Source organism: Schistocerca piceifrons, chromosome 4 (assembly GCF_021461385.2).
Source record: "Schistocerca piceifrons isolate TAMUIC-IGC-003096 chromosome 4, iqSchPice1.1, whole genome shotgun sequence".
Lineage (NCBI taxonomy): Eukaryota > Metazoa > Arthropoda > Insecta > Orthoptera > Acrididae > Schistocerca > Schistocerca piceifrons.
This window is the reverse complement of record NC_060141.1, coordinates 244,265,350-244,409,528: the sequence shown is the minus strand read 5'-3', so window position 1 is coordinate 244,409,528 and position 144,179 is coordinate 244,265,350. Positions and strand designations below refer to the sequence as shown.

The following is a 144,179-nucleotide window of genomic DNA, read 5'->3' as shown; positions in this document are numbered from 1 at the left end:
CTTTCCACCTATCTGCTGTTTCCTCTGCACTTAACAGTTGAATTCCCGTTGCACTCTTAATGTTACCACCGTTGCTTTTAATGTCACCAAAGGCTGTTTTGACTTTCCTGTATGCTGAGTCTGTCCTTCCGACAATCATATCTTTTTCGATGTCTTCACATTTTTCCTGCAGCCATTTCGTCTTAGCTTCCCTGCACTTCCTATTTATTTCATTCCTCAGCGACTTGTATTTCTGTATTCCTGATTTTCCCGGAACATGTTTGTACTTCCTCCTTTCATCAATCAGCTGAAGTATTTCTTCTGTTACCCATGGTTTCTTCGCAGCTACCTTCTTTGTACCTATGTTTTCCTTCTCAACTTCTGTGATGGCCCTTTTTATAGATGTCCATTCCTCTTCAACTGTACTGCCTACTGCGCTATTCCTCATTGCTGTATCTATACCGTTAGAGAACTTCAAACGTATCTCGTCATTCTTTAGTACTTTCGTATCCCACTTCTTTGCGTATTGATTCTTCTTGACTAATGTCTTGAACTTCAGCCTACTCTTCATCACTACTATATTGTGATCTGAGTCTATATCTGCTCCTGGGTACGCCTTACAATCCAGTATCTGATTTCGGAATCTCTGTATGACCATGATGTAATCTAATTGAAATCTTCCCGTATCTCCCGGCCTTTTCCAAGTATACCTCCTCCTCTTGTGATTCTTGAACAGGGTATTCGCTATTACTAGCTGAAACTTGTTACAGAACTCAATTAGTCTTGCTCCTCTTTCATTCCTTGTCCCAAGCCCATATTCTCCTGTAACCTTTTCTTCTACTCCTTCCCCTACAACCGCATTCCAGTCGCCCATGACTATTAGATTTTCGTCCCCCTTTACATACTGCATTACCCTTTCAATACCCTCATACACTTTCTCAATCTGTTCATCTTCAGCTTGCGACGTTGGCATGTATACCTGAACTATCGTTGTCGGTGTTGGTCTGCTGTCGATTCTGATTAGAACAACCCGGTCACTGAACTGTTCACAGTAACACACCCTCTGCCCTACCTTCCTATTCATAACTAATCCTACACCTGTTATACCATTTTCTGCTGCTGTTGATATTACCCGATACTCATCTGACCAGAAATCCTTGTCTTCCTTCCATTTCACTTCACTGACCCCTATTATATCTAGATTGAGCCTTTGCATTTCCCCTTTCAGATTTTCTAGTTTCCCTACCACGTTCAAGCTTCTGACATTCCACGCCCCGACTCGTAGAACGTTATGCTTTCGTTGATTATTCAATCTTTTTCTCATGGTAACCTCCCCCTAGGCAGTCCCCTCCCGGAGATCCGAATGGGGGACTATTCCGGAATCTTTTGCCAATGGAGAGATCATCATGACACTTCTTCGATTACAGGCCACATGTCCGGTGGATACACGTTACGTGTCTTTAATGCAGTGGTTTCCAATGCCTTCTGCATCCTCATGTCGTTGATCATTGCTGATTCTTCCGCCTTTGGGGCAATTTCCCACCCCCAGGACAAGAGAGTGCCCTGAACCTCTATCCGCTCCTCCGCCCTCTTTGACAAGGCCGTTGGCAGAATAAGGCTGACTTCTTATGCCGGAAGCCTTCGGCCGCCAATGCTGATTATTTATCAAAGTTTATGCAGTGGCGGGGATCGAACCCGGGACCGAAGACGTTTTGATTATGAATCAAAGACGCTACCCCTAGACCACGGCATTCTTCTACCCGTGCCTAAACCGAAGGGAGGGTCTCATGTCTCTGCATATCGCCCCCTTACATTAATGAATGCAGACTATAAGATCTACGCATGCTTCTTTGCAGCGCGCATACGCACCGTCTTACCTACGGTCCTTTCACCGCAGCAGACTGCACGTGGTTGTGGGGCCACCTTACAAACAGCCCTAGGAGAATGCCGTGACGTCATCGCGCTGGCGGCAGTTTGTCGCCTTCGTACGGTACTGGTATCCATCGATTTCACGAGTGACTTTGATCGCGTTCGACACCCATTCCTCTTCATAGTGGCGACACGTATGGGGTTCCCATTACTCTCTGTCGATGCCATTCGCCGGTTACTACTTCCCGTGGTCTCCATGGTACAAGTTAGTGTGAGGCTTGTCGGAGCGATTCCTATACGCCGCTCTGTGCGTCAAGGATGCCCTATGTCTCCTTTACTATATTCCATTGCACTTGAGCTCCTCATCACTGGTCTTACCTCTAGACTGCAGGGTCTCACTTCACGTGACAACACCTTTCACTGCAGGGCTTATGTGGACGATCTCCTCTTTCTCACCTCCATCTCCACGGAACTCAATGACGCCATCCAATGGATCCACCAGTATGGATGTCTTTCGGGTAGCATTCTTAATGTCCACAAATCGACTATGATGCACGTTGGGTGCGGCCTCCCGGTTATAGTGCCGACCCCACTCCCAGTCAGTACCACCTTCGTTACTTGGGTATCGAATTTACGAGCTGCACACACCGCACAAAGGCCTCCACTTACCGACGGCTTTTGCAATCGATTCTGAACTATGCCCGCGGTCAAGTGCACCGTGACTTAAACCAACTCCAACGTGTGTCCTATGTCAACATGTATAACGCCCCTAAACTGGTACACGTCGCCCAGATCCTCCCAATGCCGTTACTCATTGGCCGCCGCACCCAATCAGCCTTTCGACATTTAGTGTCAGCAGGGGCCCTTTACAAAGTCCGCTCTAACACTGCCTCCCGCAAAAAGTGGCCTCGGACTCGTCAACGTGCGGGCACGCTCTTCTGCACTCTTTGTCCATACTATGTTGCGTCACTGGCGGGGGCCGATACCGTCCTTAACACGCAGTCTCTTAGACATCCTCCGACCAGCTTCTCTCGATCCACCGATCAATGTGGCACCTATTTCTCCATTACTGTACCATGTCGTCAATTGTTTCATAGAACTCAGCTACAGTTGGGTCGATTTTCCAGTCACCCGTTCTCCCGGTACAAAAGACTATTATCGTTTGTTTATGGTATCCAACCCTTGCGACCCCATGATGCTACAGCACCCTGACATTAACTGGCGAACGGTTTAGGAGTGAGTGCATGCGCCCTTTTTACCGTCGTCTGTGTCTGCACTCTGGTATGTTTTAGTCTACGGCAAATTGCCGACTATAGTCGACTTTACCGCATAGGACTGGCCACCTCCCCACTCTGCCCTATCTGTCAGCTCAAAGACACCGACGAGCACCGTCTTACGTGCCCCCTATAACGAAACGTTTGGCTTCTCATCCAGCGAATCGTGGGCTTTTACTTACGTGCCGCTCCAGCGACGGTAACCCCAGATTTCTTGTTGTCGCCCCAGACATTTCACTACCCTCTCGCTAAGCACCATACACTCATCTGGTTTCGAGAACAGGCTTTAGAATACCTCTTCCAGAGTGGTCCGCATACGGTAGTCGACTTCTGGTACAAAGTTGTGACAGCTCATAGCACCATCACCCGAAAACTATCTTACCGACAAACTTTTGCCGGTTATCTCCGCAGCGTCCTCCTTGACACACCTCAAAGTTGGGGTGTGCCATGCCTACCCATCACATGATGCAACACCCTTATCCACGTTCTCATGCATCGAAAAAAAGAGAAGAAGGCAGAATGTGTTATATTTTGTTGTATTTAATTTTTTTCTAATAATTCTTCCTAAACTAACAGTCATTTGTATACGTTTAAATTGTACCTTGAACAACTGTTGCATTGTGTATATATATGTACTGTGAGTTTGTTCAATAAAGATTAAAAATAAAGTAAGCAAGGAGACCCGGGTTCGAGCCCTGGCCACCGCACAAATTCTTAAAAAAAAAAAAAAAAAAAAAAAAAAAAAGAAAGAAAGAAAGAAAAAGAAAGAAAAGGTCAGCGCGACAGAATGTCAATCCTAAGGGCCTGGGTTCGATTTCCTGCTGGGTCAGAGATTTTCTCCGCTCGGGGTCTGGGTGTTGTGTTGTCCTAATTTTCATCATTTCATTCCCATCGACGTGCAAGTCGCCGAAGTGGCGATAAATCGAAAGACTTGCAAAATCGAAACGAACGGTCTAAGCGACGGGAGGCCCTAGTCACACATTTACATTTTTAGCTTATTTCATGATTCTTAAACCAAGTGTTAGCTACGATTAAATTATGCTCTGTGCAGAATTCTACAAGGCGACTTCCTCCTTCATTCCTTTCCCCCAGTCCATATTCACCTACTACTTTTCCTTCTCTACTTTTTCCCGCTGCCGGATTCCAGTATCCCATGACTATTAAATTTTCAGTTGCCTTAACTATCTGACTAATTTCTTTTTCTCATCATACATTTCCTCAATCTCCTCCTCATCTGCGGAGTCAATTAGCGCATAAACCTGTGCTACCGTGGTGAGTGTCGGCTTCGTGTTCATCTTGGCTACAACAATTCGTTCACTATGCTTTTCCTAGTAGCTTATCCACATTTCTATTTTTTTACTCATTATTGAACCTACTCCTGCATTACCCCTATTTGATTTTGTATTTATAACCCTGTATTCACCTGAACAAAATCTTGTTCCTCCTGCCACCGAACTTGACTAATTCCCACTATATCTAACTTTAACCTATCCATTTCCCTTTTCAAATTTTCTAACCTACCACCTCGAGTAAGGGATCTGACATTCCACGCTTCGATCTGTAGAACGCCAGTTTTGTTTCTCCTGATAACGATGCCCTTCTGAATAGTCCCCGCCCGGAGATCCGAAAGGGGGACTATTTTACCTAAAAGGTTGCTATCATCATTTAACCACTCAGCAGAGCTGTATGCCCTCGGGAAAAATTACGGCTGTAGTTTCCTCTTGCTTTGGGAAAGAACTGCTTTCAAATAATAGAAGGGCCGGTCGCTGTGGCCGAGCGGTTCTAGGCGCTTCAGTCCGGAATCGCGCTGCCACTACGGTCGCAGGTTCGAATCCTGCCTCGGGCATGGATGTGTGTGACGTCCTTAGGTTCGTTAGGTTTAAGTAGTTCTAAGTCTAGGGGACGATGCCCTCTGATGTTAAATCCCATAGTGCTCAGAGCCATTTTTTGAAACAATAGAATTAAGTAATATAAAATTTCGCATAATTAAGTTATACATATGTCATATGATATTCAGTTTATTGTTGGATTACAAAACGAGTATCAGTTCCAAAATTATTTGGTTAAGTTGAACTCCAAAGCAACTTCCAATTTAAATTTGTCTGGTCAGTCTTGGCCAATTTATCGCAACCATGTGGTAAGTAAAATGAGAGTAACGCATGTAATGCTTTCTTACGTCTCCCAAATCCTCTCATCACAGTGGTAAATTTACATTTTTTGATATATACTTTATTTAAGTGCGAAAGTAATTTTCATCATCAACGGACACACTTATAGCATATGAGATGCTATATGAGTAAAGCACAACATATTCTCAATATTCTGACATATAAGGAACATAAAACGTGAATCGTACTGGCCTGAATATAATAATAAATGTAATCACACAACATGTTGCAACTGATGTAATACCGCCTTGTAACAGTGAACATTTCAAGTATTGCAGAATGATCAATTCCACTGAGGACGACGAATTATCGTTGAAACTAAAAATGGTGGTGATATTTATAATTTAAGGGTATTAATCCTCTGGGAGATCTGTTCTTTACTCTTTAAACTAATTTTATAGCAGTTAACGATTCTCATCGAGTCGATTTTACAAACTCCACATTGTTAGTATGCTGACACGAGTCAGTCAAGAGGAGAAGCTTAAGTGTCCTGCGATCGATAAAAGAAAGGAGAAATGCTGCTCAAGGAATTCATGGAGTTTGACCTATGGTTAAACAAATTTGAAAGGGAAATAGAAGTCTGACTAGGCGGTGCTGCGAGTAGGATACATTTGAGAGTGTAAGTTGCTAGGGTTGGAGCGACGTTCTACGGGTAGAGCACAGAAGTGTGGACGGCTGTTTGCCTCTGTTTATTCGGTACACATTCCGCAGAAAGCTGCTCTCGGTGTGGGCGGCGGAGTGAAGGTAAACATCACCGCCAAGAGAAGCAGTAAACGCGGCGTCGTTTCACGTCGTTCACGTGTTGACTGCTTCCAGGCGTGCCTCGCCTCTGTTCCCCACACTGATTCTCAGGTACTCATTTAAACGCCTTGCGTCTTTCCATTTACAAGTTGCGACATGGACGCGAATTGAGCAGTGGCCCGAATATAGAATAAATTTCCTTTGGTTCAAGTCTATAGTCACAATTTTTTTGTCATCAGACTACCGGTTTCGGTCTACAATAACCATCTTCCGATCTGTATTATAAAAACATATCCTAGCATACTGTAACCATAGTGGCATCGTCAAATGCTGCAACTGATTTTGTGGTTACCACTTGATTATGCCACTATGGCTCCGGTATATAAGGACACGTTTTTATAAAACAGATCTGAAGATGGCCATTATAGACTGAAACCGGTAGTCTGGTAAGAAAAAATTTGTGACCATAGACGCGAACTAAAGGAAATTTATTTATTCCATTCGGGTTGTTCCATAATGCTAATCTATTTATTTATTTTATCTGTTTTGATGAGAAACGAAGATAGAACCTTTATCGCTGCAACAGACAATCTTCGTAAGCATGGTCGTCATATTCTTCCCACATCGACGAATGAATTTTTACACTACTTATGTCGCAAAACGACGTTTAAGACGAACAGCGTTGTGCTTTTTACACAAATATCTTAAAAATTGACTTCCTTCTCCTTCTTTCTGCTGTAGTGTACTCTAGAGAACACATCAAGTCCTCATCTACCTTAGTTTCTTCCTTTTATTCCAGAGTTCCTTCCATGTTTTACTGTGTTTTCTTTTCATTTCTTCAGACTGCTTTGTGCGCTGTTTCATTTACTTCGTCATATGGAAACATCATTTTTACGACATTCTTACTAAACTTTTCTCTTACGGTTACGTATTGTTCTCTTGCTCAGTTTCTTTCCAAGTCTGTCATGTCCTCTCGAATCCTGCTTTTTGTTGACTTTTTCCCAAATATACGCAGACGGAAAAAAATTGCGACACAAAGTAGGAGTTTTGCGACATAAACGAAAGTTGGTAAGCGTGTTTCTATACCTGAAAGATTTAACGCCAGTCTGATCGGTTTTGTTTTAAATACACGCTGTAATGGTCATGAGCTTTAGGTATTTTCGATATTGGATGTGGTGAATTGATGTGCCTTTAAGGCGACAAGGACGCTATTGTCAACACCTAAAGGGACTTGAACGAAGTCGTGTGTAGGGCCGGCCGCTGTGGCCGAGCGCTTCTAGGCGCTTCAGTCCGGAACAGCGCTGCTGCTACGGCCGCAGGTTCCAATCCTGCCTCGGGTATGGATGTGTGTCATGTCCTCAGGTTAGTTAGGTTTAAGTAGTTCTAAGTCTAGGGGACTAATGATCGCATATGTTAAGTCCAATAGTGCTTAGAGCCATTTGAACCATTCGTGTGTAGGGTTTGGGAAGCTGAATTTTCCTTCAGCGATATTGCAGAAAGACTTGAGAGGAATGTAACCATTGTACATGATTCCTGACAGCGGTGGTCACGAGAACATACAGTCACAAGAAGCCCGGTCTCCTGATGGCCACGTGGCACTACCAAGAGGGAAGACCATCGTGTTCGACGTAAGACTCTGGCGCATCGTACTGCAACTGCAGCAGAAATACGAGCAGCAGTTGGCACCGCAGTGAAACAGGGAACCACTACAAATCACTTACGGAGGGAACAGCTCTGAGCCAGCGTGCACTCCATTGACCCCAAACCACTGCCATTTGCGACTTCAATGCTGTCAAGCGAGAGCTCATTCAGGGGATGGTAAAGATGTGTTGTGTTTTCTGATGAAAGCTGGTTTTGCCTCGGTGGCAGTGATGGCGCTGTGTTGGTTAGAAGGAGACCAGGTGAGCGCCTGCAACCAACCTGTCTCCGTGCTAGACACGCTGAGCGTACAACTGGAGTTACCGTGAGCAGTGTGATTTCGTATGAGAACAGGAGCACTCTCGCGGTTATCCCACGCACCCTGACGAGAAAACTGAATGTCAGTCTGGTGATTAGACCTGATGTGCTGCCATTCATGAGCAGCTTTCCATGGGGTGTTTTCCAACAGGATAATGCTTGCTCACATACCGCTGTTGTAACTGAATATTCTGCACAGACCATCTACATACTGCATTGGGCTGCTCGATCACCAGATCTCTCTCTCTCTAGTCAATCACATATGGGACATCATCGGACGACAACTACAGCGTCATTCAGGAACAACATTAACCATTCCTTTATTGAGCGATCAAGTGCATTACGTATTGAACTCTACCCAACAAACTGACATTCGACACTTGTAAAATACAATGCACGCACTTTTTTGTGCTTACATTCAACATTCTGGCAGTTACACCAGTTATTAATGTATTTGCATTTCATTTTTGCATCGCTTATCTCGCGGGTACATTAACCTCTGATCTTGCGATGTTGATCATTTAAATACACTCCTGGAAATTGAAATAAGAACACCGTGAATTCATTGTCCCAGGAAGGGGAAACTTTATTGACACATTCCTGGGGTCAGATACATCGCATGATCACACTGACAGAACCACAGGCACATAGACACAGGCAACAGAGCATGCACAATGTCGGCACTAGTACAGTGTATATCCACCTTTCGCAGCAATGCAGGCTGCTATTCTCCCATGGAGACGATCGTAGAGATGCTGGATGTAGTCCTGTGGAACGGCTTGCCATGCCATTTCCACCTGGTGCCTCAGTTGGACCAGCGTTCGTGCTGGACGAGCAGACCGCGTGAGACGACGCTTCATCCAGTCCCAAACATGCTCAATTGGGGACCGATCCGGAGATCTTGCTGGCCAGGATAGTTGACTTACACCTTCTAGAGCACGTTGGGTGGCACGGGATACATGCGGACGTGCATTGTCCTGTTGGAACAGCAAGTTCCCTTGCCGGTCTAGGAATGGTAGAACGATGGGTTCGATGACGGTTTGGATGTACCGTGCACTATTCAGTGTCCCCCTGACGATCACCAGTGGTGTACGGCCAGTGTAGGAGATCGCTCTCCACACCATGATGCCGGGTGTTGGCCCTGTGTGCCTCGGTCGTATGCAGTCCTGATTGTGGCGCTCACCTGCACGGCGCCAAACACGCATACGACCATCATTGGCACCAAGGCAGAAGCGACTCTCATCGCTGAAGACGACACGTCTCCATTCGTCCCTCCATTCACGCCTGTCGCGACACCACTGGAGGCGGGCTGCACGATGTTGGGGCGTGAGCGGAAGACGGCCTAACGGTGTGCGGGACCGTAGCCCAGCTTCATGGAGACGGTTGCGAATGGTCCTCGCCGATACCCCAGGAGCAACAGTGTCCCTAATTTGCAGGGAAGTGGCGGTGCGGTCCCCTACGGCACTGCGTAGGATCCTACGGTCTTGGTGTGCATCCGTGCGTCGCTGCGGTCCGGTCCCAGGTCGACGGGCACGTGCACCTTCCGCCGACCACTGGCGACAACATCGATGTACTGTGGAGACCTCACGCCCCACGTGTTGAGCAATTCGGCGGTACGTCCACCCGGCCTCCCGCATGCCCACTATACGCCCTCGCTCAAAGTCTGTCAACTGCACATACGGTTCACGTCCACGCTGTCGCGGCATGCTACCAGTGTTAAAGACTGCGATGGAGCTCCGTATGCCACGGCAAACTGGCTGACACTGACGGCGGCGGTGCACAAATGCTGCGCAGCTAGCGCCATTCGACGGCCAACACCGCGGTTCCTGGTGTGTCCGCTGTGCCGTGCGTGTGATCATTGCTTGTACAGCCCTCTCGCAGTGTCCGGAGCAAGTATGGTGGGTCTGACACACCGGTGTCAATGTGTTCTTTTTTCCATTTCCAGGAGTGTATGTTACCTGCACAAATGTATTCCTGAATTGTCTTTACTCTATACTACTCATCCTTCAGTGTTGCGATTATTTTTTCATTAGTGTATTTCGCGATCCTTTGGTCAATCTATTGTCGTACATTATGCAAATAAGCGAAAAGTGTGAGAATATCGTTTATGGGAATTCAGGTCCATTTACAAGGCAAACAACTGTTCTTTTTGTACCGAAGAATACTTCAACACATTTTTGCCACCATCAATGGGTACTTGTTCAGGCCTTACTCTATGGACTGTTAGGTGTGGTGTCGCCTTAACATTCTAGAGAATAAGACATGTATAACAATACCTATTGATGATGATAAAAAGGCTCTGAAATATGTTTGGTTATTTAACTGACCCTGAATTCCGATAACGTAATATGTAAACACGGCTACTGGTAGAATTCCAATAGCAAACGACGATGAACTCCTTCATTGTTTCCGATATGTTTTGTATGTTCTCATACATTTTATTTTTATTCGCCAGTTTACGAAATTCTGAAGATTTTAGAGGACCTGGTACTTTCCATATCGCTTTTCTTTACAAATTTTCTACTTTTTAAGTCTATAATTCGGTACTAAGCATTCGCTGGCATATTGACATTCTCATTTCACTATCGTCTTGTAGTGCTTCATTTTAAGTATTTTAGATATCTACATCAATGTTGTGCCCGAGGGCTCGTCTCCACATGTAGCTTTCCACGTAGTACTTTCATCTGCTTCTCTCTTCGTTTTCTTATAAATGTTTTCAGTCCTTATATTATCCACCATTTGGTATCTGCTGCGTTCTCTTCCTCTTTTTCCAGTGACCTTCTTCCTTCAGTAGCATCCATCCGTAAAGTCTCTTCTTATTCAGTGTTCAAGTCAGTTGTGTTTCCTCTTCCTGATTACCTTTTAAAATTTCTCTCTTTTCCCCCACTTTCTCAACACCTCTTTATTTCTCACTTTGTCTGGCCATTTTATTCCTTCCAGCTCCTTCAAATCCACATCTCAAATGTTTGTATTCTTCTTTCTTTCTCTTTCCTTACTGCACATGTGTAACGCCACGCTTCGTATAAAGCACTTCTCGTGTCTCAGTTTTAGATAAGCATCTTTTATCTTAGATGTTCTTAGTTAAATCGTACGCTCGTCCTATCTTGCGCATATTTTCTTCGATAGCAGATATTTATAAAACATTTTCTTAGATTGTTCCCCGAAATATTTTAATGTCTCTGTATTCTGTATTTGACCAATACCTGCTCAAAAAAATTGAAGAATTTTTACATCATCGTAAACTTTGTTTCCCTTGCAGCGATTCCTAACCCTACCTTATTGGGTATCTCTTCTAGGATATTGAACTGTATCGCTACGTTTTTCACGTTTTCAGAAAATATGGTAAAATAAACTGCTAGTGGTACATAATTTATTGAAACTTATTTAACTTTTATTCCCAGCACGAGTGATAACGTTTTGTATTCTTTAACTTTATAATTCCAAACTTTCGTAGTTTCACCCCTGGTGCAGTTCAAAAGGAGTGGTGACTTCTATTTGAATGTCGGGGTGTCTCATCAAAAACTTTTACTTTTGAGACAGTATGGTAATAGTTTCGCGGAATAGTTTTGGTAAATTAATTGCATATTCACGAATTATTTTATGTAGCGTTTCTCTATTAACAAAGTTTAAAGCGTGTAACAAATCTGTAAATATCGCCACTGTGTCTTTGGAATTCGTTATTGTGTGACGAATTGTGTTCAGATTGAGAATCTGTTTGGAGCAAAATCTTCCCTTTTTCAACACATCTTGATGTTCGCCCAATTATCTGTAAGTATAGATTGTATCCTGTTCAGTAGGTAACGTTGTTGAACATATTTTAAAATCAAATGTTAACAACTCGCTTGTTACCCTTCTTATGCTAATGACGTGTTATGGCCATCTAGAATCCTTGCCAGTTCCGAATTTCCGAATTTCTTCAAAGATTATTTATAGATTCTTCATGATTTTTTATTTGAACCATTCCAAACTTTCAGCTCATTTGAAGTCTTCCCCACTAGCTATGTTGTATTTTATATTTTGTTACTACTCTAATTTATTCAACAGAAGATTCTAGATTTTGTGATACAGATTTTAGATTTTGTATAATTATGGGAAGGGTGATTTATTGTTTGACTCTGAAAGCTGAGAAGCTCTTCAATGTGTTTAGCAACTATTTCATTGTTTTCTGTACTGTCGTGGCTTTGCATTTACATCTGTGATTGATGTTTATTTTATTTTTAATTTTTGTTATTTGATTTGCTAACTTGTAGTCCAACTGTAGGTCGATTTTTGCTGGTGACCCGGTTGGAGATTCGAAAGTGGAAAAAGCAATTCTATGAAGCAAAATTCTTGATGCTATATTTTAGGTGATTCTCAAGATATATTATTTACACATTAAGTATTCATAATCAATTTACAATGATTGTAAATACATTTTCGGAGTTACGACGGACAGTTTGCAAATAAATTAGTACTGCAAGATTATGTAAACCTGTGACTTGCCAGACTCGCACTCGCTTTCAACAGAGTATTGTTAACTTGAGATTCCTAAGAGAGCGAGTATAACTATCAGTACTTGCAGGCTCCCGCCGTACTGTGTCAAAATCTGTTCAGATTAATTAAAAGCGACTAAAATTAAACTTGTATTTTTAATTATTTATTTAAGGTGGATACCTATCAACAATGGCTCCCAGAATGAATGCAGCAGAAGTGTGCGTTGAGATGATATTTCGTGGAAGACTAAAACTGTGCGCCCGACCAGGTCTCGTACCTTGGACCTTTGCCTTTCACGGGCAACTGATCGCCTACTGAGTTACCCAAGGCCGACTCATGACCCGTCCACATCTCCTACTTTCCAAGCTTCATAGAAGTTATCCTGCGAACGTTTCGAGGCCAGCACTCCTGGAAGAAGACATGGCTCAGCCAGGCCCTCGGCAGTTGTTCCCAGAATGAATTTTCACTCTGCAGCGGAATGTGCGCTGATGCAAAACTTCCTGGCAGGTTAAAACTAGGTACCGGACCAGGACTCGAACCCGAGACCTTCGCCTTCTGGGAAGTCTGAACGGTAGGATATGAGCTATTGGTGGAAGTAAAGATATGAGGACGGAATATGAGTCGTGCTCGGGTTGCACAGTTAGCTGACCACATTCGAGAAAGACTGAGGTGGTACGTTCGTTTCCTGATCTGCCAGAAAATTTCATATCAGCACACACTCCGTTGCAGAATGAAAATTCATTCTGGAAAAAATCCCCCCAAGCTGTGGCCAAGCCCTGTCCCCCCAATACCTTTTCTTACAGGAGTGCTAGTCCCGCAACTTTCGCTGGAGAACTTCCGTGAAGTAAACCTGAGAGGACGCGCCGTGAGCAGCACTCTGGTAATTCAGTTGCAGTCTGCCTTCGGCAGGGGAGCGGCTCGGATGACCTGTTTACATCCCTGCCGCGAAAGCATGCAGGCGGTGTTGTTGTGGTTTACAGCCGTCTCCGTTGCCACTTGCTTCGATGCACCACGACATTTTCTTTACGAAAGGCGACACTGAAGTTCGGTTTTACGACCGAGTGTGCGCAACCAAAAGTAATGGAAACCGAACAGGTTTTACGAGCTGACTGTCGCATCGATTATCATGAACTGATAGTGATTTACGTCTCCATCGTGAGTAGCGTGGTCTACGTGAAACTAATGGACGATGCGACTTGTGAAAGGATTCTCAATGAGACGAGCGACCTTCAATTCAGACAACTGGATGGACACATTGCACCTGTGAAAGTGAAACATACAAGTCTCGGCAGAGGTTGGTCTGTGTGTTTGAGTTACCATCTGAGGTCCCAGCAGAAGTGGTAATCGCAGCGTTGATAAAAGCCATATGGTGGAAAAGTGAGCACAGTTCTGAACTAGGTGTGCCAGTTGCACACAGATCTTAGTAGACATATCCTATACTATTTGAATATCAGCAGAGCAGTGCCAGGGTAATTTACAATGGCAAGCCTAAGACCTGTTTGGGATGTGGCCAATAGGGCCATGCCAGATAAATCTCTTTGCAATGTCCCATCATGCAGCTGCAGCTGGGGAGGAGAAGATGTCTGATCTGACAGTGCTCACAAGGGGACCCATTAGTCAGTTCCATCTGATCATTACCTGTCAACAGAAGCATCACCACAGGCTTAAGTCTTGCCATGCAAAGGGGGATGGACCCGCAGGAAAGATTGAACACCACAGATTTGGAGGAGAAAATCTGAAGCTTTTGTCCCTGATGGCAACGAACCCCAGTCGTTGTCGAATGCCGACACTAACGTCCCAAAACAACGAGCTCCAAAGGGACGGAAGGAATGTTGACTGGCTCCATCCAATACCTGCAGGATGATATCTCCAGAAGACAAAGATACCAGCAGGAGGATGTGATTGTCAGTTCCCCTAACAACACTGGAGCAGCAGCGAATTCGAAGGAGACATTTCACAGCCCCATGCTTCTGGGTGATGAACAGCAGATGGAGTCAGTATCTGACCATGTCACGGACGTGCTGCAATTCTCAACCACCCTGTTAATTCATTGCAACACAAACCTGATGCCTGGGCAAATGACTTGAGGACCTGACCTTTACTGCTGTAGCTAAAGCGGTAACAGTTGCTTCACATCACTCCAATTAAATGCCAATACATATAGGAGGGAAACCATTCTTGATGCCGCATCCATATTTGGGTCTCCCACCTCCACCCCTCCCAACAGGCGCCAACAATACCGCCACCCCATGCCTGGCCTACTGTATCAGCATCATCAACCTCAATACCATCAGTTCGAAAGTCAATCTGCAGATGTTTGTGACAGTTTCGGATGGCGGATCTCGACCTTGCTCTCCTCCAGTAAGTGTTCCTCGACCAGCTCCTGTCTATTAATGAATATAACGTTCACCAGGCATCCTGTCCGGATACTGGCTTCTGAAGCAACGCATCGGGATCGATGGTGTAACCTACCTCTCGTCAGTATAAGGACTTGATATCACATATCAGAGAGTCAGGACAGTGAGTGTATACACTTCCTCTGGTACAGATGAGAGGAGAGACCATTCACATTTAATGCAGAGGTGGTCGCGCCCTTGTTCGAGGGATACTATTATCATATCACCCTAGGGGCCGACTTCAATTGTGTCCTGTCACCACAGGATCAGACATCACACTGGAAAGGACAGCTACACAGATTGCTGAAGTGGAACCGCTAGACCGCTACGGTCGCAGGTTCGAATCCTGCCTCGGGCATGGATGTGTGTGATGTCCTTAGGTTAGTTAGGTTTAATTAGTTCTAAGTTCTAGGGGACTGATGACCTCAGAAGTTGAGTCCCATAGTGCTCAGAGCCATTTGAACAGCAACATCTTGTGCAAGACCTTCGCCTCTTCAGTAACTGGTCGAGTATACACGGCTATAGACAGGGATGCACACACATTAACGGACGTTTGACGAATTGCATTGATCAGGTCTGTCTCCCAGGGACCTAGGGTGGAGACGCCTAATGCTGAGATGTGGCCTACTGCCTTTACTGATGATGATGATGCCTGCCTCTGTACCATCTCCCTCTCACTACAGAGGGTTTTGCCGAGCAGGAGTTCATGGAAGATGTAGCACTTATCAAGGATCCTGAGTGTCGGCACATAACCAGCACTGTGGCGTGTGGTGCTGAATTGCAGTCGAGAGGCTATGTGTTGGCAACAGCACACTGCGGGGGATATCTGCCCGACCACCGTCGCCAGGACGTCAGGCTGAGTTTCAGCGACTGTGAGCAAAGATTACTACATTTACATGACGTCGTCTTAAGGGCACACTTGTGCGCGTGCGTTGTCAGGACCAGACCGGGGGTGAATCGCCAGCCAACCATGCATCTGCAATCGTTGGAGATGTCGAAGTGCACTGACCTCCATCCTGGATATGCTCGATGCCTGTCGCCTTACGCTCCAAAAGGATATCGCCACTGACTTTTTGTTTCATTACCGACGGTTCTACGTTGCCGGAGTCCATGATGCTACGGAGACGGGTGAAGCCCTCCACTTGCTAACTTCGACCTTCGATAATGACGCGTTGGCGACCCTAACAGACCCCATAACGGCACAGGAAGTCGTCGACTCTCTCCGCAAATGGGCGACCAACAAATCACTGGGCTCATGTGATCTCCCGATAGTGCTTTATCCTATGTCCCTGGATGTTATGATACCCCAATGGAATTCGATCTACCAAGAACTGATCAACCATGCAGTGCAGATGCCACCTGCCTTCCTCAACTACATCTAAGTCAGTACCCCCCAGCCCGCCTTACTGAGAGTGACGGAGGGTACGCCATACCACTACTAGCCATTTCCTTCACTGTTTCACCCACAAACAGAACGAGGGAAGAACAACTTCCTATATGCCTCCGTATGAGCTCTTATTTCTCGTATCTTCGTGGTCTTTACCGGCAGTATAGTTCTACAGTCAACGTCAAGTGCCGGTTCTCTAAATTTTGTCTGTAGTGTTCCTCGAAAAGAACGTCGCCGCCACTTTCCAAAACATCACCGTAACACTTGCGTGTTGTTTAAACCTACCAGTAACAAATCTAGCAGCCTGCCTCTGAACGATCTCGATGTCTTCCTGTAATGCGACGCGACGACAAACACTCGAGCAGTACTCAAGAACATGTCACACTAGCGTCCTATATGCAGTCTCCTTTACATGTGAACCACTCTTTCCTAGAATTCTCTCAGTAAACAGGAATCGAGCATTCGGCTTTCCTACCACAATCCTAACATATTCGTTCCGTTTCACTTCGCTTTGTAACGTTACGCCCAGATATTTAAACGACGAGACTGTGTCAGGCAGTCACTGCTAATGCTGTATCTCAACATTACTGGTTCGTTTTCCCTAGTCATCCGCATTAACTAATATTTTTTACATTTAGCACCAGCTGCCATTCATCACACCAAATACAAATATTGCTTAAATTCTAGAATTCTAGAATTGATGCTGCAGACGGAGAACGATGCGCCACAGCCATACGCGGAACTCGAGCTTCTTCCCTCTCGGTGCTGCCACGTGGTTGTCCAGAACCCTGTCTTCCTGTGACCATACCTTGCTACGACAACCGCTGCCAGCAATCATCTACAGTGGTTACATTCCTGCCAAATCTGTCTGAAATACCACGGAAGGAGCATCCTGTTTCTCAAAGCCCTATTATACGACCTTGTTCAAACTCAGTCAGGTGTTGATAATGGCATCTTTGTCACCTTAACAGGATTCTTGTGTAATATCAACTCACCACGTCCAACGTCAAAGGTAACTAACGTTCAAGACCGTTACAGCCCTATTTAAAGCAAACATATTTTGTATCCTCATGGTGATGTTGGCGCTACTAGCGACTGGCGCGAAATTTCAATACACTGCTTCCCTCATATGAAGAAACATGCCTACCGACTTTTGTTTATCTCGCACATCTCTTTCTTGATGTTGCGATTTATTTTTCTGCCAGTCCATTTACATCAAGAGCGTCTACAGTCTCCACAATATGAAAGCAGCAGTGTGGTGGCCAGTTAATGCAACACGAAGTGCCGTCCAAGCCATAACTATATGTCGACATTACAGGGTGTTTCTCGTTTCACCTTTCAAATCTTCAGCTTCACGCTGCGCATACAAACTGAGAAGAGGGAGCCGTGGTCAATCCCTGTTGTAATTGTAACATTACACTTTATTTTTGTACGACTGCGAGAAACCGGCATTTTTCGCAACTACGAAGGTAGACTGTGATGCTCTACGGACGCGTCTTATTCTTGTCTCTGGAGAGAACATCTTTCTACGGCGTTTCTATATGCTATCATAAAAACAGGAAAATACATGCAGGCGGAATGAAATTAGCGAAGCACGGCATGTGGGCGTCATGGGTAAACCTATTATCAAAAACCATTAATTTCGTAAAACTTCTTAATACATTCAATCACAGACGATATGCGTCGTACAGACGTATTATGGTAATTTTATTAATGTGAATTATTATCTATGATTTTTCAACATATCGAGGAGATAGTATACGCCGCTCTTTTCTTGCTCGTTGTCTCTCTTGTTCACGTAAATGTGATAACAGCTTACGTAGCCTTTCAGGTCTGTAACTCTATATGTAATGAATTAACTGTTAAAATAGATAATAGTTTGAGCATGATTATTACGTAGTTTTGATTGTCCTGTGCTATATATCCACATTATTTCAGCATCATAGCTCGCCGACGGCAAAACAATGAAGCAGCACTTGGTCGACCAGATCATCGCCATTAAGCGACAAATTTAATTTAAATCTTTCTCCTTCCAGTAAAACGCGTATCAAAGCATCAAATACTAATAATTTCTTTCACAGAACTAGGCGGACCTAGCGCAGCCAATATTTTACACGAGGGTCATTCAATAATTAAAGAGACAAATTAGTCTGGAGAAAAAACTGTTAGTAGGACGAGTTTGGCACTTTTATGGCTTTAACCATCACGCGCTCGCGCGGGCGGTGAAGTGACCGCCTCTTTGCAATTTCGCGCCATACTTACTCCACAAAGGTAACGAGGCAGCGGGAGGAACATGTATTCTCTAATTGCACCTTTTTCCGACAGGTGCTGCTCAAAGTTCGTCCAAGTCGCACCTCTCTGCCTCTCAGGACTAGTTCAAGTAGGTCCGAACACGTTCGGCGATCAGTTTACCGCCTTGCAAGCGCTTACGACACATACAAGAACGGTCATTTACCGCCTTGTGAGCGCTTACGAGACTTTGTTCTACTCGTCTACTTCGGAATGTAAGTATTTCTTTATTAATTCCCCTATAATTCCTCAATTTTATAGACTCTTCCAATTCTCTACTGAATGTGCATTACTTTCTATAAATTTTGCCATTCACAAATTCTGTTTTTCTTTCTACTTTAAGCACTTCGTCGTTCTAAGAAATTTCTGTTGGCAAAAGTAACAATTATTGTTATTTTTATAGCGAACGACGAAACCTTACGTCTGATGACGTACATAGAATCTTGGCTGAATTGGAGAGAGAGGAAGCAGAGGGGAAAGGCCAAGAGGAATCCCTAGAAGACGACGTTTCCGATGACCCAGATTATGAACAAGAAGGGATTGAAGATGATATACATCAAAGTGAGTCGGAAATTGATTTGGAAAACGGGGGAGAAAATGACATAGATCAATAGGAGCTACCAACAAATGACATCAGATTTTATATAGGTAAGGACATGGAAACTATTTGGGATAGTAGTGCCAATATTACCAGCACAAAATCAAAGTAAAAAAATATAATCAAAACTCTACCAGGTCCTAGAGGACAAGCCATACAATGTGAAACTCGACTGGAAAGGTTTCAGTGTATAATAACTCCCGAAGTGGTAGAAGGGATCGTAAGGTACACGAATATTTATACTGAAAGGAAAAAATTGGCACGTCAAGCACTGGCAGAAGGAAGCAGCGACTCTGAAGTACGTGAAGGGATTGTAAGCCGACAACAACGGCTGAAATGCTAGCATTGTTTGGTGCTCTGTTTTTATTGCGGTCAAAAGAGGAACCCGTGCAAATTTCTCTGAATATTTAAATAGCAATCGAACAAGTCTGACAATTTTGCGAGCCAATTTCAGCCTAAACAGATTTAGATTTTTGCTACGAGCTATAAGATTTGATGACCTAAACACGAGATTGGAACGTCAAGCAACGGACAAACTTGCTCCTATACGGGAAATTTTGTCTTCTTTCATTGCTAACAGCCAAAAATTATTCAGTTTACGGGAATTTGTCACTGTTGATGAGATGTTGGTTGCGTTTAGAGGACGATGTTCATTCATCCAGTACAGGTCTCAAAAATCAGCCAAATACGGGTTAAAATGTATGCATTGTGTGATGCACGCACTTGTTATACAAATAATTTAGAAGTGTACTGCGGAAAACAAGTGCTAGGCCCTAACGTACTCTCCAACAAACCATACGACTTGGTCGCTAGATTGGTTGAATGCATAGAAGGAACAAATAAAAATCTAACAACTGATAATTATTTTTCAGGTTACCCGTTGGCAGAATACCTCCTTAGCAAAGACCTCACTTTTTTAGGTACAATGAGAAAAAATAAAAAAAGAAATTCCCCCAGAGTTTGTGACAGTAAATGGAAATGCAGTGGCAGGAGACTACATGTCCGGTTGTCAAGATGACAAAACTTTGATTCCTATTATTACAAAAAAAAAAAGGAAAGCTGTAGTAGTGCTCTCCACAATGCATGATACCGACATCATTGATGAAGATACCAAAAAACCTGTACAAACCACAGACTATAATTCTACCAAAGGTGGAGTTGATACTGTAGACCTCATGTGCTCCAGAATTTCAACATCAGGAAGAAGACAAAGGTGACCTGCATGTATATTTTTCCGCTTACTTGACTTGGCAGGAATAAATTCGTTACGCATTTTTCAAATCAACACAGGTAATATGAAAGAAAAAACGAGAAGACAATTCGTACATGCGTTACCTTTGGAACAGATGAGCGAAAACCTGAAAGAAAGAGCTAAATTGAACCATTTACCAAAAATTTGTTAGTATTTTTGGAAAATTACAGAGAGAGTGACGTAGCTTATCCAGCTGTATCAACGCCTACAAGGAGAGGAATATGTTATTTGTGTGGCTCAAAAAAGAATATAAAAACAAAGCGAGAATGCGGTGAATGTGCAAGAAACGTCTGTCTATGACATTCAACCGCGACAGTTACGTGCAATAATTGTTGTCAGCCTCAAAACGAAAATGAAATGGATACAGATTGATCAGCATTTTTCATCTGACAGAAATGTTTGTGACGTTTTCAATCAAAAATTCTTTTTCAAAGCAAAATTAGCTTTTCTTGTGACGAGTTAAGTCAGTGAATAATTCTAGTCTTAAGTATTACATTATATAGTCCCAAAACATTACAATTAAAAATTGTTCTTATATTTCATTTGGGTATTTGGCTTCCTTTTTGTATTCCATTGTATATCTTATTGTTAAATAAATAATTTTGATTACAAATGTTTTCGCAATATTGTGTGAAATATCCTATGTCGATATGTTATGGAAATATGACCTTTAAAAACGGGAAACCTCAAGAGATTGATGAAAACTCTCGAGCGGTCGGCCGACCGCCCGCGCGAGCGCTCGCGTGACCATTTCTAGCGCGAGCGCATGAAAGTTAAGTTAGCATTACTGGGATGAGCACCGATCAGCTGATGTATCAAGATTGTTTTTTCTATAACCTCAAAAATACATTTCAAGATGGCGAGTCCGCTAGAAACGTCCACATTCGTTCAACAACAGTCTGTTATTCGTTTTTTACTTGCTGAAGGCGAGAAACCGGTGAATATATACTGTAGAATGTCTAAAGTTTATGGTAAGGGTTGTATGTATCATGCAAATTTTTACAAGTGGGTAGAGCAGTTCAAAAGTCGTTGCGACTCAGTGACACCGTTCTGGCCGACCACTTGCAGTTTCTACTCTCTCACTTGAAAGTAGAGTTTGTAATGTTGTTCACACCGACCGCCGTGTGATAGTTGATAAGGTTCAAGTTAGTACTGGTACAATTCATAACATTATCTGTAAAAAGCTTAAGTACCGCAAAACATGTGCAAGATGGGTCCCAAAGGAGTTGACGCGGCTACACAAGGAAACAAGGTTGAGAGTGTGCATAGTGCTACAGGAACGTAATGAAAGAGAAGGTGAGTACTTCAACAAAATTTTAAATTGTGGTGAAACTTGGGTACACTATTATGAGACATAATCAAAAGGACAAAGCATGGAGTGGAAGCACAACTCACCCGTCGAAAAAAAATTCAAAACCCAAGCGTCAGTAGGAAAAGACATGTTAACGGTGTTTTGGGATGCTGAAGGTCCAGTTTTTGTGGTCATCTTGAAGAGTAGCGTACAATGAACAGTCAATACTACTCGAATTTGCTTTTAAACAAGGTGAAGCCAGTCATGAGAAAGCGAGACGTCGTGGATCTCAGAGGAGAGGTGTGATTCTCCAGCAAGATAAGGCACGTCCTCATACTGCTGAACGATGCCGTGAAACCATAGATAAAATGTTCTGGGAAGTATTGCCTCATCCCCGTTATGGTCCTGATTTAGCACCTAGTGATTTCCATTTGCTTGGTGCACTGAAGGAGGTATTACGTGGGAAGAAGTTCCAGGACAACGAGGACGTGAAAAAGTTTATCGGATATTGGTTCAAACATCAAGATAAAGAGTTGTTTGCAGCGGAATAAACAAGCTTGTAGCCCGTTGGAACCAGTGCATAAATGTTTAAAGGCATTATGCTGAAAAATAGAAAAAGAATTGTTTTGTAAAAATAATCGCTGTTTTCTCCAGACCAATCTGTCTCTTGTATTATTGACTGACCCTCGTAGTTTTTTCCAGTTAGGAGGACTTCAAATAATTTCTCGTGTTGCTGTCCTTCTTACGCGCAACGAAAAGCCGTTACAATCATTGCAGCATTTAGATAGTGTGGGAGCAACTAAATCAGTGCTGAAGATAATCTTAACTGTTACTTATTCAATTTCGGTGAGTGATTTCACATGGAATTTACTGTTATAATCTCTCTACGACATCATGTGTTGGGACTAGCCACAGATGTGTGTTATCCGTTGATTTTAAAATCATGCTATTATATTAGCTAAGGCAGAAAGTATTATTAATTTCAATAATTCATTACAAGACACAGTGAAATAATTCGGTAGAAAGTTAGCAAACGGAACGTTACGTACGTAGGCTCGAACCCAACCAAAATACATCAGCGGTAATTTCTATTACCGAATTAAGGTAAACCTAAAATGCTATATAGTAATCAAAAGTAATAATCAATAATCATTCAAATAAATTCTCATTAATATTAACATTTTTAGATACGTCATAATACTGGTGCTCAACGTGTGGCCGATGTAATTGTTGTACAGATAAACGGACACTGTTGTATATGACAACATTACATAGTGTATTCATTGCTTAAATGTATGTTTTTTCATGACTATTGAGCGACATCACATGTGAGAAGAAAGAACAGAACCTGAGAGGAACACTGAACCCACCAGGTACGGACGGCAGTGTGCAATTCCGATCGCTGTATAGTAGCATGGGCGTAGGTAGAGGAGGCATTTGGTCCAGGTATTGAAATCAATAGTAATTGCGCTGCACTCAATCGTTTAGTCCTATTGTGCTGTTCGTATAGTAGTGTTCCTTCCTTTTCTTTGTGTAGAGATTTGTGTATTTTGCCTTAGTTACTTTCAATGTTACCGAGCGAGGTGGCGCAGTGGTTAGACACTGGACTCGCATTCGGGAGGACGACGGTTCAATCCCGCGTCCGCCCATCCTGATTTAGGTTTTCCGTGATTTCCCTAAATCGCTCCAGGCAAATGCCGGGATGGTTCCTTTCAAAGGGCACGGCCGAATTCCTTCCCCGTCCTTCCCTAATCCGATGAGACCGATGACCTCGCTGTCTGGTCTCCTTCCCCAAACCAACCAACCAACCAACTTTCAATGTTGTGTGTAACTTAACTGTGGGCAGACCAAAGAAGCAGATAGACCACGAAGTTAACCAACGCTTAACTCTAATTGTAGTTAAGCATGAATCTAACATAGATAATTTATCGTAACTTTTTGAAGCCGGAATTCGGCGTGGCACAGATGTAGTAAATGAAACCGGTTCAAAATGGTGCAAATGGCTCTGAGCACTATGGGACTTAACTTCTGAGGTCATCAGTCCCGTAGAACTTAGAACTACTTAAACCTAACTAACCTAAGGACATCACACACCTACATGCCCGAGGCAGGATTCGAACCTGCGACCGTAGCGGTCGCGCGGTTCCAGACTGTAGCGCCTAGAACCGCTCGGCCACCAGCGGCTGGCAATGAAATAGGTGCTCCGTCATTCGTGGAAAGTGAACAGATGGAAAGCACGGGTGAACAGATACCTAAAACACAGGATTTAGGAACATGAAGTAGATAGGTAGCAGAGTATACCTATATGTTCACCTGTTTCTGATCCATTTGCGGAAATTATGATGGTAAGGCTACTAGTTCTGCAGATGAGTCGAACGACACAGCTAATAAGCAAAAGCGTATCAACACTCTTTTTCGATGTGTTGCGGGGGAATGTTTAGGTGAAAATCATAGCCCAGTAGCTAGCAATAAACATACAAGGAACAGTGATGTGCCATGTGATGGCATGTACAGCAATGCACGAAGCTTTCTGTGCAATTGCAGACCACAATATGCCGGTATGTCAGAATGTAATAGCCATATAGAAAGTCAACAATTCATAGGTAGGGAGACAGCGCCTCCACTTTCAGATAGACTGGTGGAAGAAAAACGTAATTAAGCACAAACACTTCCTGCCATTTACAGATGACAGAAATCGCTTCACCAGGTAGTGTTTATTGAAGGCTTTAGAGATATTTTGCCCAGTGCATGGAGTGAAAAGCAGAGAATCACGTTCATTCTCTCACATATTCAAGGCGAACAAGCTATGTTGGCAACACAAGAAACAGAATCGTGTACTACATAAGACCAATTTGAAAAAGTATTCCTAGCCAAATTTTTGACATCAAGGATTCATAAACGTTTAAAAAAACAGGTCAACAGTCCTGAATGGTACAATCCAAAATAGGGGTCACTACGTAAATATTTCGACAGTTATACTAATAAAATGCGGTATTGGGAAGAGCCCGCTCCAATAGGGATGTGATCCGCTAGTTAAAAGGTAGATTACCACCCAATATTCGTCAGAAAGTAGTTAATGTAACGGAAAAGGGACTTAGATCAGTTCTTGTCTGTGCTGGATTCAAATTACCTAATGCAGGAAGACTTACAGAACGGGGGCGAGCATGGAAACCGTGTTCATCTCCTTCGAAAACAGAAAAACGTAACCATTGGCCACATGGTAATGGTAATGGTAATGGGAACAAGAGGAATGATCATAGTTGTAACGGAAATAGGCAACATAATGGGAATGGCAATCAATCATTCAACAGAAAACGAGGACACGAGGAAAGGAACAACTCGAGTCCGAACCACAGTGAGAAGTGACGAAACATGCGGCAAGGAAGCTATTCAGGGTCGTAGAATAATAACCAGGGACCGCCGAATAAAAACCCAAATGCATCAAGTAACAATAATCGAGAGAGAGCAAATGTATTAAACCCACATGCACAGTAGAGGCAGCAGTGTAACCAAAATATGTGGATTGTAGAAGTTACATGTGACAGCCAACCAGACCCACCTGTTCCGTTAAACTAAATACGGCCGCAAGCTGCTCTGCATTGTTCGTCGAATTGAGTAGCGAGAGAAATGTTATTTACGTTATTGGCAATGACATATCTATACTAAGATATAATGATGATGTTAGCACGTCTGAAGACTTAATCAACGAACGCCGTTCATGTTCAAGGTCACATACAGAACTTGTGCCAGCCACTGTGGTAGGAGAAATATATGGCTTACCTGTAAAGTTAATTATAGATACAGGAGCTGCAGTTAACGCAATGAGTTTAGATGTCTTGCGGAAAATCTCACAGGCCCAGAGACTACCCACTCTGGCGGTAAAAAACTGTGGATTAACAGGCGTTATTGGCACACAGTCACAAATAATTAAGCAGCAAGTACGGGTGGTAATTAGAATAGGTGGGAAAGCTATAAAATGCACTTTACTGGTAATTTGGGGACTCTCAGTTGCCTATATATTCAGCTGGGATTCCCCCATGAGAGAGAAGGAAACACGGACCTCTCGAAAGGAAAAATTAATACTATGAATGACGAGAGGACGATCTTACTTGCAATGGTTAAAACCAAAGAGATGCATGACAAATACTGTCAGCGCATTTGGGTGATATGCAGGGGACCAAATGTGCTGAAAATTTGTGACACACAATACAGCGAAGAAATTTGCTACTTTGAATCTGAGTAAAGTAACTTACCATAAATTGAAAGTTCGATTGCCTAGGAAACTGAAGAGTCAGAATATATTAACACAGGCCAGCAAGTTCAATTATCACAGCTGTTATGTAAATTCAGACCAGTGTTTTCTGACAAACCAGGCACTGTCAAGGGGTAACGATACAAAATAGTGGTAGTCCCACACAATATTTACTATCATGCCAACTACTCTGCACCGTGAGTCAAAAAGGATTCTGTTACGAAAGAAATTCGGAAGATGGCGGAATGTGGGATAATAGAACCACCCCTGTCACCATGCAGCAGGCCTGTAGTAGCGGTAACGAAAGCCAGAGCAAAGACCCGACTGGTTTTAGATGCCAGGGAGATAAACAGAATTATCATAACGTTTCATACCAGGCCAGAGAACTTGGACGAACAGATACAAAGGTTGTGTAGGGTAAAGTACGTTACCTCCACAGATTTCAAACTCCCTATTGGCAAATTACCTTAACAGAGGATTCTAAAAAATGTACAGCCTTTATATTCAGTGGTAGAAGTTAGCAGTTTAAGATACTACCATTTAGCCTGAGAGCACAAACGTTTTTATAATAGCTCTAGATACTGTGTTGCGCCCAGAAATGTTGGACAGAGTAACACTGTATGTAAACGATCTATTGATCATAACATAGATATGGGAGGAACACCTGGAGCTACTAGAATAGTTTCTAAGAAAATTTGTTGCGATTGGCATAACTGTGACCCTCGAAAAATCGAAGTTCAGCAGGTAGCAAACAAAGTTCTTAGACTGTATCATTTCACCATTGGGTGTTACTCCTGATGAGAAAATGAGAGCAATTGATTTTCCTTAATCAAGCAACTAAATGTATTTGTCAAATTCATGTCAATTTGTAGGCGTTTCGTATCCCATAAAATCCTAAACAGCGAACCATATTGGGTTTACTTAAGAAAAATGCACTTTGGCTATGAAGAACAGATTGCCAACAAGAATTTGTAACAATTGAAAGATCATTGTTGGACACAAACTAGTCATACCAACCAAACATGCAAAAAGGATTTTACTTACCATCTGATGCTTCTGCTTATGGGCTGCGATGTTGCTTGTTTCAAATACACCACTGGCCATTAAAATTGCTACACCAAGAAGAAATGTAGATGATACACGGGTATTCATTGGACAAATATATTATTCTAGAACTGACATGTGACTACATTCCATGCAATTTGGGTGCATAGATCCTGAGAAATCAGTACCCAGAACTACCACCTCTGGCCGTAATAACGGCCTTGATACGCCTAGGCATTGAGTCAAACAGAGCTTGGATGGTGTGTACAGGTACAGCTGCCCAAGTAGCTTCAACCCGATACCACAGTTCTTCAAGAGTAGTGACTGACGTATTGTGACAAGCCAGTTGCGCGGCCACCATTGACCAGACGTTTTCAATTGGTGAGAGATCAGGAGAATGTGCTGGCCAGGGCAGCAGTCGAACATTTTCTGTATCCAGAAAGGCCCGCACAGGACCTGCAACATGCGGTCGTGCATTATCCTGCTGAAATGTAGGGTTTCGCAGGGATCGAATGAAGGGTAGAGCCACGGGTCGTGGCATCTGAAATGTAACGTCCACTGTTCAAAGTACCGTCAATGCGAACAAGAGGCGACCGAGACGTGTAACGAATGGCACCCCATACCATCACGCCGGGTGATACGCCAGTATGGCAATGACGAATACACGCTTCCAGTGTGTGTGATGCAGCGTCAAGGGTAACCGCAGCCATGGTCTCCGAGCTGATGGTCCATGCTGCTGCAAACGTCGTCGAACTGTTCGTGCAGATGGTTGTTGTCTTGCAAACGTCCCCATCTGTTGACTCAGGGATCGAGACGTGGCTCCACGATCCGTTACAGCCATGCGGATAAGATGCCTGTCATCTCGACTGCTATTGATACGTGGCCGTTGGGAGCCAGCACGGCGTACCGTATTAACCTCCTGAACCTACCGATTCCATATTCTGATATCAGTCATTGGATCTTCACCAACGCGAGCAGCAATGTCGCGATACGATAAACCGCAATCGCGATAGGCTGGAATCCGATCTTTATCAAAGTCGGAAACGTGATGGTACACATTTCTCCTCCTTACACGAGGCATCACAACAACGTTTCAGCAGGCAACGGCGGTCAACTGCTGTTTGTGTATGAGAAATCGGTTGGAAACTTTCCTCATGTCGGCACGTTGTAGGCGTCGCCACCGGCACCAACCTTGTGTGAATCCTCTGAAAAGCTAGTCATTTTCATATCACAGCATCTTCTTCCTGTTGATTAAATTTCGCGTCTGTAGCACGTCATCTTCGTGGTGTATCAATTTTAATGGCCAGTAGTGTAGAAGAAGTTTATGTGGAAAAGAGACACGGGCAATCTGTTTCACAGGTAGGATACTAACAAGCTACGAGCGCTTGTATTCTGTGATGGAATCAGAAGCCTCAGAGGTGGTGTGGGCAGCAAAGAAGTTACACTTTTACATTTACGGTGAACCTACACGGGGTAGCCGCGGAAGTTGTAGTCCTCCCTCGGGCATGGGTGTGTGTGTTGTCCTTAGTGTAAGTTCCAGTTAGATTAAGTAGTGTCTAACCCTAGGGACCGATGACCTCACCATTTTGGTTCCACAGGAACTTACCACCACCAAATATTCTGCAGTACTGATCCTGAATGAATAATAATAAATAAGTAATCTTCGTGCGTTTCCTCCGCAGCGTGTAACATCTGAATTAAACTGTGTCTAATGCCACGTTTGAATGATTTCGTGAACACGAACACCGCAGATGCACGGAATAGCAGTTCCAGACAACGGCACACTAGCTGCAGCAGCCAAGCTGTCGTCCGTGGATGATGTGGAGCTCGACCTTCGGTTCCGGACGGGCGTCACGCAACATCTCGACGGATCCAGCATCACACCTTCAACATCGTCGGAGAAGACTCCAGTGATGGAGGAGATCGACGTAAAGAAACGCCAGTATAATAACCACTACACACTCAATTAATTCCTGTACATGGTCATTCTAGGGGGCTTTGTGGCGTCGCTATACGTTGTCACAAAATGTACTTCGACGAAATATATATGAGACTGAATGAAATGATGTGGACTTATGGACGATCCTATTATCAAGAATAATAAATTCTGTAAAACTTATTAATATACTGAATCACAGACGAGATGCGTCGTGTAGACATTTTATGGTAATCGTATTAAAGAGAATTATTAGCTATGATTTCTCTGTATATAGAGGAGACAATGTGCGCTCCTCTTCTCTTGTTCGTCTTCTCTCTTGTTCTCGTAAATGTGATAGTAGCTTACGCAGCCATATCAGGTCTGTAACCGTGTATATAATGAATTAACTGATAAAATCGATAGTTGTTTAAAGCTGATTATTTCAGGACTTCATACGTAGTTTTGTGTGCCCTGCGTCAGATATCTGCATTATTTCAGCGTTCATAGCAGGCCGACTGCAAAACAATCCAGAAGCACGTGATAGACCAGATGGCCGCCATTTAGCTGCGAAATTGAATTTAAACCTTTTTCTTTCTAGCCGGCCGGAGTGGCCGTGCGGTTCTGGCGCTGCAGTCTGGAACCGAGCGCCCGCTACGGTCGCAGGTTCGAATCCTGCCTCGGGCAAGGATGTGTGTGATGTCATTAGGGTAGTCAGGTTTAATTAGTTCTAAGTTCTAGGCGACTGATGACCTCAGAAGTTAAGTCGCATAGTGCTCAGAGCCATTTGAACCGTTTTCTTTCCATCAGCGCAACAAATACTAATACTTTCTTTCACAGAACAAGGCGGACCTGGTCCTGCCAATATTTTATGTTTTTTCCAGTTAGATGGACTTTATATAATATTTTGTGCTGCTGGCCTATGTGTGACAAAGAGCCATTACAATTATGTTCCCAGTGAAATAGTATGAGAGCAACTAAATGAACACTGGAGTTAATCAAAAATGTTTTCTATTTAATTTCGGCAAGAGATTTCACATGGAATTTAGTGTTACAGCCGGGCGGAGTGGCCGAGCGGTTCTAGGCGCTACAGTCCGGAACCGCGCAACCGCTACGGTCGCAGGTTCGAACCCTGCCTCGGGCATGGATGTGTGTGATGTCCTTAGGTTAGTTAGGTTTAAGTAGTTCTAAGTTCTAGGGGACTGATGACCTTAGATGTTAAGTCCCATAGTTCTCAGAGCCATTTGAACCATTTTTGGTGTTACAATGTCTGTCTACGACGTAGTGCGTTAGGACTAGCCACGATTGTGTATTATCCCCTGATTTTAAAATCATGCTCTTATGTTAATTAAGGCAGAAAGTATTGTAACTGCAATAATTCGTTACAAGTCTCAGTGAAATAATCTTGTGGCAAGTTAGTAAACGGCATGTTACTTACACAGACTCGAACCGAACTAAAATACATCAGTCGCAATTTCTATTAATGAACTTTAACGATGGCAAACCTAAAAAGCTAAATATTAACCAAAAATAACATTTGCATTCAAATATCAGTTAACACACCGTCATATTTCTTTGTCACTTCTCATTGATGACTTTTTTTCTCTCTCAACGGTGTCAGCGATACTATGCTACACTCTGAGAAGACTCTCATGTTGAACTTTTTGCGTTTGTATTTTTTATTAACAAATGAAACCTCGTGACCAGCACTAAGTCACTCATTTTTTTTTATCTCTGTACGAAACATTAATTTCGAAATGACTCCATATCTATTTGCTACTGTGAACTTTTTCGTTTATTCTCACTCCAATTTCGACCTTAAATTATTTTCAAAACGATGGATGAAAAAAGGTGAATGCCGAGTTTTACTTGATGAGAAACAATGTCATGCTCGCTTTGTCCACTTTCTTGTGTATAAATCCGCGTCCTGACACTGCCACTTTCGTGAGAGAAATACTGTATTTGGTTGAAACTGTCAAGTGTTACCATTTGCAGTACGCAGGAAGGTTAAAGTCACGCTTATTTCTACGTAACAAACATTCAGACTCGTCATACAAGGTGTGTTTTCCACTTTTCACTGTTGAGCGCTTGCCGCGCCTTTGTTCGTCGCGTGGTGTCCAAAGCCCGTACTGCTCATGAGGGACAACAGGCTTGAGTGATTCATACAATAATTCCTGCCAAATATTTCTGTTCTTTGGTCAGAACTTCCAAGTCATTGAAGCGTCATTAATAATGATAAACCATTACCCTATTTTCAGAGACGTTTTAGACACAAGAAATGGAAATTCATCGTTTTCTCCTTTATAGGCGCAATTTTTATTCAAACCCGTTTGCTACTGACGAATTTCTGGATGAGTATCTTTGTCAGCTAGGTTTCACAGCACAGGAGCACAGCCCGTAAACATAGCTGTTTACTAAATTGTGTGCTCATATGTGTAATGACACATTTTCAGTCACTATACGAACCAGAAGAATGCAGCAGTAGCAAATAAATAAAGCTGGTATACTTCACAGCGTACAGTAAATCTCAGAGTAAATATGTCATGACTTTCAGCGACTCTAACGTGTGCCTTTTTTAATTTCGTCTTGTAACGCTGGCATACTTTTTCGTTCCCACTCTTTGGCCCCTAAACTTCATACTTGTGAAAACTATGGAATATGAACTCAGTCCCGCTTTCTCATTGGTGGAGCTGATCAAAGCCGTACGACCAAAACCACTTTGCCGTAGTTTTTCCTGCTGCTCAGCTTCCGCAAACCGTCAGTTACCTGGAACCGAAAAGCCTATGATTGCATGAAACACTTTTAAAATTTTTCCTTCAACATTCACACGATAAAACTCACCTTGCAGAGAGATAAAAAGCAGTCAACTATGGGCTTTATTTTCCGGCTGGCGTGCAATCGAAATATCTGTTCCATTACACATCGTGCACCCTGAGGACTGTTTTCCAGGAAGTCCCCAGCATTCACACCCGTTACAACCACGTTCTTCCTGATTATCTCCGAAGAGGCTATATTTCCGCTGTTCCAAGTCGGTTTTCCCAACCAACACGCTTTTGGATATGCAGCTGAGCTGTTTGAACCTGAAAAACCAATTAAATTCAATATTTCATTCGCAGCCAATGTTACAAGTTAATATCACCGACCACTAATAAGCGACATGTTTTCCGAGTAGTTCAGTTTAGTCAAGTCCGATTAATTAATATCTGCGAGGAGACAACTTTCTTCCTCTTTCCAACTGTATGTGTGGTGTGCATTTGCAAGTTCAAACCTGTGCAGGACAGAGGAGTTCAGTTCCGTTGTACTGCAACATCACAAAAATCTTCCATCACAGCTACGTTAATGATAGTTCAGTGGCATTTAACAGTAAGCATAGAGAAGCTAGAGCTGTTGTAACTGCCGGCCTCTGTGACCGAAAGGTTCTAGGCGCTCCAGTCCTGAACCGAGCTGCTGCTACGGTCGCTGGTTCGAATCCTGCTCCAGGAATGGATGTGTGTGATGTCCTTAGGTTAGTTAGGTTTAAGTGGTTCTAAGTTCTAGGGGACTGATGACCTCAGATTTTAGGTCCCATAGTGCTCAGAGCCATTTTTTTCTATTGTAATTTGATTTCGGAAAATACAAATACACTGCTCTGGTAAACTTAAGAACGAGCCGGATAAAGTAACATTACATATTAAATATTCAGTGGAAATGAATCAAAGTGCAGGACCATGTCTCCAGAGGCCTCCCAGTTGTGCACAGAAATCTGGACGTCACATGGCGTGAGATCAGCGTGATAGTTTCGCCAAATGAGATTGGTCCCACAACAGGAGGAAAATGAAGGAACGGGAGAAGACTGTGTTTGTTAATCAGCGAGTAGTTAAGACGTATAGTGGTGGTGTTCATTACAACACGGCCCAGGGACGACATTTCACACGGGGAAGAATCATCGGGAAAATGGAAGAGGGACGCAGTGTGACGAGTGCAGCCCAGGAGTTTGGTATTGTTCACAGCAATGTTTCACGTTCATGAGTTGCGGTCCGAACCACAGGCACTCCTTAGCCGAAGGTGAGGAGGCGGCCGGCCACAGTCAGCTACAACAGAGATGACCGCTACATTGTGCAACTGGCAAGAAGAGATCCACATTAAAAAGCAGCTGCAATTGCAGCCACATTTAACAGAACAGCCAGATTTAACAGCGACTGTATGTGGGTGGTCTCTTTGGCTAATGACTCGTACGTTGTGTTCCATTGATACCTCGTCGACACCTTTTGCGATGGTGCCGATAGCACAGGAACCAGCGGAAAATGGGATCATGCGCTCTTGTCGAATGAGAGCAGATTCAGTCAGAATAGTGATTCTGGACGCATCCTCATATGGCGAGGGGCGGGAATACGTGATGCAATCAGGAACTTTGTCTAACCTGATCGTTTTGGTTGTCCAGTGGTTATGGTTTGGACGGGTTGAAGATGCATAGTGTCGCACGGACGTACCGAACTCCCAATCTTTCAACACTGTACAGTGATTGGTCAGTTATATTGTGTCACTGTACTCCTTCTCCCTGTACGTCTTTTCAGGGTGCATTCGGCCCTAACTTTATGAAAATGTGCGACAGCGTCGAACAGCACAGGTGAAGAGGGTTCTGGAACAAGATGATATTCGGCGAATGGACTGCCCGCACGTACCCCCGACCTAAATCTTATCGAGCACGTGTGGGATGAGTTGGGGTGACGTACCGCAGCACATCCACACGCATCAGCGACCGCCCAGCATTTTTCAACCGTGCTGGTGGACGAATGGAACACCCTACACAGTATCATTTCTGTTCATCTCACTGACTATTTCTTTCAGTTATCTTCTGTACAGTAGTGTACTATACTCTAACAGTTCTCGGTATGATCCAAGTTTTACCGAGCTAAGTTACGTGGCAATGGCTCATCACACAAGTTAGTTTTGTCTTCAAGCTTTGCACTCCAGTGAAAATTATTCTTCTAGTTCCGTGGAAATAAGGGAAATTTGTTGACACTCAAAGCTCTCCTGACTTCGTTATGTTGACATTAATATAGTGTCAGACCTATTAACAAAATACAACTACTACTAAAAATAATAATAATAGCAGAATGTAGTTTTCCTGCTGAATTTAAGAACAGTCTGTGAAGTAGGTGCACGTGCCTTGTCTGTCTTTACCATGGAAGTCTCCAGATATTTGTCCAAAAGGGAGAATTTTGTGAAATCGTCCTATTAGATATAAGTTCAAATGGTTCAAATGGCTCTGAGCACTATGGGACTTAACATCTGTGGTCATCAGTCCCCTAGAACTTAGAACTACTTAAACTAACTAACCTAAGGACATCACACACATCCATGCCCGAGGCAGGATTCGAACCTGCGACCATAGCAGTCGTGCGGTTCCGGACTGAGCGCCTGAACCGCTGGACCACCGCGGCCGGCTAGATATAAGTGATGTGGAGTATTTGAAAACGTGTCGCACCCGAGAATTACACTACTGACCATTAAAATTGCTACACCACGAAGATGACGTGCTACAGATGCGAAATTTAACCGACAGGAAGAAGTTGCTATGGTATGCAAATGATTAGCTTTCCAGAACATTCACACAAGGTTGGCGCCGGTGGCGACGCCTACGATGTGCTGACATGAGGAAAGTTTCCAACCGATTTCTCATACACAAACAGCAGTTAACCGGCGTTGCCTGGTGAAACGTTGTAAGGAGGAGAAATGCGTACCATCACGTTTCCGACTTTGATAAATGTCGGATTGAAGCCTATCGCGATTGCGGTTTATCGTATCGCGACATTGTGTAGGGAAGCAGCCTACTCACGCCTTATTAAATTCACATCAGTCTTTCCATTGTGTGCCAGCCAATCTGCTGTAACTAGCTCTGACGTCATAAATGTTGCGCAATACTTTAAAATTCAAGTAAATAACCTGAAACGTTTCTAGCATGTCAGGAGCAATACTAAATCAATATGTGTTGAATATCAGTTCAATAACTTTAACCATTTTCGAAACTTGGACGCTTTTCTGTAAAAATCATTGGCGCAACAGAAAAGAGCTAGAAACTTAAAAATTTATATTTAGATTCCTTTTGCATAATAATTTAGTAGAAACAGTATTCTGGATCTCACAAATTAAAATTTTAGTTGAAATTCATGATCTGGTTTTTATCTTAAAAATTAAGGAAGTAAGATAGATTAAGTAGGCGAATAAATAAAGCTAGGATGTTTAAATTTAAGTAGAAGGGAGATCCGCTATAATCATAAAGATGTGAGAAGTTTCAACTGAATAACTATAAAACTATAGCGACAGCGTATCTCCAAAGGGCAAGTTCAGAGCTCGTCTACTGCATGTAGTGTAATTAAATTAATTATCTCGCCCAAAATCTTTGACTTAGCCACGTCAGACTTTTATTATGATTACTTACTTGTGTGCTGATAGCACATTTAAGTTGAGAGCTTCATCGGCCATCAGCAAAGGAAGCAATGATTTATTCGATAACTTAAAGTGGTGCATTACTAGCCCAGTGGCTAGTCGGGAGAGCAGATTTGATCAGGCGTTCCCTTAGACCTCCACACCACGGCCTTATATGTAAGAAAGCTGCGTGAAGAAGGGAAGGCCCCAGTTCTCTCCAGACACTGATTAGCGCACCACCTGTGCCGGGAGTCGCGTCGCATCAGTATCGTTGATATAAACAGCCTCGGATGCAGTAATAAGTTACTCGGGATACACGTAACCATGAAATCGTTTTCGAGTGAAGTGTTAATTTTGGAATGGCTTTAGTGATCTAACTTCAGTTTGTGTATGTCGTATTTTCACGTGCCGCCGCAGAACAGACATTCTACCATTATTTAGCGTGGCGTTTGATGAACATTATCATCAAATTATGGCGAGCATTCATTTAAACATTTAATTTGAACAGTTATAGTTGCATCAGCGCATTAGACTCTGAACTGCTCTGGTAGTTGGATTGTGTGGATTGTTTTTGGTCTGTGACTTTCAGAATATAGTGAACATTTTAGTGAGAATGGTTTTTGATTATGAATCCCAGACAATCTCCTAATTCCTCAGAGCTATAATCTGTAGCTATAAATGTATTTCTCAGATGAAGTGGGCACTAGGAATTCTAATCACAGGCTTCACGTTTTTCTAATCACTTTCTGGTTGCCAATACTGTAGTTAGAGAGCCTGTGTTGAGAATGGCAAACAACAGCATTAAATAAATAATAGAAACATTAACAATTATTCCACCCGCCGCCCCACATATGGTGCATGGGCCGGGAAAGAAACTGAGTAAAAGTGAAAGTGATTTTTAAATGTTCGGATTCGGGAGTGAAATGCGACACGAAACTGAGTAATTGAACAGTAATAGTGTTACGTGTGCATGTGGACGACGCAATTGGATTAACAACGCATCTGGATTCACGGAGCTGGCACTGAGTCTAGTGGTGCCGCCGGCATCGCAAGATGCCGGTTTCGCCTCACCGCAGTCATCCGCCGGAGCAACCGGAGCCGCGCCTGCAGTTGCGGGGCACGCAAATGCACAGCAACTGTCGAAGTGCCGTCTGCAGCTCAACGCGCTGCGTCGCATCAGTAATCCTGGTACGCCGCGCCGGCAACGCCATACGTCGTGCAGAGGAACTAAGTTAAGTGAAAAGCTGTTAAAAATTTTACTAACCTGCACTAAAAGACTGTCGGCGATGGAACCGCCAGAAGAAACTGAGGTTAAACTTAAATCAGAACTTACGTCTGTTGAGGGAACTGTAAATCGAGACAACGGTTCAAGTGTAAATATGCATGAAAGTGAAATATGAAATATTGTCTCCTGACAGTAGTGTGAAAAGGGGCAATGATTCAATAATAGAGACCCCTGTAGTAAAGCAGAAATCAGAAATTGTTAATTTATTGGATGATAGTTTATCTGATGAGTTAAAAACGAAACAGTCATCAGAGGTGGCAGAGGATAAGTTAGATATGACTGATCAATCAGATGTTTCATTTCGTTTTGATGATTCTGGTACTGGAGCTAGTTTATTGTCACCTTAGTGTGATAAAAAACCAGCTAGTGAGCAACCCAAAGATACTGGGGCTATTGATTTAAATGTTATATTACAAGCAATAGCTACCAGTAATGCTAAAATGACAGCTGAATTAAAGTCTGAAATAACTGAGGTCAAAAGCAGTAATGCTGAATTAAAGTATGAGATTGTGGCCAGCCACACTAATTTTAGTAAACAATTGGAGGTAACGGGCAATACCCTCAAGGCTGGTTGCAATAAGTTGAAAGAGGATCTAGACAGTTTGAATTGTAAAATTGATTAGAATCATGAGGATATTAAGAAAAAGGTTGCTCAACAATTTTCTGAAATGTATAAAACAGTAAAATCCGAAGTTGCTGAGGTTCGCAAAGACTTCCAAATGGAAGATGCGAAGCTGGAGCACAAGTTAACAGAAAAGATCGAGGCGGAATCTGAACTGTGCTCAGATAGGTTTAAAGATGTTAATATAAAAGTAAACATATGTCAAGCAGAAGTAGATGTAATCAAAACTGATACTACTCATATTGTACAAAGAGTAGATAATGTTGAAATGAGAGTAGAAAATAGTAGTATTAACATTGAGAGTAAAGTAGCTTCAGTAACTTCTGGTAATGGTAGTATACAACAAGTTGTAGCTGCAAACGCCGCATTTATCGGATGCCGGCAGTTCTTGCGGTTCGATTCAGATAAAACTATCCACCCGCTAGATTTCTGGAACGATTTTGAAGATGTGATTCCACAAACTTGGTCTGAACGAGAGAAAATCTCATTTATTAGAAGCCATTTAGCAGGTGACGCCATGCGTTGGTCAGCTGATGTTATGTTGAAGTGTAAAATATTAGCGGAATTTAAAACAGCTTTCATTAATGAGTATTGGTCTAGCAATAAGCAAAATGAAGTGTTGAGAGAATTTTGGAGTCGAAAGCGCTTCAATGCAGGCAAGGAATCTATTAAAGAGTTTACTAGGTCATGGATTTCACGTTTGTCACATTTGGCGGAAAAGCTGAAACCTGAAATGATACTACTAGATCTTGAAGCCAAACTGCCGTGATATTGGCAAACTAGAATTATATCTGCCACTAGAGACAATCTGGATCGTTTCATTGAGTATTTGGAACGCGTAGAGCGTGTTGCTGCCAATGAGGAGCAAGCACGTAATAACAGAAATGGTAATAACACTAGCAGTAATTTTAAGAACGAGCAGAGTGGCAATGTAAACATCAGAACAGTAGGTATTCGCCATTCTAAGAGAGGGAGGAATTGGAGAAATAATTATCAGAACCAACAATGGCATCCAAATGATAGTAATTTTGTTCCGAACAAAATTATGCAGGTAAACAACAGTGCGGAAAGCAATGTCGTGCCAGTTAACTATAATGGAAATAAAGGAAACAGTAGTAGGCCGAGGCAGGAAAACTAGTACCCGTCTATGAGGACATTGGCGCTCACCAGGCGGCTACTTTTCCTAAGCCAGTAATTACAGTAATTGGTAAGACAGATCAAAATACTCAGACTGAACATGTGGATGAGGGGTCGGTAGCATCTATGGATACAGCAGAAATATGAGATCACTCACAGTATTTAATAGATGCCATGTTAGAGACGCTTTCTAAGTGGGAAGAGAAAGAGAAGGCGCAGCAGTGTAACGGTAGGGAAGAGCTACAAAATACTGAATTGTCAGGTGAAGAAGCAGAAGAAATTCATGCTTATATTTACGATAAGGATGATGTGCTCTTATCTAAAGTGCCTGTGCAGGATGTTGATACTGTACTAATACATTTAGGACAGGAGGTAAGTGAGAATGTAGAGGATAGCCTGTTGTGGGTCGATGAACCCAGTAGCTGTGACCAGTTGTCACTTGAGAAGGAACCCGATGATAATAGTGAAAGTGGTTTAGCTGTAACTAGTGTTATGCCCGGTCTGGAGGCGCAGAATCGCTCAGACTACAGTAATTCGGGTCATGTTCAGCAAACTAAAGGTAATGAAGTCGTGCGGTGTTTCGATTTAAAATTAATAGACCGGCTGGAAAAGGCAGCTGAAAATGTAATTCAGGAAACCCCTACACACTTTGACATAAATGTAATGAAGACAGATGTCGATCACTTTAGTTGGAGACAAATCCAAAAGGAACTATTGGATGAGTTTGAGGAACCACCTGTACAACCTACAAGAAGCCACCCTATAATAATAGTGAATATGTTGGGTATCAATGTACGTTGTCTCTTAGACAGTGGAAGTGAGGTGAGTACGATATCTCAGTCCTTCTTTTATGCATTACCTAGTAAAGACAAGCTTATCGTAATGAGGGTATCAGGACTAAGAATAATTGGTGCTACTGACAAGGTGTCAAAAACGGTAAAACAAGAAGCTTTGCTGACCTTAACATTAATGGTAATTTAATTGATCATCCATGCTTAATTGTAAATAATTTCAGTATTGAGGTTTTAATTGGCATAGATTTATTGTCAAAATATCAGAGTGTTGTTGACTTTGAAAGAAGCTAGTTAAAAATGGTCTTGCCGATAACCGGAGTAATTACGGTACCTTTTATTGATAAACATGTAGTAACTAATGATGAAACTTGGGAGCTGCCTATACGAGTTCTGAAAAATAGGAGATATTGGGACGAAGGTGTTAATCTGAGTAAAAGTAAGCTAAACACAGAACAAGAAGAAGCAATTATTTTGGACAAAATAGAAGCTAAATTGCAGGAAAGCGATAAAATTTCAGCTAATCAGAAGGAAGAATTGAGAGAAGTTTTAAAAAGGCATCATAAGGTATTTTCAAATTGACCTGGCGTGGTCAAAGGTTATGAATGTCAATTAAAGGTGAAACCTGGCCAAGTGTTTTTCAGGAAGCCATACCAAATACATGTAGCTAGGAAGGAGGCGGTTCGAAAGGAGATACAGAGAATGCTAGAATGGGGTGTGATTGAAAAAGCGGTCAGTGAGTACAATAATCCTCTTGTTGTTTTACCAAAAAGAGACGTAAGTGTCAGATTGGTCTTGGACGCTCGTTGGTTGAATGAAATAGTGGTTAGGGAAAGTGATAGACCGCAGAACATGGACGAGTTATTGCAAAAATTCCGGGGAGTAAAATTCTTAACCTCTATGGACATCACGTGTGGATATTGGAATTTGCCACTGGCGGAAAGTTCAAGGAAGTACACAGCTTTCTTGTACGAAGGAGTTTGTTACCAATACCGTGGGGTACCTTTCGGACTTAATATCTCTGTTTGTGCCTTCGTACGTGTGATGTGCCATGTTTTAGGACCAGCCATAATTAATAAATTCACAGTCTACGTAGATGATCTGTTAATAGCAACTCCTACCTGGGAAGAACACATAGTTTTATTAGAGGAAGTGTTAGAGGCTATTGAGAGAGGTGGCATGAAACTAAAGATTTAAAAGACAGAGTGCGTTAAAGAGGAAATAGGTTTCTTGGGATATATGATAAGTGGAAAAGGTATTCTGCCTGACCCAGGCAAGCTAGCAGTCATTGCAAAATTTGAGGCTCCCAGAAACAAGAAGCAGTTGAGATCAATGTTCGGTCTTTTCGGCTTCTATAGGCGTTTTGTTAGTGATCAGGCTTTTAATGCACCCTGTCTTCGCCTCCTGCTGGAAAAGAATACCCCTTGGGTTTGGGCAGCAGAATGCCAACAGGCGTTCGAGGTGCTTAAACAATATTTAATTAATAGTCCTATTTTACATCATCCTATTTTGAAAAACCAGTCTGCATGTATGTTGATGCTAGTGACTATGGTATAGCTGTGGAGACATTCCAAGTAGAAATAGAGAACGAACAAGAAGTGCACAAGACTATAGCTTTCGCAAGTCGATCTTTACAGGCAGCAGAGAGAATTTATGACATCTCAGAACTGTAAGCATTGGCAACTGTATTTGGGGTACAGAAATTTGAGCAGTATGTATTAGGTCACAAGATAATTGTTTACAGTGTACATAAGGCGTTGACCTTTTTAAAGACCTGTAAGTTGAGGAATGCTCGTTTGGTAAGATGATCTTTGTGTCTCCAGCAGTTTGACCTTGAGGTTAGACATATTCAAGGGAAAGACAATCTGGTAACTGATGGGTTATCTAGAAGTGCGGAGCTATGTGATGACGCTGGAATTATAGCAACTGACCTAAGTGAAGTACGAATGTTTGAGTTGCACGAAGTAAAGTAAGAAAGTGCATTAAAGAGGGTGATTAAGAACTTGAGACACGAGCAGAATGCAGATGACCAGCTGAAATTAGTGAAGAGCTATTTAGGAAATGCGAACTATCCCAAGGTTTCGCAATACTATTGTCTACATAAAGGTACTCTGTTTAGAAGGAAAAATGTAGGAGTTTCAGAGTGAAAGCTGTGCTTTCCCTCACAACATGTAGACTTACTAATCGACTATGTACACCTGAGGTATGGGCACTACGGTGCAAAGAAGTGCATTGCAAAATTAAAAGAGAGAGTTATGTTTGACAACATGTACCGCCGTGTTGCCAAGCGTCTAGTATCTTGTGTAGTGTGCCAGAAAGTCCGTGCTGCTAACACCAGAATACAAGGGGATATGCATTCAGTAGAGCCAACTGAAACCCTAGAATTACTGGCTTGTGATTTGTTTGGCCCTCTTCCTGCTTCGAGAGGTGGGTGCACCCATGTTTTTGTTGTGGATGGATTTAGTAAATATGTTAAGCTATACCCAATTAAAAGAGCAAATGCAAAAACGTTGGTAGAAAAGTTGGAAAAAGATTTCATCATGAACGTTGGCGTTCCGAAGAGTTTGCTGTCAGACAATCGGCCTCAATTTACTTCTGATAGATTTAAAGAATGTCTGGATAAGGCCGGAGTGAAACATCTGAAAATATCTGCGTATTTCCCCCAAGGAAATATGAGTGAACATATTATGATAGATTTGAATAGGCTTTGCAGGACTTATTGTGCTCGGAAACACTCAAGTTGGGCAGAGCAGGTGAAGTATTTTGAGAATGTAATTAACAACTTAAGGCATGATGCAACTGGTTTTGCGCCTTGCGAATTGATGTTTGGACAAGAACCGCACAATGTGATTGCAGATATGGTAGAATTCCCTATTCTAACGCAAATATCCACAGACGAGAAGAAGTTAAAGGCTAGGGCAAATATAAGAAAAAGAGCATTGGAAAGGAAGAAGCAACATGACGCAAAAGCTGTACCCATCAGTTCTGAAATAGGTCAGTTAGTCCTTGTCAAAACCAAGGAAAAATCAAAGAAAATAAATGCAGAAACAAAGAAATTCATGTTCGTATACCAAGGACCTTTCAGGATCATAGGAAAACCACATGCCAATGCATATAGGCTAGAGTGCCCTAAGAGTAAAAAGCTATTAGGTCTCAGGAACGTGATCGACCTAAAGAAGTTCATAGGTAGTGAATGAATTCTGTAGGGAGGAGGTTGTTCTGTAACCTTTACACATGTGGCAGCTGTGCAGTCCCAGTTGTGTGAGATCTTCTTTCCTTTTCAGGTCTCACTCATTCTTCATCTTTCCTATCCACCAAAATTTCGACTCTTACTCTCAAATATTAAAATCTTCCGGTATGACTATCAAGCCAGCATTAAGCTAATGAATTCTGTAGGGAGGAGGTTGTTCTGTAACCTCTACACAGTGTGGCGGCTGTGCAGTCCCAGCTGTGTGAGATCTTCTTTCCATTTCAGGTCTCACTCATTCTTCATCTTTCCTATCTACAAAAATTTCGACTCCTCCTTTGCAATGCTAAAATTTTCTGTCATGGCTATCGAGCCATGAGTTCTGTAACCATTCTATCCACCGATTAGTGAAGAAAATACCTAATGTGACAAACCTAACAGTGACATAAACAATAGAGAAGTATGACGTAATTAAGATACAAATGTATTTGAGTAACAAGTATGTATAAAACCCTGGTAATATTGTAAGTACAAAGTGTTGTTTTATTGGAAATGGTCCCATAATAACATTTAAAAAAGATATACAAGTCAGTTTATAAGCAGGATCTGAAGTGGCAATGAGACCCAGTGTATGCATTAAAGCTAACTAATAAACAGTAAGAGAGAGTGCTTAGTGTTATGAAAAATAGATAAGTTGTAAAAATGAACTCACCTTGTGTAGCAAGGAATGGCAGTGTAATAGAATTGAGTAGTGTTTGTAGTTGAGACGTGAAGGACACGTCCCTGAAGTATTTATAAGGTTGGAGCTGGCCGTTATTTTGGTGTTGGGTGGGCGGTGACACACCTACATGTATTGAGGTTATGAGTTAGAGGCGTGAATGCGACCATAGGCACCCTTATGTTAGATGAGACAGAGCAGCTCATGGTGTCCTATAGGTTTAAGGAATTTAGCATTACGCTCGTGCATAATTACTTAATGCACTTTAGTGGTAGGTCGAGAGAGACTACCTGTGGTTTCAGCGTCCGATCGAGTGGAAATGGATTGCCACGTGAGCAAACTGATCAACTGCAATACACTATAGATATGAAATAAATGTGTTATCCTATGCTTTAAATTTTAATGGAGTGAGTATTACTTAAGTTCAAACACTAGCAAAGTAAGTAAGTACATAATTGCTGATGTGGAACTGACACAGCAGCAGAAGACCAATAAGTGGATTTAGTAGTCAACTAAACGTAGTGTGTTTTGAACACTCAGAACTGTACTATTACCAAAAGTTACTCACATGTACAAAGAAGCTGAGAAGACAACTACTAATCAAATATACTCATACTATCTCTAAGAATAAGGTAATCGAGGATGAGTCAGCTAAGTAAATAAAATACAAATGTATCAAGAATGTACCGAGCATTGGTTCAGTGTTCTGGCCCAGAAATAATAAATTGAGATTAAATATGATTCATGATTGTATGCCTTGAGCATAAATTTTCTCTAGTACGTGACTAACGGCGTTTTGAGCCATTTGTTTACCGATTTTATGGCAGTTAAGTAACCGCAAGAGTAAAATTGAAAAAATTCTGTTAACTTTGTTCCAGCAACATATTGAAAGATAAAATGTATATATCCCCATTTCATTGTGACCCACCCTTAGATTTTAAATGAACAGAGTTTGAGGCACTCCTTTTGTTTGTTCTACAGGACAAACCAGATAACGGCAGCATGGTAATTGTGTGAAAGCGTGGAGTGACTTGGACACCACTCATAGTGACCCCTCCCCTTTCCCCATTTAAGTTAGAGTGGACGTGAAGGACGCACACCATAGCAACTCCCCCGCCCTCTACCCTTGTGAATGGAAGTGTAGAACGCCAGCCAAAGCGACCTTAACCACGTGAGGAAAAATGGAATTGTCGTGATTTGTGAAATTTCCTTTTAGGTTTAGAAAAGACTGCTAAGATATAATTATCTGTTTATACATCTTGAATAACGGTGTTATTTTCTTTGAATTTATGAATGTAAAAAAAATATTTACAGACAATTTAATGAATTTAAGAATTTCATAATTTTACATATTTTTATGTGTTTGTCTGTCTAAGGCAATATGTACGCCAAAGCGTTTCATTGATTTTTGCTTAAATTTTGAGTGATAATGTTGCTTAAGACGCAGTGAACATCCCAGCAATTTAAATAACTGAAGTAGGTAATAAGTTTTATTTTAATATTTCTATATGTTTACATTTCAATTTTAATTTTTCATAGGGAGTTAAGCTGTACTCTTGCTTCCCTTTTTGTAATTAATTTTTTTCATTTACATTCAAAAAAATTAAGTAGAGGGTGATGTAGGGAAGCAGCCTACTCACGCCTTATTAAATTCACATCAGTCTTTCCATTGTGTGCCAGCCAGTCTGCTGTAACTAGCTCTAACGTCATAAATGTTGCGCAATACTTTAAAAATCAAGTAAATAACCTGAAACGTTTCTAGCATGTCAGGAGTAATACTAAATCAATATGTGATGAAGTCAGTTCAATAACCTTAACCATTTTCGAAATCTGGACTTTTTCTGTAAAAATCATTGGCGCAACAGAAAAGAGCTGGAAACTTAAAAATTTATATTTAGATTCCTTTTGCATAATAATTTAGTAGAAACAGTATTCTGGATCCCACAAATTAAAATGTTAGTTGAAATTCATGATTTTCTGGTTTTTACCTTAAAAGTTAAGGAAGCAAGATAGATTAAGTAGGCGAATAAATAAAGCTAGGATGTTTAAATGTAAGTAGAAGGGAGATCCGCTATAATCATAAAGATGTGAGAAGTTTCAACTGAATAACTATAAAACTATAGCGACAGCGTATCTCCAAAGGGCAAGTTCAGAGCTCGTCTACTGCATGTAGTGTAATTAAATTAATTATCTCGCCCAAAATATTTGACTTAGCCATGTCAGACTTTTGTTATGATTACTTACCTGAGTGCTGATTTTACATTTAAATTGAGAGCTTCATCGGCCATCAGCAAAGGAAGCAATGATTTATTCGATAACTTAAAGTGGTGCATTACTAGCCCAGTGGCTAGTCGGGAGAGCAGATTTGATCAGGCGTTCCCTTAGACCCCCGCACCGCGGCTTTATTTGTAAGAAAGCTGGGTGAAGAACGGAAGGCCCCAGCTATCTCCAGACACTGATTAGCGCACCACCTGTGCCGGGAGACACGTCGCATCAGTATCGTTGATATAAACAGCCTCGGATGCAGTAATAAGTTACTCGGGATACGCGTAACCATGAAATCATTTTCGAGTGAAGTGTTAATTTTGCGATGACTTTAATGATCTATCTTCAGTTTGCGTATGTCGTATTTTCACGTGCCGCCGCAGAACAGACATTCTACCATTATTTAGCGTGTCGTTGGATGAACATTATCATCAAATTATGGCGAGCATTCATTTAAACATTTAATTTGAACAGTTATAGTTGCATCAGCGCATTAGACTCTGAACTGCTCTGGTAGTTGGATTGTGTGCATTGTTTTTTGTCTGTGACTTTCAGAATATAGTGAACATTTTAGAGAGAATGGTTTTTGATTATGAATCCCAGACAATCTCCTAATTCCTCAGAGCTATAAACTGTAGCTATAAATGTATTTCTCAGATGAAGTGGGCACTAGGAATTCTAATTACAGGCTTCACGTTTTGTTAATCACTTTTTGGTTGCCATTATTGTAGTTAGAGAGCCAGTGTTGAGACAGCAAACAACAGCATTAAATAAATAATAGGAACATTAACAATTATTCCACCCGCCGCCCCACAACTGCTGCTCGCGTTGGTCGAGATCCATTGACTGTTAACAGAATATGGAATCGGTAGGTTCAGGAGGGTAATACGGAACGCCGTGCTGGATCCCAACGGCTTCGTACCACTAGCAGGCGAGATGACTGGCATCTTATCCACATGGCTGTAACGGATCGTGCAGCCACGTATCGATCCCTGAGTCAACAGATGGGGACGTTTGCAAGACAACAACCATCTGCACAAACAGTTCGACGACGTTTGCAGCAACATGGACTATCAGCTTGGAGACCATGGCTGCGGTTACCCTTGAAGCTGCATCACAGACAGGAGCGCCTGCGATGATGTACTCAACGACGAACCTGGGTGCACGAATGGCAAAACGTCATTTTTTCGGATGAATCCAGGTTCTGTTTACAGCATCATGATGGTCGCATCCGTGTTTGGCGACATCGCGGTGAACGCACATTGGAAACCTGTATTCGTAATCGCCATACTGGCGTATCACCCGCCGTGATGGTGTGGGGTGCCATGGGTTACATGTCTCGGTCACATCTTGTTCGCATTGACGGCACTTTGAACAGTGGACGTCACATTTCAGATGTGTTATGACCCATGGCTCCACCCTTCATTCGATCTCTGCGGAAACCTACATTTCAGCATGATAATGCACGACCACATGTTGCAGGTCCTGTACGGGCCTTTCTGGTTACAGAAAATGTTCGACTGCTGCCCTGGCCAGCACATTCTCCAGATCTCTCACCAATTGAAAATGTCTGGTCGATGGTGGCCGAGCAACTGGCTAGTCACAATACGCCAGTCACTACTGTCGATGAACTGTGGTATCGTGTCGAAGCTGCATCGGCAGTTGTACCTGTACACGCCATCCAAGCTCTGTTTAACTCAATGCTCAGGCGTATCAAGGCCGTTATTACGATTTCTCAGGATCTATGCAGCCAAATTGCGTGAAAATGTAATCACATGTAGTTCTAGTGTAATATATTTCTCCAATGAATATCCGTTTATCATCTGCATTTGTTCTTGGTGTAGCAATTTTAATGGCCAGTAGTGTAAATTTGACAGGAAGTACTGTTTGTCAAACGATTCATACTTTCAGCTCAATATTTTTGGAAGCTATGTTACTTTGATATCTAAAAGATAAACGTATTTCTACCTACACCTCCATAGTCTGCAAAGTCCATGGTAGAGGGTACGTCCCGTTGTGCGAGTTATCAGGGCCTTTTCCATTCCGATACCTGTATGGAGCGGGGGAAGAATGATTGTTTCAATGTCTGTGTGCGTGCTGTAATTATTCTGTCTTGTCGTCACGATCGCTGTGGGAGCAGTATATATGAAGTTGCAGTATATTCCTAGAGTTATCAATCAACGCCGTTTCCAGAAATTTCGTGATTAGACTTTTCGGAATAGTTTCATCTACCTTCAGGAGTATGTCAGTTCGTTTATTTCTGCATTTCTGTGACTGTCTACCGCAAATTAGACGAAACTGTAAGCATTCCTGCTGCCCTTCTCTCTGTATGTTGAGTAGCCTCCGTCAGTCCTATTTGGTAATGGTCCCACACAATTGGGTCGCATGTTTGATTTGTAAGCTACGTAAGCTGCCTCCTTTGTAGACTGACTGCATTTCGCTAGTATTATACTAATAAACCGAGGTCTGCTACGTGCTTTACCCATGACTAAGCCTGTGTAATCATTTCATTTGTGTTTATCGATTCTAGCCGTGATTCATTGTCATTATAGTCATAGGATATTACATTTTTCCGTTTTATGAAGTACACAATTTTACATTTCTGCACATTTAAAGCAAGGTGACAAACTGCGCACCACTGTGAAACCTTATTAGCATCTGAGTGAATGCTTGTGCAGTTTCTTTCAGAATTTACTTCATTATACACTCCTGGAAATTGAAATAAGAACACCGTGAATTCATTGTCCCAGGAAGGGGAAACTTTATTGACACATTCCTGGGGTCAGAAACATCACATGATCACACTGACAGAACCACAGGCACATAGACACAGGCAACAGAGTATGCACAATGTCGGCACTAGTACAGTGTATATCCACCTTTCGCAGCAATGCAGGCTGCTATTCTCCCATGGAGACGATCGTAGAGATGCTGGATGTAGTCCTGTGGAACGGCTTGCCATGCCATTTCCACCTGGCGCCTCAGTTGGACCAGCGTTCGTGCTGGACGTGCAGACCGCGTGAGACGACGCTTCATCCAGTCCCAAACATGATCAATGGGGGACAGATCCGGAGATCTTGCTGGCCAGGGTAGTTGACTTACACCTTCTAGAGCACGTTGGGTGGCACGGGATACATGCGGACGTGCATTGTCCTGTTGGAACAGCAAGTTCCCTTGCCGGTCTAGGAATGGTAGAACGATGGGTTCGATGACGGTTTGGATGTACCGTGCACTATTCAGTGTCCCCTCGACGATCACCAGTGGTGTACGGCCAGTGTAGGAGATCGCTCCCCACACCATGATGCCGGGTGTTGGCCCTGTGTGCCTCGGTCGTATGCAGTCCTGATTGTGGCGGTCACCTGCACGGCGCCAAACACGCATACGACCATCATTGGCACCAAGGCAGAAGCGACTCTCATCGCTGAAGACGACACGTCTCCATTCGTCCCTCCATTCACGCCTGTCGCGGCACCACTGGAGGCGGGCTGCACGATGTTGGGGCGTGAGCGGAAGACGGCCTAACGGTGTGCGGGACCGTAGCCCAGCTTCATGGAGACGGTTGCGAATGGTCCTCGCCGATACCCCAGGAGCAACAGTGTCCCTAATTTGCTGGGAAGTGGCGGTGCGGTCCCCTACGGCACTGCGTAGGATCCTACGGTCTTGGCGTGCATCCGTGCGTCGCTGCGGTCCGGTCCCAGGTCGACGGGCACGTGCACCTTCCGCCGACCACTGGCGACAACATCGATGTACTGCGGAGACCTCACGCCCCACGTGTTGAGCAATTCGGCGGTACGTCCACCCGGCCTCCCGCATGCCCACTATACGCCCTAGCTCAAAGTCCGTCAACTGCACATACGGTTCACGTCCACGCTGTCGCGGCATGCTACCAGTGTTAAAGACTGCGATGGAGCTCCGTATGCCACGGCAAACTGGCTGACACTGACGGCGGCGGTGCACAAATGCTGCGCAGCTAGCGCCATTCGACGGGCAACACCGCTGTTCCTGGTGTGTCCCCTGTGCCGTGCGTGTGATCATTGCTTGTACAGCCCTCTCGCAGTGTCCGGAGCAAGTATGGTGGGTCTGACATACCGGTGTCAATGTGTTCTTTTTTCCATTTCCTGGAGTGTAGATAACTGCGTCATCTGCGAAAAGTCTGGTGTTGCTATTAATATTTATTACGAGCAAGGTTATTAATACATAACGTGAATAAAGTGGAACCCGAGACACTTCTCTGCGGTACACCACAAGTTACCTCTACATCTGTCGATGACTCTCCATCCAAGATAACATTCTGCGTCCTCCTTACCAAGAAATCCTTAATCCACTCACATATTTGGCCCGATAACCCATAGGATCGTAATTTTGATAATACCTTAGGTGTGGTACTGAGTCAAATGCTTTTCGGAAATAAAGAAATACTGCATCTACCTGACTGCCTTGATACATGGCTTTCAGTAAGTCTCGTGAGAAAAATACCAATTGGGTTACATATGACCGATGTTTACGAAATCTGTGCAAGTTGACGTGGAGAAGGTTATTCTGTTCGACATAACTCATTTTTGAGCTCAGAATATGTTCTAAGATTCCAAAACAACTTGATGTCAAGCATATTGGACGCAAGTGCTGTGGATCACTTCTCCTACCCTTGCTATACTGTATACGGGTATGACCTGTGCTTTATTGTTCTAGTATAGAGAAGCTAACTCTGCTGTAAATTGGACATGTCACTTATCTTCTCAGTGGTACGAGGATTAAATTGGAGCAATTCTCCTGGGTTTTCCTGTGTAAAGGAACATGTGAAAACGGAATGTGAGATTAACTCATATCCCCACAAGGAAAAAATCGCATTTTGTCATATCTGGTCATCATGGTGGCCAAGAATGCCGGCCAGTATCTCGGGGTCCTGTGCGCCCTATCCATTGCTACGGCAGAGTGTGATCGAACAAACTGACATACTTTGTTGTGCCAGTCCGGTGGAGCTCCATCCTGTTAGGGAAACAAAGTCATCGGAGTCCTCTTCAAATTGTGGAAAAAGTCAGTTCTGTAGCATCTTAAGATAGACCTATGCCGGATAGGGCGCACGGGACTCCGAAACACTGCCCTGTATTCTTGTCCTCCAGCATCGCCAGACATGATTGCATGGGATTTTTTCTTTTGGCGATATGTAAAGGATAGTGTGTTCATTCTCCCTTTACTCTATGACATAAAAGACGTAAATAACAAAATAACAGCAGCCATAATTTCTGTGAAAGAAGATACATTCTGTAAAGTTTATGACGAACTTAGCCGTCGTCTAGATGTTGTTCGTGCCGCTCGTGGTGGACACATAGAGCGTTTGCAATAGCACAGCTAAAACTTCAAGATTTTGTGAGTATTTTGCGATTCATCTCATGTTTGTAGTATGTTTTTATCAATAAATACGGAGTTTTTAATTCAGGTCATTCTTTTCGAAACACTCTGTGTTATTAAAAGAGATAAGGGTTTCACTTTAAGCAGGAAGTGGAATCCAATTTTATCTCCCATTAAACAACAGTGGTCTCTATTACGACCAACCGATTCTTTTAATTAGAGAATGTCAAATCAAACACCTTTCAGCCGTCTAATTTCCAAACAGTTATTTTACTGGGTTACCAGTTTCGGCGGCTTATTACGCCATCTTCAGGCAATCTGACCGACGTGTAAGAAAATTCCAAACTCGGTTCCGGTCAAAATAGAAGCTAGATTCAGAGACTAGTATCTGTAGATTTCTGCTTGATACAGAAATCGCTTCAAACATCGCTGTATCAAGCAGAAATCTACAGATACCAGTCTCTGAATAATGGCCGCTATTTTGACTGGAACCAAGGCTGTAACTGCCTGGAGTAATACCGGTGTCCACAGAAAGTTTCCTCGTGAACCTGCATTTTATTTTAACCGTTAAATGCCCTTTCTGATCAGAAAATTACAATTCTGTTCTGGCTCTCTGTAGTGGATGAGAATGTAGGTTTTGCTGAGTGTTAGGACGGACTTCTGCCCTGCCTTGGTGAGGGAGGAGAGCGAGTTCTCGTTAGTTTTTGTGCCACAATAGCGAGATTAACTCACTAAAAAAGGACCATAGGAGCGCCAAATGGCACATTCTTTCGTGACCTAAGTGACTCGTAGGTCCTACTGCGACAGAGAAACAGATCCTCCAGCCAAATGTTTAGGAGAGACGTTTCAGCGGTTCGTCATAACCTTCGGGAGAGGCTTTTAGAAGCCTCTGATAGTTTTATTTTGGCGGAAGGGCGACAAATAAGATTTATTCCTACACGCTCTTCTCAGAGTCGTCGCATAGAAAAGCGTGGTAGAGGACTGGTCGACGAGGACAGCGAAAAAACGTGGATAACGTGCCGCCTTGCTCACTGGAGAGTAGGCAGATAGCTTTCGACGCTCCCGGAGGACAATCGTGATAGCTTTGGAGACACTGAAAGAGCAATCAGATATTTTTGTAATTGTATAAAAGACTGTCAGATTGCTTTGGGAAGTTACAGAAATTACAAAGAATAATTCAGTTGCTAGGTATGATCAGATAAAATCTGAGAGCAACTGGGAATAAATTCAGTGCTGATGATCTCAGATAGAATTTGGTCGCTGCACGAATCAGAATCTTGTCGGGTGCAGTAGATGAGTGATGGAAGACAGCAGAAGTTGCTGTCGTATGGAGCTTCTCCAGCCTGCACGCTGAAATGGTAACGAACATGTAACTGTAACGGTGGTCAAATGATTCAAATTGTTCTAAGCACTATAGGACTTAACATCTGAGGTCATCAGTCCCCTAGAGTTAGAACTACTTAAATCTAACTAACCTAAGGACATCACATACACCCAAGCCCGAGGCAGGATTCGAACCTGTGACCATAGCAGCAGCGCGGTTCCGGACTTGAGCGCCTAGAACCGATCGGTCACAGTGGCCGGCGAGGGTGGTTAGCGATGAGTTGTGGACCCCAAGGTAATTGAGACCTTCAGCAGTATTTCATCTTTCGTATTTTGGAGAGTAGTTATATTATGAGACAATTTATAATCATTGTTTCAGTTCGGGTGAGCGTCCGGTTTGTTTTAGCAAAAAGAGTTGCTTCAGAAATGGTCCATCCTGTTATTAACTACCGAGTGTTTAATCAGCGGAGCTCTAGCTTGCTTCCCTCCGTTTGTCTTGTACACGCTCTGTAGCTTCCTTGCTGAGGTACCAGTGGTCTCTTACATATCGCACAGATTTCTTTAACGGATCATATATCGTGTTTACATTATTAACATGTCCTCCAATGTAGTATCCGTTTCGTCATTGCACAGAGTACTCGCAACGTTGATCTTTCTCCCAGTTAATTTTCATTCAGTTGCCGAATGCGTACGGGACAGTTAGATGAAGCCAGTTTCTATTCTTTTGTTGTCAAATTCCATGTTAATTGGTCAAGAGAATGTCAATAACTGTTGAAGTTTGCATTGCTTCTTTAAAATTATGAATTTCGCCGTTCCACTTAGCTGCACTCGGCATTACAAATCCGAAAGGTACCTACTGCGTACAAAGATCTAGTAGTCGTCATTCTAAGGATCTACCGTGTTAGCGTTACCATGCTTAGGGTTAGATAGAGATCTCTGTTTTAAAATGACAGCTTAGATTATTCACTTTTCTGTGGCTAGAATCGCTTCGGCCATTGCACGTATGGGCAATGAATGATTCAAAATCATAACAAAAATAGGTGAGGGTGCTGATGAGGGAAACACTGATATACCCATACAGACCAGGAACGATCAGCTATTAACTATTCATAAATTTTGTCAGTTACAATCACCAGACATCTGAAACGATCTCTACTGCCATTAACCATAATAAATCAACAAGTATCCTTCACCAAGTAACGTATTACAGCAAGATAACGCGAGACCGAACATTGCAGTCCACACCAGAGGCATCTTGAGGAATTTATGAATACTTGAGTGGTCTGCCCAGTCGCCTAATTTGTGACACACAGAGCCTGTGTGATGGAAAGTCATATATTTTCACACCATCTTCCAACCAACATTCTTCATAAACTGACAGAACATGTGCTTCAGGCACGTCAAGAAATTTTTCAAGATGACACAGGAGGCTGTTTCCTTTCAGGCCGCATGGGCTTCAAGAGGCTATTCGTTTCCATGGGCGTTGCACATCATACTGATGTTGATGATGGAGATCTTTTCCGAATGGAATGAGAGATTAGCCATTTAATTCCCATTATAAGAGGAGCATCTACACAAAGTTTGAAACAATATCAAGTTTGAAAAATACTGGAATGATGCTTTACAGTGTAATACTATACATTTCCGTCTGTGAATATAATGAACACGAAAGCCACAATACATCTCGGCATACTCGGCAGTGCTAGTTCTGCGGTTCAATACAATCTCAGTCACCAGAAATGAGAGAGAATTTTGTAATTATTACTAACTCTGAATTCTAGATTCCGTCCGCCGCCGTAACTGAGTGGTCAGTGCGGTTGAATGCCATGTGGAGCATCCGTGTTCGATTCCTGGTACTGCTACGGACTTTTCCTTGGTAGGAGGATTAGAACGAGATGCACTCAGTCTCGTGCGGTCAAGTGAGTGGACAGTCCAGTAGCGGTTCCGTGATCAAGAAACCCCACAACAACCGGAAGAGCGCCGTGCTGATCACAAGCCCCTCCACAGCGTATCCCATGACGCCATTAGCGGAGGATGATGCGATGACCGTTGAGGACCGATTATCCCGCCTATGGCCAGACTGCGGAACGCCACTTTTTTACCTGCCCTACTTTCCAGGAGGGAGAAAGTGATCCCCTTTCCTCTCCCGCGACCTTGTACACCCTAAATAACAAGGGGCCGTAAGGTTCTTCTTGAATGCTTTCAAAATAGTGACGCCTAGCATTAACGTTTAGCATCCTTCAGTTTATAACACTCTTTGGCACACGCCAGGTTACATCTTCCAGGCGCTATGCAGAATGCCAGTTTATATTTCATCTTCTTTGTACATGCAACTAGGGGAAGAATCTTTTGGAGCTGAATAAATGTTTCTCAACTTGGAGTGGTATAAAGTGATTCAACACAAAATTTAGTGTGAGGTGTAACCTCACATTTCTTTTCCCCTCCGCTTATTGATTTTCAGCCCATGTGAAATCGTGCGATACGAAAGCTGCTCAGTCAGCCTGAGAGGCTAAATTACACAATACCAATTCGTCTTTCATTAATTACAAAATTCAGAACAACATTTGACAGGACGTTTGGACGTATTACAACGGATCTATATTTTCTGTACGGGAACCTAGATTAAAGCTTAGTATTACATGGAACACGGAAAAAATATATGAATTATAAGAGATTTTCTGACCATTAACATTCACCGCAAGCGAAATCCATTTGAAAAGTTTTTATACCCTCTTAATATTTCCTTCCGACTGCCGTGTTACATTATTGAAGACATCGAAGCAGAACACAAAGCTCTAAATAAATCAACTGCATTCCCCGGCAGCAACTTTTACTACAGATAGACTTTATAACCTGTGTCGGAACGTATCCATCGTCAAGTCTGATGCAAAAGCAAAAAAAGTCTTTATAGATAAGGAACACTGGTGTTTTCCCTGAAAAAACAACTCCTTCGCTTCTGCTATGGCGAGATACAACATTTCAGACGGTGACACGATAGTATGTATTAATGTTTGTGATCTCATTACGTAGTGTTCTTGTATGGCCCTACTGTTACCTGTCACTCTTGTCTAGATGTAAATGTTTTCACTTTTGTACCTAATGATAGAGATATTCCAAAACTCCAGATAAGTTGCAAATGTAATAAGGTTTACAGGAAAAACACACTTTTTCACACTTGTTTCACACATGACTCATTATCTCAACCTACATGTCGATTCCTCAGCCCACTGTTTAGCAGTAATGACAGTTGTTACTGAACATAGTGGTACTAACATGAAAAGCAAGAAATTGCAGTAATCAAAGAGGTTAGCTTTAGTAATAAACATACAAATTAACACATTCACACATAGAACAATAAAGTAAACAACTGACTAATCCTTTCATAGTGGGGCACAACGTAACAAAAATGGATTCGTTAACAGACGTGTTCGGCTGTTATCAAGGAACGGAGAGTGATTTCAGTATGTCTGTTTATCACTCGCCGATAAAGATGTTCGTCGTGTCTTCTTATGACACCCAGCATTTCAAAAAATAAAACAAAAGTAAAACAACCTAGATAGTAGGCTAATGACCCTAAACTAAGGTAACAAAAGAGATACATAGTGAAACAGGAAGCGAAAAAACAGGTTTTTTCACGTAATCATGTTCTACCATATGCCGCAGTAAAATCTTTATGTGAGGATGCAAGCTCCTTCGGGTGCTTTTCCTGAAAAGCAACTCATATGTTGGAGCCACGGATCAGATTTAGTAGAGTGGCAACTGACTATATAGAAGAAAAACGAAACATGCAGACCACTAGATATATTCTGAAAAACTTCTGAAAAGCATATAACATGGTCAAGATGTTTACAGGAATCGAAAACAATAGAGTTATGGAAACATATTCTGGAGACCGTCAGATATCTTCTGAAAAACTCTTGAAAAACGCATTCGTGGTCATGACGTTTACAGGAATTGTAAACAACAGGGTTCTACCCTCACTGTTGTTATTCTGAGCCAGCTCTCGCCATAGGTTTATAAACTGACGAATAAGTTACAAGTAATTTTGGTACAATTCGCTTAACGTAAAGTTCAATTAAATTTCAGGATTGTAAGTATCAGGACCCTGGTGCACTTTCCACTTAAGTGTTGTATTGAAGCTGGAACAAGTATTAATCTAATCTAATCTAATCTAAGCACGTGATACAACTGATGACATTGAAGACCGTAAGTGTTGGCGGACGTTGCCTACATCTTAGGGATTAACGTCACCAATAACCTTGTATACATGACGTAATCGAGATGGTAATAGGCAGGAAGTGTGCAAGGTGACAAGGGACCATAAATACTAGATGATATTGGTAAGAAATTTAAAAATCCAAGATTTAAAAAGCAGGATATTTTTAAAAATATGCAAGATGTTGCTGTTGAGAAATTTTTTTGAATGATAGATTTAATCAAAATTATTAAAAATGTAGAATGATGGTAGCGGAGAAATTTTCAAGTGGAACAGCCAATGAGTCTATTTGTTGGCCACACACTGAATTTAAAAAAACATTTTGTTACAGCAAGAAACCAGTAGGTAAAAGATGTAACATTGTTGGAAGTAATATACAGGGTGAGTCACTGACTATTGCCACCTAAAATAACTCCGAAAGTATGATAGGAGCTGAAACGTTTGTGGGACAACGGGGGCCGTAATATGATGTTGGCTTTTTGTTGCTAGGCGGAGTCGCTTCAGAGATATGAAGGTCAACTTTGTTTTCTTAGATGGGATGCTATAGTTTGGTAGTTATTTTCTGATAATGGCTATCGAGACGAATCCAATGATGTGTAACGGTAAGGTCTTTGAAGGTCAACGGTCACCAAGGTGGCATGAACGTCCATTCACAGAAGGTGTTCGAAGTGATGACCATTGGCATCAATGCAGTGCTCCAATCTCATTTTCATGAATTGGGTGGTATTCCTCATCGAAGTACATGCTCTGACAATGTCTAATACAAATCTCCACAAGAAAAAATCCAGAGGTGTCAAGCCTTTCGAACGAACCAGCCGATACAAATCTTCTCCGCTTCCAATCCAACGATTTGGGAATTATCTCTGCAACTCATTTCTAGCCATCAGCGAAAAATGTGCCGGACACCGATTTTATTTTATTTATTTCATTTACATGTCAAATTCCATAGGACCAAATTGAGAAGAAAGTCTCCAAGGTTATGGAACGTGTCAGTACATAAAATTACTACATAAAAATTATAACAGATAAAAATAAAATGTTTATGAATCCGAAAAAGGTCAATCCATTAGCTTAAGTAAACACAATGAAAATACAACAAGATTCCTCGACAGAATAGGAGTGACTGATGAGGAAACTCTTCAGTTTCGATTTGTAAGCGCGTGGATTACTGCTAAGACTTTTGAATTCGAGTGGTAGCTTATTGAGAAGGGATGCGGCAGTATAATGCATACCTTTCTGCACAAGAGTTAAGGAAGTCCGATCCAAATGCAGGTTTGATTTCTGCCGAGTATTAAGTGAGTGAAAGCCGCTTGTTCTTTGGAATAAGCAAATATTGTTACCAGGAAATGACAGTAAAGAATATATACATATTGAGAGGCCAATATCAAAATACCCAGACTTAGCGAATAGGGGTCGACAAAAGGTTTGTCAACTTACACCACTTACTGCCCGAACCGCCCATTTGTGAGCCAAAAATATCCTTTCAGAATGGGAAGAGTTACCCCAAAATATAAAACCATACTACATAAGGGAACGAAAATAAGCAAAGTAGACTATTTTTCGTGTCGAACGATCACTCACTTCAGATACTGTTCGAATAGTAAAAATGGCAGCATTAAGTCTTTGAACAAGATCTTGAATGGGGGCTTTCCCTGACAGTTTAGTATCTATCTGAAAACCTAGAATTTTGAACTGTTCAGTTTCACTAATCATATGCCCATTCTGTGAAATTAAAACATCTGGTTTTGTTGGATTGGGTGTTAGAAACTACAAAATCAGAGTCTAATTGTGATTTAGCATTAGTTAATTTTCTACGATCCATGAACTTAGGTCATGAACTGCATTATTTGAAACTGATCCACTGTTGCTCACAACATCAAGGAACAGGAGTGGCCCCAACACCGATCCCTGCGGCATCCCCCCACTCGATCGTACCCCACCCAGATCCCACATCACAGCCATTCTCAACATTGTGAATAATGTCCTTTTCCTGTCTGTTGCTAAAGTACGAGGTGAACCAGTTGTGAACTACTCCCTGTGTTCTGTAATGGTCCAACGTCTGGAACAATATTTTGTGTTCAACACAATTAAACACCTTACTTAAATCAAAAAATGTACGTAGCGTTCGAAACCTTTTGTGTAACCCATCCAGTACCTCACAGAGAAAACGGAAAATAGCATTTTGAGTTGATAAGCGACTTCTAAAGCTGAAATGTACATTTGACAGCAAATAGTGTGATATAAACTGATCAATTATCCTTACATACACAACCTTTTCAATGACTTTAGCAAACACTGATGGCATAGAAATAGGTCTAAAATTGTCTGCATTACCCGTTTCTCCCTTTTTCTAAAGCGGCTTTACTACTGAGTACTTTAATCGTTCAAGAAACTGTCCAATCCTAAAGGAAAAATTACAAATATGGCTAAATACAGGGCTAACACGTGCAGCACAGTACTTTAATATTCTGCTAGGCACTTCATCGTTGATACCACATCCTGTTCCTTGCACCTAAAGGCATTTCTTCCAATAACAGACTTAGTGTTACTTGCAGGAATGTGGTGTACTTACTACCATTAAGATTTCCTTTGAAGAAATAAGGGCTTGTAACTCTGTCCTCCAGAATCCCACACCAGACATTCACCGACCACGGTTTCTGGTGTGCAATTTGCCGCAGCCAGCATGAATTTTACAGTTGCCCTAAATGCATATTATGGAAATTAACATTTCCATGGTTCGTGATTGTAGCCTCGTCAATAAATAAAATCAAATAATAAATGTGGCATCACTCTGAATCTGAAGTTGAGCCCATCGGTAGAATTCAATGCGACGCATGCAACCCGTATCAGTAAATTCTTGGTAGAGACTGATATGGTAAGGATGATATTTATGGCGATGCAGAACGCGAACAACACTACTCTGGCTCAAGCCAGATTCCCTTGTGATTTGACGCAAACTGACACAAGAATCTCGAACCACAGTGGCAAGAGTACCAATTTCCGTTTCCTCGTTAGTAACTTTGCTTTGCGGGATATGTTTCCGACGCGTTAAATATCCAATTGTTCTCAATTTATCATACCCATATTTAAATGTAAGAGGTGTAGGGTGAGTAAGTTGAGGACATCTTTCAGCGTATAAGTCTCTAGCTCTCACTGAATTTCATTGGCATTCTCCGTACATGAGAGGCATATCGACTTGTTCTTCGAAGGAATACATCATTCACATTCGCTTGATTCGACGATACTAGTTTTATCGTTCCTATTAGTGTTGTATTGCGAAACCGTTGAATGGTGTTTACAGGTCAATGGCACGTTAGATGGATACGCCGTATTGGGCGAATATTTACTATTTGCACGATATACGAGAGAGAATTGTCAGAGCTTGTGCTTCGATAAGTGCCGAAGTGATAAGGAATACCACTCAGTCCATGATAAGAAGAGTGCAGCACTGCATTGATACCAATGGTCATCACTTCGAACACCTTCTGTAAATGGACCTTCATGCCACTTTGTAGCCTTCGTTGACCTTCAAAGACCTTATTGTAACACATCATTGGATTCGTCTCGATAGCCGCTATTAGAAAATAAGTACCAAACTATATCATCTCATTAAAATAAATGAATAAAATTTACCGTCATATCTCTGACGCGACCCCACCTAGCAACAAAAAACCAACCTCATATTATGACCCCCGTTTTCCCATGCAACATTGGCCCACAAACTTTTCAGCTACTATCATACTTTCGGGGTTATTCTAGGTGCCAATAATTAGTGACTCACCCTGTGTATAACACGCACATTTATGAAATCTCCAAGCATATCATATTTCACTGACTCCACAATCCAGCACAACTTGAACCTTGCTCAAAGATGCAGAAATGCTTTGTTAGCAAATTCAGACTTTCCAACAGCTAATCGCCTTCTGAGACAAACGATACTGAGCTGAGAGTGAAATGCGTCGGATGTCAGCAAAATAAGACTTTTTGGCACAAGTAAAATGCTCCCTCAGCAAGTTCATTCTAGCCAGTGCTTGCCAAGGAATCGGAATGTGGGTCATATTGCATCAAATCGAGTCAAATGCATTGGCGAGAATCGTGAGCCTCGTGGGCAAATACAAAATGTAACATTTCGCATAAGTGGGCGAGCTAATCGGCCGCCTAGAATTGGTAGGGCGTAAGGTGGATTTGGCTGTGGTTTTGCGTTAGCGTCTTTGATTCATAGTTAAAACGTCTTTGGTCCTGGGTTCGAATCCCGCCGCTACTGAAATTTTAATTAATAATCAGCACTGGTGGCCGAAGACTTCCGGCATAGGAAGTCACCCTCATTCTGCCAACGCCCTTCTCAAGAAGGGCGGAGAAGCGGACAAAGGTTCAGGGAACTCTCTTCTCCTAGGGGTGGGAAGCTGCCCCTGTAAGCGGAGGAATCAAGGGTCAGCTACTGGCTTAGATTTTGAGTTCGAAATCAAATAGATTTTTCCTACATCCAACATCTAGTATGTGAAAAAGTTAACACACATCATGGTTCCTGAGGAAGACTAGCGCAATGACGACGCACTTCTATCATCATGGCCGGCCATTGTGGCCGAGTGGTTCTAGGTGCTTCAGTCTGGATCTGCGCGACCGCTACAGTCGCAGGTTCGAATCCTGCCTCAAGCATGGATGTGTGTGATGTCCTTAGGTTAGTTAGGTTTGAGTAGTTCTAAGTTCTAGGGGACTGATGACCTCAGATGTTAAGTTCCATAGTGCTCAGAGCCATTTGAACCATTTTTGTATCACCATGACAGTCCTCTGGCAGGTGAACGACGCAGCTTTCATCTGAAGGAGTGTCGGCGGACGGTGAATTCACCTCAAATTGTTAGTGGCTGTTTTCATTCCGAGCATGGGTGGTCCATCCCCCAACTAAATCACACATAGCGTCCCTGTTAGGGCCTCCACTATAGCTTGATAATTTTTTTATCATTTAGGTATAATTTGCAGAGTGAAGCCCAGGTTTGCAAGAGAAAGCCAAAGGAATTATTTAAAGAGCCGACACGGCTGACTACGGGGTCTCAAAAAACTAGCACGAACTTCTCATCGACTGGAGTATTTACTTTACACTCCACCAAAACCACACATCCAAACCATTTTCTATACTATGCAGTGTGTCAGAATTTCTGTACTGTGGGATTTAATGCGTAGGGTAGTTAATCTAAACAGGTTTACAATAATTAGTGAATATCAGTGATTTCACAATGACTTCCTGAAACTGAAAGGTATTTTTAAATGTGAACTGCTAACGTTTGCTATTTACCAAATACACATTACAGCTCCCTAACGCCATTCCTTAGCGGCCATAAACATAGCGAAGAAACACTAACATTTAGGGGAAAATGCGTTTAACTTCATAGCAGGTGCTGTCTTGGAACGCTCTGTGCAGTGATAACATTACGTTTACTGCACAAACTTTCTTCAGCGGCTCAAAGGTTATTTCACAACAAGCTGTGAAGTCACCGCTAAGCTCTCGGCTGTGTATGCAAAAAGTGGTGACGGATGAGACAAAGACTCACTTACTTCCCGGAAAGGTAAATGGCAATAAAGTTTGTTGAAGATCGGGGGAAGTGGTTTATTTAGTGCCAGAAATAAAATGGTAACGGCTTTTATGTCACACGTGATTGTGACGCCCTCTCTCAAAATAGTTTATCAAGCTAGAACGGGCACTTGAAAGCAGCTACATTTTCATTTGTAGCCTTATTTTATTTCTCATTGAAACTACGTAGAAAGACGTATTGTATCCCGGATACGAGGAACGTCTATCAGCAGTGATTTATAGGCATTAATTGCTCTCGCTCGGACTTGCATTTTTCATAATTATTGTTGCTGAAGCGACAGCATCGAAACAGACTACGAGTAACTTTAAAGGTTAAATGCCTCTCTCTTGAAAACTGTTTGCCACTTGCTGTTCTGTATCGGCAATATTTCGTTCCTATCAATTATAACAATGTTGAGAACCAAGTGTATCCGTGATAGGATCAGTACGCATCTTGTGTCAACATTGAGCATGATTGTTTCCATTGTATGTGAACATTCTCATAAATAAGATTCTGCTAATGTTTACCGGTGTTCAATGCGTTTACTAACCATGTGAAAATTTCTATCAAAAATTAAATTGATTTTCTTATTACGATCCTCGTCACTCATCTGTTCTCACTAATTACAGCATTATTTCTTTCGACCACTTTTTCGCTCACTCTTGTTGGTCGTTGTTCATAGTGGAACTTCCACAACTATCGACGATTCATTCCCCCGTTCTCGGAAATACCCTAGATTTGATAGTGGTCGTGAGTTGGCACGCTTTTCGATAATTCAGCAATCTGAACACAATCTGAATCTTCCGAGATGCGCCGTTTTTATTCATCCTGCACTCGCGTGACAAGTAAAGTATCCAAAAATGGTGATTTATTCTCAGTCAAATAAAAAATCGTTATTTGGCACACAACCAAAACCTTACTAGTATAGAATTATCTGAAAGGGACATCAACATAGCTTGCTTCCTAGCGACTTATTGGATATTACTCCTCATGAAATTTTGGAGTATGTCCAAGATCTGGGAAAGATTATATTATGCACAAGAAATGTTACAGTATTTACGGGTATCAGTAGAAATTTATTTACTTGGTAACTTACCAATAATGATTAACCTCCCAAACGGTTTAAGCAGCTTTATGCATTTCTCGACATCGTCTCCACCATTGCTGTTAATTACCATATCTAGTCCGTCAGGATACGCCTCCAATATTTCCTCCACGTAATCTTCTTCATGGTGAAAAACCCTGGTCAGTCCGAGAGACAGGAGTTTTGAACGTTTCGAGTCTGAAGCAGTTCCCAAAATTGTGACTCCGCGAACAGTTTGGGCTAACTGCACAACAGACGTGCCAACGCCACCTGCAATTAAAAAGATTTCCAGTACTGTTATTTCTGTCATCGTTTGAGGTTTCATATACTAATAACAGTAAACCTTCAGCTGACTATAGACATGGAGATTGCTTTGTCTAAAGATAATGATACTGATGGTAACTAACTTTCTGAAAGTAGTAGGTGAGTTTCGCTGCTTGGGCCGAAGAATAAACGATGATGGCCAAAGTAGAGATGATACAAAATGCAGCATGAAGCATTTCTAAGGAAGGAAAATCTGATATAAAATTGGGTGTTAGTAAAACTTTTCTGAAAGTGATGATGTAGGCTGAGGCAATGAATAAAAATTTGTATCAGTGTCGGGATTTGAACAAATTTTAATTCATTGTTTCAGTTTACATCGTTATCATAGATAAAGGTCAAAATCGATATGTCTCAGGACATGATTAAAGTATCATCTATGCCTGAGATGCAGGCTGCATTAACTCCCTTTCACGCATTGCTAAGGTGCTATTCCAGTACTGGAGAGCTTCTACAACACTGATGTAGTTTAGATGGGGAACAGCGATGGGCTGAGGCGTGAGCAGGAATTTGTATCGGGGAGGGAGACAAACTAAGGTAATCTGTGCAGTTATGGTAGCCATAGTGACAGTGTGGCTCGGTGGTTAGCGCATCTGCCTGGTAAGAGGAATATGAGTTAGAATCCTGCCTACGATATTATTGTAGATAGACGTGGGACTCAGTATATTTCAGGAATATCAACTGTACATGGTTTTCTGAAGGTATTTGTCTAGAGAGTAGCTCTGTGTGGAAGTAAAACATATACTGTAAAGAGTTCAGACAAGAAAAGGATAGTAACTCTTGAAATGTGCTTTCATAGAAGGATGCTAAGGATTAGACGGATAGATAAATAATAGATTGGGAGATCTTGAATCGAACTGTCAGAAAAATACGTTTCATGCCACAACTTGAGTAAAAGAAAGGATCAGTTTACAGCACACATCCTGAGGCAACATGGGATCGTCAATGGAGGGAAGCACGACAGGTAAGCATTTTAGAGGGAGGCCAAAGCTCAAGTACAATATGCATGTTCAAATAGATGTCGGTTGCAATAGTTATTGGAAAACGAAGAGGCTTGCGCAAGAGGACTAGCGCACAGAGCTGCATCAAACCAGTCTTCGGACTGAATACCACAACAACAACAACAACAATAACAACAATATTGATGCTGACATTAGAACTGTCCATTGCTTCCCTGATGCATAACGCTGGTTTTCAGTAGATCGTTGGAAATTGCCGTGCTGTTGACAATTAGAATGGTCTGTAAAGCAACACTCAATATTATGACAAAAAGCCCATTGGCGTTTAAGTTTCGGCTCTATGACCGTGAGAAGTCTGATGTAGGTCGCGATCACATACAGACGGATCAATGAGTAATGCATTATCACATACGGACGCATCAATGAGAAATGCATCGAGGTCTCCCTCTCTCTCTGTCTCTCTCTTTCTCTCTCTCTCTCTCTCTCTCTCTCTCTCTCTGTGTGTGTGTGTGTGAGTGTGTGTGTGTATGTGTGTGTGGTGTGTGTGTGTTTGTGTATGTGTGTGTGTGCGTGTGTGTGTGTGCGTGTGTGTGTTTGTGTAAGTGCGAGTTGTCATGTGAGTTACACCCGAATGCAGGTCTTCACACAGTTACTCTTCGTGTTCTTCTGTCTCCAGCTGCTCTCTTCTCTGCCACGAACCTTCCACCTTCTTCAATGTCATTAAACATCTTGTATCTTCTACTTCATTTCATTCTTCTTTCTAGCTCTTACACTGCTTTCACCGCCAAATAATCTGTCGCAACACGTGACCAAGCCAGTTCGTCTTCCTTTTCCGTGTATCTTCCAATAGTCTTCTCCTTTCCCCCATTCTTTCTAGCTACTATTTATTAGTTACTCTCTGTATCCAAGTAACCCTTTCCAGCTTGCTCCACATTCACATCTCAAATGCCTCCAATCCCATTTCCTGCTCTCTTTCACCACCATACTGTGCCACACTCCAAACAAAGCACTTGGGTAGCTATTTCCTGGGCTCTTTATTTACACTGGTGCCCAAACTTCAAGCAACAAAGCGAAATCTGGCAAGGTTGCGTTTATTTTGCCACAAAACAGTATAATCAGGTGATAGCGAAGTAGAAACAATACAACGAAACAAAAGCCAAACAGCGGCAACATGCACAACGGTAGACAAAAATGTTCATCGTTTTTTCCAACTTAACGGATTTACATACAGATTCCGACAAGTGATTAATGAGGCCAGTATGAAGTGTGATCACCTCTGGCAGCAATACAGGCCTGAGAAATGACGAGGCATGCTGTGAGTGATGTCATTAATCTCATGCTGAGGCAATAATGTCCATTCTTCGTGCTGAGCTGTCCGAAAGTCTTCGAGAGTGGTTGGTGGATGCTGACGTGATGTAACCCGTGTCCCTATATTACATTATTTATTTATGGTTCATTTAAATTTTTATAATTTTTTTTTTTTGCTTTAAAATTTTCGCATATTGGCACTATATTTTCTGTAGATGTAAAGTAAAGTGTGCTGGAGTTTGAAGTTATTTGCACTGAATGTGAGTAACGTATGAAAAAGACTGCGTAAACTGCTTATTACGTTAAATAACTTTCTGATGACGTTTTGTGTTTTAAAATATTTGTGTGTAGAAACTGTTCACGTTGACGTAAATCTGAAAATTTGAGAAATGGTCACGTTTAGGAACAATGTAAGAAATAGGTGTTATGTAAAAGCCAGTGTTCTTTTGTTTGAAACGAAAGTTACTCTGCGGGGTGGAAAGGTGGCAAGGGTAAAATGGCGCGATATCTAGAGCAAGCGCGGGAAGTAAATCACACAGTCTGTAGGCAGCAGTGATTGAGGCAACAACTTTGTGGAGCAGGAGAAGCTTTGCCTGCAGATTTGCACAAAAATGTCTCCGATGAAGACTGCAAACGGCTTACGGCATTCCTGCGAGTTGTTCGGCCACTGCATGTAAAACTGAACGACGCCAAGAAGAGAAATTGAGCCCATAGAGCTAATTACTTGCAGGCCGTAATGTGGGTAGTGTAGCCGTCACACCTAAGCCTACAACCACCAGATAAGAAGGTACTGTGCCGAGTATCTGACTTCTCGGAAAGCGTAATCAAAGAATCCATAGAAATAAAAATTCACGACAATCTGGTCAACAGAGATGACGGATACGAACTCAGCGCAGCATGGAACCCTGCGATAGCGGCAATCCGTCGGGAGCGGGCCCGTCAATGTCCTCCGCCGCGGACGCAGACAGAGGGCTTACACCGAGAACCGAACGCGGCCGCTGGGGGCGACCACCATCCCCACCACCGCGCGCACGCCGCTGGTCCACCGCAGCCACACGGGGTGTAGTGGAAGGGGGTGACCGCGCATATAAATATCTCGCTCTCCGCGAATATCGACACCTCGCCAGAAAATGGGTAGTACGACACTTCCCGATACGTGGCGAGATATCAACGCTACCACCCGGCTGGATACCCGAGAAATCTTCATCAAGGTAACTCTATTGATTAGCTTTTCCTATTAACAGGACTATCCTTTCATAGTGTACTTTATTTGGAAACTAAACCTAATTTTAGTAGAGGGTTATACGTGGCCACGTAGAGAGAGGGGTTCTATTATTTAGGTAAAAGCATACTAAATTACAATAGTAGGGGTAGGGTTATACCTGTTGCATCCCAGATGTGCTCTGTGAGATTCAAATCGAGAGAGCGAGCAGGACACGCCGTGCGTGCAATATCTTCCTTTTCTAGGAATACACCAACTGCTTCTATTGTATGAGGTTGAACATCTTTGTCCAGCAATACGAAGTCTGGACCTACAGCACCTCCCAACAACCGCACGTGAGGTCCGAAAATCTCGTCACGATACCTGACAGCAGTTAAACCTCGCCGATTTAACCGTACAGTTTCATGAAAAAGTGTTAGAGGGTTCAATGTGATTCCTGACCACACCATTAGGGATCATCCTCGATATCAGTTCCTTACGCACAATGGTTGGGTCCCGATATCGTGTTCCACGTTCCCTCCAGATGTGAATCCGTCGAGAATCACTGTCCAGACCAAATCGAGGCCCATGTGCGGAAAGAACAGTGGTCCACTGTTCGACCGTCCAGGTGGCATATTTACTGTTCCATTCTAGACGTTCCCTTCTGTGATGACGCGCCAGAGCTGCACATAGAGCACATCTCTGACAATAAGGACCATTCAGCCGAAACTTTCTGTACGTCGTTTGTCTCGATACAATACGTCTAGTGGATGCGGTGAGGTCAGATGCCAGCTGCCGTGCAGTGAGTGCTAAGGCGGTACCGTCGTGCCCTTACACCCGAACAACGTATCTCCCTTTCTAATGGTACACGTGGTCGGCCCCGCCCTTGTCTTCGAGATACAGTTTTGATCTTATAAACTGTCACCTCATCCGAAAAACAACAGAATCGCCACATCCGAAAAACAACAGAACCATTCACATTAAGCCATCCGGTCACGTCAGATTGCGACTGTCCTGTTTCCATTCTTCCCATGGGCCTCCATCGTAGAGAGCCTCGTAGGAGACTTCTCTGGGCTTTACTGCACTGTCTGTCATTGTGCACACATCGATTGTAGATGCTGGACTACCCGGAAAACACTATCCCATTTGATAGGTGCCCTGACGTCATTGTTGGCGCGGTTTTCCGTTGACCAGAATGCGATTTTCCGTGCAGGACATCCAGAACACGATGGTACAGACACCTGTTAACATTTTGTATGATAGTATCGTTAACGAGACACAGGACGGGGAAATAGTGGTTTTGTTGGTTTAATTTTGTTTTCCATATAACAAGTTCCTTCCCTTAGGTACTATTGTTCGAGCTACGACTTCCTGGGACACCATAAATATTGCTAGGCACTTGAATGCTGTTACTTCGCTAATCTGAATATGTCCAATCTTAATATTAGATATTTTACGCAACTTCCCAATCATCTGGCACATTGCTTTCCTCTTATTCATCTTCATACCGTATTCTTCACAGGTCTGATGACTTTTATAATTTTCTTTGCGCTATTTTAACTCCCTGCTTCCTTTCTTCCAACATGAACTCCACTTTTTCCGACTGAGAATTTCTCGATAAATTCCTCTGCATATATGAATAAGAGCAAAAGGGATAGACAGCAGTCATGGCCCTCTTTCCTATCAATCGTATTTTTCTCATCCATTTCATTCCCAACCCTTAGTTTTACGTTGTGATACAAAAAAAAATTGTACCTATATTCCTGTTTTCTTAAAAATGCTAATCAGCTTGCTCCATTTTATTCTGCCAAAAGTCTTTTCTAAGTCAACTAATACAGAATAAAGTTTTTGCCCCTCACAATGTATTTGTCTCTCATCCTTGCTAATAGTCAGGTTGCATCTTTTGCTACTTTACCCTTTCTGTATCCGAACGTCCTCTGATAGTTGTATGTACTTTACAGTATTTTGCACCCTCCTTTTTCTCTGTTGGTGGCAAATTCTCGTGATAAAATCCTCTGACTATACTCCTACATTGTACATCTCTTTACAAATGTTCACTATCTCTCTTCTTCCTCTATCTCCCAAGCTTTTCACCACTTCTTTTGCAATTTCGTAACTTCCTAGTGTCTCCTTTTTCGTCTATTTCATTACGTATCATACTTCTTCATCTAAAATACCTTTGTCTTTTTCTTCATGTGACATATCCGGCTCTTCGATCTTTGTATTACTTGGCCTTTGACCCAGGTCAAGGCCTATATATTCGCACCATGTATTAAAAACTTCCTTTGCTTCTTTGGTTTTTGTGACATCGTTTCTTTCGATTTCTATATTTGTCTTCTTTTTCCTCTCTACGTCTCAAACAAATAAATTAAATTGTATTATGTGACATTCACTGAAAAGATTACAGGTATGTCGGTTAAACAGATTTTGTGACTACACAATGTTGGAAATACCGTCCTGTTAACTGCATAACTCAGAGTAAAGGTTGCTTCAATGATTTTTGCAGTAATTAAGGAGGGAGTCTTTGGCACACGCAACTCAAACTAAGGGCGGGAAGCGGGATAGAATAAGGTCTTTGTCCTTCACGACTTAATGTAGTACCTGGAAGTGGTGACAAAATAAAATTCATTTGGTGATTCAGCATGTGCTATAGGTAGTTATTTCGATGCTTTATTTAATTCTTAATATCTCAAGCTCTTATTTATCTGTCCTCTCTGTTCTGAGGGCATATTTCGTCACGTAAACAATTCTGTACATGTCGAAATAGCACACTACAGACTGAGAGGACAGATAACCTCACAGCTTGATGTATTTAGAAAAACATTTAATATCAGAAAAATTGGGAGGGCCATCTAGAGCCGCTTTTGAGCGAACAATTTGGTCGTTTTTGCTCACAACTTATGAATAGTGCTAGAATAGCTAAAGCAGGGGTGACCATGAATTCATGTGCCCTTGCTGACATGCTATAGCGCTCAGCCTGCACAGTTCCCCTAAGACCATGCCACACTCTCAGAGTGGGAGGAGAGGAAAGAGGGGGAAACCGTGAAAGCCCTATGCGAATGCAGTCACAGAGTATATGAGTTCGTTTATACACTCCTGGAAATGGAAAAAAGAACACATTGACACCCGTGTGTCAGACCCACCATACTTGCTCCGGACACTGCGAGAGGGCTGTACAAGCAATGATCACACGCACGGCACAGCGGACACACCAGGAACCGCGGTGTCGGCCGTCGAATGGCGCTAGCTGCGCTTCATTTGTGCACCGCCGCCGTCAGTGTCAGCCAGTTTGCCGTGGCATACGGAGCTCCATTGCAGTCTTTAACACTGGTAGCATGCCGCGACAGCGTGGACGTGAACCGTGTGTGCAGTTGACGGACTTTGAGCGAGGGCGTATAGTGGGCATGCGGGAGGCCGGGTGGACGTACCGCCGAATTGCTCAACACGTGGGGCGTGAGGTCTCCACAGTACATCGATGTTGTCGCCAGTGGTCGGCGGAAGGTGCACGTGCCCGTCGACCTGGGACCGGACCGCAGCGACGCACGGATGCACGCCAAGACCGTAGGATCCTACGCAGTGCCGTAGGGGACCGCACCGCCACTTCCCAGCAAATTAGGGACACTGTTGCTCCTGGGGTATCGGCGAGGACCATTCGCAACCGTCTCCATGAAGCTGGGCTACGGTCCCGCACACCGTTAGGCCGTCTTACGCTCATGCCCCAACATCGTGCAGCCCGCCTCCAGTGGTGTCGCGACAGGCGTGAATGGAGGGACGAATGGAGACGTGTCGTCTTCAGCGATGAGAGTCGCTTCTGCCTTGGTGCCAATGATGGTAGTATGCGTGTTTGGCGCCGTGCAGGTGAGCCTCCACAATCAGGACTGCATACGACCGAGGCACACAGGGCCAACACCCGGCATCATGGTGTGGGAAGCGATCTCCTACACTGGCCGTACACCACTGGTGATCGTCGAGGGGACACTGAATAGTGCACGGTACATCCAAACCGTCATCGAACCCATCGTTCTACCATTCCTAGACCGGCAAGGGAACTTGCTGTTCCAACAGGACAATGCACGTCCGCATGTATCCCGTGCCACCCAACGTGCTCTAGAAGGTGTAAGTCAACTACCCTGGCCAGCAAGATCTCCGGATCTGTCCCCCATTGAGCATGTTTGGGACTGGATGAAGCGTCGTCTCACGCGGTCTGCACGTCCAGCACGAACGCTGGTCCAACTGAGGCGCCAGGTGGAAATGGCATGGCAAGCCGTTCCACAGGACTACATCCAGCATCTCTACGATCGTCTCCATGGGAGAATAGCAGCCTGCATTGCTGCGAAAGGTGGATATACACTGTACTAGTGCCGACATTGTGCATGCTCTGTTGCCTGTATCTATGTGCCTGTGGTTCTGTCAGTGTGATCATGTGATGTATCTGACCCCAGGAATGTGTCAATAAAGTTTCCCTTTCCAGGGACAATGAATTCACGGTGATCTTATTTCAATTTCCAGGAGTGTATTTCACATTTCTGAACACCCAAAGGAAACCAATTTTCAGCACTATTTAGTTATTTTGAGCACTGAAGACATAATATAATCTTTATCTGGTACAAGCAGTCAGCATACAGATATATGCAGACAATTTCACATAGTTTCACACTCAGGTTGTCACGTAACTGCGGCTTACTTAGTTTCTTAACTAAAACAAGGTCTTTCATACAAATAATTTGATCGAAAGATTGTAGCACTTCTGTAACGTCATTATGGAGACATGGAAACTCTACCTGAGGAAAACAATGTAGTCGTCCTACATCTGTCTTTAAAAGGGGAATTACATTGCAGTTCAGACAGTTACATCTGCACATACGCAGGAGCTCTTTCTACTCAAATGGCGGATGGTTTCGAAAACGGCTGTATTACTAGAGTTTCTTCATAATATTTAGGAAACTGTACAACTATACATGTAATTCCTTGAAAGTCACAATGAATTCTTCAAACCCCACAATTACTTTAACGCCATTAATCACAGTGAATTGGACTGTGTTTATCATAAATTGTTCCATCTACAATGCGATTTACTTTTTAAATGCAGTCCCATCAAATGAGAAATAAGTTGTTTGTCACTTTTCAGTGTCTCACAGCGGACACTGTGCAGTCAAGTCCACTTACAATGTGAGATCTTAAATTCATTCCGGATCTTCTAATTTTCGTTCCTGCACTTCTTTTTCCTTCATAAATTCAGTAGTACCCGGTTTTAAATTGAAATTTTCTTTCAGGTATACCCCTTGAGACTTAACCTACGTACTTTGCAGTAATATATGAAGTCTCCGTACCCTTCGTTCTGTTTCATCGAAAACTGTTGCAAATGTAAGTGAAATAGTGCGTGTGACTTGGGAAATTTTGCTATCTGTACCACCATTTTCGTCAAGTCCACCATGCCTACAAATTTAGCCCAACATGCTACTTCACGTACAGAACAATGAATCAAGTCTATTGATCGTTTAATTGTGACTTCTGAAATTTTCCCGGCGTATATCTTCTTCTAATAATTTCCGGGATTCGGCATAAATACCGCGACTGCACCTGGGCTCTTCAGTAGTTGTGTACTCACCTGATGATGGCCGGACGTCTCTGGGCCGAAATATCGTGGCAGAATGTCGACGGGATCCGGCTGCATACCCGGAAATTATTAGAAGATCGTTTAATTTTCTGCACTTTCATTGTCAACTAAACAATTAAATTCTTTCTGCATGGTATTGTAATGTCATTTCATAGTAAGTTTGAAGTAGCCGTCAATTATGCGACTGCGTAATAGATACTGAAAATTTTCATGCCCCTCCTCTGTTATTTCCATTGTTCTTTAAAAGTTTGTGACAAAAGATCGCTAGACTGCCTCTTTTTTGTACAAACAGACACTGGATCTGTGAACTTCTTCATATCACAAACAAACAGCAGAGGGTAAACAGCGCTGTCACCACGATTCTGCCGAACTGAAAAGAGTTGTGTCGACCGAAAAATACTAAAGTGCGGTGCTAAATGAAATGTCACGTTGTACTGGCTGTTTGCAAGAAGGGCTGAGCAAAGCAGAGACAGGCCAGGCCTGTACATCTGACACGAGTGCTGTCTGGCTCGCCGTGGCCGACTTTGAACTAAAGGACAAATATGGTTCATCGCTGCTCTTCTCCCACCAACCCAATCTGTGTCGTTCAGTTATATAAGCTGTAGGTATTGTAACCTCCATTGTTACATACTTCTAGCCATGAAAATCTGTTCTACTTGGTTTTCAAGGTATACGTGGTATTCAGAAATTCCAGTTACAGGCTTGTATAGGGTAGCGAGTACATAATATTTTGAATAGGAATATTTTGAAGGAAGTTGCCGCGAGATTCCCCTAAATTGAACGTTTCTGATGCCGTATCAGGACGGAAACTTTATGAGCCCTTCGTTTTCTGTGAAGGAACGGTAATAGGTGTTTCTTATCTTAAAGGGCTAGAACTGTGGCTCTTTACTCAATCGGAGTAAAATGGACCACAGAACTTTATCTGGCAGCACGCTGGTACGCCTCCTCTCTGGCATAAGTCAGTACGCGATTGGTAAGCCCTGCATCACTAAAGGGAGCAAGAAATGGTACACTGATACAAAACCATCTTAAGATTTAGTACTCCACATTTTATTCAAAGGAAGTCATAATTAATAGGTTATGTATTAGTTAATGAGAATTAGTCGATCTCCATTAGTATATTACATACACATAAAGTAAAAAAGTCCTGTTTTAAACACTACTGCAATCACAAATTTTACGAGGGTTTGGTAATCTAGGTTTAAAGTACTGTACGTTGTACCCGACCGCTGGATTGGCCACATGGTGACGGATGACAGAGCTTGTTTTGCCTGACCTCCACGTTCACACTCGATTTGGACTCAATGTGGATTTTAGTGTTTGGGGATTCATAAAGGATCATGGGTATGTGCTTGTTATACCAGCTGATCAAACTGACTTCAGAAACACCGTTGTTGCAACAGTTATTCCAGACCCGGTGATCAAGATTTGGGAAGAATTCGCCTATCGGCACAATGTGTGACGAATGGTCCTCACACTGAACTCATGAAACAAAAACTGTTGCAGTTGCTCTTTCGTTTGATGTATTATTTGTAGTTGCATGTTCAGTGTAATATGTGCTACAAAGCCTTGTTCTGTTTGAAACACCCTGCACATTGTATGGCATCAGTCGAGTGTAGTATGTAGCTGCCTATCTGTCAATACCGAACTTAAGTAAAGGAGACCCGAAGTGCCCATACACAATTGTTCAGACCACATCAGAGTGTTATTAACGAATATAAACTTGACGTTTTTGTGTGGACTACGTCATTCACGACAGCCTATTTTCACCACCAATTTTTCAGACAGTTTTGGAGGAGGCGCCGACTACTGAGGACATCTGCGCAGGTCAAATGGGTAGGCTACAAACGTAAAATCGAGATTCATTATCATCCCACATCTGGGGACTCTCTCAGACCAAATTTACCGCGACTTTATGGAAATTAGAGCAAAGACAAGGCTTAGCTTCCACACTAATAATACCTTAAAACCCTGCAGCAACACTCAAACTTTTTTATCATTTTGTATGCTACAGCAGGCAATGTCTTTATAATTTTTTGAGCGTATTAATACTTTTACTCCTAGTCTAACATATTGTACTAGTGTTATCTTTTATAGAAATGATGAAGACTCCTCTGTCTCATTATGCAGAACAAACGTATAAGCATGGCTGATACAAGGACGGTGTCGTGACGAGACCGATTGTGCATACTACATCTGCATCTCCGAACACCACCATGAAGCGAATGGCAGATGGTACTTACCATTGTACCAGTTATTAGTGCTTTCCAGCGATGCAACTAATCCAACAGTAAAACAGTCGTTGAGGCGTGGAATACCTATATTTCGTTGTGGCCGAGCGGTTCTAGGCGCTTCAGTCCGGGACCGCGCTGCCGCTACGGTCGCAGGTTCAAATCCTGCCTCGGGCATGGATGTGTGTGATGTCTTTAGGTTAGTTAGGTTTCAGTGGTTCTAAGTCTAGGGGACTGACGACCTCAGATGTTAAGTCCCATAGTGCTTAGAGCCATTTGAACCATATATATTTCTACTGCGATTAACGTCCCCCTTTGTGGTGTCCGGCATGCAGTTATCTATTATGTTGCTTCGTGTTATATGTATCAGAAACTGACGTAAGGTAAAGTGTGCTAACTCACTATTAGCAACTTCTTACTGTATTCGCTGTGGATCGAAGTTTGCCACAGCTTCTTCCCATTATATTTGCGTATGGAGCGCGGGAAGAAATATTGCTAAAACGCCCATGTGCGCGCTGTGATTAGCTTAATCTTGTCCTTGCAGTTCCTACGGGAGCGACACATTGGGGGCTTTAGTGTATACCTATATTCATCATTTATTGCTGGTTCTAGAAAGTTCGTAAGTTATCTTTCACGATACAGTTTGCGTCTCTCTTCAAACGACTGATCAGTTTCTTCACAGTCACCGTGACACTCTCCCAGGGGCCAAACAACAATGTAAATATTTATGGTGCTCTTCTCCCTATAGGTTCAATATCCCTTGTTAGTCCTGTTACACAGTAATTTTTTTTTCCTTTGATTTTTACACCCCGCCCCGTATACGCTTGTATCTGTACTGCACTGAGAATATCTGCACAACAGCGCAAATGTCAGCGGTATGTGCTGTGTGTTTTGTCTATAAACAATCTGGCACCATTAATTTGCTGTTAAGAACATTAATACCCACTTCATTGTTCGACTCAACCTTGCATTCAGTACTACTTCGTTCCTTTTCAAATGGTTCAAATGGCTCTAAGCACTATGGGACTTAACATCTGAGGTCATCAGTCCCCAAGACTTAGAACTATTTAAACCTAACTAACCTAAAGACATCACACACATCCATGCCCGATACAGGATTCGAACCTGCGACCATAGCAGTCGCACGGTTCCGGACTGAAGCGCCTAGAACCGTTCGGCCACATCGGCCGGCGGTTCCTTTTCAAGCTCGCTTTTTCGGCGGTATTCAATGTTCTTTAACAGTGACACACAACGGTATGCGCAGGTCCACTGACGAATAGTGGGCAGATATGCACTTCGTGTACGGCCCCACGGAATTCTATGGGAAATCAGCGCAACGACGCTATGCTGAGGTGAAGATGCAACGACGGAAACGATCACAAAAATTCTGTATGCAAGGGGATTTGTATTATTCCGTGCTTTGTGTTTTGCGTTTTGGTGATTGCATCCCATAGGCTTTTTTCATTACTGTGAAGGTATTCCACAGAAATGAAAGGAAGTAATGTAACAAACAGAATAGGTCATAATTGTGATCTGTTTGCTTGCGGCCATAGTCCTGCAATATTTTAGAAATGCAACATTTTCTTACTGGTCTGTTATTAAACTTATTTATGTACCTTAATCGCTATTTCTGCCTACTATGCTATTCTCACGTCACAGCTTTAACTAACTGTGTAGCTAGATTCGGAGCCTAGTTGCTTGCAAGAGCCAGGACTGGGAAAGGCGGGATTGAATATCGCCCGCAACATTGACAAGTTTCAGAACAACATAAATTAACTTCCAGAACATTTAATGAAACACAGATCAAGAGATGAAAGTTGAACAGCGCAGTTAAAGATATACAAGTACTGAAACGTGAAAGTAATTTAACTAAACTGTTTAAGCCAGTACTTTAGAAAAGGAAACATGTAATTTCTTTTTAAAACATGAAACTAGTTTGCCAAGACTAACAACATTTAATATTATCGAGACCTGAGATTCAATAAGTTTATCTGACAGCTCAGAAAAACACTAACATTAAGATGTGGGAATTAATAACATTATTACTAAATTTGTAAATCAGAATACCAAAGGTCTCTAGAGCGCAACTTTACTAACCAATTGAATTTCAGCAAATCCGGTTTAAAACAGAATGTAAAGACAATTGATCAACAGTTCGCGCCCCCACTGACCCGAATTCAGGACAGCTAACAAATCAAACAGCAAAAAATTCCGGCTGTCGTCTTCTAGAACACGCACAGGAGACCCATGTGACTATGTAATAACACAATGTATAATTAACAGTTAGACAAGTTGAGATCAGGGAGAAAGCTAGAGGAGACTATGTCTGATAGCACTGAAACGTCCAAGGTAATTATATTCTGAGACTCACATGACAACTGTAAAATTTGCATACCAGTTATAGATCCATTACAAGACAATAATAAATTGACAGCAATGAACTCAAAGTAATTTCTAATAAGAAAACTTCTGAAACTGAGGTAATAAATTAAGCAGTTTGGAAAGGGCACCGCCACTTGGTCCAGATAGACCGGAAGAAGTTCACACTCTAGCTGTTAACCAAATTCCACTATTACGCCGTTGGCTTGGAATCGAAACAAATCCACGAATCGGTAAACAGGAGAGAAATCATCTCAAGTGGCTGAATACTATCGACAGTCGCACTGGTTAGCTGCGCGGAATAAGGCGTCTTGAACGATTCGCGCGACTCCCTCCGTCGGAGGTTCGAGTCGTCCCTCGGGCACGGGTGTATGTGTTGTCCTTAGCGTAAGTTAGTTTAATTTAAGAGTAACTAGTGTGTAAGCCTATGGTCCCATAAGAACTTAACCGCAAATTTCAAACTTTCGACAAGTTGACTAGAGAACTTCCTCCAAGCTGTGGCATTAAGCTTTTATTGGCGAGCGGTAGTAATTAATGGTTCACGAAATTGCCACAAGACTTTAATTTCAAGACATATGTCAACCCCAGCTGGGAATCAGCACAATACTTCAGTAATAATAATATATACATATATATATATATATATATATATATATATATATATATATATATATATATATATAAAACATAAGTAAACGGGATAGGAATAAAGATTAAGTCATTTCACGACAAACACTTATTAATCCTCAAGATAAATACGGCACCAGTGAGACCCAACTGCAAGCAAAAGCAGCGCACATAATGTAGGTCGTTACATCCAAATCTGGAGACATAACATGGGCGGCAACCTCGATATCCTAAAACAGGAAGCTGAGCCAAAGCACGTAACTCGCTAAGCGCTAATTTAAGTCACAGAGTAATCACTAAAATATAGCTAGGAGAAGAACATCAAGAACACCAAACACTGAGACACGACCACCGCTCGGTTAAAGTTAAGCCCGAAAATATGAGTTCCCTTACTTGCTCATTGCGAAGATCTTGTGAGATGTCAGGTGAAGGAAAAGTCCCAGTCTTGTCTGAAGCTCGGGTGGTGCAGCCAACAGCTTCCTCCCAATTGCTCCCCTTTGTGTGTGCCTGTGTCAAACAACTGAGTTACCTTGCCCAGGTCCTCCACGGGAACAGGCGCAGCGTGTTCAGGAGATAAATCGGCTACGATCCATAGGATCCGCAACACGGGGGCCCTCGGCCAGCACACAAGCTGACCTTAACACTGGCGCTTCCCGTGAGATTCATCGCGAGCTCTGTCCTCGCCACCGCTTAAGTCGGCCTCCCAGTACTGGGGCTAACGAGATTTACGGGCGATACAACGAACTTGTGACGTCATACTACTTGGCTTGTCCGCCACACTTCGTGAAACTTGGCTCCGTGCAGTGCCAATGGGAAATAATTTAACTGAAAAGGTTTCTACTACAGATATTAATTATGTCTTGTGCTGATGAGAGGCTGCATGCATTTAAACACAAGCTCAAGTATCATTAAAAACGTCTGAAATACACTCATCTTCATAAATTAAGGATAATGCTGATACATGGTGAAACAACGCTCTGGTGGGCGGTTTGTGGGTTTAAATCACTTCCGGGTATGACCATGCAGTGCATTTGACCTGCGGTATTCGCACTGTGGCGCTGGCACCAGTCCACATACGCAGAGGTGTGTTGGTGCATGTCAGTGTACGGTGCATCGAGTAAGTGTGCAGACGTTTTCACACGTGCTAACAGTGACTGTGTGTTGAAAATGGCTCAAAGAACACATATTGATGACGTTACAAGGGGTAGAATACTAGGGCGACTGGAGGCTGGTCAAACACAGCAGGTCGTAGCACAGGCCCTCCGTGTGCCACTAAGTGTGATCTCAAGATTGTGGCAACGATTCCAGCAGACAGGAAACGTGTCCAGGCGCTACAGCACGGTACGTCCACAGAGTAAAACACCACAGGAAGACCGATTTCTCACCATCAGTGCCCGCAGACGGCCTCGGTAGCCTTGCTCTGGACCTTACCGCAGCCACTGGAACAGTTGTCTCCAGACACACAGTCTACAGACGACTGAAGAGACATGGTTTATTCGCCCGGAGACCTGCAAGGTCCATTCCACTGACCCCTGGTCACAGGAGAGCCCATAAAGCCTGGCGTCAAGAACACAGTACATGGTCTTTGGAACAGTGGTCCCAGATTATGTTCACGGACGAGTCCAGGTATAGTCTGAACAGTGATTCTCGCCGGGTTTTCATCTGACGTGAACCAGGAACCAGATACCAATCCCTTAATGACCTTGAAAGGGACGTGTATGGAGTTCGTGGTTTGATGGTGTGGGGTGGGATTGTGATTGGTGAACGTACATCCCTGCGTGTCTTTGACAGAGGAACTGTAACAGGTCAGGTGTATCCGGACGTCATTTTGCACCAGTATGTCCGCCTTTTCAGGGGTCAGTGGGTCCCACTTTCCTCCTGATGGACGATAACACAAGGCCCCACAGAGCTGCATCGTGGAGGAGTACCTTGAAACAGAAGATATCAGGCGAATGGAGTGGCCTGCCTGTTCTCCAGACCTAAACCCTATCGAAGACGTCTGGGATGCTCTCGCTCGACGTATCGCTGCACGTCTTCAAATCCCTAGGACACCTCAGGAGCTCCGACAGGCACTGGTGCAAGAATGGGAGGCTATACCCCAGCAGCTGTTCGAATACCTGATCCAGTGTACGCCAACCCGTTGTGCGGCCTGTGTAGGTGTGCATGGTGATCATATCCCGTACTGATGTCGGGGTACATGCGCAGGAAACAGTGGCATTTTGTAGCATATGCGTTTCGAGGCGGTTTTCTCAACTTATCACCAATACCGTGGGCTTAAAGATTTGTGTCGTGTGTGTTCCCTATGTGCCTGTGCTATTAGAACCAGTTTTGTGTAGTGTCACACTGTGTGGCACCACATTCTGCAATTATCCTTAATTTATGAGCATGTGTGTAGTTAGTCGCTCCCCACCGGAGACTGCTGCAGGCACTCGTACGACCTGCGGTGTGACGTGTTGTGACGTACGCGCCGTAGCCCGTCTTTCTCATGGGCCTCGCCCAATACCAAGTCGCCTCCTTCTCACTCCGCTAGCCACGCAGCCCGCTCTCCAAAAGTAGACCTGTATAGGGGGCGACGCGACATATCGATTGGCGCAACATTTCACTACATAACATTCCTAAATACCAGTTCAAACGTAAGGGCACATTCTGTTCTCCATTTCTCAAGAGAAAAAAGTTATTGTTATTTTTTTTTAATATTCTTCCTACCTCAGTGTCAAATGCATAAATACAGTAGTGTCATATCTCAGTAATGAATTTTAAATGTTTAGCTCCTGACAGGAGCACGTAGAAGAAACACGGCCCAAGTTTAGAACATTAGTTGACCACGCAATTGACAGACCTGTACCTACTAGAAAAGTTCATAATAGGATAGGCCTTCCTTGGTGTAGAGTCACTGTAAAGGAACTTCTAAAGAAACAGACTACTGCAAAATATGTGCAAAACAAAATGTAGGGCTATAGATAATGAGATCCCAAATTAAACGCCATTGGCTGTCAAGAGGGCAATGTGTGAAGTCTTCGACGACCGTAGCAAAATATTATGGAAAGAAGAGTCACAAAACTTGAAGACATTTTGATCACACGCGAAGGCTGTTAGTAGTAGCTAAGCTAGTGCCCAGTCACTCATCGACTCCGTTTTCAAACGTTTCCTTACAAAGGAAAACTGGGGCGTATTGCCCCAATTTAATTCTTGCACCTCTGCAAATGCTAGTGATATAGATATTGGAGTTGTGATGAGAAACATCTGAATTCGCTGAAATTGAACATGTATATCCAAGGTTCCTCAGTGTCCGTATCAAACTCCCACACGACATCCTGAAATTCATGGATCAAGGCATTCGGTTGGTTGCAGTATATGTTGACTTTCGAAAAGCATTTGACTCTTGCTACGTTTATTGTCAAAAGTACGGTCGTATGGGGTATCAAGTGATATTTGCGACTTGACAGGATTTTGTCGCGTAGAGAACGGAGCATGTTATCTTGGATGGAGAGTCATTAACAAATGTAAGAGCAACTTCAGATATAGTGCAGGGAATTGTTTGTTGGTACCCATGCTGTTCACGTTTCGTATTAATGACCTTGCAGACAGTAGTAATAGTAGCCTCAGTCTTTCTTTAGATGGTGCAGTTGAAGGGTGACAATTATTGAACTATATGAAATAAAATCGTCATAACTTCTGAGCGGTTTGCGTTAGGACGTTCAAAATGCACGGTCGGCCGCGCGGTGTGACGGGAATTGGTATGGTTTGGTTTAGCGACGAAGCCACTTTCATTTGGATGGGTTGGTCAATAAACAAAATTGGCGGATTTGGGGGACTGAGAATCGCTTTCGCAATCGAGAAATCTCTTCGCCCTCAACAGTTTACTGTGTCGTGTCACGAAATAATCGGTGCGGTATTCCTTGAATGCAACGCTGACTACCGAACGGTACGTGAAGGTGTTGGAAGATTATTTCATCCCCATTACCAAAAGTGACTCTTATTTTGACAAGACGTAGTTAATTCAAGACGGAGCTCGACCCCATCGAAGTAGCAGAGTGTCTGATGACCTGGTGGAGCACTCTGGGGACCGCGTTCTTGCTGTGGGATACCCAGAGGCTACTGGCATGGGCCTCGATCGGCTGCCATGTACTCCGGATTTGAACAGACGCAACTCATTTTTTTGGGGCTGTATTTAACACAAAATGTACAACAATAACCCCAAAACCATTGCTGAGCGCCGGCCGATGTGGCCGTGCAGTTCTAGGCGCATCAGTCTGGAACCGCGTGACCCCTACGGTCGCAGGTTCGAATCCTGCCTCAGGCATGGATGTGTGTGATGTTCTTAGGTTAGTTAGGTTTAAGCAGTTCTAAGTTCTAGGGGACTGATGACCACAGATGTTAAGTCCCATAGTGCTCAGAGCCATTTGAACCATTGCTGAGCTGAAAACAGGCATTCAGGAGGCCATCGATAGCATCGATGTTCCGGCACTTCAGCGGTTATGTCGAATTCCGCTATTCGTCTCCGTCACATCATCGACAGGGATATCTGTGGTGACGTTTACATGTTGAGTAAAGTGTGTGAATGTTGTAGTTCGTAACTAATTTACGTTTCTTTATACAGTTCAATAATTGTCACCATCTGTCTGTAACAAAGTATTGTGTGAAAAAATTGAGTTGGATATTGATGAGATATCGAAGTGATGCAAAGGTTGGCAACTTGCTTTAAATGTTCGGGAATAAAAAGCTGTGCATTTCACAAAACCAAAAAATGTAGTATCCTGTTGTGTTGTTGTGGTCTTCAATGCAGAGACTGGTTTGATGCAGCTCCCCATGCCCTCTATCCTGTGCAATTTACTTCATCTCCGAATAACTACTGCAACCTACATCCTTCTGAATCTGTTTAGTTTAGTCACCTCTTGGTCTCTCTCCCAATACGATTTTTACTCTCCGAGCTACCCTCCAATACTAAATTAATCATCCCTTGATGCCTCAGAACGTGTCCTACCAACAGATCTCTTCTTGTAGTCAAGTTGTGGCACAAATTCCTCTTATCCCCAATTCTACTCAATACCTCCTTATTAGTTACATGTTCTACCCATTTCATTTTCGGCATTGTTCTATAGCAACACGTTTCGTAAGCATCTATTCTCTTCTTGTCTAAACTATTTATCGTCCTTGTTTCACTTCCATACATAGCTATATTCCATACAAATACTTTCAGAAAAGACTTCCTGACATTTAAATCTATACTCGATGTTAACAAATTTCTCTTCTTCAGAAACCCTTACCTTGCGATTGCCAGTCTACATTTTATATCCTCTCTACTTCGACCATCATCAGTTATTTTGGTCCCAAATAGCAAAACTCATCTACTACTTTAAGTGTCTCATTTCTTAATCTAATTCCTTCAGCATCACCTGATTCAATTCGACTACATTCCGCCCCCCCTCCCCCCCCATGAACCATGGACCTTGCCGTTGGTGAGGAGGCTTGCGTCCCTCAACGATACAGATAGCCGTACCGTAAGTGCAACGACAGCGGAGGGGTATCTGTTGAGAGGCCAGACAAACGTGTGGTACCTCAAGAAGGCAGCAGCCTTTTCAGTAGTTGCAGGGGCAACAGTCTGGATGATTGACTGATCTGGCCTTGTAACACTAACCAAAATGGCCTTGCTGTTCTGGTACTGCGAACGGATGAAAGCAAGGGGAAACTACAGCCGTAATTTTTCCCGAGGGCATGCAGCTTTACTGTATGATTAAATGATGATGGCGTCCTCTTGGGTAAAATATTCCGGAGGTAAAATAGTCCTCCATTCGGAACTCCGGGCGGGGACTACTCAAGAGGACGTTATTATCAGGAGAAAGAAAACTGGCGTTCTACGGATCGGAGCGTGGAATGTCAGATCCCTTAATCGGGCAGGTAGGTTAGAAAATTTAAAAAGGAAAATGGATAGATTAAAGTTAGATATAGTGGGAATTAGTGAAGTTCGGTGGAAGGAGGAACAAGACTTTTGGTCAGGTGAATACAGGCTTATAAATACAAAATCAAATACGGGTAGTGCAGGTGTAGGTTTAATAATGAATAAAAAAATAGGAGTACGGGTAAGCTACGACAAACAGCATAGTGAACGCATTATTGTGGCCAAGATAGATACGAAGCCCACGCCTACTACAGTAGTACAAGTTTATATGCCAACTAGTTCTACAGATGACGAAGAAATTGATGAAATGTATGATGAAATAAAAGAAATTATTCAGGTAGTGAAGGGAGACGAAAATTTAATAGTCATGGGTGACTGGAATTCGTCAGTGGGAAAAGGGAGAGAAGGAAACATGGTAGGTGAATATGGATTGGGGTTAAGTAATGAAAGAGGAAGCCGCCTGGAAGAATTTTACGCAGAGCATAACTTAATCATAGCTAACACTTGGTTCAAGAATCATGAAAGAAGATTGTATACATGGAAGAACCCTGGAGATACTAAAAGGTATCAGATAGATTATATAATGGTAAGACAGAGATTTAGGAACCAGGTTTTAAATTGTAAGACATTTCCAGGGGCAGATGTGGACTCTGACCACAATCTATTGGTTATGAACTGTAGACTACAACTGAAGAAACTGCAGAAAGGTGGAAATTTAAAGAGATGGGACCTGGATAAATTGAAAGAACCAGAGATTGTAGAGAGTTTCAGGGAGAGCATAAGGGAACAATTGACAGTAATGGGGGAAAGGAATACAGTAGAAGAAGAATGGGTAGCTTTGAGGGATGAAATAGTGAAGGCAGTGGAGGATCAAATAGGCAAAAAGACGAGGGCCAGTAGAAACCCTTGGATAACAGAATAAATATTGAATTTAATTGATGAAAGGAGAAAATATAAAAATGCAGTAAATGAAGCAGGCAAAAAGGAATACAAAAGTCTCAGACATGAGATCGACAGGAAGTGCAAAATGGCTAAGCAGGGATGGCTAGAAGACAAATGTAAGGATGCAGAGGCTTATCTCACTAGGGTAAGATAGATACTGCTTACAGGAAAATTAAAGAGACCTTTGGGGAAAGGAGAACCACTTGCATGAATATCAAGAGCTTTGATGGAAACCCAGTTCTAAGGAAAGAAGGGAAAGCAGAATGGTGGAAGGAGTATATAGAGGATCTATATAAGGGCGACGTAGTTGAGGACAATATTATGGAAATGGAAGAGGATGTAGATGAAGATGAAATGGGAGATATGATACTGCGTAAAGAGTTTGACAGAGCACTGAAAGACCTGAGTCGAAACAAGGCCCCAGGCGTAGACAACATTGCATTAGAACTACTGACAGCCATGGGAGAGCCAGTCGTGACCAAACTCTACCATCTGGTGAGCAAGATGTATGAGACAGGCGAAATGCCCTCAGACTTCAAGAAGAATATAATAATTCCAATCCCAAAGTAAGCAGGTGTTGACAGATGTGAAAATTACCGAACTATCAGTTTAATAAGTCACAGCTGCAAAATACTAACGCGAATTCTTTACAGACGAATGGAAAAACTGATAGAAGCCGACCTCGGGGAAGATCAGTTTGGATTCCGTAGAAATGTTGGAACACGTGAGGCAATACTGACCCTACGACTTATCTTAGAAGCTAGATTAAGGAAAGGCAAACCTACGTTTCTAGCCTTTGTAGATTTAGAGAAGGCTTTTGACAATGTTGATTGGAATACTCTCTTTCAAATTTTGAACGTGGCAGGGGTAAAATACAGGGAGCGAAAGGCTATTTACAATTTGTACAGAAAGCAGGTGGCAGTTATAAGAGTCGAGGGGTATGAAAGGGAAGCAGTGGTTGGGAAGGGAGTGAGACAGGGTTGTAACCTATCCCCGATGTTATTCAATCTATATATTGAGCAAGCAATAATGGAAACAAAATAATAGTTCGGAGCAGGTATTAAAATCCATGGAGAAGAAATAAAAACTTTGAGGTTCGCCGATGACATTGTAATTCTGTCAGAGAGAGCAAAGGACTTGAAAGAGCAGCTGAACGGAATGGACATTGTCTTGAAAGGAGGGTACAAGATGAACATCAACAAAAGCAAAACGAGGATAATGTAATGTAGTCGAATTAAGTCGGGTGATGCTGAGGGGATTAGATTAGAAAATGAGACACTTAAAGTAGTAAAGGAGTTTTGCTATTTGGGGAGCAAAATAACTGACGATGGTCGAAGTAGAGAGGATATAAAATGTAGACTGGCAATGGCAAGGAAAGCGTTTCTGAAGAAGAAAAATTTTTTAACATTGAGTAAAGATATAAATGTCAGGAAGTCGTTTCTGAAAGTATTTGTATGGAGCGTAGCCATGTATGGAAGTGAAACGTGGACGATAAATAGATTAGACAAGAAGAGAATAGAAGCTTTCGAAATGTGGTGCTACAGAAGAATGCTGAAGATTAGATGGGTAGATCACATAACTAATGAGGAAGTATTGAATAGGATTAGGGAGAAGAGAAGTTTGTGGCACAACGTGACTAGGAGAAGGGATCGGTTGGTAGGACATGTTCTGAGACATCGAGGGATCACCAATTTAGTATTGGAGGGCGCCGTGGAGGGTAAAAATCGTAGAGGGCGACCAAGAGATGAATACACTAAGCAGATTCAGAAGGATGTAGGCCGCAGTAGGTACTGGGAGATGAAGAAGCTTGCACAGGATAGAGTAGCATGGGGAGCTGCATCAAACCAGTCTCAGAACTGAAGACCACAACAACAACAACATCAGTACCTGGGGCGCTGTATAAACAACAAATCCCATTATCCTCGTTTTGCTTTTGTTGATGTTCATCTTATATCCTCGTTTCAAGACACTTTCCATTCCGTTCAACTGCTCTTCCAGGTCCTTTGCTGCTTCTGACAGAATTACAATGTCATCGGCGAACCTCAAAGTTTTTATTTCTTCTCCATGGATTTTAATACCTACTCTGAATTTTTCTTTTGTTTCCTTTACTGCTTGCTCAATATATAGACTAAATATCATCGGAAATAAGCTACAACACTGTCTCACACTCTTGTCAACCACTGCTTCCCTTTCATGCCCCTCGACTCGTATGATTGCCATCTGGTGTCTGTACAAATTGTAAATAGCCTTTCGCTCCCTGTATTTTACCCCTGCCACCTTCAGAATTTGAAAGAGAGTATTCCAGTCAACAATGTCAAAAGCTTTCTCTAAGTCTACAAATTCTAAAACGTAAGTTTGCCTTTCTTTAATCTATCTTCTAAGATAATTATTGCCTCACGTGTTCCAACATTTCTACGGAATCCAAACTGATCTTCCCCCAGGTCGGCTTCTACCCGTTTTTCCATTCGTCTGTAAAGAATTCGTGTTAGTATTTTGCAGCCTTTAGCTTTTAAAATGATAGTTCGGTATTTTCGCGCCTGTAAACACTTGCTTTCTTTGGGAATGGAATGATTATATTCTTCTTGAAGTCTGATAGTATTTCGCCTGTCTCATAAATTTTGCTCACCAGATGGTAGAGTTTTGTCAGGTCTGGCTCTCCCAAGGCTATCAGTAGTTCTAATGGAATGTTGTCTACTCCCGAGGCCTTGTTTCGACTTAGGTCTTTCATTGCTCTATCAAAGTCTTCACGCAGTATCAAATCTCCAATTTCAACTTCATCTACGTCCTCTTCAATTTCCATTATATCGCCCTCAACTACAACACCCTTGTATAGACTCTCTATATACTCCTTCTGCCTCTCTGACTTTCGTGGTTCTCTTCTCTCCAAAGGTGTCTTTAATTTTCCTGTAGTCAGTATCGATCTTACACCTAGTGATATATGCCTCAAAATCCTTACATTTGTCCACTACCCATTCCTCCTTAGCCACTATTGCACTTCCTGTCGATCTCATTTTTGCCTCCTTCATTTATTGCATTTTTATATTTCCTCCTTTCATCAATTAAATTCAATATCTCTTCTGTTACCCAAGCATTTCTACTAGCTCTCGTCTTTTGACTTACTTGATCCTCTGCTGGCTTCACTATTTCATCCCTCAAAGCTACCCATTCTTCTTCTACTGTATTTCTTTCCCTCATTCTTGTCAATCGTTCCCTAATGCTCTCTCTGAAACTCTCTACAATCTCTGGTTCTTTGAGTTTATCCAGATCCCATTTCCTTAAATTCCCAGTTTTTTTGCAGCTTATTCAATTTTAATCTACAATTCATAACCAATAGATTGTGGTCAGAGTCCACGTCTGCCTCTGGAAATGTCTTACAATTTAAAACCTGCTTCCTAAATCTCTGTCTTACCATTGTATAATCTGTCAGAATCCTTCCAGAATCTCCAGGCCTCTACCAAGTACACAGCCTTCCTTCATGATTCTTAAAATAAGTGTTAGTTATTATTAAGTTATGCTCTGTGCAAAACTCTACCAGGTGGCTTCCTTTTTCATTTCTTCCTCCCAATTCATATTCACCTACTACGTTTCCTTCTCTTCTTTTTCCTACTATCGAATTCCAGTCATCCATGACTACTAAATTTCGGTCTTTCTTCACTATCTGAATAATTTCTTTTATCTCATCATACATTTCTTCGATCTCTTTCTCATCTGCGGAGCTAGTTGGCACACAATCTTGTAATACTGTGGGAGGCGTGGGCTTCGTGTCTATCTTTGATACAATAATGGGCCCACTATGCTGTTCCTAGAAGCTTACCCGCGCTCTTTGTTTTTTATTCATTATTAAACCTACTCCTGCATTACCTCTATTTGATTTTGTATTTATAACCATGTATTCACCTGACCAAAAGTCTTGTTCCTCCTACCACCGAACTCCACTAATTCCCACTATATCTAGTTTTAACCGATCCATTTCCCTTTTTAAATTTTCTAACCTACCTGCCCAATTAAGGGATCCGACATTCCACGCTCCGATCCGTAGAACGCCTGTTTTCTTTCGTCTGATAACCACGTCCTCCTGAGTAGTCCCCGTCCGGAGATCCGTATGGGGGACTATTTTACCTCCAGAATATTTTACTCAAGAGGATGCCATCATCATTTAACCATACAGTAAAGCTGCATGCCCTCGGGAAAAATTACGGCTGTAGTTTCCCCTTACTTTCAGCTGCTCGTAGTACCAGCACAGCAAGGCCGTTTTGGTTAATGTTACAAGGCCAGATCAGTCAATCATCCAGACCGTTGCCCCTGCTACTACTGAAAAGGGTCCTGCCTTCTTGAGGTACCACACGTTTGTCTGGCCTCTCAACAGATACCCCTCCGCTGTCGTTGCACTTACGGTACGGCTACCTGTACCGCTGAGTCACACAAGCCTCTCCACCAGCGACAAGGTCCATGGTTCATGGGAGGATCCTCTGATCGTAATATCAGCCAGTTACAGTTGGAATCGGTTAGCGCATGCTTTTACGGACAGGACATTTAACAATCACATAGGCTCAGTTGTAGGTAAGGCAAGCAGCAGATACAGTCAGTCAATAAAGCCGATTGCTTACAAATCACTTGCGCAACCCATGCTGGAATATTACTCAAATGTGTGGGACCATACCAAATAGAGCCGCCGGAAACCAAGTATATATTATGTAATTTTTGTTGCTGTGATCGGACATAAAATATCATGTGTGTAATTTTAGTGTAGAGAAGGAGGAAAACAGTTGAAAAACAATAATGTAAGTGGTTTTATGGAGTTGTTTTAGCACGCGGTGTTTGAGGTTTTTCTGTGAAAGACGACTTGACGGTGTCTTAGATCAGTTATTCTGTGTGTAAGAGTACGGGGTGTGGAGATCAAATGGTACCGTAAATAATCAAACAATAATAATTTTTGAAACTTCCACAGCCAAATACAGAAGAGCTAAAGAAACTAGTACACCTGCCTAATATCGTGTATGGCTCCAGTGAGCACGCAGAAGTGTGGCAACACGACGTGGCACGGACTCGACTAATGTTTGAAGTAGTGCTGCAGGGAACTGACACCATGAATCCTGCAGGGCTGGCCATAAATCCGAAAGAGTACGATGGGGTGGAAATCTCTTCTGAACAGCACGTTGTAAGGCGTCCCAGATATCCTCAATAACGTTCATGTATGGGGAGTCTGGTGGCCAGCGGAAGTGTTTAAACTCAGAAGAGTGTTCCTAGAGCCACCCCATGGCAATTCTGGACGTGTGGGCTGTCGCATTGTTCTGCTGGAATTGCTCAAGTCCGTCGGAATGCACAATGGACATGAAAGGATGCAGATGATCAGACAAAATTTGTAATGTAAAATACATAGTGTTGAGATATGAGCATAATGCTATTCACTAGAAACAAAGAAAATGAAAATATGCACAGCTGAACAACACAGCCAACGTTATATTACTTTCATGTCCAAACCGATCCCAAACCTTTCTTATTTTTTCAAGATAAAAATACAGAATAAACCGCATTTCGGCACTGTAAACAAAAGCATCAAGTATATAGATCATGTGGTATATTCAACACTAACATTAGGCATATTATGAAGTGTGCCACAGTAATTTCTTTACAGTATAGGTGTTGTGTGGAATTCAACAACATATACATCGACCTGGAAACCACATGGTCCACAAGAAAACGAATCGCCGTCTACTGAAACTTTCTGTGGGAGCAAACGGCATACTGTAGGTCAAAACAAATAAAAATATTCGCCCTCTGAACAGTTGAATGGTAGCTCGAAACCGGTTGTGGTACTAAAATAAAACGTTTAAAATTTAGTTGTGACTGGTTGCGTCATTCTCCAACAGTTACATTGGCTTTTAAGTCAAAATGTGACAAAGTATTTGTTTAGTAACTATTATTATATGTTTCTTTTTCATGATTTTTATAAAGTTACTTCCCTTCTTTACACGTCACTATTATTGTGGAGATGGTGTGCGGTCAGGAAATTTTGCTCTTAACAGAGGTACCAAAGTGGGCGGGTGTATGAAGGGTTTACTACTTCTGTAGTGCTTTAGCGGCTGTGACAGGAGTGTAAGTCACTTTCGGCATATGTTGCACAGGAATGTTGCAACCTGGGAAGCTGGATTTTTCCGCTAAGTATGTATGCTGCAGATCATAGGTCCTATTTTCGGCGTTTCCTTCCGTTGAACAATTCGCGCATTGGACCATGAATGTATGACGAACAATGAACACGTTACATTTTATCTACATCGGTATACTACATACTAGTTTAGTTTGGCGGGTGCATAGCACCCAACAACTAGGCATTTTTGACTCTCCCCCGACGTAGGTTTTTTTTTATCTAAGCTCAGTTCAAAGCTTGCGAAACAAGCAGTTGGCGAGGGTTGTATGAACTGCAGATATATATTTTTTTTCTAAATATCGGTTTCAGTCCTCCCACCTTCTATTATTGTAATCAAATCCAACCTTTTGAAAATACAAGAATTCTAGGTTGCGTTAAATAAGTAGGTACCTTTTGGGATTTTTGCGCTAAAATAGAAAGAATATGCGTTAACTTCGAAATAGGCTGTTTCAGGTGCTATAAAGTTGACGGTTTCGTATTTAAGTAGACACGGAACGCGTAATAACAAGTTTGTCTGCAAAAAGGAACCCAGGTAAAGCATAGAGTTTACCCTAAGGTCCACAGTCTAGTTGTAAAATGTCTAATGTTCCGCGTGCCCACCTCCTATGGACTGCATGAACAGGGTCTGATTCTCCCTGAGGCGGCCGGACCAGAAGAGGCAGAGGTATGCCAGCAGGGAGTTGAAGCCGAGACCCGCGGCGTTGACGAGGCTGACGGTGGACGGCAGCGGGAAGCAGTTCCTCGGCCGTACGTGCACCAGCCGCCGGAACAGGCCGCCCTGCATCCGCAGGCACAGCACCGGCTGTCCGACCTGAGCAAAAACACAAGAATACCACGCACGTTCCAGCGTGCTGCGAGAAAAATTGACCACCAATGCTTCTGTCTACACTTGGCCTACCTCAAAATTGGTGACTGCACATCCCACACGCCTCACGACCCCAGTACATTCGCTACCCATTATGACTGGGAAATCTGTGCTTCTGATGATTCCCAGGCGCAAGTAGTTGTCTGTGAAATTCATGCCGCAGTAGAAGACCTCCACTTCGATAAGGTCCGCCTTCAGCCTCACTGGTAATGGTGCCTTCTCAAACTGCGAGAAAAAACAGACATAAATACTCTCACAAGAGAGGTTTTGCTCTCTTGCTAAGTTCATGGAAGAAGTGACGAGTATTTTTTGAACTGGAATAAGCCTCATACCGAAACAAAGGACACACTGTCGAATACTACTGGATAACCATCATTACCAAAATGAAGTCTATGCATTCTTGTTTAGTAAGCAGATTATGGACAATATACAGGGTGAAGCACCTAAAATCACCACTAGTATCGAGGAAAGGGAAAGCACTATTGAAGTGCTGTTTTCACAGAATGGATTGGCAGACAGGGGCTCACACTGCTAACCAACCAACACATTCGTTGGTTGGTTCATGTGGGGCAGCGGAGCAATGGGAAGGAAGTCGGCCGTTCGATTTCAAAGGAACCATCCCAACATTTGTCTGAAGTGATTTGGGGAAATCACAGGAGAGAATTAATATTTGTGATTAGTGACACTAATGTACAAATAAACAATATTTTTAATACTCTTTTCTGGTTTTAGAACAAGTTCCAGAGCAAAATCAATGTGCAGTTATAGTGATTAAGCAGTTCTAACGTTTTAGTTTTCTCTTATAGTTAACACATGCAACAAGAGCTCTTAGTTCATATAACGCTGGTAAAAGAAATTAGACGGGTGGAAAGGTAGAAACAGAAGTATGGAAGAAAAGACCGGCCTGAAGATTGCACATTAGCATGATATCGCAAGTACTTACTAATCCTTCGTCAAAGTTTACTGAGCAAGTAATTGTTAATGTATAAGGTATATCGGAAAAGTCTCCTTCCATAGTGCTGAGACGATACAATGGAGAACTGGCAAAAGAAACAACTGAAAAAAAATTAAAATATGAAGAGCCAAAACAAACATTTATATTGAGTAGACGCCACATTTCATCAACATAAATGGCAAATGGCACAATAAGTAACAATGAAGATGAAATTGTATAAACACCCCACCATTTCGTTGAAGGTTCTGTCTTTCAAGAGATGAATCGCAAACTCAGATAATCATAGTGAAAATAAAATAATTCCGGAATCAGTTCCAGAGAGTTGTATTAAGTTATTCGAAGTGCTGAAAAGAAAGCCATCGACAGACGACAGTATCCCAGGAAGAATGACTGAAGACAGAACAAAAGTTATACGAAATGAAATAGCAAAGTTACTTACAGAACGTTGGCGTGAGAAGGCAGATCTCGAAAACTGATAGAACTTTGGAATTATGCTCCATCACAAGATAGGTAATAAGGCATAAATTACCTACGAAACGTATCTGTCCAGTATCCGCACGGTACAAGACAGACACTTAAAGTGTTGACAAGTCCATAGGAAAAAAAAATGTTAATCAGGAAAACAAGTAGGCTAGATTTAAGAAAGAGTATAGCATAACTGTCCACTTGCAAGTTCTAAATGACATTATAGAACGAGGAAATTTCGATTCTATATGAACCATACCATTAGTAACTGCTCTCAAGAAAGAAGTCATTGATTCCACCAGTACTGAAAGGTACCGATGTCGTTCCATGAGAACAGCGTGAAATTAAGGACTAAAGGAGCTAGGCATGAGGATTTCATAATTCAAACAGTTCAAGGCGACCCTATAGGAAGTTTTCTAGTTATTAAAATGAGAAAAATGCGTTGTCTGTTTCTAGCGCAGATAAACTTCAACAGTGTGTCCAAAGATTATATACACCACATCTGGAAGTATTCATGAAGTACATTCTAAAACAGTGTACACTGAGGTGACAAAAGCCAGGGGTAGCAATATGCACATAAGTAGATGGCGGTAGTATCGTGTACATAAGGTATAAAAGAGCAGTGCATTGTTGGAGCTGTCATATCTACTCAGGCGATTCATACGAAAATGGTTCCGACGTGATTATGGCCGCACGATGGCAATTAACAGACTTTGAACTCGGAAATGGAACGCAGTGGTCAACGGCCTTCACATAACTACCGTAGGCAGCGACGTTTGCATAGAGTTGTCAGTGCTGACAGACAAGCAACACTGTGTGAAATAACCGCCGAAATCAAGGCGGGATCCTAACGTATCCGTTAGGACAGTACGGATAAATGTGGCGTTAACTGGCAATGGCAGCAGACGGCCGACTCGGGTGCCTTTGCTAGCAGCACGATGTCGCCTGCGTAGCCCTTCCTGGGATCGTGACCATGTAGGTTGAACCCGAGACGACTGGAAAACCGTGACGTGTTTAGTTGAGTCCTGATGTCTGTTGGTGAGAGCTGGTGATGGGGTTCGATTGTGGCGCAGATTCCACGAAGCCATGGACCCAAATTATCAACAAGACACTGTGCGCCACGTAGCTCCATAATGGTGTGGGAGGTGTTAACGTGGAGTGAACTGGGTCGTTTGGTCCAACTGAACCGACCATTGCCTATGCTCGGCTACTTAGAGACCATTTGCACCCATTCATGGAGTTCATTTTTGTGGATGACAATCCGCCATACCACCAGCCCATAATTCTTCATCTACATCTACATCTACTAATATACTCCGATAGCCACCAAGCGGTATGTGGCGGAGGGCACTATTCGCACCAAAGTCATATCCTCCTCCCCCCTCTGTTCCACTCGCGGATCGCGCGAGGGAAAAACGACTGTCTGAACTCCCAGTACGAGCTCTAATTTCTCTAATCTCTGAATGGTGATCACTGCGCGATATGAAAGTTGGTGGTAATAATATATGCTCTACATTCTCGGCGAAGATTGCATTCTGGAATTTAGTGAACAGACCCTTCCGTTTAGCGCGTCGTCTTTCTGCAAGCGTGTCCCACTTCATACTTTATATGAGATTTGTAACGCTCTCGCGATGGCTAAATGTACCAGTCACGAATCTTGCCGCTCTTCTTTGGAGCTTCTCAATAACTTGAATCAGACCCAACTGGTAAGGATCCCATACAGACGAACAATACTATAAGACTGGACGAACTAAAGTATTGTAAGCAATTTCCTTTGTTGAAGGACTGCATCGCTTCAGGATTCTACCAACAAACCGCAATCTAGAGTTCGCCTTCCCCTTTACTTGTGTAATCTGATCGTTCCGTTTGAGATCATTTCGAATAGTCGCGCCCAGATACTTGACGGATGTACCCGCTTCCAAAGACTGGGCATTTTATTTTGTACTCGTACATTAATGGGAATTTACGCTATGTTATACGCGAAAGGTTACACTTACTAATATCGAGAGATAACTGCCAGTCATTACACCACGCATTTATTTTCTGCAAATCCTCATTGATTTGTTCACAGCTCTCGTGTGATACTACTTTTCTGTAGACTACAGCAACATCGGCAAACAGTCTAACGACGCTGTCAATACCATCAACCATATCGTGTATGTATGAGTAAATACAAAAATCAGCGGACCTATTACGCTGCCCTGGAGCACACCTGATGTTACGCTTGTTTTTGTTGAAGTCTCCCCATTCAGGACGACGTACTGCTCTCTGTGTGTTATAAAACCTTCTATCAAACCGCATATGTCATCGGATAGACCGTAAGGGCGAACTTTTTGGAGCAAGCGACTGTGCGGGACTGAGTTGAACGCCTTTCCTAAGTCGAGGAATGTGGCATCAACGTGGGAGCCAGTATCTAGAGCCTGTTGTAAGTCGTGCACAAAGAGGGCCAGCTGTGTCTCGCATGACCGCTGTTTCCTAAAACCGTGCTGACTTCTGCAGATGAGCTCCTCAGGGTCTAGAAAGTTCATTACGTCCGAACCGAGAGGTCACTTCGTGCACAAAATACTGCACCTGCAATAATTTCGCAATTGTGGACAGCTGTAAGGATAGCATGGCCCAAAATTTCTGGATGGTACTTCCAGCGACGTGTTGGGTCCTTGCCACATCGAGTTGCTGCAGTACGCCGAGCAAAAGGAAGTCTGACACGATACTAGGAGGTAACCCATGACTTTTTTCACCTCAGCGTAAAACGAATATATTTGAAAAAAGTGGAGCAAATTAAATAGCAAATTACGGAACAAGTTGACGATTCGCTATATTTAACGCGATTGCTTGAAGAAATACAGCAACCAGTAAAAATAATGTGCCCTTCTTGCTATATTCCTTCAAGTAATTTAATCCACCCTCACGGAGCTGAACCACCATTAACACAGATCAATTAGTATTTGATGCTGTTGTAGACAATGGCTGGTTCTACAGGGAAGTAAATTAACAGAAGAGTGAAAATGGGCTGAAGTGCTTTCGGTGAATCAGAATGCCCCGCTGCGTTGAAAAGGTGAGTTAACAAACACTGCGTATAACAGTTTTGGCTTGTGGAAGTGAAGCATTGACTTTTTACTGCGAAAGGCTTTCAAACACTGGGGATTGCTAAGTGATTAACGGAGACAGCTAAGTTAGATTTCGTTAGAACAGTCAGGTAAGAAACAAATGCAGCAAGGGAAAGATTGGAGAGGAGAAAGTACTTACGACCTCAGTAATAAAAAAATAAAAAAAATAGGAGGGGGACAGTACATACAGGAAGGCGAATGAGTGACTGACAGGCCATAGGGTCTCTTTGGTGGCTCAGTATTAGAAAATGTGCAAGAACGGCGAGGTTGCGGCAGGTTAAGACGCGATGAGTGAAAATGGAAAATCATCAAAATCAGTGTGAGGCATCTTTGAGTTAGATTACTTTTTAGTGAATTTGAACTCACAAATCACGCTGAATTTATTTCGTACGGATCGGAAATGAATTCTGCAGGTGATGCAAGTACTTACCTTGACTTTGTCGAAGTCGCCATGTCCACTCAAGGTAACAGACAGTACCGAACGAGTAGCACTCGTAGCCTGTATCTGTGAATAAAAAAACTAGCATCGGAAAACAAATTTACAAACACAAAACCCCCTCCCCAGACAACACACACACACACACACACACACACACACACACACACACACACACACACCACGCATACATGACCGATGATGATCTTTAACTCCAAAAGCAACAGGGTGAGCCACTAAAGCTGTTTTCATGCTGGAGCTCATTTAACCTGCCATTGCGTTAATTGTCTGAACTGTTTCAGTAGACGATATTGTAGTCTACTACTTTAAAAACGACCTTTGCTAGGTTTAGAGGGGCAGGTGTAGAGTTGTTGCTCAAAGTATTGTACATTTATAATAAATTATGTTTTTATTTTTTTGGTATATGTGGCGCAGATGTTTTCTTTTATTCAGATTTTTAAATTTACAGCGTTGAGTGCGTATTTCGTTTAAGTGGATCAGGTGGAATACCCTGTCGGTATAAAACACTTTTGTCTGAGTATTTTATTGATAAAGAAAACTCACTGAAATCTGATGAACGTCTGTACAGATTTAGCGCACTCATTTTCAACAGTTTTGAAATGAGAAACTAAACTTTAATCCAATGGCAACGTTATCATCAATAACATGAAGTACGGAATACGAATCCTTCTTATTATTTACCTTGAAAAACGTAAAAGAATATTTATATGGCTAGTTGCTAGCCATTTACAGATTTTTTTCTGGAAAAATTATTAATTACTCCTGTTCAAGAATTCCTCTCTGTTGTAGAAGTAACTGTTAAGGAGAAATGTCTTTCATCTAAATTTGGAAAAGTTTCTCCTATGAGTAAGATAATTTATTTTAATTGCTAGATTTTCAAAGTTGTATAGCTGGATATTTTACTCCGTTCTGTGCCAAAGTTAAAATGCAGATCAATGTTCTTCTACTGCTGTACGTTTCAGTATCTCTGTTACCATCAAACTCAAATGTTTTGTTGATAACAGATTTCATAAGTGATAAATGTACTGTAGTTAGTATTCCCAACTGTCTACAGAAATTGTTGTGTGAACCACAGTTATAATTCTACTTACTTTTCTTTTGTTTAATGGATACTTCTTGTCTAAATGTACAAATAGTTACTCCAGAATAATATCCCACAATATATCGTGAACGAAAACATGAAAAATGACAGACTTCTAATTTCCCAAATTTCGCAATTATTCTTCTATCAGAAATAGCTGAACCTAAGCATATTAGCATTCTACTACAGTAAATGGTTTTCCACTTTAAATTTAAACCAGGGTGCACATCTAAGGTCTTACTAGTTTCTATCATGTTTACTTTTCCTTTTAAGTATACTAGGTTAATAGGAAGTGGGACATTTCCGACTGTTCAAAAATTAGATGAGCTTAGAGTTAGCCTATTTGTGCAAACCAGTCAGTAACCTACACAAATATGTGCACATCTAAGAACTTACTACTTTCTATCTTGTTTACTTTTCCTTTTAAGTATACTAAGTTAATAGGAAGTGGGACATTCCTGACTGTTCAAAAATTAGATGAGCTTAGAGTAGGCCTATTTGTGCAAACCAGTCAGTAACCTACACAAATGCTTCATTTACTATTTTCTCTGTTGATGCTTCTTTGCTCGGCTTGGCAACAGTGTTTGATTCATCAGCAAATAGGGGTAATTCTGTCCACTCATTCAGATCATTAACATAAAGCAAGAATAGTAGTGTGCGAATGATGAAACTCTTTAGATCTCCCATTGTAATTTCTCCACATTCAGGTGAGGTAGCAACCCTATTTTGTGTTACTCAAACAGCCTACGGTAACTTTCTGCATTTTATTTTTAAGGAAGGCCTAGGCCAGATATTTGCTAGGTCACATATTCCAGAAAAATTTAAATTCTCTAGAGAATATTTTGATTAGAGCACTCAAATGCCTGTGATAAGTCACAGCAGAACTCAACTGGAGGTATTTGATGGTTTAAAGATTTTATTCTTTGCTCAATAAATGTGTAAATAGCTGATTTAGTAAATGGCACTTTTGAAATTCTTGTGTAGCGGGACCACCGGAAAGGTCACGTTCGACACTGTTCCTGGGTGCATTACATGTTCCCACGTCTCGTCATGCGGGAGCATCCAACACTGTCGAACGTGATTATTGTTGTTATCAAGGTGTTTTGGTGTGGAGAGGCATATTTTGCATGTATGTGTTGACCTCCTTGTGTTTGAACACGGTAGGCTTACCGGGCAACGTTATTATGTCACTGTACTCCTCCACCTTGTGCGTCTTTTGAGGGGTGCATTCGGCTCCGACTTTATTTTTAAGGGGGAAATTGTGCAACCGGATTGAATAGCGCAGGTGGAGGAGCTTTTGGAACAAGAGGATAATCAGTGATTGGGCTGGCCTGCCAGTTATCCCGATTGAGATCCGACTGGACACGTGTGGATTACGTTGGGGAGACTTATTTCAGCACATCCACGTGCATCAACGACCATCCAGCAACTGCCAACCGCACTGGTGGAGGAATTGAACACCCTAAAACAAGAACTTCGTACCACCTTTCTGACCAGGAAGGGAGCTCGCTGTGGAGCAAATACAGGGTGTCCGAAAAGACTTTCCCTGATTACATAAATTGATAACTCAGGCTAGAAGTAAGATGCAAATATGAAACTAATGTCGAATTTCTTACAACTATCAAAGTTTTTTTTTAGGTTCGCAGTACGTAAGTAGTGGATAAGGTGCAGTGTCCAAGAAGCCATGTTAACCAATCAAGAGATGGCACAGTGTGTCCTGTGGTACCGTGAGACACGATCACCAACCACAGTGCAGAGACACTTCCAGACAACATTTGGAAGGAATCCATCTGATGTCAAGAGCATTAAAGCCTGGTATGAGAAGTTCAAGAACACAGGATCGGTTGCTGACCTTCCGAGGTATGTTCGACCAAGAACCTCAGCAGACAGGGTGGAAGCTGTAAGGCAGTCTTTTCTGCGAACCCCGAAGAAATCGGTGCGCAGGGCCTCACGTGAATTAACGATGCCAAAAAGCTCTCTCCATGACACTTTAGACAAGCGTTTATTGTTTCGTGCATACAAAGTGCAAATCGTTCAGGCCTTGTTGCCCAATGACAGTACACGTCGATATGACTTTGCGGTCGAAATGCTATTACGTATTGAGGACGATGATGGTTATCTCAGACGAATTACCTTTTCCGACGAAGCGACCTTCTTTGTCAGTGGAGTAGTGTATCGCCATAATGTGCGCATTTGGGGTTCACAACCCCCTAGCGAGGTCATGGAGTGCACCAGAGGCACTCCAAGGGTGAATGTTTGGTGCGCGCTATTGCGCGATCGAATTATCGGGCCATTCTTCTTCGCTGAGGCTACCATCACATCTTCAGTGTATCTGGACATGTTGCAACTGCATTCTGTTCCTCAGGTGCTTCAGTATCACCCCGATGTCTTGTTTCAGCAAGACGGTGCACCGCCTCATTGGGGTTTGGACGTCCGTGCCTATCTCGATACGACCTTTCCTGGGCGATGGATTGGTCGTGATGGGCCAACGGTTTGGCCTCCACGCTCTCCTGACATAACCCCATTAGACTTCTTTCTATGTGGTTATGTCAAGGACGAGGTCTACCGAACACGTGTACCAGATCTTGAAACCCTGCGGCAACGGATAACCACAGTCGTTGAATCGATCCCTCCAGTGATGTTGGCTAATGTGTGGACGGAAATTGAATATCGCCTAGATGTGCTACGTGCTACCAAGGGTGCTCATGTGGAAGTTTAATGGTGTGAAAAAAACTTTGATAGTTTGTAAACAATTAGACACCAGTTTCATATTTGTATCTTACTTCTAACCTGAGTTATCAATTTATGTAATCAGGGAAAGACTTTTCGGGCACCCTGTATTTCCGTCTGCATTGATAAAAGGTCCAGCGGACCATCATGAATCACAGTGACGTAAGTGTAATTTCTCACATTGAATAAAAGTGTCATTGCTGTTCGTCTCATTCCGTATTTTGTTAAGTTACCTTCTGTGCTATAATGTAGCAGTTCTTTCTATGTATGGTCCAAGTGAACCGTGGCGAGCTGGCACCAATGTTATTTTGTTCCTATATCGTTGAGATCCGTTGTGGTTGAGCTAAACTATCTTTGCTTTTCGCGTGTCGTATGTTCCGGGTTGGCGGGCGAAGGGATTGGGTTGTTAGCCTTCGACGGGTAACCTTCGAGATCACGTGACATTTCGCTGGGAGACGAGTGTCAACGGCTGCCGAACGAGCCTGATGACCGTTGTATGTTGAGGTGTGAAATCGGTCGGGCTTTTTGGCGACATAGACAGCTTGGAGATACAGGTGCTGTGACTTTGCTGGGAACAAAATATGAAGTGAAGCGGTGAAGCTGTGGAACCCGCTCCTTCGTATTGTGTACGTGATACGAAGTAAGTGGTCGTAATTGTGTTTTGTTGACCGACGCACTCAGAGGTACTTATAATTTATTATTATGGTGAGACTTCACAGTCGACATTTAAGATGGTGTGGAAGAGTCCAGTTAGACTAGTTAAACGGTGGTCGTTATTTGAAAGTTTTCTGAGAAGTTTTACTAGTGCTCTGTGTTTCTTGTAATCAAATGATTTTATGTTGGCGTTTACAAAGTCTGCACTCTATTAATACAATTGTTCATGTGTAAAATTCTTAAGGTCAAAGTTGCGGATTTGTCAGTAGTGTAACGCCTTCCTTTATACGCTTACCCATACATCGAGTCAAAGGTTCTGCTGAGTGTTTCTATTTTTCAGAGTTATTGGAATGTCTTTATGATTCGCGCAAAAACCTTTGATTGCGCCAGCGCCTTGGCAAGGAGTGAAATGTCATCCGAGGTCTAGGCCTGGCAGTGTTTAAGAACCTGGCCACTACCGGGAGTTGTTCACATACCGCCTTCCAAAGTTTAGCATTTATCTTCCTCCAGCCAAGGCGGTTTAAGCTAGTAGATATACAAATATATATTGTATGTAACTTGTTCTTATACGAACCTGTTTCCTTAAATATTAGGGACTGGCAACTGGCTCAACTTTAAATTCCATAGCATCTCCTGAGTTCCTTGCACAGCTCTTTCTAGTACTATTTTATTAACACGTCTGAGCACGTTAACATTCATTTTTAAAGATCAGTGTTTCTGTTTTAGTTTTTTATATAAGTGGTTGTATCATGTTATGTAATTGGATCATAACTTGTCACTAATGTTGAAGTGTCATTAAGTCACCCTTTATTGGTAACTGTTTTCATTATATGTATTTCGAGGGAAATTCTATATGGGACTTTGAATTTCTGAAATTTGTCAGTAATTCTGTTTCCTTAATAAGGGAAAATAAAGCGAGGGGTGTTAGTGCCCGGCAACATTAAGTTTGTAATTGAGCTTCTAACAAGTGCTTCTTTAACGGAATGAAATAGTAAGTTTATAAGGGTATTTTAGTGAAGCATGTTAAGTGTGGCCATCCTAATGTAGTAACTGGTTTTAAGGAGTTTGATGAAGTGGCTATGTGAAGCAACTGATAATTGCTATGATGAAGGTTTCTATAAATGCCTGCCACATTAAGTTTGATATAACTTTCTCTTAAGGGACTGTATATTTGAGTACTGAGTACGTTGGATTTCTAACCGTATTTGCAAGGCTTTATCTAGTGGCTCGTCCACAATTTGTAATTGTCAAATTCTTTAAAAGGCGTAAATTCAATAAAATGTCTTAATTATTAATTGTGACTACCCACCATAATTCCATCCCGGTTCCCCTTTTATGGTATCTAAGATATGGTGGGTAAGTGTGGCACGAAAAGGGAACCACTTATCACCAAGGTTCATCCAGCTATGTTACTTGGCAGTGACACATCATAAGGAAGTTATTCTCGTCCTTACGTTTTGCACACCAGTGTTTTACTTTGTATTTAAGCATTTCTTTTTCCATTAATACTTACACTGAAGAGCCAAAGAAATTCGTACTCCTGACCAATAGCCGGTCGAAGTGGCCGAGCGGTTCTAGGCGCTTTAGTCTAGAGCCGCGCGACCGCTACGGTCGCAAGTTCGAATCCTGCCTCGGGCATGGATGTGTGTGATGTCCTTAGGTTAGTTAGGTTTAAGTAGTTCTAAGTTCTAGGGGACTGATGACCTTAGATGTTAAGTTCCATAGTGCTCAGAGCCAGTTTTGAACCAATATCGTGTAGAGACCCCGCCAGCACGGAGAAGTGCCGCAACGTGACGTGGCATGGACTCGACAAAAGTCTGAAGTAATACTGGAGGAAACTGATACCATGAATCCTGCAGGGCTGTCCATAAATCCGTAGGAGCACGAGGGGGTGGAGGCCTTTTCTGAACAGCACGTTGCTTCCAGATTGGCTCAATAATAATCATGTCTAGGGAGCTTGGTGGCCAGCGTAAGTGTTTAAGCTCAGTTGAGTGTTCCTGGAGCCACTCTGTAGCAATTCTGGACCTGTGGGCTGTCGCATTGTCCTGCTGGAATTGCCCAAGTCCGTCGGAATGCACAATGGACATGAATGGATGCAGGTCATCAGACAGGATCCTTACGTACGTGTCACCTGTCAGAGTCGTATCTAGACGTACCATCGGTCCGACATCACTCCAACTGAACATGCCCCCCACCATTGCAGATCCCCACCAGCTTGAACAGTCCCATACTAACATGCAGGGTCCATGGATTAATGAGGTTGTCTCCATACCCGTACATGTCCATCCGCTCGATGCAATTTGAAACGAGACTCGTCCGACCAGGCAACATGTTTCCAGTTGTAAGGTGTCAGGCAAATCCAACACCTTCCATAAAAACCCTGACATGATAAGCAAATCCAGTAGTATGTCACATAGCTCCGAATAAATCGTGACATTAAATTGACCAAAGTAATACGAGTAACGAGTGAGCAAATGGAATACCACAGACTAACACAAGAATGCCTAAATGCATGTCATACCTTCCCACCGTGAAACAGACGCAGCTGCCAGGGGAGAAACGAGAACAGAAGCCGAGAGCAGAACCATGTTAAACTAGAAGGGCCTACGATAAGGGACGGACGGACACCCACGTCGCCAGCTAACCGCTACTTCCACACCACCCGCAAGTTTTGGTGTGAGACTTTTTCGCGTCTCTGTTACGTTAGGACCACCCCCCAGCCCATGTTAAAAGCTAGAGCCCTCCAGAAGAACAGTATAGATCTTACGATAACGCTAAAAGCACCACACCAGCTGCAAGTTTTAGCGTGCGACTTTTTCACGTCTCTGTTACGTTGCAAACTTTAAAAAACATTGCCCCACCACGAAAAGTATAACGTTTCTCTCTGGATAGACAGAAGTTTTCTAGGCGGAGCTTAAGGTTAGCATTGAGACCCTGATTGGTCAGATGAAAACACAGCCAGATAGTTTTCTTTTAAAACCAACTTCGGTAAATTGTAGTAAGGAGAAGTTAGGGGAGTTGCTTCCGAGAAGGCGAGCTGGACAGAGCTGTGCCGTCCGCCGCCCCCTGAAGAACACTGACAAGGTAATGAACGCACATGATGCCGCATTTTTGAGTGCATAAGGCTTCCCTCAGAACTGCAGAAGTCTCATCTGTTACATCCCCTTTTTGCGTAATACTAGTGTCGAACGTCAATTAAAGCTCATAGTGTTCACATTTGCCACTTGAAGTAAAAATCTGAAACAAGATGATTTTTCAGTTATATAGTTATTGAGAAGCCACATCAGCCACTGTAATTTACGACAAGTTAGATAAGTAATTAAAGATAATTGAGGGTCACTGTAGACCATTTTGATAGTTTTTTCTTTTGTGGAACTTAATTTAAACCTAGATTATAGATGTGATATGGCATAGGTCATCCTTTGATCCATTGTAGAACTTGGAAACCCATTCAGGGAATATTCATTCACATTTTTGTTGAACGCAGTCGGTTTTTACCATCCTGTATTAAAACATTTCCTTTTATCAATAGTGCAATTTGTAAGCGATGTTTTGTGAGTAGGATAAAATTTCCAATGGTAAACTTAACTGCTTTTTCGACGTTATTTTACCAGCTAACTAAAAATAGGAAAACCTTGAACCCCTTCCACTAAATTTAGTTAGTATTAAGATTCTTTTACAGGGAGTGCAGTGGAGCTGACGCTGAGATCATTAAGTATTTGGTTATATCATCGCTAGTGTCACTGAACTCTTCTGAATTCTACATGTCATGTGTGGTCTGACGTCTCCTTACCAGCAACAGGTCCCAGGTTCAAACTAGTCAATTTCCTAAAAAAACACGCTCAGAGCGTCATTGCGTGAAAGTGGTAGGGAGACACGATATACACTCCTGGAAATTGAAATAAGAACACCGTGAATTCATTGTCCCAGGAAGGGGAAACTTTATTGACACATTCCTGGGGTCAGATACATCACATGATCACACTGACAGAACCACAGGCACATAGACACAGGCAACAGAGCATGCACAATGTCGGCACTAATACAGTGTATATCCACCTTTCGCAGCAATGCAGGCTGCTATTCTCCCATGGAGACGATCGTAGAGATGCTGGATGTAGTCCTGTGGAACGGCTTGCCATGCCATTTCCACCTGGCGCCTCAGTTGGACCAGCGTTCGTGCTGGACGTGCAGACCGCGTGAGACGGCGCTTCATCCAGTCCCAAACATGCTCAATGGGGGGACAGATCCGGAGATCTTGCTGGCCAGGGTAGTAGACTTACACCTTCTAGAGCACGTTGGGTGGCACGGGATACATGCGGACGTGCATTGTCCTGTTGGAACAGCAAGTTCCCTTGCCGGTCTAGGAATGGTAGAACGATGGGTTCGATGACGGTTTGGATGTACCGTGCACTATTCAGTGTCCCCTCGACGATCACCAGTGGTGTACGGCCAGTGTAGGAGATCGCTCCCCACACCATGATGCCGGGTGTTGGCCCTGTGTGCCTCGGTCGTATGCAGTCCTGATTGTGGCGCTCACCTGCACGGCGCCAAACACGCATACGACCATCATTGGCACCAAGGCAGAAGCGACTCTCATCGCTGAAGACGACACGTCTCCATTCGTCCCTCCATTCACGCCTGTCGCGACACCACTGGAGGCGGGCTGCACGATGTTGGGGCGTGAGCGGAAGACGGCCTAACGGTGTGCGGGACCGTAGCCCAGCTTCATGGAGACGGTTGCGAATGGTCCTCGCCGATACCCCAGGAGCAACAGTGTCCCTAATTTGCTGGGAAGTGGCGGTGCGGTCCCCTACGGCACTGCGTAGGATCCTACGGTCTTGGCGTGCATCCGTGCGTCGCTGCGGTCCGGTCCCAGGTCGACGGGCACGTGCACCTTCCGCCGACCACTGGCGACAACATCGATGTACTGTGGAGACCTCACGCCCCACGTGTTGAGCAATTCGGCGGTACGTCCACCCGGCCTCCCGCATGCCCACTATACACCCTCGCTCAAAGTCCGTCAACTGCACATACGGTTCACGTCCACGCTGTCGCGGCATGCTACCAGTGTTAAAGACTGCGATGGAGCTCCGTATGCCACGGCAAACTGGCTGACACTGACGGCGGAGGTGCACAAATGCTGCGCAGCTAGCGCCATTCGACAGCCAACACCGCGGTTCCTGGTGTGTCCGCTGTGCCGTGCGTGTGATCATTGCTTGTACAGCCCTCTCGCAGTGTCCGGAGCAAGTATGGTGGGTCTGACACACCGGTGTCAATGTGTTCTTTTTTCCATTTCCAGGAGTGTAGAACAAACAGACACCATGCAGAATGTTTAGAAAATGGCGATCCTGCCAGGATCGTAAAATACTATGATTGAAGGTCGACCACATGCCTAACTAGGCCAGAAAAATATCCTGTTGAAACATTTTCGTAGTAAATTTTTTTTTCCTAAGGTTTTAAATAGTCGAAAACAGTAGCTGCAGCGATAGATAGTAAGAAAGTGTCAGATTCAATAGTATTATTAAGTTAAGAATTTTAAAATTTGTTAGAATTAAGTTTTCTCCTCAATGCAAGCGCACAGGTGGCGGATACATCGTTGACAAGTTGGTGCTGACCCAACAAGTAAGTGAATGGTTTGTCAAGTCGTGTGAACAAAAAGTTTATGAAACGCGTGAGATCGTATGAGCGCATGTTGACGCGAAGTAGGGCGCGTGAATTGCTTTTAAAACAGAAAATAAGGGATTCGGAAAGATTAGCAGTGGCAGATCGAGACCTTGACTGAATTGAGGTAGAGACCCAGCATGAAAATGGACAGAGAATGGAGGACAGTACAACAGACGATGCAGTATCGCGAGAAATAGGACATATAACGCACCATAACGAGGATAATGTACGTCAAGGCATAGAAAACGTAAGTCAGCATTCGACAGAGGAGCAGGAAAGTAGAGAGACATTCGATGAGGATTACAACTTGCGTTTTGAATACGTAGAACCCATAGTACAAGTAATCAGAGCTCCCTCACCACAGAGTACAAGGAATGCGAGCAGAAACGTGTCACAGCACAGTTCAATGCAATCGGTTGCAAGCCAACACTTGGGCGAAAACACAGAGTGTAGGACGTCGGAAGAAAACGCAATAGGACCCACCAATCTGGCAGAATTATTACAATTAATGACGGAAACCATGACAAGACAAAATAAAGAAACTGCGAACCAAATTGAAATTCAGAATGCAGAAATGACGAAAAAAAATGCAGAAACCACGAGACAAATGCGTGCGATTAAAGAACAAAACAAAAAAATTCAGTTACACCTAAGTCATATTGAAGACGAGGCAAAAGAATCTCGAGAAGTGATAGGAAACTTAATAACAGGTTACAATCAACTGAGAACAGACATTGACAAGGTACAAGCGGACGTACAAACATTGCGTAGTGACATTCAGGATGAGATCAAAACATTACGTAACAACACCCAGGGAGAAGTCAAGAAACTAGAGAAACAGGTAGACGTCATTACTAGACAAGCAGCAGGTACAGTGCGTGAAATTGTTGAAAACAGTGTGTTACACAAACGTATCACAAAAGCAGCGCTGAAAAGATATGATAACCGCATAGTCAAAATAGAAGCGCAAACGAAGCGACAATTTTAGAAATTGCGAACAGAGTTGTTGCAAACCATTGAAGAGCGTAGTGAACAGGATCGAACAAGCACAGAGTCTGAAACCACATCCGTATCTGTAACAGCACCTGAAAAACAAGCAATTAACGAACATATTACGCATTTGCGATTCCAATCACAGGCGGAAAGTAACATACGTGACAATGGAAAGCCAGGTCGCGAAGAGTACAGTGTAATGCATTCAGCTACACGTTCACAACCGATGGAAGAAAATTATTGCGTACCACTCCAACGATACTACGCAAGGGTAGGCGAAAGTTACAGTGGACAATATCCAATGTATCTACCACAACCGTGGCGAAGAATCGCGAATTTCATATGGAACTATGACGAAGTACGACAACGATCATTTCCTCACAGTCAGAAAATTTCAACACTTTCGAGAAGGAAACTCATTACATCCACGAACTTTCATTGATCAATTCCGAGTAGGATTACCAGAACACTGGACGCTAGCACACAAATTAGACTTTATATGTCCACACATGTCATGAACAGTGGCAGAAACCATGCAGAATGTTGCAGCGACATGCCGATCGTACGAAGATTTCAGACAGAAGTTTGTCTCACGATATTGGTCCAGCGAAGCACAGAACCGAGTGAAGTACGAATTATTACAGAAACCATATTTTGAAAATTCAGGAGAGAAGAGTGCCGTGAAATTTTTCGAATTAATGGCAAAGAAAAATCAATGCTTAGATGTGCCATACAGTGACGGAGAGTTGATTAAATTATGCGCGATGAAGCTACCATTGAAATACCAGCAATCATTAGTAGGTCGTGGAGGCAATGACGTCGAAGCATTTAAAGGTATTCTAAGGGAACTAGAGTTCATATTTTCGGAAGATGACGCAAGAAAAAGACGAAGCGCACGTGAAAACGAAAGCAAAAAGCAGTGGAATCCACAAGACGCAGTACAAAGAAACTATAATTACGAACCATGTGATCACTTCGCACCAAGAAATGACAATAGAATTTCAACAAAGAACCGGTTATGGATTTAGAAGAGAATATGGCAATAACTATAATTCGCCCAGGAACGGAAACAACTATTACAGAGGAAATGACGACAACCGGAACGGGTACTGGAGAACCAATAGACTGACAAATTATCATCAAAGAAACCACTATCAACAAGCTGAACAAGAAAAGAGAATACAGATAGAAGAGATGGAGGTAAGACCACCAAACCCCGATAAACGTTCGAAATGACAGCTAAGCGCCCATGCCAAAGAGAATGACGCACCGACCCAGGACAATTGCAGCACCTTGAACAGAGAAGTAAAAATCTTATCACGAGAAGAGAAGAAGGAAGAAAGAAATCCACAGGGACCAGATGAAAACGAAGACAAGAAAATAACAATATGTTGTTGGGACGAAATTAACTGGGAGAATACTGACGAGGAAGATGAATTACCAGAAGCATGCACAACGAATGTAGGAGGAAAGGACGAAGTAATGAGTATTGCAGAGCTATTTGAGATGGAAACCAGGGAAAGCGAATTCAATGAGGATAATGCGCAGTCGTCAGAAGTTGAAAATAAGTTACGAGTGGGCACACAACCCAACGTATATAATGAAGGAAGTTATGAAGCGATAATTAGAGCATTTAGATGCGATTATATGGAAGTAGCGACGAAGAAGGAAAAGATAGGCGAGGATGAGAAAAAAGTAGAGGATGTTGAAGAAAGCATAAATGAAGGAAGAAATAGAGAAGAGGAAATAAAAGAGAGATAAGTAGCAGTCGAAGCTTATCCTACAGAAAGTTTGAATTCACAAGGGAAATTCCTAAAAAGACTCATGTATGATTCAGTGGAGGATTCGTTGATGCAAGAAGAAGAAGAACAGAACCAACCCTTTCAAATTCAACCAATTGTGAAGGCCATGGTAAAGCATATCCCAGTCAATATTGTAATTGATAGCGGAAGTGAACTGATTGCGATCTCAGAAAATTTATTCATGCAGTGTAATGCCAATGAGGAATTACCAGTTCTGAAAACACGTAAGAATAAAGTAAGAGGTCCTATTAGAAACAATGCTGCGGAAGTTACGAGTCAAATAAGGTTAACTCTTTCGTGTCAAGGTCAAAAGATCGAAGCCAACTTCGTGATTATACCTAAACTAACTGTAGATTTGATAATAGGTTCAGATTTTTTAAATGAGAGACGAGCGATGATAGATATGGGGAAAGGTAGCGTAACATTCGGGAGTTTCACATTTCTCTTTGAGCAAAAGCTAAAATTAGAAGAAATACCAGCTGTAAACAAACAATTAAGAATGATGCGAGATAAAGAGGACGAAGATTTAGAATTGTATGCACAAAAGGGGGAATCGCCTCAACTCATGTTAGAAGTTCATAAAGAAATCGATGAAAAATTGCAAGAAGTTCGTGGTATTTCAGAACACAGTAAAAGAGAATTAGAGGGTAATTTACGAGATAAAGCAGAGGTATTTTTACCTAAGACTGGCAGTATTAAACACTTTCAGTACAAGTTTGAAGATTAATTTTATTATTGGTAAATAATCAGCACAATATTTCAAGATTATGTTGCAGATAAGATCGTCAGGAGAAAGAAGAATGAAGAGAGAGGAAGGTGGGAAAAAGAAAGTAGTTTCAATAAAAACAAAAACAAAAATAACACCAATAGTACCATAGATTAAGGTGAAGGGATAAAGCGTAGATAGTCTAACAGCATGAAATACTATAATGCTATACACCATAACACTACATAAAAAAATAAAAAAAACAAATTTGAGGATTTCTTGTAGAAGTTAAGACTCAAAATATCTTAGAATTGTAACATGGAAAGGGTGCCGAAATTTGTAAAGCTTTTTAAGAAGGCGTAAAGCAATATAGGTACTAGACATATGTTAGAAGATTATAAGTAAAACTTTTTGTAAGAACCATTGTAAAAACTCCAGCAAAGACCAGATGTAACGACCCACAAGTTGCAACGCAAGAAGTATCAAGAAAGAAAAGGACGTAATTAGCAAGAAATGATTCCTACAAGGCAAAAGCGTCGAGAGAAGGGAAAGGAGAGCGAGACCAACAGAAGGCCCGTGTAACTGAAGTGGGCAATAAATTTAACCACTAGGCAGAACCCTGCTGCTAGGACGGAACACGGAGCCACACAGTGACAGAACCCTGCAGAGACGCGACGGGACGCTGAACACCGAACGCCGGAATGGTCTCCGAGTGCCCCCACTCAGCGGAGCGAGCAAAAAACGTCCCGACGAGAAGAATGCTTGGTTAATCCACCACTGGCAAAAAAATAAGTGTAAAAGTCACACTACCGCTATTAAACAGCACGCTGATGCACGAAACTGAAGAAAACGTCCACAGAGTAAAAATGACACACCCAAACAATTTATCAAACCGTTACTAAGAGGAGAACTCAAAGCGACTAGTTATCAATATATATTTCCATATCCTGCCCAGAGAAGAACCAAGAATCAAGTAGGAAGCAGAGCAAAAGCAGGAATAACAGAAGTTGAAGATTCGCAAGATTGAGACCAAGAAAGAAGATGGGTGAAGAATAGACGACATACCTTCCCAAATCCCTATCCTATTGCAAACTAGCCGTCTGCGAAGTATTACAACGAAAAACGACCGCTTTCAGCGACACATAACGATGACTTTCACGCATACAAAGCCGGTAAACCACGAGATTCTGCACTCACAGCTCCATTCCATTATGGGACTTCTACAACAGCAACACACACTTGCAAAGCCAACAAGGAACGACAGACGAAGCTGTACATCAAATACTTGCCCACATCCATCTCGCTCAAGTCCATCACCTTCGTGCAAAAACATTCGCCAACCTCATGCTTAAACATTCATAGGATTGTGTAAATGTGTGAAATCAAATTACGTGATGTAGCAATTGTGCAAAAGAAACATGTGAAAAACTAAATAAGTTAAGCACACCAGATGGTTAATAAACTACAAAATAACAGTCATTGACTATGGACTTAAATAAAAAATAGACATCGATAAAAATAAGTCCTTAGTTCTGAAATGGACAGTATATAAGGAACAAAAGTAAGGAATAATAAACACTAAAACGATATGCCACTTATTTTCTCCTCATAAAAATAAAAGAATAAATATATTTTACTTATTTTCTTCCTATAAAAACAAAGAATAATAAATTATCTTGTTGGATGTTTTCCCTTTTTTTTAAACATTTGTACCATTTGTAATGATAATATCTCAATACTAGTGAATGTATATTTCTTTGTCAAAGCAATTCTTGGATATAATTCTTATTTGTTAGTGTAACAATGTTGAAATGAGTGTCTAGAAACAAAGACATTTTACTTGTACATGATATTTAGAAAATGTGTTAGGAATAGATTTTACTTAAGTACTACATTTATAAAAAAATATATTTCTAAGAAAATCGATGTGAAAGACTCCTCACTTTCGATAACAAACTTCTTAAAAAACAAACTCGACACTTAAATAAAGAAAGAAAATAATTAAAAATTAATAATAGCATAAAAATATTCTTCTCTACTCATTTTTAATTATAATGTGGAAGAATATAAAAATACAAATTAGTAATACAAACGAGCATAGAACAGAATAACGTGGCTGAACAGTAGGCAACAAAATTTAGACAACAGTATAATTTTTGACTGACTTACACAACGATTCAATCATTGCCTAACTTCAGTACAAAAATTAAGTTCGATGGGTGGTGATATGTAAGGTGTCAGGCAAATCCAACACCTTCCATGAAAACCCTGACATGATAAGCAAATCCAGTAGTATGTCACATAGCTCCGAATAAATCGTGACATTAAATTAACCAAAGTAATATGAGTAACGAGTGAGCAAATGGAATACCACAGACTAACACAAGACTGCCTAAATGCATGTCATACCTTTCCACCGTGAGACAGACGCAGCTCCCAGGGGAGAAACGAGAACAGAAGCCGAGAGCAGAATCATGTTAAGCGAGAAGGCCCTATGGTAAGGGACGGACGGACACCCACGTCACCAGCTAACCGCTACGCCCACACCACCTGCAAGTTTTAGCGTGAGACTTTTGCGCGTCTCTGTTACGTTAGGACCACCCCCCAGCCCATGTTAAAAGATAGAGCCCTCCAGAAGAACAGTATAGATCTTACGATAACGCTAAAAGCACCACACCAGCTGCAAGTTTTAGCGTGAGACTTTTTCACGTCTCTGTTACGTTGCAAACTTTAAAAAACGTTGCCCCACCACGAAAAGTATAACGTTTCTCATTGGATCGACAGAAGTTTTCTAGGCGGAGCTTAAGGTTAACATTGAGACCCTGATTGGTCAGATGAAAACACAGTCAGATAGTTTTTTTTTTTAAACCAACTTCGGTAAATTGTAGTAAGGAGAAGTTAGGGGAGTTGCTTCCGAGAGGGCGAGCTGGATGGAGCTGCGCCGGCCGCCACCCCCTGACGAACACCGACAAGGTAATGAACGCACATGATGCCGCATTTTTGAGCGCATAGGGCTTCCCTCAGAACTGCAGAAGTCTCATCTGTTACATCCCCTTTTTGCGTAGTACTAGTGTCGATCGTCAATTAAAGCTCATGGTGTTCACATTTGCCACTTGAAGTAAAAATCTGAAACAAGATGATTTTTCTGTTATATAGTTATTGAGAAGCCACATCAGCCACTGTAATTTACGACAAGTTAGATAAATAATTAAAGATAATTGAGGGTCACTGTAGACCATTTTGATAGTTTTCTCTTTTGTGAAACTTAATTTAAACCTAGATTATAGATGTGATATGGCATAGGTCATCCTTTGATCCATTGTAGAACCTGGAAACCCATTCAGGGAATATTCGTTCACATTTTTGTTGAACACAGTCGGTTTTTACCATCCCATATTAAAACATTTCCTTTTATCAATAGTGCAATTTATAAACGATTTTTTGAGAGTAGAATAAAATTTCCAATGGTAAACTTAACTGCTTTTTCGACGTTATTTTACCAGCTAACTAAAAATAGGAAAACCTTGAACCCCTTCCACTAAATTTAGTTAGTATTAAGATTCTTTTACAGGGAGTGCAGTGGAGCTGACGCTGAGATCATTAAGTATTTGGTTATATCATCGCTAGTGTCACTGAACTCTTCTGAATTCTACATGTCATGTGTGGTCTGACGTCTCCTTACCAGCAACAGGTCCCAGGTTCAAACTAGTCAATTCCCTAAAAAACACGCTCAGAGCGTCGTTGCGCGAAAGTGGTAGGGAGACACGATATAGAACAAACAGCCACCACGCAGAATGTTTAGACAGTCATCAACAGTCCTACGTCGGTGCTGGCGGGCCCAGGTGGGGTGTAAGGCTTTGTGTCGTGCAGTCATCAAGGGTACACGAGTGGGCCTTCGGCTCCGAAAGATGTTTCATTGAATGGTTCGCACTCTGACACTAGCTGATGGCCCAGCACTGAAATCTGCAGCAATTTGTGTAAGGGTTGCAGTTCAGTCGTCGTTGGTCCCGTTCCTGTAGGATCTTTTTCCGGCCGCAGCGATATTGAAGATTTGAAGATTAACCGGATTCCTGATATTGATCCTACCGGAAAATCACCACTTCATAGCTACCACGGAGATGCTGCGTCCCTTCGTTCGTACGCCGACTATAACACCACGTTCAAACACACTTAAATCCTAATAACCTGCCATTGTGGCAGTAGTAACCGATCTAACAACTGCGCCAGACACTTGTTGTCTTATGAAGGTGTTGTCGACCGCAGCGCCGAATTCTGCCTGTTTACATATCTCTGTACTTGAATACTCATGCCTGTACCAGTTTCTTTGGCGCTTCAGGGTATGTACGAAGTGTAACGTGGCTATACAAACTTCAAGGGGTCTAGCGGATGTCTTGAGGAACAAACAGCGGCTATCGGCCCATGTGCGAAATTCTCATTTGGCGACGCTACGCAGCGTCGGAGTTTGTGTGCAAAGGCTGCAGTTAGGACACCTCTGGAGCAGAAAACGTGAGTTGGCGGGTTGACCGTGTTTTGCTAATCGTGAAAGCGTTAGACGTTATCTGACGTCCGGAATGCTGTCTGGTCCACCGCGTTGAGCTCCGCTACGGGTTCGTCAATATACAAACCCACCGTTGCTGTGCAATGAGCGGTAGACACCGGCCCCTGTACTTCGATGCATCGTAGCACCGTTTGATGAAGTTTCCGGAACTAGGGGTCTATGCTCAGCTTGTTCCTCGACACAATCTCTACAGCTCCTGCAAATCTATTACTATCGGTTTCCAGCACACTGTATATACAGTAAGGTGCAAAAAAGTCGTGGCTTAGCGAAATGCACATCCACTAATGGCGGTAGTATCGCATACACGAGGTATGAAGCCGCCATTTGGATTGAGTGATTCATGTGAAAATGTTTCCGACCTCATTATGGCCGCAAGACGGAAATTAACAGACTTTGAACGCGGAGTGGTAGTTGGAGCTAGACGCATGGGAAATTCCAATTGGGAAACCTTTAGGGAATTGAATGTTCCGGGATCCCCAATGTTAAGAGTGTACCAAGGATAGCAAATGTCAGGCAATACCTGTCGCCACGGACAACACTGTGGCCAACAGCCTTCACTTAACGACCCAGAAAGAGGCGATTGCTTGGAGTTGTCAGTTCTAACAGACAAGCAACACTGCGTGAAATAATCGCAGAAATAAGTGTGGGTGCTATGACGTACGTGTCCGTTAAGACAGTACAGTGAAATTTGGTGTTAATGGCCTATGGCGGCAGATGACTGATGCGAATGCCTTCGCTAACAGCGCGACATAGCCTGCATCTCTTCTCCTGGGCTCGTGACCATATCGGTTGGAGCCTAGACGACTGGAAAAGCTGGCGTGGTCAGATGAGTGCCGACTTCAGTTGGTAGTAGGGTTCAAGTGTGGCGCAGACTCCACGAAGCCAAGGACTCAGTTTGTCAATAAGACAATGTGCAAGCTGGTGGTGGCTCCATATTGGTGTTTTTTACAGGGATCATTGACTGAAAGTCGTTATGTCTGGCTAGTTGGAGATCATTTTCAGCCATTCATGGACTTCGTGTTCCCAATCTACGATCAAATTTTTATGGATAATAGTGGGCCACAATTATTCATGATCGCTTTGAAGAAGATTCTGTACAATTCGAGTAAATGATATGGCCACACAGACCGCCCAACATGAATTCAATCGAACATTTATTAGACATAATCGAGAGGTCAATTCGTGCACAAAGTACTGCACTGGCAACACTTTAGCAATGATAGACCGCTATAGAGGGAGCGTAGCTCAATATTTCTGCAGGGGACTTCCAACAACTTGTTGAATCGATGACACGTCGAGTTACTGCACAACACCAGACAAAAGAATGTACTACAGGATACTAGGATGGGCCCCACAGCTTTTGTCACCTGAGTATACTGCCATTAATTAAACAGCGCGTCGTAGGCACGTTGCCCTTGCTGGTGCCGTATTCCCTGACTTCTGGAAGGAATTCGATACAGTTTTGCAATGTTGTTTAGTGAACAAAATATGAGATTATCGACCGTCTGACATACTTTGTGATAAGGTTCAGGACTTTGTTGCATATATAAATCAACACATGGCTGTTAACGGAACAAGAACAAATCATGTAACGGTACTGAATGTTGTCATTCCGCTTAGGCTGTTCCAAAAATCTATATATAACGACTGCAGTTTCGACTTATTGTCATAGTCAGGTGATTTAGGGCAATGGTACACACTCAACAGCATGAAGGTACGGCTACATGGCACCGAACATTAAAAAATCAAAAACATACCATTACCCCATGCCACGCGACAATAGCAAATTGTTGAAACTACAATTCTGATATGAGATATCCATTACTGTTCGATTACACCGTAGGCAACAAATTGCTGGAAACGATAAAACATGTAGGAGCAAGAATCCGGAGTGCCCTGAATGGAGATGGGTGTAAGTTCCTGTGGGACCAAACTGTTGAGGTCATCGGTCCCTAAGCTTACACACTACTGAAACTAACTTACTAACTTACGTTATGGACAAGACACACACCCAAGGGAGGACTCGAACCTCCTAAAGGGGAGCGGCGCGAACCGTGGCAAGGAGCCTGGGGCCGCACGCCTACCCAGGGCGGCGTCCTTAACTGGATCAAAAGTGGTTCAAATGGCTCTGAGCACTATGGGACTTAACATCTGAGGTCATCAGTCCCCTAGAACTTACAACTACCTAAACCTAACTAACCTAAGGACATCACACACATCCATGCCCGAGGCAGGATTCGAACCTGCTACCGTAGCGGTCTCGCAGTTCCACACTGAAGCACCAAGGACTGCTCGGCCACAGCGGCCGGCCTTGAAGGGGATCGGCCACATAAAACAAATAGTAGAAAAAGCAGACTCCAGCGTGAGATTCATAGGAGAATCTTAAGGAAAGTTTATCATCCACGAAAGTAGTGACTTACATTACACTCTTTTGACCTATTCTTGAGTATTGTCCGTAAGTTTAGATTCCTATCAAGTAGGATTAACACAAGAGACAGAGAAGATCCAATGAAGAACCGGGTGCTTCGTCACTGGATCGTTGACCTCGGTGCGAGTGCGTTACGAAGATGCTCAATAGCTTCTAGTGACAGGTGCATAAGGAAGGCGTTGTGCATCATGGAAAAGCTCACTGTTGAAATTTCGAGTGCGTCCGGCTCAAGAAGAGTCGGACAGCATGTTATTTCCTCCCACAAACTGCGAGATCGGCCGTGTTCGTGCCGATCTCACACGACGCTGCAAACGCGCTGCTCCAGAGGCAGTCCAGTATGATAATTCCAGACTGGCCTCCAGTGGGCACTCGCTCTTTAGTGTCCCTCATTCGCCACAATGCTGAGGGGTGGGGTCACAAAATTATGAAAATAGAGGTAACCACAAGTTGCCACGCCCACAAAAAAAATCAAATGGTATACCTCCGTGCCTCTATATGAGTAGGTGCCGGCAGATATCCGGCAGAAGACACGGACAACGTACGACCAAATGAGTAAGCCTGTCACCGACGCAATCCCCATACTGCTCAGTTATTATAGTTCCTTCAAATTTTCTTTAGGGTTGACAGTTCGGCATGAACACGGGGAGCCATGGAACAGATCTGCACATGCCGCATTGAGCTCGTACGTAATCTTACATTTTATTCAAATTGCTGAGACGGCAAACTGTTCGACGTACAAAGATAGAGCTACCCTCAATTTGTTGTGGAAGAGTAATACTAGCCATGTATAAATGTATGTTTTGATTTTAGTTTCATCGGTGGTAGCAGATTATGAGGGGCAGTCAAATGGAAATCGAACACCGGCCACTGTGGGACTATGGAATAGTTCAATTCAAAAGTTAACACCACACGCGTTAAGACACTAATCCAATTGATAGACGAGACGGTCAGTTCCCGTTTCGCAGAACGCGGTCGACTGCTGACGGATCCTCAACCATATCCATTCTTGCACTTCCTCGTCCATCTCAAACCGACGTCCACGAATGTCTATCATCAGGTCACCCAACATGGTAAAAGATCCGTGCTTCACGGAGGGTGTTGCAGTGTTTCCCAACGAAATCTCTGTAGCGTAGTCTTCATCTGAGTGGCAGTGTGGGCGCAAGTGTTCTTGTGCAAAAGGATGATTCCATCCGACAGCACTGCGACAGCTGAGGTCAAACGCCAAAGCCAACAGGGGAAACATCGCGCACATCTCCACCGCCACATATCTACATCTACATCTACATGACTACTCCGCAATTCACATTTAAGGGCTTGGCAGAGGGTTTATCGATCCACAATCATACTATCTCTCTACCATTCCACTCCCGAACAGCGCGCGGGAAAAACGAACACCTAAACCTTTCTGTTCGAGCTCTGACTTCTCTTATTTTATTTTGATGATCATTCCTACCTATGTAGGTTGGGCTCAACAAAATATTTTCGCATTCGGAAGAGAAAGTTGGTGACTGAAATTTCGTAAATAGATCTCACCGGGACGAAAAACGTCTTTGCTTTAATGACTTCCATATCTGCCACACTCTCTCCCCTATTATGTGCTGCCCTTTTTTGCACTCTTTCGATGTCCTCCGTCAATCCCACCTGGTAAGGATCCCACACCCCGCAGCAATATTGTAACAGAGGACGAACGAGTGTAGTGTAAGCTGTCTCTTTAGTGGACGTGTTGCATCTTCTAAGTGTACTGGCAATGAAACGCAACCTTTGGCTCGCCTTCCCCACAATATTATCTATGTGGTCTTTCCAACTGAAGTTGTTCGTAATTTCAACGCCCAGGTACTTAGTTGAATTGACAGCCTTGAGAATTGTACTATTTATCGAGTAATCGAATTCCAACGGATTTCTTTTGGAACTCATGTGGATCACGTCGCACTTTTCGTTATTTAGCGTCAACTGCCACCTGCCACACCATACAGCAATCTTTTCTAAATCGCTTTGCAACTGATACTGGTCTTCGGATGACCTTACTAGACGGTAAATTACAGCATCATCTGCGAACAACCTAAGAGAACTGCTCAGATTGTCACCCAGGTCATTTACATAGATCTAGACCAGCAGAGGTCCCAGGACGCTTCCCTGGGGAACACCTGATGTCAGTTCAGTTTTACTCGATGATTTGCCGTCTATTACTACGAACTGCGACCTTCCTGACAGGAAATCACGAATCCAGTCGCACAACTGAGACGATACCCCATAGGCCCGCAGCTTGATTAGAAGTCGCTTGTGAGCAACGGTGTCAAAAGCTTTCCGGAAATCTAGAAATACGGAATCAACTTGAGATCACTGTCGATAGCGGCCATTACTTCGTGCGAATAAAGAGCTAGCTGCGTTGCACAAGAACGATGTTTTCTGAAACCATGCTGATTACGTATCAATAGATCGTTCCCTTCGAGGTGATTCATAATGTTTGAACACCGTAAATTCTCCAAAACCCTACTGCAAACCGACGTCAATGATATAGGTCTGTAGTTCGATGGATTACTCCTACTACCCATCTTAAACACTGGTGCTACCTGCGCAATTTTCCAATCTGTAGGTACAGATCTATCGGTGAACTAGCGGTTGTATATGATTGCTAAGTAGGGAGCTATTGTATCAGCGTAATCTGAAAGGAACCTAATCGATATACAATATGGACCTGAAGACTTGCCCGCATCAAGCGATTTGAGTTGCTTCGCAACCCCTAAGGTATCTACTTCTAAGAAATATATTCACACAAGTTCTGGTAAGCTCATGGTGACCTCCTTCTTCGACTGCAGGAGCCCTCTGCTCGTCGAGTTCCTCGACAGTAGAACCACAATCAATATCCAGCGCTATGAACACACTTTTCAGAACCTGCGCTTCGCCATAAAGTCAAACACCCAGGAATCCTGTCAAACGGAATCGTCCTACTACACGATAACGCCAGCCCCCACATTGCCAAACGGACGAAGGCTTCGCTTCAGCGGTTTGGTTGGGAAACACTGCAACATCCTCTGTATAACCTGGACTTTTCACTGTGTGGTTTTCAAATCTCTGGAAACCTGAAGAGAGACGTGCGTGGACGTCGGTTTCAGACGGACAAGGAACTACTTGAGTGGGCGGGGTTGTGGATGAGTTAGCGGCCGCTTGCGTTCTATGAAACAGGAATTGAACGCCTCGCCTCTCACTCGGATAAACGTCTTAACGCGTGCGGTGATTACTTTTGAATAAACCATTCCATGGTCCAGTTGCGGCCGATGTTCGGTTTGCATCTGTTGTCCCTTCTAATAAGACGATATATGGGCTGATTAAGAAACTTGCCTTTTCTGACGATGCTACCGAATTTTCTAAATTTGCAAATCTTTTTTGTTACTGATATTACCTGAACACATTATGCAAAGGAAATCTGAATAGTAAATTATATATTCATCTTTTCCAAAACGGCAATCTGTCTGAGATCTCTAACGCGAGATAATTTGACGTACAATGGTCCTCTCTAGCGTCATGTAGTAATCGACCACCCGTACGGTTTCGTTACGACGGATGTACCGGCAGGTTTGTTTTGAACCTGTTTTTTAAATTTTCTGTTCCACCTACTTATTCTTATCATAACAAAAAAGGATTATGCCTGCTTATCACGGTGGGAGTACGCATCTTAAATAGGCTACTGTTGTGAGAAAGTACAATAGCAATACAAAAAAAACAAGGTATCTGTATTGTACAACTTATATTGTAAGGAGTACAGTTGATTTTGTGTGATACAGACTGAATTCATGAGATAAGCTTCTTCTGGAATTAGCTGCTGATAAGTCCATTTTATTAAAATTTCATATCCTACAATTATATAATTCGTCGTTTTGCAGTACGCTTTTATTCATAACACCAAGTCTCGTCATCAACGACGACTTTTTCCATAAAGGAATTGTCCTCGTCTAGCGTTTCAAAAGCAGCACTGTTCAATGCATCGTTGTTTTTGTTGAGCAGTAATGGCGTGCAGGGTAAACTTTGAACACTACTTTCTTTTCTTCAAAACATTCTGGACAATTTGTTGCAGACTTGATTAAGAAATGCTCCTTTTTGATTTGTTGATTTGTGACACAACAACGTTGACACCCTACTGTCGCATTTACACTACTTAACACTGCCTGCTCAAAATGATCGGTCAGTTACACATTTTACAGTTGTTATTTCAAACGGTCACCGTAATTATTCAAACTGCCACCGTAATTACTGCGCTGTCGTCGCTGATACGCTAGGAATAAAATCGGTCAGAACTTTTTGGACGGCCGGTGTAGAATTATTTTAATCCAGCAAGACCGTTTTTATCGTGTAATACTAATTTTAGTGTTCTACATCTAATTTGTGGTTTTGTTGTAAAAGAGATTGCTAATTATCCAGGCCTGAAGTAATTCTTTGTTACATGTTTTATCTCTGTTATGAGGTAATTAATTCTGTTGATATTCTCTGTTCCTACAACTACACACATATTTCTTCTTTTCTGACTGAACTGCCAGTTCCCACAGCAATTCGAACAAAAATTTTTAAAAATACAGGCTTCATAGGATTACAGGCTGAAAAAAGAAATGGAATTGATCAATATTAAAGGATTAATACAGTGAGAAGCTGAACAGTACTAGAAAGTCAACGTAATTAGAAGAAGGGCAATTTTAAAAGCTGATGATACTCGGAAGTTGGACAAATTTAGGAAGTGGACAAAATTTTCATTGGACTCGATTAAATTCGAAAAAAAAATTAAATCCAAAAGTCTAAAAAGAATATTAACACAGATATTATTGAAATTACGTTGTAGTTATTTACAGGTTTTGAAGAGGCAAATGTGACAAAACTATTCTGCTCTTGTTTAATCGTGTGATCAATTTGAGGGTTGTCATATACATATACAGACAAAATGACGTAAGTCGTTGGTTTAGTTAGTTAGCAATCATCTAGTTGTCGATGAGGTGTGGGGTACAGACGTCTGAAGCCGGTTTCTTGAATTCGTCGGCGAGGTGTTTACACGATGTACACATCCATTGTGTTGTGTGCTATTGTCATGGAAGGGTGTTTTTTCTCCGGATTACAGCAATAACTCGTCCAAACCGTGGGCAGATTTCGCCCACGCATCCACGCATCTGTGTCAGTCATCACTTTGGAGCTTAGATGATAGTAGCGTTGTACATTTCCTGTCTGTGCGAAGTACTGTTTTCCTCCCTGTCTGGACGTTACATCTCGAAGAGGTGCGACTGCGTATATGAAGATGAGCGTGAAGAAGATAACGTAAGTATTAACTACTGTCACCTCTCTACAGCCTTGCACTCCTCCAGACATTTGTAGTAGTAGACTATGTGTGTTCGTTGGGATTTACCGTAATTTATTCTGATATGTGTATTGAAATCTTTAAGTGACATCTGAGTTCTGTGGCCTTGTCTGTCAGCTTAGAATTTACTTTTAAGAGTTCCACCTTTATATTTTTAAGTACAGATACACCACATCCGTCCTTCGAAATTCACCATGCGAAACGTAGTGGAAAGTCTTGCAATATCGCTCCCCCCACCTCCCTCTCTCTCACCAAACCTGCCCTACTTTTTCTACACCATTCTCGGCTGGTAGACGGGAAAAACGACTTTAGGTACCCATCTGTATGGGCTGTATTATCTCTGATTTTACTGTCGTCATCATCACGTGAGCTATGAGCTGAAGGAAGCAATATATTCCTTGAACTAGTTTTGAACATCGGTTCTTGAAATTTTCCAAGTACTGCTTTCTTCAAAACGCAATCTCTCTCTTTTAATGTCGCCCTATGCAATTAGTTGAGCTTCTCTGTTTCACTCTCACAATGACTAGATAAACTTTGAATACGAGGTTATTCATAAACGCCTTCAGGGTTTCAGAAAACAGCTGGACAAAAACTACAAGATATACAGAAGAATGACGCCCGCGAATTACTGTTGATATTTCATACACAAAATTAACAGCTAGGATTAATCTGTGGCTAAGGGCCTTGTGTAAATTGTTGCATCCAACACTCTATCGTACACAGTCCTAAAAGGACACCTTCGGTGAAATATAACACACCACTACAAAAGACACTTTTTAATTCTTTTGTTCAGTTAGGTGTTAACAATGACAGTGGAAACGTTGCACTGCCTTGATTCCGTCTGAAGGTTGTTGTTTTACGAAATTTGTGTTTTGTTGGCTTATTGCTTAGCATGTTTACAATTTTACATCTACTAGTAGTTGAACCACGAAAAGTTACGGAATCTCAGTGAACAGGTGAATACGTGTGTGCAGGCCTAAATGCTGTGAAGAAAGTTTTCTAATCATATCCAAACGAACAGTGACCGTCAACACAGATTAAGGCTGACCTTCGGAAGCAAACGCTGCGGGCACACTGGAAATTTCTACTCTGGAGATATGTCATGTTAGAAGAGTGTTCAATGCATAGAACTGGAACATCCACTGAGACATTATAGTTATGCTGGGGCTTTGTGGTATGAGCAATAAACACATGTTAAAGGGGAGGCGTTGCGTAAACAGCGTAAAAAATGCCTACGAAGTACCTTTCTTGTGTTTGTGTTGCACTGGTGATTAATATAATACAAAAATAATTTGCTTGGACATTGTGCACGTCACCGTTCAGTGTCGGTAGTATTTTACAGGTAATGGTAGAACAGATTAGAGATAAAGTTTGTGACGTCTTACCACAGACGGTGCGGTAAACTGCAGGGGTGAAGAATCCATCGCCAGTAACGCAGACGCTGTAATAGAAAAATATAAACACAAAATTGTGTACATGGCTGCACGTTCAGAGACCGTGAATAGTTAAAATTGAAAGAAAACAGCCCTCGGTCATTGTTTTTAAGGAATTAACCGAGTTTCAACACTGCTAGAAGTGTCTTCCTCAGAATTTAAATCAAAGAATGGTCTATGACATGGTTACAAAATTATGACTAAAAATGTATGATACAGTGTACAAGTACGGAATCATCGTGAAAGACTGGCAGTACTTATATGTCATTTACACAATATTATTTTATATAGGACATACAAGTACTGCCAGTCTTTCACAATGTTTCCCTACTTATACTTTGTATCACACGTTTTTAGTCATAATTCTGTGACCATGTTATAGACCATTCTTTGATTTAAATTCTGAGGAAGACACTCCTAGCAGTGTTGAAATCCGGTTAATTCATTAAAAATAGTGACCGAGGTCTGTTTCTTACAATTGAAAATATAAACATTTATCTCAAAATGGGAGTTAGTATCTGACGCACAGTGTTCAGTTCGTGTTTACACGCAGCAAACAGATATTCACAGGACAGTTTTATTTAGAAACAAATAATAACTCTACAAGAAAGAAAAAATTTCCAGTACTTGTGTCAACTAATTTCCCAAAAGTTTTCTTTCTTGTGTCTGAGTTCACAGCTGCTGTTGTTTTCCAGCGTAGAGCGCTTCACATTTAGTTGAAAATAAACACTTTATTTCATTATTTAGGAAATAGTTAAATTCACCCCCTTAGGTATTATCAAACTAAATCCAACAAAAATTGCTATGCTTCAAGCATGCTATGATTCGCACACCAGTGTGAAGAAGAAGAACGTTATGAAGGTGTAAAAATGATCGAACTATCAGTTTAATCATTCAGGGTTGCAAAATATTGACACCAATTCCTTACAGAATACTGAAAAAACTGGTAGAAGCCGACCTCGGGAAAGGTCAGTTTGGATTTCAAACCAAGTAGGTACACGCGAGGCAGCATACTGACCCTACGACTTACCTTAGAAGATAGATTAAGGAAAGGCAAACCTCCGTTTACAGCGTTTGTAGACTTAGAGAAAGCTTTTGACAATGTTGACTGTGATACTCTCTGAAATTTTGAAGGTAGCGGGGGTAAAGTACAGGGGGCGAAAGGCTATTTACAACTTGCACAGAAACCAGGCGGCAGTTATAATAGTCGAGGAGCATGAAAGGAGCAGGTGGTGAGAAGGAAGTGAGATAGTGTTGTAGCGTATCCCCGATGTTATTCAATCTGTACACTGAGCAAGCAGTAAAGGAAACAAAAGAGAACTTTGGAGTGGAAATTAATGTTCAGGGAGAAAATACGATACGATACAAATTTTGATTGTAGTCATTCCATTCTACAGCTCCAGGTACGGCAGAAATTTTCACTGTCGTCATTCCATTTTGCAGCTGATGGTCGTAAATATTCGCAACTGCGAATACGTGTAATGTAAAAATTTTGATGTTTGCTGATAACGTTGTAATGCTATCAGAAACAGCAAACGACTTGAAAGAGCACTTGAACAGAATGGATATTGTCTTGAAAGGAGGATATAAGATGAACATCAATAAATGGAAGACAAGGATAATGGAGTGTAGTCGAATTAAATCAGGTGATACTGAGGGAATTAGCACAGGAAACGAGACACTGAAAGTAGTAAATGAGTTCTGTTATTTGGGCAGCAAAATAACTGATGATGGCCGAAGTACAGATTGTTCGGATATAAAACGTAGACTGGCAATGGAAAGAAAAGCATTTCTGATGATGGAAGTTTGTTAACGTCGAATATAGACTTCAGTTTTGGGAAACCCTTTCTGAAGGTGTTTGTCTGTAGTGTAGCCATCTATGGAAGTGAAACATGGACTATAAACTGTTTAGGCACAATAAAATTAGAAGCTTATCAAACGTTGCGCCACAGATAAAAGCTGAAGAGTAGATGGGTAGATCATGTAACCAATGAGAACATACTGAATAGAACTGGGAAGACAATAAATTTGTGGCACAACTTGACTAAAAGAATGGGTCGGTTGGTAGGACATATTCTGAGACATCAAGGAAGCACGAGTTTAGTACTGGAGAGAAATGTGAGATGTAAACGTAGATGGATACCAAGAGAGGATTACAATAAGCAGGTTCAGAAGGATGTAGGTTGCAGTGGCTATTCGGAGATGAAGATGTTTGCACGGGACAGAGTATCATGAAGAGCTGTATCAAACTAGTCTTCAGAGCGAAGACCACAACAACAACATTCTGTAAGCATAACACATATAATTGTGATGTAGCTTGACAATGCCCCTCTTGGCGAAATTAGTTATTTGATAAATAATGAAATACAGCGTGTATTTCAAAATAAAACAACTGTCCACGCAAAAAATGACTTCTTTTACCCAAGGACCCAAAATGTTAGTTTTTGGGCGGATTTATTTTTCAGTTCCACGTGACGCAAAATTACCCTGGGCAAGTAATTGCTACAATGCACTTTACGCAACAATCAGGGGCAAGACTACCATAACGCTCGGGTGACACTCTTTTGAGTTTCGTTTTACATCTGAATATGGTTCACGCGTCCGAAAGTCAAACTTAGGAGCGCACAGATCGTCCGGGCAGTAAGAGTGTTTTTTTTTTTTCTAATTATCTGTTTAAACGTTCACCCAATTTATAAGCAAAATATTTCCCGGTCACTTTGAAGCAAGCAGCCATTAAGCTGATGAGCAAATCCGAGGCGATCGTTCACGTTCCACCTTCTACGGAGACGAGTTACATCAAGAACTTCTGCTGTTCTTGATTCGGAAAATGAATTAGAAAGATTGTTCAGTTTTCTGCAATGCAATGATTTCACAGCGAGTACAATATGCCTGTTTGAGCCTCTGTTTTTATGAGAGGACTGCTTATTATGAATTATCTTTATTAGACACTTAGCAACCATAAGATCTACGCTAGTTCCCTGTTCCCCCATACCAGAAGATAGGCTCCACCGTGCTGTTGTGAAGTCCAATCTCAAAAAAATTGTAATACTGTTATACATTAGACTGCAGACTGAAAATCCGTCTCTAATGACCCCGTCACCGACGGGATGTTATTTGCACTTGTGACTTAATCCGGCAGAATCAACCTACGTATTGTTACTATATGCGAAAACAGGTTTCTTGGTGAATTTCATTCATGAAATCTTTTCTGCTAATCAGACGAGTCATGGCATCGTGTTGTCGCAACGTTTCGATGACTTTCCCAGTTATCATCTTCAGGGGTAACTCACCAAAACCTCTCGACAATATGAAGTTACGACTCGGCAGATTAAACGAGTAGATTTAATCTATGTATTACTGCAATGTACATGTATTTACAATCAATAACAGTTGTACAACAGTATGGGATTTGCTTTAGAAATATTTTTTTCTTTTTCGTTAGATTTATAGTGTTCCAGGTTGTTTGGTCTTATAATATGTTTATTAAAGTATAGCTTGTATATATACTTCTAACACAACATTGCATTTAAGAGTGAAAAATAATGGAGACAAAAATGTGTTTCGTGTGCAGCCTTTTACATTTACGACACTGGACCAATTCCTGATTTGATTTTGATGGATTGTATCGTTCCAAGTTGTAAGTACAAAGACAGTTTTGGTCGTCTTCATCAGACAGCTGAAGGTTATAACAGAGAGGAAGAGAAATTGGATGGGACATTCTTTGAAACAGGAGCCCTGGCTAACAGACACTTCGGAAGGACTAGTTCGTGAGAGTAGATTGAAAGTAACGAGGATATATAAGATGATAGACGACATAAAGGGAAGCGAAAATTACATGTACCTGAAGAGGGTGGCAAAAGAGAAGAGAAGATAGTTACCATGTGAAAACCTGCCTTCGGGCAGAACACTAATGATGACATCAAAATTAGGCCTATTCACATTTTTCCTTGTTCTTGCTTTTAGCTGCTTTTTGCCCTTACCTTGCTCTCATAGAATTAATTCTTTCTAACTTAGACTCGTTAGGTTCAATTAGTCGTTTTTAGCAATTTCTACCTTTTATTTTTCTGTAAATTCATTTCTTTAGATTCCTTTACCAACTGCTGTTGTCCTATAGTTTTCTTGACTCGGGTAATGAAAAACAGTGCGTAAACGTTCCCCAACAGAACTGCATAAACCTGACCCGTCGCCATGTTTGAATTAGTTTCGAAACTACAGTAGCGGCTTTTAGACTTTCAGATTATACAAATGTATCCCTTTAAGCAGGATAATCTCCTTAAATGAACATAATATTTTTCTTTTCCGAAAAAGAAATGAATTCTCCCTAGGAGCTTCAATAATTGAGTAACAAAATTTGCTCACCTTGCACAGATCCACAAATACGTTGTTCACGCTAAGACGTTCACACAGCTGGCGACATGACGTTTGTTAGAACCCTCAGAAGATGGCGGTACTAATCTTCCATTGTCGGTAAAGCTCAAGGAAGAATGGTTCCCGAGAAAAACAGGATGCAGAAAAATAACTTGATAATAGGGTGAGAGCAGGACAGGCCGTGTCAGAATGAGCAAAATTTTTCAGATTACAATAGGTCTGAAATAACGCTATGGAGCTAGGACAACAGAACGGCCACCAAACAACGAGGAATCCTCAAAAGTCAACACCTGTGAAGAACTGGTGGCAAGAATATTTGACGTCAACGACAATCATTTGCAAAACTCTAGGAATTTTCCAGCTCATGCGCCAAAAATTTCTTCGATGAATTCAACTTTGTAACGTCGTTGAAGGCTGAAACGAGCATTTGGAGTAAAAATATTGTATCTGGGAAAACAGTTTTTAAAATATGATTTCTGTCTCCTTTTTCCTCGGTGCCTTAGCTTACAAGTATTGATTTACTTGATAAATTAGAAGTTTATTCATGCTCTCCGTACATTATCAGAAATTAAAACACTTGGGTTTTTGATATCAATACCACAAACATTGATCGCAACTGTAGTGCTGCTAGTGTAGTGAAGCTAATTGTCTTCACAAACTAGTGGTATTATGGTGCTTTTAGTGTAGTTAATTGAATAATCAGGCTTTACCCAGTGAACATTACAGAAAAATCGCGTGGCGAATTCAACCGACTGTAGGAATAGAAAGGTTCCCCACACTTGACAGTCCAACGTAAGCAATACAATTCAGTTAGATTTACCAATAACTGTGGAAATAATCAGGATTTATCCAGTAAAGATCACAGAAAAACCAGCCATGGATAGTAACATAAAGTTTGCCTATCTTGATTGCTCATCCTAAGCAGTTGCCTTGACATAATTTGACCAGTAACCATTTCACCACAACAGGTATTAGCTGAGCCGAGGTAGGTTAACTGCACAGTGTCTTGACTGGCTGCCGTTTAATAGTCAAAGCTCCACAGCGACACATTTCCGTCTGCGACTTGCGACTTCAGGTAACCCCAAATCCAATAATCGCGCGGACTGAGGTCTGGGGACCTGGGAGGCCAAGCATGACGAAAGTGGCGGCTGAGCGCACGATCATCACCAAACGACGCGCGCAAGAGATATTTCACGCACCATCTCTCGGACATTCTGTGAACTTTGTATTTTTTTTTTATCTAGTAAAATCCCATGTCATTTCAAGCATGTGTGTCAATTTGTACCTCTCTATCTACATTATTTCGTGGTTTACTAAGTTTTCAAATTTATACTGACTTTTTGATCACCCTGTATATAACACAGCCTAGATACAAGTGCATACATTATTCTGAACACTGATCAAGAGTTAGAAATGGTGATCGATGCTGTAGCTGCAAAAAGATATAACTTTAACACTCACTGTTTCACATTTTGTATTATCCATAAAATATATTCGGAAAATTCTTCTTCTGTAGCGTCAACGATAAACAAAATTCGACTTCGATCGCAGTCACTCTGCTCAAAATAAGATAAGCTGAAGTGTAAAGTTACTTAGAATTCAAATATACATCGGACAATCCTCGACCTCTCCGTTTCGTAAGCGAGACAATGACGAAAGGTATCTCCAAATATGAAACGTCAATTCATGTATCAGCTCTCGGGCCGTTGTTTACTCCACGCTACCACTGGTGATGCAAGATGATAGCTCTCTACACGTAAGCTACTGATAGTGCGACAAGGAATAACGCAACAGTACCTCGGTTAGCTGCACCAGCCGGACATACACAGCACCTCTGCAGCACTGTGCAAGAGCTGGGCGCCAGCTAACGTGACGTGCGGGAGTGGGAGGGAACGGATCCGTGGTCGCCCAGGCGGAACGACGCGGATTGGTGGTCGGTGCGTCACGTGACGCAGGGCTGCAGACGTTCTGTTGCATCAGAGGCTGCTGAAGGAGAAGACGTCGCAGAGCAGTCGCTCGAATGTAGCACACAATCATGAGCCGAACGTCAGGCTCTTGCAAAATTCTGGAACACGTTTAATTCTCGTATATTATGAAGCATCCAGAGTAATAAACTTTCCTTTATAGGAATCAACGTGGATTCCGCAAACAAAAATCTTCGTGAATGAGATCATACCCACATCTGCAGCTACACCTACATAATTACTCAGCAGTTCATACATAAATGTTCGGCAGATGAATAAAAGAACCACTTTCAGACAGTTTCTTTACAGTTCCCTCTCTTGAATAGCAACCTGTAACTTTCCGTGAGACCTCTATCACGATGGTAATTTCTCATGAAACATTCCCTTAGAAAAATTAATGAAGTACTATGCTCGCATACCCCTTACGTTATTTGATTTTCAAACAGCTGAGCAGAACCGAACGTACTCAGACATTTCTCTCTTTACTTATTCTGATCAAACACTAAACTGACTCACAATATTTTTAGCGCAACGCAATCTGACTTTCAATAATCTCTACAAAAGAATGGCCCTCACTAACAATAACCTATACCTTTCATGAATCACTTACCTAACAAAAATCTTCGTTCCTCAACCTACTGCAATACAGCGAGCGGCAGTACTGCCAGCTCAATAAAAGATTCTAACTACTGAACGCACTAACTACTGATCGGCATAGTTAGCAAATGAAAGATTTTGATAGAGAACAAATAATGTATTCACCTTAATAATATTCAAAAGTCATCATATATATATATATATATATATATATATATATATATATATATATATATATATACAGTTCATGATATCTAGTATTACAAATTTACTCTTTCTGATGGACACACGTCCAGATCGTCCGCTCTCAAAATTCTGCCATCTCTCTCCCCATCATTGCTGGCGGCTCACCTCCAACTGCCCAACGCTACGCGCTGTTCACATCCAACAGCCAAACACTACAATAGCAAATATTCCAACAGTGCAAACCAGCCACAGACTGCACACAGCCACCACCACCTAGCACAGTCAGTGATTTTCATACAGAGCGCTGCGTGGCGTTGCCAACATAAAAACCTAAACAGCCTACTTACACTCATACTGCATTTGGGGGTCAACAAACTGTATTGTCATTCGGATGAGAAAGTTGGTGATTGTAATTTCATGCAAGGTCTCGCCGCAGCTGAAACTGTTTGGCACCTCTACTCGCTTATCATACCCATGACATCCTCTCCCTTATTAGCTATAATACAAAACGAACTGCTGTTCTCTGAAATTTTTGGACGTCCTCCGACAATCTTATCTAGTAAGTATCTCACACCACACAACAGTACTCCATAAGAGGACCGAAATGCGTTGTGCAGTAGTCTTTTCAGTAGATCTGTTACATCTTGTATATGTGATGTCGCAACAAAACATAATCTTTGATTCATCTTCCACATAAGATTTATTTTTGTACTCCTAGATGTTTAGTTGAATCGAGAACCGTAAAGTTTGTGTGGCTTATCGTGTAGTCAAAATTTAACATATTCCTTTTGGTGTTCACGTGGATGATTTCACGCTTTTCACAGCTTGCAGAAATCTTCTCCGAATCATACCGTAATTCGTTTTGAGCTTCTGCTGGCTTTACTGGACTGTAAACGACAGCATCATGTGCAAACAATGTAAGATGGCTGCTCCAATTGCCTCCGAAATCGTTTGCACAGACTAATAATTGCAGATGGCGTGTAACACCTCCTTGGGGAACGCCAGATATTAACCTCTTCCGTTTTACTTCATGCCTTTCCTTCAGTTAGGAGGAACTGCGATCTTTCTGAAATGAAATCTACATCTACATTTATACTCCACAATCGACCCAACGGTGTGTGGCGGAGGGCACTTTACGTGCCACTGTCATTACCTCCCTTTCCCATTCCAGTCGTGTATGGTTCGCGGGAAGAACGACTGCCAGAAAGCCTCCGTGCGCGCTCGAATCTCTCTAATTTTACATTCGTGACCTCCTCGGGGGGTATAAGTAGGGGGAAGCAATGTATTTGATACCTCATCCAAAAACGCACCCTCTCGAAACCTGGACAGCAAGCTATACCGCGATGCAGAGGGCCTCTCTTGCAGAGTCTGCCACTAGAGTTTCCTAAACATCTCCGTAACGTTATCACGCTTACCAAATAACCCTGTGACGAAGCACGCCGCTCTTCTCTGGATCTTCTCTATCTCCTCTGTCAACCCGACCTCGTACGGATCCTACACTGATGAGCAATACTCAAGTATAGGTCGAACGAGTGTTTTGTATGCCACCTCCTTTGTTGCTGGACTACATTTTCTAAGGACTCTCCCAATGAATCTCAACCTGGCACCCGCCTTACCAACAATTAATTTTATATGATCATTCCACTTCAAATCGTTCCGTACGCATACTCCTAGATATTTTACAGAAGTAACTGCTACCAGTGTCTGTTCCGCTAACATATAATCATACAATAAAGTATCCTTCTTTCTATGTATTCAAAATAAATTACATTTGTCTATATTAAGGGGCAGTTGCCACTCCCTGCACCATGTGCCTATCCGCTGCAGATCTTCCTGCATTTCGCTGCAATTTTCTGATGCTGCAACTTCTCTATATACTACAGCATCATCTGCGAAAAGCCGCATGGAACTTCCGACACTATCTACTAGGTCATTTATATATATTGTGAAAAGCAATGGTCCCATAACACTCCCCTGTGGCACACCAGAGGTTACTTTAACGTCTGTAGACGTCTCTTCATTGAGAACAAGATGCTGTGTTCTGTTTGCTAAAAACTCTTCAATCCAGCTACACAGCTGGTCTGATATTCCGTAAGCTCTTACTTTGTTTATCAGGCGACAGCGCGGAAATCTGTCGAACGCCTTCCGGAAGTCAAGGAAAAAGGCAGCTATCTGGGAGCCCGTATCTAATATTTTCTGGGTCTCATGAACAAAGCAAGCGAGTTGGGTCTCCGACGATCGCTGTTTCCGGAATCCATGTTGATTCCTACAGAGTAGATTCTGGGTTTCCAGAAATGACATGATACGCGAGCAAAAAACATGTTCTAAAATTCTACAACAGATCGATGTCAGAGATATAGGCCTATAGTTTAGCGCATCTGCTCGACGACCCTTCTTGAAAACTGGAACTACCTGTGCTCTTTTCCAATCATTTGGAACCTTCCATTCCGCTAGAGAGTTGCTGTACACGGCTGTTAGAAGGGGGGCGAGTTCTTTCGCGTACTCTGTGAAGAAACGAATTGGTACCCCGTCAGGTCCAGTGAACTTTCCTGTGTTGAGTGATTTCAGTTGCTTTTCTATTCCTTGGATACTTATTTCGATGTCAGCCATTTTTTCGTTCGTGCGAGGATTTAGAGAAGGAACTGCAGTGCAGTCTTCCTCTGTGAAACAGCTTTGGAAAAAGGTGTTTAGTATTTCAGCTTTACGTGTCTCATCCACTGTTTCAATGCCATTATCATCCCAGAGTGTCTGGATATGTTGTTTCGATCCACTTACTGATTTAACGTAAGACCAGAACTTCCTAGGATTTTCTGTCAAGTCGGTACATAGAATTTTACTTTCGAATTCACTGAACGCTTCATGCACAGCCCTCCTTACGTTAACTTTGACAACGTTTAGCTTCCTTTTGTCTGAGAGGTTTTGGCTGCGTTTAAATTTGCAGTGAAGCTCTCTTCGTTTTCGCAGTAGTTTCTTAACCTTGTTGTCGAACAACGGTGGGTTTTTCCCGTCCCCCACAGTTTTACGCGGCACGTACCTGCCTAAAAAGCATTTTACGATTGCCTTGAACTTTTTCCATAAACACTCAACATTGTCAGTGTCGGAACAGAAATTTTCGTTTTGATCTGTTAGGTAGTCTGAAATCTGCCTTCTATTACTCTTGCTAAACAGATAAACCTTCCTTTTTTTATATTACTATTTACTTCCATATTCATGGATGCTGCAACGGCCTTATGATCACGGATTCCCTGTTCTGCGCTTACGGAGTCGAAAAGTTCGGATCTGTTTGTTATCAGTAGGTACAAGATGTTATCTCCACGAGTCGGTTCTCTGTTCAATTGCTCGAGGTAATTTTCGGATAGGGCACTCAGTATAATGTTACTCGATGCTCTGTCCCTACCACCTGTCCTAAACATCTGAGTGTCCCAGTCTACATCTGGTAAATTGAAATCTCCACCTAAGACTATAACATGCTGAGGAAATTTATGTGAAATGTATTCCAAATTTTCTCTCAGTTGTTCTGGCACTAATGCTGCTGAGTCGGAAGGTCGGTAAAAGGAGCCAATTATTAACCAAGCTCGGTTGTTGAGTATAACCTCCACCCATAATAATTCACAGGAAGTATCCACTTCTATTTCGCTACACGATAAACTACTACTAACATCGACAAACACACCACCATCGGTTGCGTGCAATCTATCCTTTCTAAACACCATCTGTGCCTTTGTAAAAATTTCGGCACAATTTATCTCTGGCTTCAGCCAGCTTTCCATACCTATAACGATTTCAGCTTCGGTGCTTTCTATCAGTGCTTGAAGTTCCGATACTTTACCAATGCAGCTTCGACAGTTTACAATTACAATACCGATTGCTACTTGATCCCCGCATGTCCTAACTTTGCCCCGCACCCTTTGAGACTGTTGCCCTTTCTGTACTTGCCCGTGGCCATCTAACCTAAAAAAACCGCCCAGTCCATGCCACACAACCCCTGCTACGCGTTTAGCCGCCTGCTGTGTGTAGTGGACTCCTGACCTATCCAGCGGAACCCGAAACCCCACCACCCTATGATTGGCAATCTTCACCAAATCAGATAGCCGCCGGAAGCCAGAGAGGATTTCCTCCGATCCATAGCGACACTCATCATTGGTGCCGACATGAGCGACCACCTGCAGATGGGTGCACCCTGTACCCTTCATGGCATGCCGAAGGACCATTTCCACATCTGGAATGACTCCCCCCGGTATGCACACGGAGTGCACATTGGTTTTCTTCCCCATCCTTGCAGCCATATCCCTAAGGGGCCCCATTACGCGCCTGATGTTGGAGCTCCCAACTACCAGTAAGCCCACCCTCTGCGACTGCCCAGATTTTGCAGACTGAGGGGCCTGGAACAGGACAAGCAGCCATGTCCGACCAAAGATCAGTATCATCCGGAGACAGAGCCTGAAACCTGTTCATCAGACAAATTGGAGAGGCCTTCCATTCAGCCCTCCGGAATGTCTTTCGCCCCCTGCCACACCTTGAGACGACCTCCCACTCTACCATGCGTGAAGGGTCAGCCTCAGTGCGGGTAGTATCCCGGGCAGCCACAGCCGTAGTCCGATCGGGGGATGTGTGGGACAAGCTGGCCGTCCCAGACAAACCCCCGTCCGAACCCCCACATTGATGCCCATTGGCAACAGCCTCAAGCTGTGTGACCGAAGCCAGCACAGCCTGAAGCTGGGAGTGAAGGGATGCCAACTCTGCCCGCATCCGAATGCTGCAGTCGCAGTCCCTGACCATGCTAAATACTGTTGTGCAAAGAACGTCTGAACTATTCTACAGAGAGCACAAACAAAATTTAAACGGTTAGTAAAATACAAGACTGCCTAGTAAATACAGTAATGCTGCTACTTGCACACTGCTGACACAATGCTCGGCGTTAGAAGGCTAACTGTATTGTCGGTAGCGTACAAAGACTATTTGAAAGAAATAAACAAATGACAGACGACTATGCGACTTTACACGTCACAGATATTAAAATGCAAATCTGCCCCTGCTAAATACGAAACTACATAATTATTTGACAGATTTAACCAAACAAGTGCGCTAAGACACTCAAACAAATTTTCAACTTTACTACTATACTTATATGAACGCTAAATAAGCCACTTCCTGCTACTTGCGCACTGCTGACACACTGCTTGGCGGCAGAAGGCGAATGCAGTCGCACCACTCAGGCAATGATTCGTTGTCACGCAATTTGATTAGAATCCTCTTAAGAGGAACGAAGTCAGAAGCCTTCCTGTACCCTAGAAATTTAGACCCCCAACAGACAGTACTCACTACTCAGTGCGAATGGAGCCAGTTGCGTTTCCAGAAGAAGGATATTTTCCGAATCTGTGATAGTTACGTATCAACAGATGGTTTTCTTCGAGGTAACACCTGATAACGGAACACAATATAAGCTCCAAAGTCCTACTACAAATCGGCGTCAGTGATGCTGGTCTGAAATTCAGTGGATTAATACCGTTTCCAGGATTTTGTATTGGTTTGAGCTGTACATCTTTCTAGTGTTTAGCAATGGATCTTTCGTCAATCAAGTGGTTTCTAAAAATTGACTTATTTTATGGGCATAATTAGAAAGGAATCTAATTGTCATGCAGTCTTTCCTTTAATAATTGGTTTAAGTTTCTTTTATATGGTTCCTAGCAGGCATAACTCAATACTACCTGTTTCTGGGGTGAGACCGCCAGATGTAAAAGAAACTCGTGAAAATTATGAAACTAGTCTATTTTGCAATTTTTGCAATAATTTCTGAACAGAGAAGCAAGTTAAAAGAATTATATCTGATATAATTCTAGAATATGCTGCAGATACCTATTCTAAACACTGAAAACTTTGAGAAACTGTTTTACATAACATATAGATCTATCCATTGTGTCCTTTCTTGTAAACTCTACTCCTCTTTCATCAAAGAATAGTGCTATGTATGACCATAATACCAAGATCAAAGTCAACACTTCCAAATGCATCGAAGGATGTACATTAGTTGAGAAAAGAATGAGTTTATAGTTCCAGTGGACAATAAAATTCTTCTAGGTCTGCGGCCGCATTATCAATGCGTAAAATGTCGACAGCTCCGTCGCTATGGCAACAAGCCTTCCTGAGGATGTCGGAAGTTCTACACATTGACAGTGTGGCCACAGACCGAGAATAATAATATTGATTGTGACAGTGGCCGCGAAACCCTACGTGTACATGTTACAGCGGAGTTGAAGAATGAATGTGCGTGGGTTTGCGGTACACTGAGTGGCCCAAACTACCATTTTCGTTTCTAAACACAAGCACATCGAGGAAATGTAGTTTGCCGTCTACCTCCTCCTCCATAGTAAACCGAATTCTTGAGTTTATACTGTTCAGATGTTCGTGGAACCGGCTTAATTCCTCCCGACCATGTCTCCACAACACAAACGTGTCGTCCACGTATCGGAACCATACATTTGGTTTCTTGCTGGCAGTACCTAAGCCCTGTTCTTCGAATTTCTCCATAAAGAAGTTTGCAATTACGGGACTTAGGGGGCTTCCCATAGCCACGCCATCCGTTTGCTCATAAAACTGTTCATTCCACTTGAAGTATGTGGTCGTCAAACAACACTTAAACAGCTCTAAAATATCGGCAGGAAAAATTCGATCCAGCTGTTCCAATACATCATTAAGTGGAACCATGGTAAACAGCGATACCACATCGAAGCTGACCAATATGTCCTCCGGCTGGACCACTATGCCATTCAATCTGCTGATGAAATGTGCACGCACTGGACCGTTATTTGCACCGGGATTCGAACCACCACCCACAACAGAAGCGGGGTGTTATCAAGACGTTAGCGGACAGAGCTAGAAATATTTGTGAACCTGAGTTGCTCGACGCTGAGATGGAACATCTCCACAATGCACTAACGAAGAACGGATATTCGTCCGCCGAAATAAAACGTGCGTTGAGGCAGCCACGCAGAAATCATACTGACGTACAGGCTACTGCAAAATCTAAGGTTTTCCTGCCGTTTGTTAAAAATGTAACGGAAAGAATAGGGAGGATCTTGACGAAGCGGAATATTACCGTAATTTACAAGCCCACCAGGAAGATACAGGAATACCTTAGGCCTGCCAAGGACGCTCGCAAACCATTGGAAAAATCTGGAGTGTATAGGATCCCATGCAGCTGTGGTGGTGTTTATGTGGGTACCACCAAAAGAACTGTTTTTAAACGTTTGGAAGAGCACGAGGGAAATTGTAGAAGAGGAGAAACGGAACGATCAGCTGTTGCGGAGCATGCTTTCTAGCCAGGGAACCACAATATTCGTTTCGAGGAGACGCAATTACTAGCGGCCACGAGCGGATACTACGAAAGGCTCTACAGGGAGGCAATCGAAATCGCTAAACACCCAAATAATTTCAACCGAAAGGAGGAGGGCGTCAAATTAAACGGTATATGGATGCCGGTGTTAAAGAAGATGTGTACCACTCGTCCACTACTGGGTGATGGCAACGGCGATCGACGGCGACGGACAGCGGCTAATTGCACTGACGTTTTCAAAACACGTGACGTCACGCCGCGGCGCGGGGGCGCGCGGACACGGAATTTAGCGGCAGTCAGTAGCGAGCCAGTGTGTGTGTTGGACCTTCCATCAAGCTACGGACCCCCTTGAAGATGTCTCCCGCAGTCGGAGACGAAACGTTGGGAATCACCTCAGAATTCATCAACTGACCACAGCATAACAGCCCGGATAATTATAATGGGCATGATATTTCCGGCCGTGAAAGTTTACATTTTTGTAAAACACAGTATATACGTCCGCAGCTCGTGGTCTCGCGGTAGCGTTCTCGCTTCCCGAGCAAGGGGTCTCGGGTTCGATTCCCGGCGGGGTCAGGGATTTTCTCTGCCTCGTGATGACTGAGTGTTGTGTGTTGTCCTTAGGTTAGTTAGGTGTAAGTAGTTCTAAGTTCTAGGGGATTGATGACCATAGCTGTTAAGTCCCATAGTGCTCAGAGCCATTTGAACAGTATATACAGTTCCACACAGTAAATGGAATGACACCATTAATCAATATAGACTTGTATCAGAAATAGGTAGCTAAAGTAGAATATTAAAAATTTCTAGGTGTATACATTGATGAGGGGTTGAACTGAAAAAAAAACACTGAAGATCTGGTGAAACGTTTGAGTTCAGCTACTTATGCTATTAGGGTCATTGCAAATTTTGGAGATATACATCTCAGTAAATTAGATTAACAAGCTTATTTCCATTCTCTGCTTTCGTGTGGCGCCATATTCTGGGGTAACTCATCGCCGAGTAAAAGAGTGTTCATTGCACAAAAGCGTGTAATCAGAATAATTGCTGGAGCTCATCCAAGATCATCCTTCAGACACCCTATTTAAAGAGCTAGGGATCTTCACTGTAGCCTCACAGTGTATATATTCACTTATGAAAATTGTTAGTAACAATACGAACGAATTCAAAAGTAATAGCAGTGTACATGGCTACAACACTAGGAGAAAGGATGATCTTCACTACTCAAGGTTAATAAATCTAACTTTGGCTCACAAGGGGGTAAATTATTCTGCCACAAAATTGTTTGGTCACTTACCTAATAGCATCAAAAGTCTGATAGATAGCCATATAGCATTTACAAGGAAATTAAAAGAATTTCTGAATGGCAAATCCTTCTACTCATTAGATGAATTTTTGGATATAGTAAGTGGGTAATTTCCGCACCCCCCACCCGAAAAAGAAAAATATATATATACAGTAGAGCGTCCATTATCCAAACGTCGATCAACCGAGCGACCGCTTAACCGAACTGTGTACTCGCTCGCACCTGTTACTCTCCCACCCTACCGTCCATCATCCCCCTCACTCCCAAACCAAGTTTCCCAGCCTCGTGATGACTGGGTGTTGTGTGATGTCCTTAGGTTAGTTAGGTTTAAGTAGTTCTAATTTCTAGGGGACTGATGACCATAGATGTTAAGTCCCATAGTGCTCAGAGCCATTTCAACCAAGTTTCCCACAGTAGCCGCCGCAATGGGCCACCGCTAGCTGAACATTGCTTCTAATGGGGCCTTCACAAGGCGCTGCTGACCGGCCAAGCATCCAGTCGCTGTGTTTCAACAATCAGCACACTTTTGTCGGCTTGGCACTGGCAGTAGAAGTAGCGGTAGTATCAAAGCTGTTCACAGCAACAGCTGCGCCAGCTTAGAGTTGCGGCGTGCCGCTCCGTGCAGTTTGAAGGATTGCGCGCCCCCAAGAAGAGCTGCTCACGGTGCAAACAGTCACCTTCTTTTCTCTGTTACGACCACTTGTGTGCTGCTCCGTGAAGAAGTGAACTTGACGATACAAAATGCTTAAACGTAAACGTGTTGTCCTTTCTATGAGGGACAAGTACGAGATTATTAAAAGGTTAGAAGAAGGTGAAATTGCAACCACTTTATCCAATGAGTACAAGGTGCGTAAGTCGACAATCACGGATATAAAAAAAACAAAAGACGAGCATAGCAAATTTTATAGCTATGCTTGATTCTACTGATGAATCAACAAGCCATAAAACTATGAAGCTCGCCACTAACACAGATCTAGATGATGCTGTTTACAAGTGGTTTACACAAAAGAGATCAGAAGGAGAACCTATCTCAGGTCCCATTCTGTGTGAGAAGGCAATGCAGTTCAACGAAAAACTTGGAGGGCCTTCGAACTTTAAAGCGAGCACGGGCTGGTTAATTTTGTATACTGTGTGTATTGTTCATGCAAAATACGTATGTAATATGTATATATTTTTGTTTAATAAACTGTGCCACATACCATACATTCCTACTGAAGTTGCCTTTGTATGTTACTTTGTAATACTAAAAGAGATGCCTGTTTTTATGAATAAATTTACTGTACAGACCTTCTTTTTGGCAAATAAACATGTACAGCTCGATTATCCGAACAAATCAGTTTTCCGAACACCTGTGTCCCCAAATTGCTTCGGATAATCGACGCTCTACTGTATATATAAAGAATTAAAACTATTAAGTGTCATGTAATATTTTGTATAATGTAATATCGTGTGCCAGCATCTCGTGGTCGTGCGGTAGCGTTCTCGCTTCCCATGACCGGGTTCCCGGGTTCGATTCCCGGCGGGGTCGGGGATTTTCTCTGTCTCGTGATGGCTGGGTGTTGTGTGCTGTCCTTAGGTTAGTTAGGTTTAAGTAGTTCTAAGTTCTAGGGGACTGATGACCATAGATGTTAAGTCCCATAGTGCTCAGAGCCATTTGAACCATTTTTTAATATCTTGTATGGACAATTTTTATTAATCTGACACGTTCCACATCATTACGAAGTGTCGTATCCATTATCTATGGAACAAGTACTAATCTAATCTAATCTCTAATATAAACTGACCAACAAGTGAATGTGTAGCAGCTAGGTATCAATTCTTTAATTGTAAAAAACGGTCAGAACAAACTTATCGCGAGTGGGTAACAGATCTACAGGATATGATGAGGAAATGCAAATTCAGATGTGCTTGTGATGCTTTATATTCGAATGTTATGTTGCGTGATGTGATGATGTACAATGTACCTGATGTCAAACTCAGAGAACAGATCCTGAAACAGTCTGATCCATCATTTCATCAGGTAGTGCAAATACTAGATCAGTATGATTCAGGTGCCCTATTGGCCTATAAATCTGAGCAGTCAGCAATTTGTCGGATTGAGTCCCTCATTTGCGAGCGGCCCATTAGATTGCGGCAGCTTGAGCTTGCCACGCCGAGTAAACAATGCTCTAGGCCGCATAAGCAGCTCGTTACACAGGCAAATAGAATTAAGTCTTGCCCTCGGTGTTATTCACAGCATAAACATCAAAACTGCACTCCCAACAAGCTTAGTGTTATCCTTGTGGCAAGAAAGGACATGTGCGATCTGTATGTTTGCAAAGGAACAAACGTAAGAATTCGGCCCACTCCCAAAAATCTAGCCACAAGGCTCATGTTATTAATGTTGTATTTCAATGTCTGCAACAGGCATTAGCAAGACTGGCATGCGAGCGGTTTCTTCAGTGATGTGCCAGTCCAAAAAACTTTTTGTTCAATTGCTTCATTATAGGAAACAGTTTCAGTTAGACACAGGTGCCTCTGTCACATTGCTAGATAGTCACACTTAAGAACTGTTAGGCTCCCCATGCCTGTCTAAATCTAACACGCAACTGACGGCTTATAATGGAGAAGACATTCTCCTTCTCGGAAAAGGTACTTTGCCTGCCATGTATCGCTCGCATGCGCGAACCGTGACTTTTACGGTACTACAATCACATTATTGTGAGAACATATTTGGTCTTGATTCATTTGATTTGTTTGGCTTTAACATTTAGGACAATGTGTTGTCAGTGTCTGCATTCCATGCAAAAGACAGTGTAGCTAGCTTGCTAAAAGAATTGTTGGAAATCTTTTCTGGAGGTTTAGGCAAGGCTGACAATTTTGTTACACATATTACTCTGAAAGCCAATGCTCAGTCGAAAGTGAGATGGGCCAGAACTGTTCCCATTGCGTTACGGGACGAAGTCGCTGCAGAACTTAAAGAATTGCAAGATAGCAGAGCTATTGCGCCCATACAAGCTACTCAATGGGCAAGGCCACTGGTTTTGCTCCCCAAACCTTCAGTTCGCATTCGCCTCTGTGTTGACTTTTCGTCTGCAGTCAACCCACAAACTGTGATTGATACTTATCCATTCTCATGGACAGGTTAGGTGCTGGTAATCACTTTTCTAAAATTGATTAACGCGACGTGTATCTTAAAATACCGCTCTATGAAGAACCTCAAAAAGTGTGTGTAGTAAATACTCATTTGGATTTGTTTAAATATTTGCCTCTGCCTTTTGACAGTGCTTCCGTACCCGCCATTTTCCAACGGAATTTGGAACAGCTCACTGCGCAAATGCCAAACTGTTCAAATAATTTGGACGATATTGTCGTAGCAAGTCGTACACCTGAACAACATATTGCAAATTTACTGACACTGCGGGACGACGCCATGGAGCCTTCTCCTCCCTAGCCTCCTGTCGTCCTACCGATGGAGCTGAACCCACCCACACTGCAGCAGCCAACAACTTCCACATCTTGTTATTGGCTTCCAGAGGTGGACACGTACCCTTCTGATCGTCTTCCGGGGGACGTTTTTGGCAGAGCGAAGGCCGGATGGCGCGGTACGACTGGGAGCTTGACGACCCCTACAGCCACAGCTTCCGATCCAGCGTAGCGTCCACCCTGCGACATTTTGGGGAGGGGGGAAGAAATGTTTCGGCGTAACATCAACCACCGGCACGTGGGCCTGGATCGTTAAAGCAGAGAGTGCTGTGAGACGACGTCAGCCAATCGTACGCTGACTAGGAGGACACCACGACGGGAGCGGCTCCTGTATGAAGAAAATGTAAGTGCCGCTCCGCCTATCCGCGGGCGCTCTAGAAGACGAGCCGTCATAGAAACGTTTTAGCCGTGACTTATGTACTGTTGTATTTTGCTTGCATTGAAATTGTATATACCAAAGGACATTGATTATTTGCATGTCGCCAATTGCTTGCGACACCTCTTTGTGAAAACAGATTTAATTATTGTCAATTTAACTTAGTGTAATAAACTCCATTAATAAGATACACTTGAATTGTCTAGCTATCCAAGAAAACAGCTACCTAGGCGCACTATTTTAGACGAGTGGGCAGGATACGACATTTACATTCACCTCCATATACCCTAAAAGCTTCTCATTCTTTAAATTTCGTAGATGTATGTCTTGTACTGTTTGATGTTAAGGACAATTCAGGAATGACCTTGTTTGGTTTTGTGAACATGCCAGTGGACTAATAAACTGTAAGACTATTGTCTATGGCACGTTCTGATCCGCAGGCAGTCCCTGTTTATTTATTTATTCACCCCAGAAAATATGTGATTCTGGAATGCACAATTCCTTTATAAATATTGTGCATTGAGCACAAACACAGATGCACACACAAGCTCACATTCACAAACACCACTACTTGTACAAAAAGTACAGAAAATTTAACAGTAATTATACAGTAAATAAATGACTTCGGCTACAGGAGTGCTTTCACTACTTGAAATAGGATGTTTTACACATTCTTGTTTCAAGATCTCGCATTTCACAAGTAGTGGGGCAATGGAGGTACTGGTGCATTTTTTATATCAATTGATATCAAATTAATTACACAAATTAATTAAATTGATCATTTAACTACCCCCACCCCCTGATGATGTCAAACATCCTCCTCAGCCAGCACATGGATCCTCACACCCTACCTTTCCCCTCCGCTACATCTGCTCAGCCTTCCCTA

The 144,179-nt window shown here is 42.4% G+C and overlaps 1 protein-coding gene across 1 annotated transcript; it reads right to left on the bottom strand.

Annotated features, from left to right (window-relative positions):
• Nucleotides 1-31,253: 31,253 nt before the first annotated feature.
• LOC124795756 (synaptic vesicle membrane protein VAT-1 homolog) lies at nucleotides 31,254-129,919 on the bottom strand. The gene is made up of 8 exons (XM_047259838.1): nucleotides 129,870-129,919; nucleotides 123,657-123,712; nucleotides 96,291-96,365; nucleotides 91,367-91,558; nucleotides 91,069-91,279; nucleotides 62,849-63,106; nucleotides 31,726-31,964; nucleotides 31,254-31,650 (listed from the first exon to the last, which is right to left on the bottom strand). Exons 2-8 carry the CDS (start codon nucleotides 123,693-123,695, stop codon nucleotides 31,579-31,581), a joined length of 1,086 nt encoding a protein of 361 aa, XP_047115794.1. The 5' UTR covers nucleotides 123,696-123,712; nucleotides 129,870-129,919; the 3' UTR covers nucleotides 31,254-31,578.
• Nucleotides 129,920-144,179: the final 14,260 nt, after the last annotated feature.

What these genes read in the sequence shown, in the direction of transcription:
- LOC124795756 (XM_047259838.1), bottom strand. Translation starts at nt 123,695, where the DNA reads ATGGATTCTTCACCCCTGCAGTTTACCGCACCGTCTGTG. An exon ending in GTGCAGTCACCAATTTTGAG is followed by an intron (nt 91,280 to 91,366) that starts GTAGGCCAAGTG and finishes GTTTTTGCTCAG; the next exon opens with GTCGGACAGCCGGTGCTGTG. An exon ending in GTTCATGCAGTCCATAGGAG is followed by an intron (nt 63,107 to 91,068) that starts GTGGGCACGCGG and finishes TTTTAATTGCAG; the next exon opens with GTGGCGTTGGCACGTCTGTT.